This window comes from Coregonus clupeaformis, chromosome 17, assembly GCF_020615455.1.
Source record: "Coregonus clupeaformis isolate EN_2021a chromosome 17, ASM2061545v1, whole genome shotgun sequence".
Classification (NCBI taxonomy): Eukaryota; Metazoa; Chordata; class Actinopteri; order Salmoniformes; family Salmonidae; genus Coregonus; species Coregonus clupeaformis.
The window spans coordinates 2096734-2200203 of NC_059208.1; the positions used below are offsets into that span (position 1 = coordinate 2096734).

General features: G+C 45.3%; 8 protein-coding genes and 2 long non-coding RNA genes across 15 annotated transcripts; 6 read left to right on the forward strand and 4 right to left on the reverse strand.

The window, feature by feature from the left end:
- The first annotated feature begins 10513 nt into the window (after positions 1 to 10513).
- Positions 10514 to 11077, forward strand: LOC121543888 (H-2 class II histocompatibility antigen, A-R alpha chain-like). The gene is made up of 2 exons (XM_041854024.1): positions 10514 to 10811; positions 10947 to 11077. The coding sequence occupies exons 1-2, from the start codon at positions 10514 to 10516 to the stop codon at positions 11075 to 11077; spliced, it is 429 nt and encodes a 142-aa protein (XP_041709958.1).
- Positions 11078 to 23992: 12915 nt separating this feature from the next.
- On the forward strand, positions 23993 to 25039 carry LOC121542416 (H-2 class II histocompatibility antigen, A-K alpha chain-like). The gene is given in 4 exon segments (XM_041851813.2): positions 23993 to 24149; positions 24427 to 24508; positions 24510 to 24700; positions 24861 to 25039. Coding segments are annotated over 4 exon segments (459 nt in total). The 5' UTR covers positions 23993 to 24094; the 3' UTR covers positions 24992 to 25039.
- Positions 25040 to 30607: 5568 nt separating this feature from the next.
- Positions 30608 to 32311, forward strand: LOC123492916. The gene is made up of 3 exons (XR_006661923.1): positions 30608 to 30839; positions 31009 to 31254; positions 32003 to 32311. It is a non-coding gene; the product is annotated as an uncharacterized LOC123492916 (long non-coding RNA).
- An 8733-nt stretch (positions 32312 to 41044) lies between these two features.
- On the forward strand, positions 41045 to 41957 carry LOC123481116. The gene is made up of 3 exons (XR_006661924.1): positions 41045 to 41157; positions 41523 to 41603; positions 41902 to 41957. It is a non-coding gene; the product is annotated as an uncharacterized LOC123481116 (long non-coding RNA).
- A 522-nt stretch (positions 41958 to 42479) lies between these two features.
- LOC121543889 (mutS protein homolog 5-like) lies at positions 42480 to 55881 on the forward strand. Its single transcript, XM_045226610.1, is given in 15 exon segments — positions 42480 to 42509; positions 42590 to 42662; positions 42798 to 42843; positions 43116 to 43254; positions 43358 to 43420; positions 43555 to 43810; positions 44050 to 44159; positions 44742 to 44822; positions 44924 to 45011; positions 53102 to 53169; positions 53266 to 53384; positions 53555 to 53681; positions 53831 to 53980; positions 55523 to 55597; positions 55735 to 55881. Coding segments are annotated over 14 exon segments (1473 nt in total). The 5' UTR covers positions 42480 to 42509; positions 42590 to 42604; the 3' UTR covers positions 55828 to 55881.
- A 2089-nt stretch (positions 55882 to 57970) lies between these two features.
- Positions 57971 to 62833, reverse strand: LOC121542419 (sperm acrosome membrane-associated protein 4-like). Its single transcript, XM_041851815.2, has 3 exons — positions 62549 to 62833; positions 59123 to 59269; positions 57971 to 58937 (listed from the first exon to the last, which is right to left on the reverse strand). Exons 1-3 carry the CDS (start codon positions 62601 to 62603, stop codon positions 58717 to 58719), a joined length of 423 nt encoding a protein of 140 aa, XP_041707749.1. The 5' UTR covers positions 62604 to 62833; the 3' UTR covers positions 57971 to 58716.
- An 8854-nt stretch (positions 62834 to 71687) lies between these two features.
- Positions 71688 to 75132, reverse strand: LOC121542420. The gene is made up of 2 exons (XM_041851816.2): positions 74879 to 75132; positions 71688 to 73966 (listed from the first exon to the last, which is right to left on the reverse strand). The coding sequence occupies exon 2, from the start codon at positions 73951 to 73953 to the stop codon at positions 73066 to 73068; it is 888 nt and encodes a 295-aa protein (XP_041707750.1). The 5' UTR covers positions 73954 to 73966; positions 74879 to 75132; the 3' UTR covers positions 71688 to 73065.
- A 2817-nt stretch (positions 75133 to 77949) lies between these two features.
- On the reverse strand, positions 77950 to 88461 carry LOC121543235 (lethal(3)malignant brain tumor-like protein 4). 3 transcript variants are annotated; one of them, XM_041852986.2, is made up of 21 exons: positions 88394 to 88461; positions 85421 to 85556; positions 85159 to 85336; positions 84704 to 84935; positions 84434 to 84560; positions 84279 to 84330; positions 83750 to 83844; positions 83550 to 83654; positions 83294 to 83429; positions 82828 to 82919; positions 82476 to 82704; positions 82300 to 82385; positions 81966 to 82076; positions 81776 to 81893; positions 81356 to 81455; positions 81014 to 81211; positions 80775 to 80885; positions 79083 to 79147; positions 78805 to 78968; positions 78548 to 78610; positions 77950 to 78355 (listed from the first exon to the last, which is right to left on the reverse strand). In XM_041852986.2, the coding sequence occupies exons 1-21, from the start codon at positions 88444 to 88446 to the stop codon at positions 78227 to 78229; spliced, it is 2580 nt and encodes an 859-aa protein (XP_041708920.1). In that variant the 5' UTR covers positions 88447 to 88461; the 3' UTR covers positions 77950 to 78226. The 3 variants fall into 3 exon arrangements, with proteins under 3 accessions (XP_041708920.1, XP_041708919.1, XP_041708921.1); XM_041852985.2 differs by having other exon boundaries at positions 79083 to 79150; XM_041852987.2 differs by having other exon boundaries at positions 79083 to 79150; positions 85421 to 85551; positions 88394 to 88453.
- Positions 88462 to 89224: 763 nt separating this feature from the next.
- On the forward strand, positions 89225 to 91597 carry LOC121542421 (transmembrane protein 244-like). Of its 4 annotated transcripts, none has more exons than XM_041851817.2 (6): positions 89225 to 89328; positions 89779 to 89912; positions 90143 to 90222; positions 90494 to 90619; positions 91023 to 91067; positions 91207 to 91597. In XM_041851817.2, exons 1-6 carry the CDS (start codon positions 89296 to 89298, stop codon positions 91299 to 91301), a joined length of 513 nt encoding a protein of 170 aa, XP_041707751.1. In that variant the 5' UTR covers positions 89225 to 89295; the 3' UTR covers positions 91302 to 91597. The 4 variants fall into 4 exon arrangements, with proteins under 4 accessions (XP_041707751.1, XP_041707752.1, XP_041707754.1 ...); XM_041851818.2 differs by having other exon boundaries at positions 89779 to 89864; XM_041851820.1 differs by having other exon boundaries at positions 91211 to 91301.
- Positions 91598 to 92369: 772 nt separating this feature from the next.
- On the reverse strand, positions 92370 to 99094 carry LOC121542422 (serine/threonine-protein kinase Sgk1-like). The gene is made up of 8 exons (XM_041851822.1): positions 99062 to 99094; positions 98912 to 98943; positions 98750 to 98807; positions 98278 to 98673; positions 97967 to 98183; positions 97703 to 97798; positions 92701 to 92790; positions 92370 to 92545 (listed from the first exon to the last, which is right to left on the reverse strand). Exons 4-8 carry the CDS (start codon positions 98508 to 98510, stop codon positions 92396 to 92398), a joined length of 786 nt encoding a protein of 261 aa, XP_041707756.1. The 5' UTR covers positions 98511 to 98673; positions 98750 to 98807; positions 98912 to 98943; positions 99062 to 99094; the 3' UTR covers positions 92370 to 92395.
- Between the last annotated feature and the right edge of the window lie 4376 nt (positions 99095 to 103470).

A 103470-nucleotide genomic window follows, 5' to 3' on the forward strand; every position in this document is an offset into this window, starting at 1 on the left:
TGTGAGGTTCTCTTTCAAACAATCCCCTTTTACACAGATAATAGCTAGTTACTGATAGTGCAACCATAACGCCTCGATCACACCGGCAGAGGGGTGCATTTGGGTATACCAGAAGTACATTATTTCCCGATGGAATGCTGCGTTTGCCTTGCAGCATTGCGTTGTAGTATGTCCTGTGTGGTGCATATGTTGGATTTATCGAACGTATGCGTCAAACTGTATGCATAGATGGCTTGACAGAAATGATAGTAGAAGTTGAATGTTAAACTTTAAGTTGCACACTGTAGTAACTTGACAAGGAATGCCCACACACATTTTAATATTACTTTCCTTTACTTTCAACCTAAGAAATAAAAGGTGTACAAATACAGCAAAACGATACAGCCCCTCAACATGTGGTAGTCACATTGTACAGATCCGATTCTGGGTGATGACATCATCAAAGGGGAAAGGTCACGGTCAATGCCAATAATAACCATACACACATGAATAGTAATCATACTATACTGCAGGTAAGTACAACACATATTCAATGTAATTATTTATATAGTGTCCACGCTATAACACACACATATCCAGATGATGCTGCGTCTCATTTTGCGCAAAAACCCTATCGATGTGATCAAGGCGTAAGTTACAGTACATATTATTGTTGAAAACAAGTCTAGGTTGGAACTGTTGTTGTTAAAATACAAGTAATATTTTTTATTCTGAATTGGAATAAACTGATTGAAGCATGATGCTTTTTGAGGCAAACACACTCACACAGTTCTGGGTTGCTCATCTACAGCAGGAAGCGGTCTCCTGCCTGGCTGAGAAAGCAGTAGATGTTTGGCACCACCTACCTATGTGAGTCAGGGTTTTCAACTCTGGCGTACTTAAAACACAAGTACAGAAACCGACTCAATGCTGAGCATGACCTCAGGGTTGCACTGTCAAAAACTGAGCCCAGAATAGACCTGCTTGTTGAAAACTTCAACCAATCACACACCTCTCATTAGGACTGTGTGTGTGTGTGTGTGTTTTCTGGACTACATCTGTGTGGTGCCTCAAAAAGCATCTTGCTTCAATCAGTTTATTCCAGTTCAGAATGAAAATGATTTATTGTATTTTAACAGCAACAGTTCCTACCTAGACAGATATGTAAGAGTGTTTTTAATGGGAAAATATAAACATGAATAGCTATTTATATGGGTATTTCATTTCGTTGTTATTTGTCTACATTGCATTTGTTTTAGGTATAAGGGCAAATTAAATGTACCAATATTTACATATAGTTGCATGTTTTCATAAGCTTGGGTCCCAAGAAAACACAGGATTTCTAATTTGGGTCCCAGGCTGAAAGAGTTTAAGAACCCCTGTTCTACAGTGTTCCATTGAGCCTGATGACCCCTGTTCTACAGTGTTCCATTGAGCCTGATGACCCCTGTTCTACAGTGTTCCATTGAGCCAGATGACCCCTGTTCTACAGTGTTCCATTGAGCCTGATGACCCCTGTTCTACAGTGTTCCATTGAGCCTGATGACCCCTGTTCTACAGTGGTCCATTGAGCCTGATGACCCCTGTTCTACAGTGTTCCATTGAGCCTGATGACCCCTGTTCTACAGTGTTCCATTGAGCCTGATGACCCCTGTTCTACAGTGTTCCATTGAGCCTGATGAAAAGTGTTTTCCACGCCATCTTGAGCTGTAGTCATCTGATCCTAATTATAAGTAAACACAAAACATAGCGTGGGACCAAACACTTTACCTGCAGGTCAACCAGAATTTATGGAAGGGTTGACTTAAGTTGCAGGTCATGGTTCCCTCTCAGGGCCATGCATAACTAACCTGGCTAGCATAGATAACGGTTCTCATAATAATATAGCGCCATCTACTCTGGTAGTTTTCCATTGTGAAAGGTTGGTTCTGTTGTCGTGTGAGTGCTGTTTTAAGTAAAAACCAGCACAAATCCTCTAGGTCTGAATATTCACAACCCTTGAATGGAGGGTGTCCTCTGATCACTGAAAATACATCCACAAAAAACTATTGTTGTCAATATCCTTTTTTGGATGAACACTGCACTATATTTCCTTGGATTTATCATTTCCAACAGCCCTTACACTCTGCTGTGTTAAGCCATTGGTTCATTATCCTTTGGCAGAGTGGGAGCCACCATAGATTGAATCCCGGCTGTTGTACTGTATGGCGTTGACAGTGGCGTAAAGTACTTAAGTAAAAATACTTTAAAGTACTACTTAAGTAGTTGTTTTGGGTATCTATACTTTACTTTGCTATTTCTATTTTTGACAACTTTTACTTTTACTTCACTACATTCCTAAAGAAAGTATTGTACTTTTTACTCCATACATTTTCCCTGACAACCAAAAGTAGTCGTTACATTTTGAATGCTTAGCAGGACAGAAAAATTGTCAAATTCACGCATTTATCAAGAGAACTGCCTCTGATCTGTCACGATCGTCAGGGAGAGAAGTAGACCAATGCGCAGCGTGTTGAACGAACATGTTAGACTTTATTTAATAAAGCACGAACAAAACAATAAACGACTCGTAACGTCCAACGGTAACAAATACCGACACGGAACAAAAACCCACCAACACAAAGGGAAAACAGACAGTTTAAATATGGCTCCCAATCAGAGACAACCAGCCAACAGCTGACACTCGTTGCCTCTGATTGGGAGTCACTCAGGCAAACATAGAATACAACAAACTAGAATGAACACCACAGAATGAACACACCCTGGCTCAACATATAGAGTCCCAGAGCCAGGGTGTGACATGATCTTGTGGACTCACTAAACACATGCATCTTTTGTCAATAATTGTTGGAGTGTGCCCCTGGCTATCCGTACATTTTTAAAACAAGAAAATGGTGCCGTCTGCTTTGCTTAATATAAGCAATTAAAAAATATTTAAGTATATTTTAGCAATTACATTTACTTTTGATACTGAAGTATATTTAAAACCAAATACTTTTAGACTTTCAATCAAGTAGTATTTTACTGGCCCAAGTAGGCAAGGGGGGTGTTGTAAGAATTTCCAGGTGAACAAAAGGAAGAGCAGTGGTAGGTCAAATCAATCAAGAATCAATCCGGTTTATTACAAGTTGCAACAGGGAGACACCACCCAGCACAGAGCCTTTCCCTGATTGATGGTCCTGCTATCTGCAGCTGGGCAATGAAGTCAGGCTGAGTTTAACGAGCCTGTGTGACAGGGTCTAGGAGTGTTTTATACAGTGGGGGAAAAAAGTATTTAGTCAGCCACCAATTGTGCAAGTTCTCCCACTTAAATAGATGAGAGAGGCCTGTAATTTTCATCATAGGTACACGTCAACTATGACAGACAAATTGAGGAAAAAAAATCCAAAAAATCACATTGTAGGATTTTTTATGAATTTATTTGCTAATTATGGTGGACCTACAAACAAGCAAGATTTCTGGCTCTCACAGACCTGTAACTTCTTCTTTAAGAGGCTCCTCTGTCCTCCACTCGTTACCTGTATTAATGGCACCTGTTTGAACTTGTTATCAGTATAAAAGACACCTGTCCACAACCTCAAACAGTCACACTCCAAACTCCACTATGGCCAAGACCAAAGAGCTGTCAAAGGACACCAGAAACAAAATTGTAGACCTGCACCAGGCTGGGAAGACTGAATCTGCAATAGGTAAGCAGCTTGGTTTGAAGAAATCAACTGTGGGAGCAATTATTAGGAAATGGAAGACATACAAGACCACTGATAATCTCCCTCGATCTGGGGCTCCACGCAAGATCTCACCCCGTGGGGTCAAAATGATCAGAAGAACGGTGAGCAAAAATCCCAGAACCACACGGGGGGACCTAGTGAATGACCTGCAGAGAGCTGGGACCAAAGTAACAAAGCCTACCATCAGTAACACACTACGCCGCCAGGGACTCAAATCCTGCAGTGCCAGACGTGTCCCCCTGCTTAAGCCAGTACATGTCCAGGCCCGTCTGAAGTTTGCTAGAGTGCATTTGGATGATCCAGAAGAGGATTGGGAGAATGTCATATGGTCAGATGAAACCAAAATAGAACTTTTGGTAAAAACTCAACTCGTCGTGTTTGGAGGACAAAGAATGCTGAGTTGCATCCAAAGAACACCATACCTACTGTGAAGCATGGGGGTGGAAATATCATGCTTTGGGGCTGTTTTTCTGCAAAGGGACCAGGACGACTGATCCATGTAAAGGAAAGAATGAATGGGGCCATGTATCGTGAGATTTTGAGTGAAAACCTCCTTCCATCAGCAAGGGCATTGAAGATGAAACGTGGCTGGGTCTTTCAGCATGACAATGATCCCAAACACACCGCCCGGGCAACGAAGGAGTGGCTTCGTAAGAAGCATTTCAAGGTCCTGGAGTGGCCTAGCCAGTCTCCAGATCTCAACCCCATAGAAAATCTTTGGAGGGAGTTGAAAGTCTGTGTTGCCCAGCGACAGCCCCAAAACATCACTGCTCTAGAGGAGATCTGCATGGAGGAATGGGCCAAAATACCAGCAACAGTGTGTGAAAACCTTGTGAAGACTTACAGAAAACGTTTGACCTGTGTCATTGCCAACAAAGGGTATATAACAAAGTATTGAGAAACTTTTGTTATTGACCAAATACTTATTTTCCACCATAATTTGCAAATAAATTCATAAAAAATCCTACAATGTGATTTTCTGGATTTTTTTTCTAATTTTGTCTGTCATAGTTGACGTGTACCTATGATGAAAACTACAGGCCTCTCTCATCTTTTTAAGTTGGAGAACTTGCACAATTGGTGGCTGACTAAATACTTATTTTCCCCACTGTACATAGAATGGAACATTAATAATAATGTACTTACGGTCAGGTTGAAGGCTGCTAAACACTGCTAATCTTGTCTTCTTTGAAGCAGAAACAGTATCTTGAAAAGCTCACCTTGTCTTCTTCTTTTCCTCTGCACCACACCAATAGTTAGGCTCAACTTTTTGTTTTTTCAACACTGAACTTACAGGGGGTTCCCAGTCTGCAAGCTGCAGTAGCCAATCACGTCCAGTATCTACATACCGTTACGCTAATACCTCATTGCATTTCCTTTTGTCTACTTCACACTTGTTGAAGCTTTAACCGACTCCAAAACCATTTCTACACCATGTTGTCAGCTTACGAGGCCTGATGAAGACAACATACAGTTGTGAATGCTACAGTGATTTTGTGAAAATGTATTATTTGTCTAAAAACATGATTTTTTTCTGGTTACTCAGACTAGTATAGGCTGTAGATATGCCATACCAGCTCCCACAGAGGTAGTACCTAGACGGCTATTTGGATGTATAGGTACTCAGACAAGGCTGTTGTAGAGTTGTGAATGCTGCACTATTTTTGTGAATATTATTTGCCTTTTGAAGATAATTTAGAGTTTTGAATGCAATTATATTTTGTGAAAACAGATTGTGTGTCTGAAAGCATGCATTTTCCTGGATCTGGGTACTCAGACAAGGCTGTAGATATACCACAGAATATACCAATACAATCTCTACACAATGTTCTCAGTTTAGGGAAGCATGATGAAGACAGTTAATAGTTGTGAATGCTACACTATTTTCGTGAAAATAGATAGCCTAATTAATCTTGTCTGAAAACATGAATTTCCTCAATCTGGGTACTCAGAATAGGCTGTAGCTGTACCATAAAGTATTCAGACCCCTTGACCCTTTCCAAATTTTGTTACTTTACAGCATTATTCCAAAGTCCATTGAATTGTTTTTTCCCCCTCATCAATACACAACACCCCATAATGACAAAGCAAAAACAGGTTTTCCGAAATTTTTGCACATGTATTAAAAATACAAAACTGAAATATCACAGTTACATAAGTATTCCGACCCTTTACTCAGTACTTTGTTGAAGCATCTTTGGCAGCGATTACAGCCTCGAGTCTTCTTGGGTATGACGCTACAAGCTTGGCACACCTGTATTTGGGGAGATTCTCCCATTCTTCTTTGCAGATCCTCTCAAGCTCCGTCAGGTTGGATGGGGAGTGTCGCTGCACAGCTATTTTCAGGTCTCTCCAGAGATGTTCGATTGGGTTCAAGTCCAGGCTATGGCTGGGCCACTCAAGGACATTCAGAGACTGGTCCCGAAGTCACTCCTGCGTTGTCTTGGCTGTGTGCTTAGGGTCGTTGTCCTGTTGGAAGGTGAACCTTCGCCCCAGTCTGAGGTCCTGAGCGCTCTGGAGCAGGTTTTCATCAAGGATCTCTCTGTACTTTGCTCAATTTATCTTTCCCTCGATCCTGACTAGTCTCCCAGTCCCTGCCGCTGAAAAACATCTCCACAGCATGATGCTGCCATCACCATGCTTCACCGTATGGATGGTATTGGCCAGGTGATGAGCGGTGCCTGATTTTCTCCAGACGTGACACTTGGTATTCAGGCCAAAGAGTTCCTTCTTGGTTTCATCAGACCAGAGAATGTTGTTTCTCATGGTCTGAGAGTCCTTTAGGTGCCTTTTGGCAAACTCCAAGCGGGCTGTAATGTGCCTTTTACTGAGGAGTGGCTTCCGTCTGGCCACTCTACCATAAAGGCCTGATTGGTGGAGTGCTGCAGAGATGGTTGTCCTTCTGGAAGGTTCTCCGATCTCCACAGAGGAACTCTGGAGCTCTGTCAGAGTGATCATCAGGTTCTTGCTCACCTCCCTGACCAATGCCCTTCTCCCCCGATTGCTCAGTTTGGCCGGGCGGCCAGCTCTAGAAAGAGTCTTGGTGGTTCCAAACTTCTTCCATTTAAGAATGATGGAGGCCACTGTGTTTTTGGGGACCTTCAATGCTGCAGAAATGTTTTGGTACCCTTCCCCAGATCTGTGCCTCGACACAATCCTGTCTCGGAGCTCTACCGATAATTCCTTCGACCTCATGGCTTGGTTTTTGCTCTGACATGCACTGTCAACTGTGGGACCTTATATAGACAGGTGTGTGCCTTTCCAAATCATGTCCAATCAATTGAATTGACCACAGGTGGACTCCAATCAAGTTGTAGAAACATCTCAAGGATGATCAATGGAAACAGGATGCACCCGAGTTGAATTTCGAGTCTCATAATAAAGGATCTGAACACTTATGTAAATACGTATATATATATATATATATATATATATATATATATATATATATATATATATATATATTAGCAAACATTTCTAAAAACCTGTTTTCGCTTTGTCATTATGGGGTATTGTGTGTAGATTGATGAGGGAAAAAAATAATTGAATCCATTTTAGAATAAGGCTGTAATGTAACAAAATGTGGATAAAGTGAAGGGGTCTGAATACTTTCCGAATGTACTGTATGTTGCAAGCCATCCATGCAAGTACATGACTTGAAATATTTTTTCCTGTCTTCTCTGAGATTTAGTGGTTATTTAGAAAAAAAATACATTGAGAAACAAACATTCTGAGCCAGTGCTAGAGGTAGGTTTAGAAGTGTTGCAAAAACGCAACATTGGGCTTAAAGGTTTGCCAAACTGAGACATAGGGCCACATTCATATATTGATAGAAGTTAGAAAGATAGTTCTTCAAAATTCTGCAAATATGGAAAACCAAATACTTCAAGAGTAACTTTGAAGTCCCCTCTACACATCAAATGAACAAAAAAATATAACAAATGTTTTGTGGTTTATGCGATCAGAATACTACCATTGACGACCATTCATTTTATGGTAAAGAAGTAAAATAGGAGGTTATCTCTCCAAATGAAGCCAGAAAGAACATCCAAATATTACTAAACTGAGTTAGATGTTCTCTAGACATAGAAAAACCACAAAATACTTTATCCTTTCAATATATGTTTTTGATAGCGAAACACAAAAATGTTGATTGGTCGAGTTGATCAATGCGCTATTTCAGACAAAATAGGACTTCATTTCAGATTTATATATGTTAGACAATATTTTCCATCACATGTCAATGCATTTTATCCATTTTGATGTGGTTATAATAGAATTTCACCGTTTTCTGACCACACATTCTTTCTACCGTTGAAGCCCAATGTTGCATTTTTGCAAGATTTCCAGAAATAATGTATTATTATTGCCCTATTATTTCTGAAGGGTAATACAAAAAAAGGCTCATTTAGATCTATGCTTGGGTCTCACAGGGTTAAACAAAGAATTGAGACAACAAATAAACAGAAGAAAAAATTATAATAATAAGTGCTCTGTACATGTGCCTGACTGTCTGTGGGTGATTGAATGACAAATTAAAGAGGTTTTGAAAAGGCATGTCAAAGTATGGAAGTGGATTCATCATCTTTACTTTTAAATATAGTGTATCATAAAAGAGAGAACAAACATGCCAAAGATAAACTGTACGGAATTGTTACTAAACATCACAGTATATGACTCAGTTGCACTGGTTTCCTTTGACGAGGAGGAATGTTCCAGTAGCCACCCCCAGCAGTCCCAGAGTCAGGGCCACTACAAAGAATACAGCAGGACCAGCACTGGACCCACTCATCTCACTGCTCCTATTGTAGGTGTAATTCCAGTGTTGGCCTGCAGGGCGCGGGAGTGAGATGCTCTTGGGCTGGGCTGGAATGCTCCTGTTCAGACAAAGTTACTGTATATCTAATCAAATAAAAATACACAGAGGAGGGATTCAACAAACACTCTAGGAGATGCGCCTGACTTTCCTGTCTGAATGGCGGTGTTCTTTAGGACTCAGGTGCATGTACTGTACATGCTGTCAAGTCTGAGCTAGATCTGTGCAGTTCACCTAGTTACCAGATAGTTCTTAACTGAGTTTACAAAATATTAGGAACACCTTCCTCATATTGAGTTGCACCCCCACCCCTCCCTTTTGCCCTCAGAACAGGCCCAATTCGTCGGGCATGAACTCTACAAGGTGTCGAAAGCGTTCCACAGGGATGCTGGCCCATGTTGACTCCAATGCTTCCCACAGTTGTGTCAAGTTGGCTGGATGTCCTTTGGGTGGTGGACCATTCTTGACACAAACCGGTGCACCTGGCACCTACTACCATACCCAGTTCAAAGGCACTTCAATATTTTGTCTTGCCCATTCACCCTCTGAATGTCACAAATACACAATCCATGTCTTAATTGTCTCAAGGCTTAAAAATCCTTCTTTAACTTGTCTCCTCCCCTTCATCTACACTGATCGAAGTGGATTTAACAAGTGACATCAATAAGGGATCATAGCTTTCACCTGGATTCACCTGGTCAGTCTATGCCATGCGTGGTCCTCTGTAGCTCAACTGGTAGAGCCCGGCGCTTGTAACGCCAAGGTAGTGGGTTCGATCCCCGGGACCACCCATACACAAAAATGTATGCACGCATGACTGTAAGTCGCTTTGGATAAAAGCGTCTGCTAAATGGCATATTATTATATTATGAAAGAGCAGGTGTTCTTAATGTGTTGTACACTCAGTATATATAGAGGGTGCAACTCTATTTATTTGTATAGCCAACAAGTCATAAACCCCGCTTATTTCTACAATTGCTATTAGGGCTCGATTCAATCCATAACAGCAAAGTTCAGCGCTAAAGCGCAATTGACATTTAAAGGCAATGTTCCCGCGTTCGGGATGACTGCATTCACATTAAACGCTGCATATGTCGGCTCAATCGGAAATTACTGTTACATTTCAAGGGCACTATAGTGCTGAACTTTGGCAATACAGATTGAATAGAGCCCTTCAAATCAGATTTTAAACCTAACCCTAACATTAAAGGTCCAACTGCAGCAACCTTTAACGATGAAATGCCTTACTGTGATTGTTTTCAATGAAAATGGTCCAAAATAAACAAAAATTGATTCTTAGAAAATAGCAATTTGGTCTATTAAATAATATACCGCCTGGTGATGTCACCAAACTCCATCCCACCAAAACAGGTATTTTCAAACAGCTCTTACTCTAAAAGGGCATTATCCTGATTTTCACAATTTCACAGTATTATTCTAAAGTCATAGTGTGGAAATATAAATATGATAGCTACCTATGGATGCTTTGAGTCAGGTGATACTGAGGTGGTGGTGGTGATGGATGGGAATGAAGCTGGCTATGCTGATTTCAAGGAAGGAAAGAGGGTGTGGACGGTGCCTAATGTTCCACTAAGTAAAACATTCCATTCACTGATGTCTTATGAATATGCTAAATTGACTCTAATTTGGTGCATGGAGCGTATGAAATTTAGAAAAGGTGCAGTACCCAGCATACCACAAGTCAAAGGTAAGTCAGATTCTTTATTGGAATGTCTGCATAAGCCAGTAAAAAACTATGCATAAATGTAGATGTATTTTACTGTATACTTCTTACCTGGAAAAGTGTCTTAGTCTGAGGTTGGAGTTGCCTGACACCTGTAAAAGCAATACCCTCCAGAGTGGGCGGGGAGCCTTTTAGTCTAGTGGACAGACAATGGACTACTGAATATTAGACCAGATCCTGAATGGGTTTGGTCCATCTTACTAGTGAAGTATTATTTGGTCCGTGTAACAAGTGGAGTCTTTTTCTATGTTCTGGTTTCTATTTGCCCCCCAGAGCACCATCTACCCCAGGGATGAGGAGGAGCTGGGGGTGGAGAACACGCTCATCTACTCTGTGAATCATTTCTTTCCCTCGTCTGTCAAAGTCAACTGGACCAATAATAGCCTGGAGGTGACTGAGGGAGCGTCTCTCAGTTGGTGCAATCTTACTAAAGATGGAACGTTCCACCAGTTCTCCACCGTGAGTTTCACCCCACAGAAGGGTGACTTCTACGCCTGCACTGTGGCGCACACGGCCCTGAAGGACCCCAAAACTAGGTTCTGGGGTGTGGGGAAATTCTGAATAGTATACTTTAGATATTTCAGTAATATGTCTACTACAGTGTGTGATTACTGGATGTTCTCTCTGACTAATCTCTCATGGTGTGTTTTACTGGCACCTCTTTCCTCCTGTCCCCAAGAGCCTGAGTTCAGTGAGGTAAGTGCGTCCAGTACTGATCCTGCTGTATTCTGTGGAGTGGGCCTGGCTCTGGGACTGCTGGGGGTGGCTACCGGAACATTCCTCATCATCAAAGGAAACCAGTGCAATTGAGAACCAGAGATACAGAATAGAGGCAAAAGTGACATTGTAAAGGGCTGAAATGGGGTAATGTGGATAATGTAGGTAATGTGGGCAATTGGGTAATGGGGATAATGTGGGTAATGGGATAATGTGGACAATGGGGTAATATAGATAATGGGGGTAATTTGGGAAATGTGGGTAATATAGGTAATGGGTAATGTGGGTAATGCAGTAAATTGTAATAACTCCTTGTTTCACTGTACTGACATCATGGAAAACATTCACAATTACAGAGGTGTAACAATTAATGCTTGTCAGATATGTGCTAGTTTCCACTAAAATCACTAAGTTTGCATAGCTTTTGTTTTCTGCTGCATCAATTTTTAGCAAAAATAAATAAATCACTAAAGTTGGTTTTAATTACCTACCCATTAATGTGCACTGTAGAAAACATATTTTCACTCAATGTTTTTGCTAGCACTTACCCCAAAACAAAGTGTCTGGGTTAACTTGACACTTGTGTAGAATTGACCAAAACAGAACAGATGCTTCAACCTCACTGACTGGTCTACCATTGGGGTTTCATCCCAGATAAGGAACAAACACATATGTACAACCTCCCGAGTGGCGCAGTGGTCTAAGGCACTGCATCGCAGTGCTAGCTGTGCCACTAGAGATCCTGGTTCGAATCCAGGCTCTGTCGTAGTTGGACGCGACCGTGAGACCCATGGGACGGTGCACAATTGGTCCAGGGTAGGGGAGGGAATGGCCGGCAGGGATGTAGCTCAGTTGGTAGAGCATGACGTTTGCAACGCCAGGGTTGTGGGTTCGATTTCCCATGGGGGGCCAGTATGAAAAAAGATTATACAGTGGGGAAAAAAAGTATTTAGTCAGCCACCAATTGTGCAAGTTCTCCCACTTAAAAAGATGAGAGGCCTGTAATTTTCATCATAGGTACACGTCAACTATGACAGACAAAATGAGAATTCTTTTTCCAGAAAATTACATTGTAGGATTTTTAATGAATTTATTTGCAAATTGTGGTGGAAAATAAGTATTTGGTCAATAACAAAAGTTTCTCAATATATTGTTATATACCCTTTGTTGGCAATGACACAGGTCAAACGTTTTCTGTAAGTCTTCACAAGGTTTTCACACACTGTTACTGGTATTTTGGCCCATTCCTCCATGCAGATCTCCTCTAGAGCAGTGATGTTTTGGGGCTGTCGCTGGGCAACACGGACTTTCAACTTCCTCCAAAGATTTTCTATGGGGTTGAGATCTGGAGACTGGCTAGGCCACTCCAGGACCTTGAAATGCTTCTTACGAAGCCACTCCTTCGTTGCCCGGGCGGTGTGTTTGGGATCATTGTCATGCTGAAAGACCCAGCCACGTTTCATCTTCAATGCCCTTGCTGATGGAAGGAGGTTTTCACTCAAAATCTCACGATACATGGCCCCATTCATTCTTTCCTTTACACGGATCAGTCGTCCTGGTCCCTTTGCAGAAAAACAGCCCCAAAGCATGATGTTTCCACCCCCATGCTTCACAGTAGGTATGGTGTTCTTTGGATGCAACTCAGCATTCTTTGTCCTCCAAACACGACGAGTTGAGTTTTTACCAAAAAAGTTCTATTTTGGTTTCATCTGACCATATGACATTCTCCCAATCCTCTTCTGGATCATCCAAATGCACTCTAGCAAACGTCAGATGGGCCTGGACATGTACTGGCTTAAGCAGGGGGACACGTCTGGCACTGCAGGATTTGAGTCCCTGGCGGCGTAGTGTGTTACTGATGGTAGGCTTTGTTACTTTGGTCCCAGCTCTCTGCAGGTCATTCACTAGGTCCCCCCCGTGTGGTTCTGGGATTTTTGCTCACCGTTCTTGTGATCATTTTGACCCCACGGGGTGAGATCTTGCGTGGAGCCCCAGATCGAGGGAGATTATCAGTGGTCTTGTATGTCTTCCATTTCCTAATAATTGCTCCCACAGTTGATTTCTTCAAACTAAGCTGCTTACCTATTGCAGATTCAGTCTTCCCAGCCTGGTGCAGGTCTACAATTTTGTTTCTGGTGTCCTTTGACAGCTCTTTGGTCTTGGCCATAGTGGAGTTTGGAGTGTGACTGTTTGAGGTTGTGGACAGGTGTCTTTTATACTGATAACAAGTTCAAACAGGTGCCATTAATACAGGTAACGAGTGGAGGACAGAGGAGCTTCTTAAAGAAGAAGTTACAGGTCTGTGAGAGCCAGAAATCTTGCTTGTTTGTAGGTGACCAAATACTTATTTTCCACCATAATTTGCAAATAAATTCATTAAAAATCCTACAATGTGATTTTCTGGATTTTTTTTCCTCAATTTGTCTGTCATAGTTGACGTGTACCTATGATGAAAATTACAGGCCTCTCTCATCTTTTTAAGTGGGAGAACTTGCACAATTGGTGGCTGACTAAATACACTGCTCAAAAAAATAAAGGGAACACTTAAACAACACAATGTAACTCCAAGTCAATCACACTTCTGTGAAATCAAACTGTCCACTTAGGAATCAACACTGATTGACAATAAATTCCACATGCTGTTGTGCAAATGGAATAGACAACAGGTGGAAATTATAGGCAATTAGCAAGACACCCCCAATAAAGAAGTGGTTCTGCAGGTGGTGACCACAGACCACTTCTCAGTTCCTATGCTTCCTGGCTGATGTTTTGGTCACTTTTGAATGCTGGCGGTGCTTTCACTCTAGTGGTAGCATGAGACAGAGTCTACAACCCACACAAGTGGCTCAGGTAGTGCAGCTCATCCAGGATGGCACATCAATGCGAGCTGTGGCAAGAAGGTTTGCTGTGTCTGTAAGCGTAGTGTCCAGAGCATGGAGGCGCTACCAGGAGACAGGCCAGTACATCAGGAGACGTGGAGGAGGCCGTAGGAGGGCAACAACCCAGCAGCAGGACCGCTACCTCCGCCTTTGTGCACGGAGAAGCAGAAGGAGCACTGCCAGAGCCCTGCAAAATGACCTCCAGCAGGCCACAAATGTGCATGCGTCTGCTCAAACGGTCAGAAACAGACTCCATGAGGGTGGTATGAGGGCCCGACGTCCACAGGTGGGGGTTGTGCTTACAGCCCAACACCGTGCAGGACATTTGGCATTTGCCAGAGAACACCAAGATTGGCAAATTCGCCACTGGCGCCCTGTGCTCTTCACAGATGAAAGCAGGTTCACACTGAGCACATGTGACAGACTTGACAGAGTCTGGAGATGCCGTGGACAACGTTCTGCTGTCTGCAACATCCTCCAGCATGACCGGTTTGGCGGTGGGTCAGTCATGGTGTGGGGTGGCATTTCTTTGGGGGGCCGCACAGCCCTCCATGTGCTCGCCAGAGGTAGCCTGACTGCCATTAGGTACCGAGATGAGATCCTCAGACACCTTGTGAGACCATATGCTGGTGCGGTTGGCCCTGGGTTCCTCCTAATGCAAGACAATGCTAGACCTCATGTGGCTGGAGTGTATCAGTAGTTCCTGCAAGAGGAAGGCATTGATGCTATGGACCGCCCGTTCCCCAGACCTGAATCCAATTGAGCACATCTGGGACATCATGTCTCGCTCCATCCACCAACGCCACGTTGCACCACAGACTGTCCAGGAGTGGGCGGATGCTTTAGTCCAGGTCTGGGAGGAGATCCCTCAGGAGACCATCCGCCACCTCATCAGGAGCATGCCCAGGCATTGTAGGGAGGTCATACAGGCATGTGGAGGCCACACACACTACTGAGCCTCATTTTGACTTGTTTTAAGGACATTACATCAAAGTTGGATCAGCCTGTAGTGTGGTTTTCCACTTTAATTTTGAGGGTGACTCCAAATCCAGACCTCCATGGGTTGATAAATTTGATTTCCATTGATAATTTTTGTGTGATTTTGTTGTCAGCACATTCAACTATGTAAAGAAAAAAGTATTTAATAAGATTATTTCATTCATTCAGATCTAGGATGTGTTGTTTAAGTGTTCCCTTTATTTTTTTGAGCAGTGTACTTTTTTCCCCCACTGTATATATATAATGTATGCACTCACTTACTGTAAGTTGCTCTGGATAAGAGCGTCTGCTAAATGACTAAAATGTAAATGTGCAAAGCAGTGCAATGTTTGCCTAAGTACAATGTAATTTATAGGTGTTACACAGTTTTTCTCTAGTTAAAGTAAAGTGTGAGTTATGGGGTACCATAAAAAAAGGACACAATATTTTTAAATGATGCCCAACCAGTCAATTAAAAAACAAGTCAGTATGTTGCAGTCACACAGTAAACAGTTGCAAAATAAAACATATGATGCTGTTCTTCACCTGCACTGGAGTGGTTGGAGTTTTAAAGCTGCCAATACTTCTGTGTTTTTTAATAATCCGTTTCCTCATTCAGTTTCCTCATTACTAGCTCGTGATAGAACTGTTTTAACTCTGGGACGTAAACATGTCTGTGCTGAAGTTCTCCTCCATACACCTGGTACTCCTCTTCTCTCTGTCTGAAGTGGGTGAGTATAGACATTTAAGATAGATTTCTTTGCTTATTATTTATTACAGGTAGTGTGTGCAAATCCAAGTTATATTGGAGTGCTAACACAAGCAGGATTACAGTACATGTAACATTTAAGGCAATATCAATCCTGCATAATCAGAACTCTGATTAAGATATTGTAAAATAAGAAAAATACAGTATGTCTCACCATAAAAGAGAAAAATCTGAATATCACTTTGTTTTCAATGACTTTCTCTTCTTTACTCTCTTTTCAAAGTTTATTCATCAGATGGAGATTTCACACACTATAACGCTAGGTGTGTGTTCAGAGAAGCACATGATATTGAGTATATTGAAGAGTTTCATTTCAACAAGATGATGATGGCATGGTACAACAGCACCATTGATAAATGGACAGGATACACACCCCATGGACTGGATCTTGCAGACAGTTTTAATGGAGTGTCACGCCCTGGCTCTGGGGACTCTTATATGTTGAGCCAGGGTGTGGATTGTCTATGTTGTATTTTCTATGTTTTGTTCTAGTTCGTGTAGATCTATGTTGGCCAGGGTGGTTCCCAATCAATTGTATGTATTTTCCCTCCATCTTGTGCTAACATCAGTTATTTCTAAGTCTTGCGAATCATAGTGTATATTTTTTTTCTAAGAGATTGTCAGTTGGGTTTGCTCTCTGCAAGGTTTTGCATATCTTACTTATCATATGAACATAACTTTATGTATCAAATAAAATTCCCTCAAGTTTTCTCATTTTAAATGATAGAGAATACCTTTTGTTAAAGTACTAACAACCTTGGTGAAAATGTTTCTCACCTCTCTTTGCTCTTGAGAAGAATAAAACAATATGTCAACTTATTATCATCACTGCTTCAGTGTCTCCTTGTATGTTTACCACTCTACCTGTCACGGTTTACTAAGCCAGAACCCAGAAGCAGACCAGGACAAGGTACGTTGAGACAAAGGTGAGTTTATTTAACAGATTCCCGAGTGAGGCTGAATAATCCAGGGAACAGAGCGGGTGGCGTGGATGGGTTGTTGAGGGTGCAGTGGTTGGTCCGGTAATGGCTCGGCAGCCGCCGACCATCAGGCAGAGGTGGGGAGAAGGTTCCGGGTGAGAGACTGCAGATAGAAACAAACGGAGGTAAATACACGGCAAGCCAACAAGGTGCAAAACAACAAAACTAACACTAGTAGCTTAGAGGCTGATACGCTGACAAACATACTGTTCATGGCTAACGATCCGGCAGGAACTGGATGTTAGGCCAGAGCCTAAGAAGGGTGATGATCAGGACCAGGTGTGCAGATTGCTGATGGGATGCAGGTGCGGAAATCAAGAGCGCTCCCGGAGCGTTCCCGAACCCTCGGGAAACTGGAGATCACGAACAGAAACACTAGTCACCAGACAGAACCCGACTCAGACTGCCGGGATCGTTACAGTACCCCCCTCCGACGAACGCCACCGGGCGGACTCCCGGAGCGCCAGGATGGAGGCGGTAGAAGTCACTGATGAGGTCAGCATCTAGGACCTGTCGCCGCGGAATCCAACTCCTCTCTTCAGGGCCATACCCTCCCAGTCCACGAGATACTGGAAACCCCGGCCCCGCCGTCTGGAATCCATGATGCGACGCACCGTGTAGGCAGGACCACCTCCGATCATCCGAGGAGGAGGAGGAGGAGGCGGAGGAGGCAACAGAGGACTGAGGAAGACAGGCTTGAGGCAGGAGACATGAAAGGTGGGATGGACTCTGAGCGTCCTCGGTAGTTTGAGTCGAACTGCCACTGGATTGATCACCTTCTCCACCACAAACGGACCAATGAACTTCGGTAACAACTTCCTAGACTCAGTCCGTAACGGAAGATCCCGTGTGGCCAACCAAACCCTATCTCCGATGGTATAGGTGGGAGCGGGGATCCGGCGACGATTCGCCTGGAGCTGATACCGGTCCGAAACTCTAAGGAGTGCCTTTCTGGCCCGATGCCAGGTCCGGTGGCAACGACGAATATGGGCCTGAACAGAAGGCACTGAGAGCTCCTTCTCCTGAGAAGGGAACAGGGGAGGTTGGTATCCATACAGGCACTGGAAGGGAGACATCCCAGTGGCAGATGTAGGGAGAGTATTGTGGGCATACTCAACCCAAGGCAACTGAGAGACCCAGGAGGTGGGGTTGGAAGAGACCAGACAGCGTAGCGTGGATTCCATCTTCTGGTTGGCTCTCTCCGCCTGACCATTGGATTGGGGGTGAAAACCAGATGTGAGACTGACTGTAGCTCCAATGGCCAAACAGAAGGACCTCCAGACAGCAGAGGTAAACTGAGGGCCACGGTCGGAAACGATATCACTGGGCAACCCGTGGACCCTGAAAACCTCCCTAACCAGGATCTCGGACGTCTCCGAGGCAGAGGGAAGCTTGGCAATTGGCACAAAGTGGGCGAACTTGCTGAATCTGTCCACGATAGTCAGAACGACCGTGTTCCCCTCAGAAGCGGGCAACCCAGTGACGAAGTCCAGGGCCAGATGCGACCATGGTCGCCGGGGAATAGGAAGGGGGTGAAGTAGTCCAGAGCTGGGCCGATTGGTACTCTTATTCTGCGCACACACTGGACAGGCAGCAACAAAACCCCGAGTATCCTCGGCCATGGCAGGCCACCAAAAACGTCTGCGAAGAAACGCCATTGTCCGAGCCACGCCAGGGTGACAAGCCATCTTGCTGGCGTGGGACCATTTGAGGACAGCAGGACGAACCGACTCAGGCACAAACAACCGACCGGGTGGACCGTTACCGGGACCGGGCTGAGTCCGAAGGGCCGCCAGCACCTCCTCCTCAATCTTCCACATAACTGCTCCCACGACGCAGTTCCGGGGAGAATTGTCTCGGTCTTGGACCCACTCTCCTCCGTCTTGGAGAACATCCGGGACAAGGCGTCCGCCTTGCCGTTCTTAGATCCAGGTCGGAACGTCAGGGAAAACTTGAATCGTCCGAAAAACAACGCCCACCTGGCCTGACGGGGAGTTGAGACGTTTAGCCGATTGCACGTAAGCAAGATTCTTGTGGTCAGTCCAGACAGTAAACGGTTGCTCCGCCCCCTCCAACCAGTGGCGCCACTCCTCCAAGGCAAGTTTCACCGCGAGAAGCTCCCGGTTACCCACATCGTAATTCCTCTCCGCAGGCGAAAGGCGACGAGAGTAGTAGGCGCAGGGATGGAGTTTACTGTCCGTGGAGCATCGCTGCGACAGGATGGCGCCAACTCCCACATCAGACGCGTCCACTTCAACGACGAACTGACGGGCCGTGTCCGGTTGAGAGAGAATCGGTGCGTTGGTGAATCGCCTCTTCAAATCCAGAAACGCTCGATCCGCCTCCGGATTCCACTTGAAGGTCCTGATACTGGAAGTCAAGGCAGTTAACGGAGCGGCCACACGGCTGTAATCCCGGATGAATCTGCGGTAGAAATTCGCAAACCCCAAAAATCTCTGGAGCTGCAATCTCGTACCGGGCTGGGCCCATTCCAGAACCGCTCTAACCTTCTCCTGGTCCATCCTAATCTCTCCCCTGGAGATGATGTACCCGAGAAAGGATGTCGTGTGGGCGTGAAACTCGCACTTCTCGGCCTTCACGAACAGGCGATTCTCCAACAATCGCTGCAGAACCTGCCGGACATGCTGGACGTGGTCGGAAGGTTCCTTCGAGAAGATCAGAATGTCATCCAGGTAAACAAACACAAAGAGACCGATCATATCTCTCAGGACGTCGTTCACCATACTCTGGAATACCGCTGGAGCATTGGTCAGTCCAAACGGCATCACCTGATACTCGAAGTGACCCATCGGTGTATTGAAACCCGTCAACCACTCGTCCCCCTCTCTGATCCGGACCATGTGATACGCATTGCGTAGGTCTAGCTTGGTGAATACCGTAGCACCCTGTAAGGAGTCGAAGGCAGAACTCATCAATGGCAGGGGATACTTGTTCTTGACCGTGATGTCATTCAACCCCCGATAATCAATACATGGTCGAAGAGAGCCATCCTTCTTACCCACAAAGAAGAATCCTGCCCCCAGGGGGTGATGACGAGGGACGAACGAGACCAGCCGCTAGGGACTCCTTGATGTAGGTCTCCAACGCCTCACGTTCAGGTCGGGAGATACTGTATAACCTTCCCTTGGGGTAGACAGCTCCCGGGCACAGGTTGATGGCACAATCATATGGTCGGGTGGGGAGGGAGTGACAGAGCCTTCTGCTTACTGAAAACCTCCCCCAAATCGTGATATGTCTCAGGGAACCAGGGACAAATCTGGGGGTTTAGCCTCAATCACCTGACTGGGAACCGAATGGGGGCAGGCAGTCTTGAGACAGTTAGCATGACAATCAAGGCTCCAACTCGTTACCTTGCCCGTCACCCAATCGAACGTGGGATTGTGTTCCTTCAGCCAGGGGTATCCAAGGACCAGAGGAACATGGGAAGACGGCAGAATGAAGAATGAAATCATCTCAGAATGATTCCCCGACAACCGCATCTTAACCGGTTCAGTCCTCATCGTGATACGTGCCAGACTACTGCCGTTCAGAGTGGTCGCTTCAATGGCTTCCGGCAATTGCTCCTTGGAAAGCCCCAGCTGTTCCACCAACTCGGCATCAAGAAAGCTTCCATCGGCACCTGAATCGATAAAAGCGTTAATCGCTAAGCTTTGATTCCTGTTCACAAGGGTAGCCGGAAACGGGGTCTGACAGAGGTACTGAGAGGTTGAAACTGGCTCGCTAAAAGTCCTCCCAACTTTAGCGAGCCGGGCAGTTTGACGACCGCCGGGAACAAGTGGAGATGTAATGTCCCGAGCGACCACAGTAGAGGCAGCAGTTGGTCTTACGTCTATGTTGACGCTCCTCCTTGGTTAACCCGTGCCGCCCCCACTTGCATGGGTTCAGAATCGGGAGAGAGGTCCTCCCCACTAATCCCTTGTGGTGGCGAATGATCGACGTGTTCTGGTCCACCACCCGACCCGACTGGGAACTGAGAAGCTGATCGATTGGGACGGACCCCATTGCTTCTCCCTCCTTCGCTCTCGGACTCGATTATCCACCCGAATAGACAAGGCTACCAAGCTGTCCAGGTCACTAGGCTCCGGATAGGAGATCAACTCATCCTTGAGCTGCTCCGACAGACCCTGGTAAAAGGCCGCTTGCAGAGACTCCTCGTTCCACCCACTCTCCACAGCCAACGTCTTGAACTCGATCACGAAGTCGGCCACGCTGCGAATTCCTTGGTGAAGTGAAAACAGGCGCCTAGCTGCGTCCCTCCCTCGGACGGAATGGTCGAAGAGCTTCCTCATCTCGGCCGTGAACCCCTGGTATGAAGCCATGCAGGGATCCTGTCGTTCCCAAACGGCTGAAGCCCACTCCAGCGCTCGACCACGCAGCAACTCAATCACAAAGGCTATCCTAGCCTTGTCTGTGGCATAAGAGTAGGGCTGTAGATCGAACACTAATCCACACTGCATAAGGAAGGAACGGCATCTTCCCAGCTCCCCCTCATATTTATCCGGCGTCGGAACCTTGGGCTCACGGAGGGACACAACTTCAGAAGCGGCAGGCGAGATGGGTGAAACCGGTAGTGGATCCTCCACCGGACACTTGCGTTGGTTCTGGACCTCCGTCAGACCGGTAGAAAGGTTCCGAACTGACAACGCGATCTCCTGTAGTACCGTGCTATGATGGCCCAACATCTTCTCCTGCTGGGTAATGGCATGGCGAACAGAGTCCAGGTCCGCTGGGTTCATTACTGGCCGGATCGTTCTGTCACGGTTTACTAAGCCAGAACCCAGAAGCAGACCAGGACAAGGTACGTTGAGACAAAGGTGAGTTTATTTAACAGATTCCCGAGTGAGGCTGAATAATCCAGGGAACAGAGCGGGTGGCGTGGATGGGTTGTTGAGGGTGCAGTGGTTGGTCCGGTAATGGCTCGGCAGCCGCCGACCATCAGGCAGAGGTGGGGAGAAGGTTCCGGGTGAGAGACTGCAGATAGAAACAAACGGAGGTAAATACACGGCAAGCCAACAAGGTGCAAAACAACAAAACTAACACTAGTAGCTTAGAGGCTGATACGCTGACAAACATACTGTTCATGGCTAACGATCCGGCAGGAACTGGATGTTAGGCCAGAGCCTAAGAAGGGTGATGATCAGGACCAGGTGTGCAGATTGCTGATGGGATGCAGGTGCGGAAATCAAGAGCGCTCCCCGGAGCGTTCCCGAACCCTCGGGAAACTGGAGATCACGAACAGAAACACTAGTCACCAGACAGAACCCGACTCAGACTGCCGGGATCGTTACACTACCATAAAATGAAGAAATGTTAGTTCAGAGGCCTGGGGGGTTGGTTTAGTCTAGTCGACAACCTTGTTAATAAAAACATTTTAATCAAAGCAATGAGACAAAATAAACATACACAGAAGAAAACACACAAGTAACAATGGGTGTGCTCTGAACATACGTACATGTGTGTGATTGAATTACAAATGTAAAAGGTTTTGAAAGGGTATGTCAGATATAAAGTATGGAAGTGAATTCATCATCTTTACTTGACTTTTAAATATAGTAAGTTATAGAAGAACAAACAAAGAATGTGTGAAAAAGTAAAGATGATCCTTGCTGAAGATATCATATAGAAGTATGATGAGATACACTATGCAAAATTGTTCAGTGAACATTATAGTATATGCCTTAGTTGCACTGGCTTCCATTGATGAGGAGGAATGTTTCGGTAGCCACCCCCAGCAGCCCCAGAGTCAGGCCCACTCCAGAGAATACAGCAGGACCAGCACTGGACCCACTCAGCTTAGGTTCTGGAGGATAGGAGTAGGACACATTTCATCCATGTTGTGTTTCAGAGAGGGGAAAACAATGTAGTAAGTATCTTGGCTTTCACAATGTTATGTGTGTAGGTGTGTTCTGTTTTTGATAGATGGCATAGATTTCTGTATGACATGGAATTACAAGAGAACCTTAACTGATTGTAATTGATACGCTAAAAAGTAATGATGTCAATACAAGGTATTCCACCATGGTGAGATCACGTCACAGACAGATACACTTGTTTTCAGGAGCAGTCACTGTGGTGGGCCTGAAACCAACCTCGCCTCCTTTGTGCACCGGCAACACAACTTGCTCACCTCTATGTGTATCAATGGAAGTGTCCAACCAAAGAAAACTGGCTTGTAGGTTGGTATACAGTTCTACCAGTCAGACTAGGTGACATATTTGTCCATGATTGAAACAGATAACTCAGTGAGAAATGCAGTTCCCTGTCACAACTGGCAGCACTACCGTAGCTTGCCTAATTCATCAGACTGTGATACTTTGGTTATACAGTCTGAAAAAAAATATTGAACGTTTCCTCTCACGACCCCTACAAGCAAGAACATTCAATGAAATCCAATTTGAACTCACTCTACCGGTTGTCTGTGCGGTTGGTCCTTTTGTCTCTTGAAAGTTGAGAAAAAATATCCCAAGTAAAGTATTATCAAACGGACTTTTCAAAATGTGATTTCTATCGCCTGGCAAAACCATGTAAACACCTGCAAGACTTCAGTTAGAATGCAAGCATCGTTTGCATGTACTTATGTCTTTGTGTGTGTGTCTCAGGTGATGAACAAACAAATCTGAATGGTGGCGTTGTTTAGGACTCAGGTGCATGTACATGCTGTCAAGTCTAAACTAGGGTACGGCCCAGTTAACTCTGTGAGGTTCACCTAGTTATCAGATAGTTCTTAATGCAAAATGAATAATTGTATGACTGCTGAATAGAAGAGAGCTTACATACTCGCATCCATTGACTTGGAGCAGGTGAATTGTTTCTGGAAGGGCCACCATGTCTTTTCTACCTAGCTACTCTGCTGTCACAACAGATGTAATATTTCTTATTGGTTCTTGATAAGAACCAGTGAAGTATAGCACTGGTTCATCCTTTTTAGAGCTTCCCCTCAGTCTGAGTGAGTTCAATCCTACAGTACTCTCTCAAACACACAGATGAGTTTATGATTAGAGAGCCTGGAGATGAACTACTCTGTGATTATACTGATTCTAACTGGAACCGTTTTCACCTTGGCACAACGTAAGAGCTCTTGATCTCAGTTATCCTTTTAAATACTGTTTGATTATTAATGTCATGTACGAGGAATCAGGTAAACTGTCAATATAACATGGGCCTCTGCATTGCCCTACTGTGCAATACAAGCCTTTTAGCTTCAGTGTGCAGTCATTTCTCTAGACCATTATTTTCCCTATGGAGTACGGACCAGATGGATTCATTTGACATTTCAGTTCAACATGAATTAATGGCTACCTTTAGATGCTTTGAGTCAGGTGATACTGAGGTGGTGGTGGTGATAGATGGGGATGAAGTCATCTAAGCTGATTTCAAGGAAGGAGAGGCAGAGTGGACGGTGCCTAAAGTTACACCGTCGCCAACTATAACAATCCATATATTGACATTTTATGAATATGCTAAACTGTCTAGAATTTGGTGCATGCAACGTATGGGATGGGGAAAAAGTGCAGTACCCAGCATACCACAAGTCAAAGGTAAGTCAGATTCTTTATTAGATTGTCTACATAAGCCAGTAAAAAACTATGCATAAATGTAGATGTATTTTATTGTATACCTCTTACCTGGAAGAGTGTGTTAGTCTGAGGTTGGAGTTGCCTGACACCTGTAAAAGCAATGCCCTCTAGAGTGGGTGATGAGCCTTTTAGTGTAGCGGACAGACAGTGGAATACTGAATATCCTGAATGGGTTTGGTCCATCTTACTGTCACTGGTGGAGTCTCTTTCTATTTTCTGGTTTCTATTTGCCCCCAAGATGCCCCTGAGAGCACCATCTACCCCAGGGATGAGGAGGAGTTGGGGGTGGAGAACACGCTCATCTGCTTTCTGAATCATTTCAGAAAGCAGAGTCAATTGGACCAATAATGGCCTGGAGGTGACTGAGGGAGCGTATCTCAGTCGGTACTATTCTAATAAAGATGGAACGTTCCACCAGTTCTCCACCCTGAGTTTCACCCCACAGGAGGGGGACGTCTACGCCTGCACTGTGGAGCACACAGCCCTGAAGGACCCCAAAACCAGGTTCTGGGGTGAGGGGAAATTCGTAATAGTATACTTTAGATATTTCAGTAATATGTCTACTACAGTGTGTGATTACTGAATGTTCTGTCTCTGTCTAATCGCTCATGGTGTGTCTTACTGGTTAACTCTAACTCTAACTGATGGCACTTCTGTCCTTCTGTCCCCAAGAGCCTGAGGTCAGTGAGATGAGTGGGTCCAGTGCTGGTCCTGCTGTATTCTGTGGAGTGGGTCTGACTCTGGGGCTGCTGGGGGTGGCTACCGGAACATTCCTCATCATCAAAGGAAACCAGTGCAATTGAGAACCAGAGATATAGAATAGAGGTGAAAGTGACATGGTAAAGGGCTGACATGGGGGTAATGTGGGTAATGTGGGTAATGTAGATAATGGGGTAATGTGGGTAGTGTGGGTAATGGGTAATGGGTAATGGGGGTAATGTGGGTAATATCGGTAATGGGGGTAATGTGTAGTCCAGGGTTGTCAGCACTACCACTAGATCAGACACCAGCACAACATTTTATTTTTGGTTGGTTGTTTGATATTGCCACAAAATTCAGTGGGGTATCCCAGAGTGGGGCTTAAACCCAGATCCAGTGACTGTCAAGCCAAAATTGTATCCTCTTGATGAGGTTGCTTGGTGTTGAGTTAAAGTCGCTACAAAATGTTTTATTGTAAAGTGTATTTTAAAAACGTGAATGCTTTTTACATAGAGTTTGGGTAACGCTGTACAGTGTCATTATTATTATAACAGGTTATTTACATCTGTAAATACAATGTAAAAAGTATTGTAATAAATGGTAATAACTCCTTGTTTCACTGTACTGACATCATGGAAAACATTCACAATTACAGAGGTGTAACGATGAATGCTTGTTACAAATGTGCTAGTTTCCACTAAACTGTCTAACTTTACATTGCTTTTTGTTTTCAGCTACATCCATTAAAGGCAATATGTTGTAGTCACACAGTAAACAGCTGCAAAATAACATGTACCTACCTGCTGGAAACATATGAGGCTGTTCATCACCTGCACAAGAGTGGTTGGAGTTTTAAACTTGCTGCCAATGTAAACTTGCTGCCAATAAAACATATGATGCTGTTCTTCACCTGCACTGGAGTGGTTGGAGTTTTAAAGCTGCCAATGCTTCTGTGCTTTTTAAAATCTGTTTCCTCATTCAGTTTCCTCATTGCTAGCTCATGATATACCTGTTTTAACTCTGAGATGTAAACATGTCTGTGCTGAATTTCTCCTACATCAACAGTGAATTCAGTGGGTTAGCGCAGAGTGGGGCCAAACCCAGGTCCAGCGACCGTCAACCCAACACTTTAGATTATTGAGGTTGCTAGGTTTTGCGTTAAGGTCACTACAATATTTAATATTGTAAAGTTTATAAAAAATGGGAATGCACTTTAAATAAAGTTTGGGTAATGCTGTACACTGTGCTTATTATTATTACATGGTATTTACAATATGTAAAAAGCATTGTAATAAATTGTAATAACTCCCCCCTTGCTGAATTTCACTGTCAGCATTATAACAACAACAAATGTTGCTCTCTCTTTTTCTCTCTCAGCAGGGTGTCAAGTGTCAATGTGCAGCGGTAGGACGGAGTCAGGCGCAGGACACAGAACTGAGTAAACGACGTACTTTACTCGGGAAATAAACAACACTGATTTCCACGCAGGGAAAACACACCAGCTCACATAAGTCTCAGACACAAAACCAAGAACAAACACGCACAAAACCATGTGGGAACCAGAGGGTTAAATAGGGAAATAATATAATGTAATGGGAACCAGGTGTGTACAATCAAGACAAAACAAATAGAAAAAGAAACGTAGATCGGTGGCAGCTAAAAAGCCGGTGACGACGACCGCCGAACGCCACCCGAACAAGGAGAGGCACCAACTTCGGCGGAAGTCGTGACAGTACCCCCCCCTTGACGCGCGGCTCCAGCAGCGCGCCGACACCGGCCTTGGGGACGACCCGAAGGATGAGGTGCAGGACGATCCGGGTGGAGACAGTGAAATTCCTGCAGTAAGGAAGGGTCCAGGATGTCCTCCACCGGCACCCAGCATCTCTCCTCCGGACCGTACCCCTCCCACTCCACGAGGTACTGAAGGCCCCTCACCCGACGCCTTGAGTCCATGATGGCTCGTACAGTATACGCCGGGATCCCCTCGATGTCCAGAGGGGGCGGAGGAACCTCCCGCACCTCAGACTGCTAAAGTTGGTGGCAGCTAGAAAGCCGGTGACGACGACCGCCGAACACCGCCCGAACAAGGAGAGGCACCAACTTCGGCGGAAGTCGTAACACAGGGCTGATGCTGGTGCCAACAAGTTATGATATGGGTCCCTCTAGTGGTTCAATTATATTACATTTGGAGTTAGAAACTCGACAAAAACTGGCCAATATCAAATCCCTGCTGGCAGCTGATATTGGAGTTTGCTTGTAGCAGCTGTTTAGAATAAAGAAGAATCAGTTTAGCAACATTATTTTGGTGTGGTAGGTATGTCTTATGACATAAGAATAGCCTATCAAATATACACTGAGTGTACAAAACATTAGGAACACCTTCCTAATATTCAGTTGTACCCCCTTTTGCCTTAATTCGTTGGGGCATGGACTCTGCAAGGTGTCGAAAGCGTTCCACAGGGATGCTGGCCCATGTTGACTCCAATGCTTCCCACAGTTGTGTCAAGTTGGCTGGATGTCCTTCATGTGGTGGACCATTCTTGATACGCACGGGAAACTGTTGAGCGTGAAAAACAGTTGCAGTTCTTGACAAACTCAAACTGGTGCGCCTGGCACCTAATACCATACCCTGTTCAAAGGCACTTAAATATTTTGCCTTGCCCATTCACCCTCTGAATGGCACACATACACAATCCATGTCTCAATTGTTTCAAGGCTTAAAGATCCTTCTTTAACCTGTCTCCTCCCCTTTATCTACACTGATTGAAGTAGATTTAACAGGTGATATCAATAAGGGATCATAGCTTTCACCTGGATTCACCTGGTCAGTCTATGTCATGGAACGAGCAGGTGTTCCTAATGTTTTGTACAGTCATTGTATGTTGAATGGTATTATTAGTATGGCTATATTTTTCAAACGCAGAGCTAAAACTTATGAAAGCTCAATCACAGTTTTTATTTTTATTTGAAGACAATGCATTTCTATTATTTTTTCATTCCTGGAAACGAAAAATAAGTGCAAGTAAACTTGACAGAAACTTACATATACAACAATGGAAGCTGCTGAGGAGGACGGCTCATAATAATGGCTGGAACGGAGTTAATGGAATGGCATCAAACACATGGAAACCATGTGTTTGATGTCACAGGAGGTTGGTGGCACCTTAATTGGGGAGGACGGGCTCGTGGTAATGACTGGAGCGGCATTAGTGGAATGGTATCAAATACATCAAACACATGGTTTCCATGTGTTCGATGCCATTCCATTCGCTCCGTTTCTCCCCTCTTTAGCCTCCTGTGTTTGATGTATTTGATACCATTGCACTCATTCCGCTTAATAAGATTTCTGAGCACCACTATAAGACAGGAATAAGACCAAGGCTGAATTCAGTACGAAAAAATGTAGTGGACAGTTCAATTAAACGGAAAAGGTGCTGTACTGAACGACCAGTTAAAAAAAACGGGGAGGGGTTGGGTTGTGGGTTCAAAATGCAAAGCCGCCCTTTAAATACGTCACTCGTTGCTTCAAGCCACACCCACCAAACAGAGCAAACATACCCAGAGATGAAGAGGAAGAGAGAGGGCCAACTCAGCGGAAAATCTGTCTCCCTCCGACAGGTGGCGTTTTTTCATTGTTTTGTCCACCAAGCAAGGAGTTTTTGTATGGAGGTCAATGAGGGCATGTCGAATTTCGGCAACAAAAAAATGTATGGCTTATTTGCTACGTGAGGTTTATTTGATGAAATAGAAGTTTCGTAATGCTTAAGTTGTTACGAGTGCACTGATATAAGTAGGACACGTGACATCCCGGAAACTTTGAGAAAAAACGCTTTATATCGGAGTTGTCTCGAGATGGCTATGCATATTCATGGCATGAGGATAGTAGCATAGCATCTCTCCACATTGAATACAGGCGGTTGACGTCAACAACCCTCGTCGAATATTCAAAAAAGGATTACAACAATGAGATGTATCCACCAATCCAAAGAAAGGATAGCCGGGAGCTAGACAGCCTACCATGCTGCTTTGTGGACAATGACTCCCATTGTTAGGGCGGAGACACATCTATCTTGTCAGTACATCCATAATCTTTGATGTACCTCAAAGTCTGTTCAAGAATTTACAAGAACGTTTTGGGGAAACGTGTAGTTCAGTACAAACTGTTCTGCAACATAGCAAACCTTCAATCGAAATGAACGTACCCCATGTCTACTGGCCTACTTATCTAATTGTTTTGTATTTTAAACTGTTATTTCGTTTTTTGTCCATAATTAGGATATGATTTTGTGATTTATATTTCCTTTGCCTGCAGTGGAGGCTCCTCAGAAGAGGAAAGGGAAGACCATCCTCCTCAGTGAATTTCATTTTTATTGATTTATTGTAAAACATTAAAAAAGTTATCCTATTTAGATAAAACTATACTAAATATATTCACGTCACCAATAATTGATTAAAACACATTGTTTTGCAATGAAGGTCTACAGTAGCCTCAACAGCACTCTGTATGGTAGCACCATGGTGTAGTCGGAGGACAGCTAGCTTCTGTCCTCCTCTGGGTATATTGACTTCAATACAAAACCTATGAGGCTCATGGTTCTCACCCCCTTCCATAGGCTTACACAGTAATTATGACAACTTCCAGAGGACGTCCTCCAACCTATTAGAGCTCTTGCAGCATGAACTGACATGTTGTCCACCCAATCAAAGGATCAGAGAATGAATCTAGTACTGAAAGCATAAGCTACAGCTAGCTAGCTCTGCAGTGCATAAAATGTGGTGAGTAGTTGTCTCAAAGAGAGAGAAAGACAATAGTTGAACAGTTTTGAACAAATTAATTTCTTCAAAAATGAAGGAGAAGCAAGAGAGAGAAAGAGAAAGAGAGAGAGAGATTTCATCATGTTTTTCCCACTTTCAGTTTCACTAACTTAGCTAGCAAATGCAGCTAGCTAGTTTAACCTACTCAAACACCCTGCTCAAATAGAGGGATGCTATGTTAGCTAGCTGGCTATAAATATCCAACACAACACTGGAACTCTTCCAAGTCAAGGTAAGCTTTTGGTTTAACTAATTTATTGCCACCGGGGCCCACCAGTTTAACTGCTGAACTGCTTACTGACTATACACTGTAATGTTACTGCATGATTGTAGCGGGTTTAATAACGCGTTAGTTCTATTGGGTTATGTTGACTATGACGTTACTTTAGCTAATATGGTGACAACTATGCAGGCAAGAGTGTGCAAGGCGGTATTGAATGTGTCACTGTCTGTCCATGTCGACCTATGTGCACCTAAGCTGTAAACTTTCATTCATAGGCTAGGTAGCAACCTCATGATGGGTATAGGGAAAATTAGAGTATTGTGTAGTCGCCTAAGCCTATCAATGTTACATTGAACTGGGTGAATGGAATATGAATGACAGTCATCCAATATGCTTTAATAGAAATAAGGTCCTCCCTCAGTTTAAAATGCACCGACCACCACTGTTTGCCTGAATGATAACATGTACTTTATAAATAAAAACACAAAGTTAAAAAACATAGCCTACTGTTGAGATCATGATAGAAGTGTGTGAGCTGTAGCAAGCGGTAGGATATAACTGATACGGTAAACGTTTAGCATACCTACTGAACTACAGACAATAAAATACACTCGGAAAATAACCAGCCACTACCTACAGAGGACGCGCAGCAGCTGATACTCTTTCCGCGCATGCTCTCTCTCGAGGAAATATGAGCCGCTTCTGGTTCTATTTTCTTTTTCTATTTTTCTCAATTAAAAGCCCAAGCCTCATCCTATTTGTCTGTTGCGCGGTGTAGGTGTTCATCCACTACTGGAAGCGATAAAGAAAGACGCGGAGAAAGGGAGGGGACAATGGCGAAAGAGGAGAGGAGGATGAGGGAGGGAGCCAGCCAGGAGGGAAGGAATAGGCCTATAGGCAAATATACAGTCGATGTGAGAAAGGCTGTTGATGTTTTAATACACAATCATGCATGATGCATGCATTAAACTGTAGCAGACAAAAAATTATAGGCTGCAGGTTATGTTTACCTCCTGTTATGACATACTATCCGTTATTTGTTTGTCTCATCATCTCTCGCATATCCATCACTTCACTACTTAGGTCACATAATCTCGTGCCCTTGCACTGCCAATCTGTGTGACGTGGTTCTGAGATGTCGGAATGTGCTGTTCTCGCAGCGGAGGTCGTTAGACGCACTGGATGGGATGGTTACGTTACCGGACATTGATAACCGCTGCAGACACACGCGTCCAGCGGGGGGCGATAAGGGGAGTTTATAAAAACATGGTGATGACTGACCATGTCCATTAGTACGAGGGACAACAACTCTGCGCGAGAGAAAGTGTGGTAAGCTACTTTCTATTTACCTAAACAAGTTAGCCTATGTTTATTTATCCAACGACCATTCCTCCAAACAATCCCAATCGGATTAACCTGATCTAATGTAGAATTTTCTGGGAGAGATTATAGTGATCTACATGACATCATTGTTTTCATTAAAAGAGCTATATGTAATATTTTTGCATTTCAATTTCAGAAAATGGCCTTAATATATCTTCAGTAATAGTGGAATGATAGTGTTTCACAATATTTCTTCCCCCAAAAAAGTCATTGGGTCCACACAAAATTGCATTTAAATGGTCCAGCCTTCTTATTGGTCAACAAAAGACAGACCTTCTCTTTTTGTCAAATTGATTGGGGCCAACAAATCTCTTGTTGTCAATTCAACAAAGGACCAGTCAATTTAACAAGATATTTGCTGGCCCCAGTCAATTTAACAAGAGATTTGCTGGCCCCAGTCAATTTAACAAGAGATTCATTGTTGAATTGTTACATGTAGCCTAGTACCTTTAAATTGTATGAATAATACTTTATGACTTTGGCCAGCCTTGATTCAAAATCCTGCTGTCATGACTCATGTCAAGACAGAAAAGTATGTATAGGCTACCTCAGCACAAGTTCAGGTTATACATGTGTCCTTTATGTTCTTATCATAGGATTGGATCATTAACTTGTGATGAATGACATCACTGTGAAATGTGGATTGCTCGAATGAGATTGACTCAGTCTAACGTGATGTCTGTTTTCTCCACAGCCTTGAAAAACCCTAGCTCAGTAGTGTCTGAGTAGTGAATATTGTGTGTGTGTGTGTAGGCTATAATGGGTCTGGCACTGTCTGGCTGGCTGGGTGGCATCCCAGCCAAGATGAAGAAGGATGCTCCCTCCTCTTCCTCCTTCCTCCCGCTGTCCATCCCTACCTCCTCCCGCCTTTCACTGCTCCTAAACTCCTTTCCCATTGCCCCTGGAGACCCCCGGTGCCGCTGGAGCCCCACACACTGTTCACCTCACTTCCTGCTGTCCCCGTGCGGGGAGGAAGTGACACGTGCACCCACCCAGCAGAGCAGCGACGGGGCTCGGGGGGAGAAGGGGGAGAGGGGAGGACTGCACGTGTGGGAGGTGCTGTGGAGCCCCGCCCACAGAGGAAGTCATGCTGTGATTGGTGTATCCACGGAGCACTGCCCGCTGCAAACCTCCGGTTACACTGCACTGGTGGGCGGAGACTCACAGTCCTGGGGATGGGAACTCACAACCAATCAGCTGTGGCATGCAGGGCGAGCACTGCAGAGGTACCCCGGGGAGAGAGGGGTGCAGGCAGGAGAGCGATCTGTGTCCCCCCCTCACCCTGTCCCGGAGCACGTGCTGCTGGTTCTGGACACAGACGCAGGAACTCTGGGATATATGGTAGATGACTGCTTCCTGGGCGTGGCCTTTAAGGACCTCCCCCGAGGGGTGGAGCTGTTCCCAGCCGTCAGCAGCGTAAGGGGTGGAGCCTCCATACGACTATGCTACCTCAATGGAGCTACCCGTGAGTATAACCTCATCATTATAATACAATACAATGTAACTTTATTGTACCTTGGCATGTTGCTTGGCTTTTATAGCATCAACACAGACAGGCAACATTTACCAAAATATTACAGCTACCAAACTAAACACAGTGCAACTAACACAACTAAAACAGTTCAGAACTATTCATGATGCCCTTAAACCCAAACATGCCCACGCCAAGTACTTATGTTTGCATCAGTGGAGGCTGCTGAGGGGAGAATGGCTCATAATAATGGCTGGAACGGAGCCAATGGAATGGCATCAAACCATGTGTTTGATGCATTTGATTCCATTCCACCAATTCCGCTCCAGCCATTACCACGAGCCCGTCCTCCACAATTAAGGTGCCATCGACCTCCTGTGAAATGCATGTATGTTTGTTACATTTATTTCTCTCTTTCCTTCCTTCCCTCTCTTTCTCTCAGGCGAGCCTCCTGCACTGATGGCTCTCTGTGGTCTGTCCATCCATGTGTCCATGGGGAAAGAGAGAGAGACTCAGACAGACAGACTACCTCTGCCTCTTCCTCTTCAACGCTACCTCCTGCCCAGCATATGACTTGCACACACAAACACACACACACACACACACACACACACACACACCACACACACACACACACACACACACACACACTGTATGGAGTAAATAGGAATGTTCTCACTGACACAATGTCCATATACTGCTAAATTATAGAACCTATTTATTACAACCATGATATTGTTGGATTGTAAAATACACCTGCTGTTTTTTTACTACATTTATATTTAATAATTTATTAATTTATGTTGAATCTATTGCTGTTTGTTTAAAAATGCTATTTATTTATTAAATATCTGATATTACAGGCTGCCATAACTCCTGTCCTGGGGCTCATTGTTATTGTTCAAGTCTTCTCTACCTCATGTTCTCACACACACATACAGGATGGTTGGTTTAGACAACAAAGTATAAAAAAAACCTAATTAAATAGGTTAGGATAGCACACTGCTGATGTGAGTAATATTGAACAATCTGTTTTTTTTGTCCTCTTAGAATAAACGTATGTCACACAAACAATCATCACACATGTACCCTCACAGCCTTCATTCAGTTCTGAACCCATGCTTTAGCAGAGATGGAATAGGAAGCGAGACATCCCACACCCCAGTGGTGTAGTGGTGCATGGAGAAGTGGGTATACTCTAATTTTGCCAAAAATGTTTCAAACGGCCCGCCCGGCGAAGGAAAGGTGCCCTGTGTGAAAGATCCTATGAGAAACAGTGACATACACTCTGAATGACCTAAAATTATCAATCCCATATTGGTCTTTCACAGTCAGGCCAACCCAAGCTGTACTGTGCAGTAGGCTAATAGTAGTACCTATTATTGAAACAGATAAACTGAGTCAGAAATTCACAGGTTTCAGATTTTCCCCAATTTCTTCAGGGTTTTGTTCTCAAAGGCCCTTTTTTGTTTAGTTTTTTGGCAAAATTGTATGTTCTAAGTCCATAACAATGCTAAAACCACATCTGAAGACCACTTTTGAGGTCTTTTGAGGAACCTAGCACTGTTGTTTGGTTAGCAGTGTTTCTGTAGCACATGAATGGCCACTGGATTGATGCAAATAATCATGATATCATTCTGACAGGTATGCATGCATTCTCCTGTTCTATTGTTGTTGATTTTTACTTTCTTTCATTGTCTAGCAGCCCAAGGAATGATCCTAATCATATTAGCAACCCATGACAGTTATTGCATCTTTAAATCCCCCCTCTTTCTAACAGATATTTCCATCACTGTCCATTCCCTTAGATTGCAGTTTTGAAACTGCAGTAAAAGTACAGTGACTGCAGTCGACTGTGGTATTTTGGATGCAGTAATTGCATAATACTGCAGTAATACTGCACTCTAACTGCAGTTATACTGCACTCTGACTGCAATCTTTTTTCGTAAGGGTGAAACAGCGCATGTGCGGTGCGCATTTTAGAAAGGTGTTTTCCCGCAAATTGTTTTTTGGAAAATTCACGTGTAGGCCTACTGCCATGTGTACATTGCTGCGCCTAAAATAAATAATAATAATAAATAATATTTTATCAACATTTTAAGCTAAACAGTCCGATCTGTTCCATCAGCCCTATTAATTGATATGGCGGATACCTCCACTACACTACTTTGATACGTATCAGTGGGGATTGAGAAGTGAGCCTACGCAATGCCCACTGAAAACTAAATGGGTATATGGCGTATACCTGCGTATACCCACTACACCACTGCCACTCTCTCATTTTTTCTGGTTCATACAATGCCTTGCAAAAGTATTAAATCCCCCTTGGAGTTTTTCCTATTTTGTTGCATTACAACCTGGAATTTAAATTGATTTTTATTTGGATTTCATGTCATGTACATACACAAAATAGTCCAAATTGGTGAAGTGAAATGAAAAAAATAACTTGTTTCAAAAAATTCTAAAAAATAAATAACGGAAAAGTGGTGTGTGCATATGTATTCACTCTATGAAGCCCCTAAATAAGATCTGGTGCAACCAATTACCTTCAGAAGTCACATAATTAGTTAAATAAAGTCCACCTGTGTGCAATCTAAGTGTCACATGATCTGTCACATGATCTCAGTATATATATATATATATATATACAGTGGGGAGAACAAGTATTTGATACACTGCCGATTTTGCAGGTTTTCCTACTTACAAAGCATGTAGAGGTCTGTAATTTTTTTCATAGGTACACTTCAACTGTGAGAGACAGAATCTAAAACAAAAATCCAGAAAATCACATTGTATGATTTTTAAATAATTAATTTGCATTTTATTGCATGATATAAGTATTTGATCACCTACCAACCAGTAAGAATTCCGGCTCTCACAGACCTGTTAGTTTTTCTTTAAGAAGCCCTCCTGTTCTCCACTCATTACCTGTATTAACTGCACCTGTTTGAACTCGTTACCTGTATAAAAGACACCTGTCCACACACTCAATCAAACAGACTCCAACCTCTCCACAATGGCCAAGACCAGAGAGCTATGTAAGGTCATCAGTGATAAAATTGTAGACCTGCACAAGGCTGGGATGGGCTACAGGACAATAGGCAAGCAGCTTGGTGAGAAGGCAACAACTGTTGGCGCAATTATTAGAAAATTGAAGAAGTTCAAGATGGCGGTCAATCACCCTCGGTCTGGGGCTCCATGCAAGATCTCACCTCGTGGGGCATCAATGATCATGAGGAAGGTGAGGGATCAGCCCAGAACTACACGCCAGGACCTGGTCAATGACCTGAAGAGAGCTGGGACCACAGTCTCAAAGAAAATTATTAGTAACACACTACGCCGTCATGGATTAAAATCATGCAGCACACGCAAGGTCCCCCTGCTCTAGCCAGCGCATGTCCAGGCCCGTCTGAAGTTTGCCAATGACCATCTGGATGATCCAGAGGAGGAATGGGAGAAGGTCATGTGGTCTGATGAGACAAAAATAGAGCTTTCTGGTCTAAACTCCACTCGCCATGTTTGGAGGAAGAAGAAGGATGAGTACAACCCCAAGAACACCATCCCAACCGTGAAGCATGGAGGTGGAAACATCATTCTTTGGGGATGCTTTTCTGCAAAGGGGACAGCACGACTGCACCGTATTGAGGGGAGGATGGATGGGGCCATGTATCACGAGATCTTGGCCAACAACCTCCTTCCCTCAGTAAGAGCATTGAAGATGGGTCGTGGCTGGGTCTTCCAGCATGACAACGACCCGAAACACACAGCCAGGGCAACTAAGGAGTGGCTCCGTAAGAAGCATCTCAAGGTCCTGGAGTGGTCTAGCCAGTCTCCAGACCTGAACCCAATAGAACATCTTTGGAGGGAGCTGAAAGTCCGTATTGCCAAGCGACAGCCCCGAAACCTGAAGGATCTGGAGAAGGTCTGTATGGAGGAGTGGGCCAAAATCCCTGCTGCAGTGTGTGCAAACCTGGTCAAGACCTACAGGAAACGTATGATCTCTGTAATTGCAAACAAAGGTTTCTGGACCAAATATTAAGTTCTGCTTTTCTGATGTATTAAATACTTATATCATGCAATAAAATGCAAATTAATTACTTTAAAATCATACAATGTGATTTTCTGGATTTTTGTTTTAGATTCCGTCTTTCACAGTTGAAGTGTACCTATGATAAAAATTACAGACCTATACATGCTTTGTAAGTAGGAAAACCTGCAAAATCGGCAGTGTATCAAATACTTGTTCTCCCCACTGTATACACCTGTTCTGAAAGGCCCCAGAGTCTGTAACACCACTAAACAAAGGGCACCACCAAGCAAGTGGCACCGTGAAGACCAAGGAGCTCTCCAAACAGGTCAGGGACAAAGTTGTGGAGAAGTACAGATCAGGGTTGGGTTATAAAAAAATATCCGAAACTTTGAACATCCCACGGAGCACCATTAAATCCATTATTAAAAAATGGAAAGAATATGGCACCACAACAAACCTGCCAAGAGAGGGCTGCCCACCAAAACTCACGGCCCAGGCAAGGAGGGCATTAATCAGAGAGGCAACAAAGAGACCAAAGATAATCCACAGCGGAGATTGGAGTATCTGTCCATAGGACCACTTTAAGCCGTACACTCCACAGAGCTGGGCTTTATGGGAGAGTGGCCAGGAAAAAAGCCATTGCTTAAAGGAAAAAATAAGCAAACACATTTGGTGTTCGCCAAAAGGAATGTGGGAGACTCCCCAAACATATGGAAGAAGGTACTCTGGTCAGATGAGACTAAAATTGAGCATTTTGGCCATCAAGGAAAATGCTATGTCTGGCGCAAACCCAACACCTCTCATCACCCAGAGAACACCATCCCCACAGTGAAGCATGGTGGTGGCAGCATCATGCTGTGGGGATGTTTTTCATCGGCAGGGACTGGAAAACTGGTCAGAATTGAAGGAATGATGGATGGCACTAAATACAGGGAAATTCTTGAAGGAAACCTGTTTCAGTCTTTCAAAGATTTGAGACTGGGACGGAGGTTCACCTTCCAGCAGGACAATGACCCTAAGCATACTGCTAAAGCAACACTCGAGTGGTTTAAGGGGAAACATTTAAATGTCTTGGAATGGCCTAGTCAAAGCCCAGACCTCAATCCAATTGAGAATCTGTGGTATGACTTAAAGATTGCTGTACACCAGCGGAACCCATCCAACTTGAAGGAGCTGGAGCAGTATTGCCTTGAAGAATGGGCAAAAATCCCAGTGGCTAGATGTGCCAAGCTTATAGAGACATACCCCAAGAGACTTGCAGCTGTAATTGCTGCAAAAGGTGGCTCTACAAAGTATTGACTTTGGGGGAGGGTGAATAGTTATGCACGCTCAAGTTTTCAGTTTTTTTGTCTTATTTCTTGTTTGTTTCACATTAAAAAATATGTTGCATCTTCAAAGTGGTAGGCATGTTGTGTAAATAAAATGATACAAACCCCCCAAAAATCCATTTGAATTCCAGGTTGTAAGGCAACAAAATAGGAAAAATGCCAAGGGGGGTGAATCCTTTCGCAAGCCACTGTATACTGTCAATTAACTATATAAGTAGACCAGACCCAACTGCTATGCATTGGTGTCTATGGGAGAGCCACCTCTTAAAGGGGCAGTGCAGTCAAAAGTGTGATTTTGCTGTTATTTGGATGATATTTCAACACTATAAGTTCAGAAAAAAAATGCCTGCAAATTCAGCATGTTCAGGTGGGATGGTGTTTTTGTCCCAGATCATGACATCACAATCTGATCTGACTATTCTTACCAGTCATCTTTTATTTGCATATGTATCCTACTACTTTGAAGAGGTAAGGGTAGGTGTGTAGTAATATCCTATCCGCCAATCAGGACTGTGTATGTAAATATATTTAAATTTGTATCTACAGGGGCCCACAAGACCAGACTGAGCATGTCAATGGTAAAGAGAGGCTCAAGGAAATAAATGATTAAACATACAGTACCAGTCAAAAGTTTGGACACACGTACTCATTCCAAGGTTTTTCTTTATTTTTACTATTTTCTACATTGTAGAATAATAGTGAAGACATCAAAACTATGAAATAACACATATGGAATCATGTAATAACCAAAGAAGTGTTAAACAAATCAAAATATATTTGAGATTTGAGATTTTTCAAAGTAGCCACCCTTTGCCTTGATGACAGCTTTGCACACTCTTGGCATTCTCTCAACCAGCTTCATGAGGTAGTCACCTGGAATGCATTTTAATTAACAGGTGTGCCTTGTTAAAAGTTAATTTGTGGAGTTTCTTTCCTTCTTAATGTGTTTGAGCCAATCAGTTGTGTTGTGACAAGGTAGGGGTGGTATACAGAAGATAGCCCTATTTGGTAAAAGACCAAGTCCATATTATGGCCAGAACAGCTCAAATAAGCAAAGAGAAACGACAGTCCATCATTACTTTAAGACATGAAGGTCAGTCAATACGGAACATTTCAAGAACTTTGAAAGTTTCTTCAAGTGCAGTCGCAAAAACCATCAAGCGTTATGATGAAACTGGCTCTCATGAGGACCGCCACAGGAAAGGAAGACCCAGAGTTACCTCTGCTGCAGAGGATAAGTTCATTAGAGTTACCAGCCTCAGAAATTACAGCCCAAATAAATGCTTCACAGAGTTCAAGTAACAGACACATCTCAACATCAACTGTTCAGAGGAGACTGCATGAATCAGGCCTTCATGGTCGAATTGCTGCAAAAAAAACACTACTAAAGGACACCAATAAGAAGAAGAGACTTGCTTGGGCCAAGAAACACGAGCAAAGGACATTAGACCGGTGGAAATCTGTCCTTTGGTCTGATGAGTCCAAATTTGAGATTTTTGGTTCCAACCGCCATGTCTTTGTGAGACGCAGAGTAGGTGAACGGATGATCTCCACATGTGTGGTTCCCACCGTGAAGCAAGGAGGAGGTGTGATGGTGTGGGGGTGCTTTGCTGGTGACACTGTCTGTGATTTATTTAGAATTCAAGGCACACTTAACCAGCATGGCTACCACAGCAGTCTGCAGCGATACGCCATCCCATCTGGTTTGCGCCTAGTGGGACTATAATTTGTTTTTCAACAGGACAATGACCCAACACACCTCCAGGCTGTGTAAGGGCTATTTGACCAAGAAGGAGAGTGATGGAGTGCTGCATCAGATGACCTGGCCTCCACAATCACCCGACCTCAACCCATTTGTGATGGTTTGTGATGAGTTGGACCGCAGAGTGAAGGAAAAGCATCCAACAAGTGCTTAGCATATGTGTGAACTCCTTCAAGACTGTTGGAAAAGCATTCAAAGGTGAAGCTGGTTGAGAGAATGCCAAGTGTGTGCAAAGCTGTCATCAAGGCAAAGGGTGGCTACTTTGAAGAATCTAAAATATATTTTGATTTGTTTAACACTTTTTTGGTTACTACATGATTCCATATGTGTTATTTCATAGTTTTGATGTTTTCACTATTATTCTACAATGTAGAAAATAGTAAAAAATAAAGAAAAACCCTTGAATGAGTAGGTGTGTCCAAACTTTTGACTGGTACTGTATATTTGGAGTTATTTTCATGAAATAAACACATACAGTGATTTATCAGACATACAGTGATTATTTAAAAATACTATTAAAAATACAACAACAAAAAAAGACTGCATGGGGGCTTTAAGTAGATGGTAAATGAGTGGGATGTCTTCAATTATCCACCATCTTTGGCTTTAGTTCTGCTGCAGCGGCGCCAGCGCACGTGGGGATGAATTTGGCGCGCTTGGTGCACAGTGAGAGACGCGCTAAAAGTCAACTACACACACAACAGCTAAAAGACGAGTTAACGTTCAGGTTAGTAGAGGTAGACTACCGGTAAGTTGCTAACTAACAAACAGCTATAACTGAGGCGCACATTCCATATGTCTGGAAACGGAACGGGTTAGGCCTACGACATAAGTGAAATTGAAACTAGCTCAAGTTAGCTAACTAGTCAAATTATGATACAATGATTCACGTGACAAGGTTTAGGCCAAAGTTGTCTGCGTGTCTTTGTGTAGCCTAGAGAGTAAATGTCGGTGCCTGGTGATGTCAGAGGAAGAGGCCTGTCTGAGCCCCCCAATCTGAATAGAGAGGAGGAGGAGGAGGAAGAATCACATAAGGTGAGAGCAACAGTGAACACACACATACATGTCATGTGTGCTAAACCACCTACAAACAATGGGCCATGGTAGATTAAGAGAATGTGTATGTGTGTCTAGGTGTTGCTGAGTGTGTTGGCCCAGCATGGGCAGTTGGGGTTGTGTTTCTATGACAGCAGAGACTTCACTCTGCACTACATGCCTGACACCTCAGGCAACCACCAGCTCCAACTGTTGGCCAGAGGTATATACTAAAGTTAAACACACATACACTCACACACACTAACCAGAGGTAGTCAGTACACATGCCTAATGCACACCTAAACTACTTACTGACCCAAACGCATTGATCCCTATCCTCCCTGTCCCCCTCTCCTTCCCCTGTCCCCCTCTCCCTCCCCCCGGTCCCCCTCTCCCCTGTCCCCCTCTCCTTCTCCTCTCCCTCCCCCTGTCCTCTCCCACCCCCCGGTCCCCCTCTCTCCTGTCCCCCTCTTCTTCTCCTCTCCCTCCCCCTGTCCCCCTCCCAATGTCCCCCTCCCTGTCCCCTCTCCCGGTCCCCCTCCTCTGTTCCCCCTCCCTCCCCTTCCCTCTCCCCCCTCTCTCTCTCAGTGGTCCAGGAGGTGAGCCCTCATGTGATCATTACCAGTGCTAAGCAGGAACGCTGCATGGTCCAGTTCATGCAGGGACTGGGTGAGGAGGGGCACCGCACAGGGAGGACTGGGGAAGGGAAAACGTTAGGCCGGCCCGGGAGGGTTGGGGGGTGATGGTTAAGGTGGAGGGTAAAGGTTAATGCAAAAAAATCTTTCTACATTTGCACTTTCTCCCCCTTTCTCACTTTATCTGCTTGCCCTTCTATCTCACTTTCTCTCTCTTTCTCTCAAGCTCTCTCTTCTATCGCTCACTCTCTTCCTTTTCTCTCTCGTCTATCACACACCCCCCCCCCCTCTCTCTCTCTCTCTCTGACTCCCTCTCTCCTCCCTGCTTCCAGGAGCCAACCCAGACTACAGGCCAGAGGTGGTGACCTATCCCAATGTGGACTTTGGTAAGAACAGCTGCCTGGCCTGCCTGTGGTAATACAGTAGGTATCATTCTTTGTGTAACATTTTAACATCAATAGTAAAGTTTTCAATTACAGATTCGCTCTCTCTCCATCTCTTTTCTGCAGGTCTGGAGGTCAGTAAGCAGAGGCTGCTGTCTGCCCAGCTTCTCTTCCTCCCTCCTGCCGTCTCAGAGAGAGAGAGAATCTCCTACCTCTCCTCCTGCATCTCCTTCGATTCCCCCCTCATGGTGAGTTCTCCCCCCACCTCCCCCTTGTTCCATTAAAATAACCTCAGGTTAGGTTAAATTGAAAATGTTGTTGTTTTGTGTGTGTGTCCTAGCTGCGCTCAGTAGGTGCGTTGCTAAAGTGTCTGGACAGGAGGAGAGTGGGAGTGGAGCTAGAGGACAGCAGTGTGGGAGTCCCCATCTTACAGTTCACACCTACACACTGTAAGACACACACACACACACACACACACAAAACATACAACACACACATACTGAATTTCATTTCTCTTACAGGAAAGACGTGGTGTATGTGGACCGGGATACTTACAGGTCAGTCCCCCTGGAGACAGACACAGACACAAACACACACACACACACTCTCTCTGCCATGTTTGTTGTGTGTGTTGCAGATCTTCAAGTCGGAGATGCACCCCTCTGTGTACAAGCTGCAGTCTGGGGAGAAGGAAGGGCTCAGTCTCTATGGTAACACACATTATGGGATGTTAATGCACTGATGTGATGTCAGTACATTCTCACACTCGCATTATGAGAAGCGATGATCTCTCAGGTGGGTTTCCTGTAGTGATGATGTCATGGGTGTCGGTGTCTCTGTTTCAGCGATACTGAATCACTGCAGGTGCAAGTTTGGCTCCAAACTGCTTCGGTGAGGAAAACCTGTACTCATGGTTAAAGTATCAGAAACCAACCACACACAGATCATATCTGAGAAACATAATCAATACCTCAGTACCTGTTCGTGGTGGTGCGTAGTCATAATCTATCCCTCCTTGTTCTGCTAGACATTGGTTATTGTGAAATACCCTCTCTCTCTCTCTCTCTCTCTCTCTCTCTCTCTCTCTCTCTGTCTCTGTCTCTGTCTCTGTCTCCTCTCTCCATCTCCTCTCTCTCTCTCTCTCTCTCTCTCTCCTCTCTCAGCCAGTGGTTTCTGAGGCCTACTCGTGACCTGGCAGTGTTGAACAGGAGACAGGAGGTTGTGAGATTGTTCTCCTGCCCACGCAATTCTGACTCCCTAAACACTTTGCAGGCCTCCCTACGCAACATCAGGAGCATCCCGGTAATCCTTGACCTGTAACCCTGACCCATGCAGGCCTCAATCTGCAACATCAGTGATGAGTATGAATTTGCTGTAATTAAGCATATTATTTATCCTGCTGTAGACTCTACTGTGTACGACGTCTCTGTCTCACACCAAAGTCTCTGACTGGCAGGGTCTCTACAAGGTAGGAGTTCTACGACCATTTATCTATGTGAATAGCGTGTCTGAGTGTGTACTAGACAAACTACTGTGCAGTGTGAATTGTTGTGTGAAGAGTGTGTGTGTGTGTGTGTGTGTGTGTGTGTCTGTGTGTTGTAGACAGTGTACAGTGCGGTGTGTATCAGGGACACAGTACGCTCCCTGCCTCAGTCCATCCAACTCTTCCAGGAGATCAGTGAGGGATTCTCAGATGACCTTTACTACACGTCAGGTGCAGCTCCCATGTTCTGTATGTCAATGTGTTTCGTTCTCATTTTGTTCTGTGATTTGTGTCTTGTACAGGTGGACTTTCAGGGCAGTTTAGCAGAAAACCGTTTCACCGTCAAACCCAATGTGGACCCTGCTATAGACGAGAGTGAGTGTTCATAACATTAGAGAATTCTGAAGGTTAGAGTTATGTTAGTTGAAGGTTAGGGTAAGGTTAGTTGAAGCTTAGGGTTATGTTAGCTGAAGCTTAGGGTAAGGTTAGTTGAAGTTTAGGGTTATGTTAGCTGAAGGTTAGGGTAAGTTTGTTGAAGGTTAGGGTTAGGTGATGGTTATGGTAAGGTGAAGGTTAGGGTCATCTTACTCACCTCCGTCTGCTCCCTCTGTCAGAGAAGAGGAGGATGATGGGACTGTCTGACTTCCTGACGGACGTGGCTCGCAGAGAGCTGGAGCACCTGGACGCCCGCATCCCCTCCTGCTGCGTCATCTACATCCCCCTGGTCTGACATCTACTATTACTGTCTGTCTACATCCCCCTGGTCTGACATCTACTATTACTGTCTGTCTACATCCACCTGGTCTGACATCTACTACTACTGTCTGTCTACATCCCCCTGGTCTGACATCCACTACTACTGTCTGTCTACATCCAACTTGTCTGACATCCACTACTACTGTCTGTCTATATCCCTCTTGTCTGACATCTACTACTACTGTCTGTCTACATCCCCCTGGTCTGACATCTACTATTACTGTCTGTCTACATCCCCCTGGTCTGACATCTACTACTACTGTCTGTCTACATCCCCTTGATCTGACTTCTACTACTACTGTCTGTCTACATCCCCCTGATATGGCATCCATCATGGGGTTACCCATCCCTGGTTTACATGCTAACAAGGATGCTAAATGCTAAACAAATAAATCTCAAATGTATCTTGCTGACTGTCAGGATCAATAGGATGCTGATGCTTTCTAAATATCCATAAAATGAGGTGAAGTTGTAATCTGGATGGCCTATAACATCAACATAATTTATTTATCTCTCTCTCTCTTTTTTTTTCTCTCTCTCTCTCTCTCAGATAGGGTTCCTGCTCTCGGTCCCTCGGTTGCCCAGCATGGTGGAGAAAGAGGACTTTGAGATAGAGGGCCTTGACTTCATGGTGCGTGTGTGATACATGCGTATGTGTGCTCACTGTGAGTATGTGTTTATGATGTGTGTATGTTCTCACTGTGTATGTATGGTGTTTGTGTGTGTGTTTAGTTTCTGTCTGAGGAGCGTCTGCACTACCGCAGTCAGAGAACCAAGAAGCTAGATGACCTACTGTGAGACCTACACTGTGACACCAAAGGTCAGGCTGTCAGCCCTCCCCTCTCTTTCTCTCACTCCTCTTCTCTCCTCTCTCCTCTCTCTTTCTCTTTGCCCTCTCTAAAATGGGGACACATATAATCCAGAAAAATTAATATCAGAATGGGCAATGTCAGAGACCAGAATATAAATATATATACCACAGGAGGTTGGTGGCACCTTAATTGGGGAGGACGGGCTCATGTTAATGACTGGAGCGGAATAGGTGGAATGGTATCAAATACATCAAACACATGGTTTCCAGGTGTTTGATGCCATTCCATTTGCTCCATTCCGGCCATTATTATGAGCCGTTCTCCCCTCAGCAGCCTCCTGTGATATATACATATAATGGTGTGTAAAGACAGTATGGACAGTATGTTAATAGAAAAGGGGTGTACAGCAGTAGTTATATATCGGATGAGCCTTGACTATAATACAGTATTTACATATGAAGTGGTAAAACAGTATGTAAACATTATTAAAGTGACCAGTGTTGAAATCGATCAAATTTCAATCAAATTTGAGTTATAAAGCCCTTTTTACATTAGCAGATGTCAAAAAGTGCTATACAGAAACCCAGCCTAAAACCCCAAACAGCAAGCAATGCAGATGTAGAAGCACGGTGGCTAGGAAAAACTCCATAGAAAGGCAGAAACCTAGGAAGAAACCTAGAGAGGAACCAGGTTCTGAGGGGTGGCCAGTCCCCTTCTGGCAGTGCCAGGTGGAGATTATAACAGTACATGGCCATTAAGGCCAGATTTTTCTCCAAGATGTTCAAACGTTCATAGATGACCAGCAGGGTCAAATAATAATCACAGTGGTTGTAGAGGTTGCAACAGGTCAGTACATCAGGAGTAAATGTCACTTGGCTTTTCATAGGTTGAAATAGCAGGTGTGGTAGAGAGAGAGAGTTGAAAACAGCAGGTCTGGGACAAGGTAGCACGTCCGGTGAACAGGTCATTGTGTAACGATCCCGGCAGTCTGAGTCGGGTCCTGTCTGGTGACTAGTGTTTCCTGTTCGTAGTCTCCAGTTTCCCGAGGGTTCGGGAACGCTCCGGGGAGCTCTCTTGTTTTCCGCACCTGCATCCCGTCAGCAATCTGCACACCTGGCCCTCATTATCACCCTTTTTAGGCTCTGGCCAAACATCCAGTTCCTGCCGGATCGTTAGCCATGAACAGTAGGTGTTCTGTGTATCAGTTTAGAGTTTTCTAGCGTGAGTTTTGTTATTTTGTACTTTGTTGAGTTTTTGTGTTCTTACCTCCGTTTTTGTTCCACCTGCAGTCACACGTCCGGAACCTTCACCCCACCTCTGCCTGATGGTCGGCGGCTGCCGAGCCATCACTGGACCCAGTACTGCACCCCCAACTACTCAACCACGCCGCCCGCTCTGTCCCTGGATTATTCTGCACCTTTTGTCGTATCTAATAAACCCTCACCTTCGTTCAACTCTCCTTGTCCTGGTCTGCTTTTGGGTTCTGGCTGAGGGAACTGTGACAGAACGATCCGGCCAAATATGAACCCAGCGGACCTGGACTCTGTTCGCCATGCCATTACCCAGCAGGAGAAGATGTTGGGCCATCATAGCATGGTACTACAGGAGATCGCGTTGTCAGTTCGGAACCTTTCTACCGGCCTGACGGAGGTCCAGAACCAACGCCAGTGTCCGGTGGAAGACTCACTACCGGTTTCACCCATCTCGCCTGCCGCTTCTGAAGTTGTGTCCCTCCGTGAGCCCAAGGTTCCGACGCCGGAGAAATATGAGGGGGAGCTGGGAAGATGCCGTTCCTTCCTTATGCAGTGTGGATTAGTGTTCGATCTACAGCCCTACTCTTATGCCACTGACAAGGCTAGGATAGCCTTTTTGATTGAGTTGCTGCGTGGTCGAGCGCTGGAGTGGGCTTCAGCCGTTTGGGAACGACAGGATCCCTGCATGGCTTCATACCAGGGGTTCACGGCCGAGATGAGGAAGCTCTTCGACCATTCCGTCCGAGGGAGGGACGCAGCTAGGCGTCTGTTTTCTCTTCACCAAGGAACTCGCAGCGTGGCCGACTTCGTGATCGAGTTCAAGACGTTGGCTGTGGAGAGTGGGTGGAACGAGGAGTCTTTGCAAGCGGCCTTTTACCAGGGCCTGTCGGAGCAGCTCAAGGATGAGTTGATCTCCTATCCGGAGCCTAGTGACCTGGACAGCTTGGTAGCCTTGTCTATTCGGGTGGATAATCGAGTCCGAGAGCGAAGGAGGGAGAAGCAATGGGGTCCGTCCAATCGATCAGCTTCTCAGTTCCCAGTCGGGTCGGGTGGTGGACCAGAACACGTCGATCATTCTCCACCACTAAGGATTAGTGGAGAGGACCCCTCTCCCGATTCTGAACCCATGCAAGTGGGGCGGCACGGGTTAACCAAGGAGGAGCGTCAACATAGACGTAAGACCAACTGCTGCCTCTACTGTGGTCGCTCGGGACATTACATCTCCACTTGTTCCCGGCGGTCGTCAAACTGCCCGGCTCGCTAAAGTTGGGAGGACTTTTAGCGAGCCAGTTTCAACCTCTCAGTACCTCTGTCAGACCCCGCTTCCCGGCTACCCTGGTGAACAGGAATCAGAGCTTAGCGCTTAACGCTTTTATCGATTCAGGTGCCGATGGAAGCTTTCTTGATGCCGAGTTGGTGGAACAGCTGGGGCTTTCCAAGGAGCAATTGCCGGAAGCCATTGAAGCGACCACTCTGAACGGCAGTAGTCTGGCACGTATCACGATGAGGACTGAACCGGTTAAGATGCGGTTGTCGGGGAATCATTCTGAGATGATTTCATTTTTCATTCTGCCGTCTTCCCATGTTCCTCTGGTCCTTGGATACCCCTGGCTGAAGAAACACAATCCCACGTTCGATTGGGTGACGGGCAAGGTAACGAGTTGGAGCCTTGATTGTCATGCTAACTGTCTCAAGACTGCCTGCCCCCATTCGGTTCCCAGTCAGGTGATTGAGGCTAAACCCCCAGATTTGTCCCTGGTTCCCGAGACATATCACGATTTGGGGGAAGTTTTCAGTAAGCAGAAGGCTCTGTCACTTCCTCCCCACCGACCATATGATTGTGCCATCAACCTGGTTCCTGGAGCTGTCTACCCCAAGGGAAGGTTATACAGTATCTCCCGACCTGAACGTGAGGCGTTGGAGACCTACATCAAGGAGTCCCTAGCTGCTGGTCTCGTTCGTCCCTCGTCATCACCCCTGGGGGCAGGATTCTTCTTTGTGGGAAAGAAGGATGGCTCTCTTCGACCGTGTATTGATTATCGGGGGTTGAATGACATCACGGTCAAGAACAAGTATCCCCCTGCCCTTGATGAGTTCTGCCTTCGACTCCTTACAGGGTGCTACAGTGTTCACCAAGCTAGACCTACGCAATGCGTATCACCTGGTCCGGATCAGAGAGGGGGACGAGTGGTTGACGGGTTTCAATACACCGATGGGTCACTCGAGTATCAGGTGATGCCGTTTGGACTGACCAATGCTCCAGCGGTATTCCAGAGTATGGTGAACGACGTCCTGAGAGATATGATCGGTCTCTTCGTGTTTGTTTACCTGGATGACATTCTGATCTTCTCGAAGGAACCTTCCGACCACGTCCAGCATGTCCGGCAGGTTCTGCAGCGATTGTTGGAGAATCGCCTGTTCGTGAAGGCCGAGAAGTGCGAGTTTCACGCCCACACTACATCCTTTCTCGGGTACATCATCTCCAGGGGTGAGATTAGGATGGATCAGGAGAAGGTTAGAGCGGTTCTGGAATGGGTCCAGCCTGGTACGAGATTGCAACTCCAGAGATTTTTGGGGTTTGCGAATTTCTACCGCAGATTCATCCGGGATTACAGCCGTGTGGCCGCTCCATTAACTGCCTTGACTTCCAGTATCAGGACCTTCAAGTGGAATCCGGAGGCGGATCGAGCGTTTCTGGATTTGAAGAGGCGATTCACCAACGCACCGATTCTCTCTCAACCGGACACGGCCCGTCAGTTCGTCGTTGAAGTGGACGCGTCTGATGTGGGAGTTGGCGCTATCCTGTCGCAGCGATGCTCCACGGACAGTAAACTCCATCCCTGCGCCTACTACTCTCGTCGCCTTTCGCCTGCAGAGAGGAATTACGATGTGGGTAACCGGGAGCTTCTCGCGGTGAAACTTGCCTTGGAGGAGTGGCGCCACTGGTTGGAGGGGCGGAGCAACCGTTTATTGTCTGGACTGACCACAAGAATCTTGCTTACGTGCAATCGGCTAAACGTCTCAACTCCCGTCCAGGCCAGGTGGGCGTTGTTTTCGGACGATTCAAGTTTGCCCTGACGTTCCGACCTGGATCTAAGAACGGCAAGGCGGACGCCTTGTCCCGGATGTTCTCCAAGACGGAGGAGAGTGGGTCCAAGACCGAGACTATTCTCCCCCGGAACTGCGTCGTGGGAGCAGTGATGTGGAAGATTGAGGAGGAGGTGCTGGCGGCCCTTCGGACTCAGCCCGGTCCCGGTAACGGTCCACCCGGTCGGTTGTTTGTGCCTGAGTCGGTTCGTCCTGCTGTCCTCAAATGGTCCCACGCCAGCAAGATGGCCTGTCACCCCGGCGTGGCTCGGACTATGGCGTTTCTTCGCAGACGTTTTTGGTGGCCTGCCATGGCCGAGGATACTCGGGGGTTTTGTTGCTGCCTGTCCAGTGTGTGCGCAGAATAAGAGTACCAATCGGCCCAGCTCTGGACTACTTCACCCCCTTCCTATTCCCCGGCGTCCATGGTCGCATCTGGCCCTGGACTTCGTCACGGGGTTGCCCGCTTCTGAGGGGAACACGGTCGTTCTGACTATCGTGGACAGATTCAGCAAGTTCGCCCACTTTGTGCCTATTGCCAAGCTTCCCTCTGCCTCGGAGACGTCCGAGATCCTGGTTAGGGAGGTTTTCAGGGTCCACGGTTTGCCCAGGGATATCGTTTCCGACCGTGGCCCTCAGTTTACCTCTGCTGTCTGGAAGTCCTTCTGTTTGGCCATTGGAGCTACAGTCAGTCTCACATCTGGTTTTCACCCCCAATCCAATGGTCAGGCGGAGAGAGCCAACCAGAGGATGGAATCCACGCTACGCTGTCTGGTCTCTTCTAACCCCACCTCCTGGGCCTCTCAGTTGCCTTGGGTTGAGTATGCCCACAATACTCTCCCTACATCTGCCACTGGGATGTCTCCCTTCCAGTGCCTGTATGGCTACCAACCTCCCCTGTTCCCTTCTCAGGAGAAGGAGCTATCAGTGCCTTCTGTTCAGGCTCATATTCGTCGTTGCCACCGGACCTGGCATCGGGCCAGAAAGGCACTCCTTAGAGGTTCGGATCGGTATCAGCGCCAGGCGAATCGTCGCCGGATCCCCGCTCCCACCTATACCATCGGAGATAGGGTTTGGTTGGCCACACGGGATCTTCCGTTACGGACTGAGTCTAGGAAGTTGTTACCGAAGTTCATTGGTCCGTTTGTGGTGGAGAAGGTGATCAATCCGGTGGCAGTTCGACTCAAACTACCGAGGACGCTCAGAGTCCATCCCACCTTTCATGTCTCCTGCCTCAAGCCTGTCTTCCTCAGTCCTCTGTTGCCTCCTCCGCCTCCTCCTCCTCCTCCTCGGATGATCGGAGGTGGTCCTGCCTACACGGTGCGTCGCATCATGGATTCCAGACGGCGGGGCCGGGGTTTCAGTATCTCGTGGACTGGGAGGGGTATGGTCCTGAAGAGAGGAGTTGGATTCCGCGGCGACAGGTCCTAGATGCTGACCTCATCAGGGATTTCTACCGCCTCCATCCTGGCGCTCCGGGAGGTCCGCCCGGTGGCGTTCGTCGGAGGGGGGGTACTGTAACGATCCCGGCAGTCTGAGTCGGGTCCTGTCTGGTGACTAGTGTTTCCTGTTCGTAGTCTCCAGTTTCCCGAGGGTTCGGGAACGCTCCGGGGAGCTCTCTTGTTTTCCGCACCTGCATCCCGTCAGCAATCTGCACACCTGGCCCTCATTATCACCCTTTTTAGGCTCTGGCCAAACATCCAGTTCCTGCCGGATCGTTAGCCATGAACAGTAGGTGTTCTGTGTATCAGTTTAGAGTTTTCTAGCGTGAGTTTTGTTATTTTGTACTTTGTTGAGTTTTTGTGTTCTTACCTCCGTTTTTGTTCCACCTGCAGTCACACGTCCGGAACCTTCACCCCACCTCTGCCTGATGGTCGGCGGCTGCCGAGCCATCACTGGACCCAGTACTGCACCCCCAACTACTCAACCACGCCGCCCGCTCTGTCCCTGGATTATTCTGCACCTTTTGTCGTATCTAATAAACCCTCACCTTCGTTCAACTCTCCTTGTCCTGGTCTGCTTTTGGGTTCTGGCTGAGGGAACTGTGACACATTGTTCCATAGCTGCAGGCAGAAGAGTGGAAACTGGAGCAGCAGCACGACCAGGTGGACTGGGGACAGCAAGGAGTCATCAGGCCAGGTAGTCCTGAGGCATGGTCCTAGGGCTCAGGTCCTCCGGGATGGGAGGGAGAGAGTCTAAGGTGCAGGGTAGATTACCGGGTGGTATCCAGTTAGTAACAGTGTCTAAGGTTCAGGGCAGGGTACTGGGCGGAGGCCTGCTAGTGGTGACTGTTTAACAGTCTGATGGCCTGGAGATAGAAGCTGTTTATCAGTCTCTCAGTCCCAGCTTGGATGCACCTGTACTGATTCTCTTCAGGAGAATCTCTAGCAACTGGATTTAGCTAAATATTTTCTGGATGATTTAGCACACATAGCACCTTTTTTCCTAAGAGTTTATCTAGAACCTAAAAGGGTTCTTTGGCTGACCCCATAGGAGAACCCTTTGAATTACCCTTTTTGGTTCCAGGTAGAACCCTTTTGGGTCCACAGAGGGTTTTACATGGAACCCGAAAGGGTTCTACCTAAAAACCAAAAAGGGTTCTACCTGGAACCAAAAAGGGTTCTCTTATGGGGGACAGTAGAGGTCTTCACGTGTCCATAAAGTTGGACCCGTTCCGAAATGTACCTGGGACTTTCCCACACAAACCCGATATGCATAAATAACGGGCCCAAGGACAACTAGACCTGTTCCGTATAGATCGGGTCAGATCCAGACCCAGTCCGGTCCGAGTGAGGGAAGCAGCAGAAAAGTCTTTTTTTAGCTACTTTATTAACCAGAGCTGATACTGTGCGAGAGGAGGGAGAGAGGTGGGGCTCTAGCAGACGGGGGAGGGGCCGTACTGTGAGACAGTGACATGGAGGGAGGAGGGAGGGAGAGACGAGGGACAGCAACCAATCAAGACTAATAGCTGCCATAGCTAGGTTATCTATCATCTAATATGATTACGTAGTACCTGTCTTGGACTGAATCAAACCAAGACGAGAAGCTAGTTAAGCTAGCTAACCCTTAGCTAGCTAGGCTAACTGATGCTGCAGTGCATGCACTTTCTCATCCTACAGTTACAAATAACAACAACTCCATTCAGAATATTAAGTAGCAGCCTGCCTACCTGTTGGCTCTTTTAATTACGTCATTTTAATTCCATCTTCCGTTGATTAGATATCTCCTAACTTTTGCCACACATGGAGACTATGACTGTAACCTATTGCCACTTTGATTACTTATGATTGGCCAACAACAAGCTACACGCACCAATCCCCACTCTCCTGACAAGCAAGATCAGCAGCAGCAGCATAAATTATACAATTTCTCTCTCTCTCTCTACTGCAGCAGTCACGTTCGGATCTGTACAGGCCGTTCCGGACAAGTCAGTTAAAATTACACATACCCGAGACCCGTAACAATTATATCAGATCCGACTCAGACCTGTGACCTTATTTTTGGATTTCTGGATCCGGACCAGCTCGGGTCTCGGGTATTCGGGTACAGGTGGACCCGTGAAGATCTCTAGGGGACAGCCGAAGAAACCCTTTTGGAACTATTTTTTCTAAGAGTGTAGACCATACTCTCTGCATGTCTGAATCGCTCTGTCTCTGTCTCTGTCTCTGTCTCTGTTTCTCTCTCTCTCTCTCTCTCGCTCTCGCTCTCGCTCTCGCTCTCGCTCTCGCTCTCGCTCTCTCTCTCTTTCTATGTCTCAGACATGGAGACAGCGGTGATGACACAGCTGCAGACCACAGTGCTGGAGAGAAGCGCCTGTCTGTACAAGGTGTGTGTCTTTATGTGGTATCTCTGTGTACACGCTTACCTTTTTGTGGGATTATGCTACATCTGTGTGTGTGTGTGTCTGTGTGTGTGTGTGTAGGTTCTGGCTCTGAGTGCTGAGCTGGACTGTCTGATGGCACTGAGCCACGCCTCCCAGGAGTACGGATACACCAGCCCCACTCTGGCCAACCACCGCAGGATAACACTCAGACAAGCCAGGTACACACACTCAGACCCCATCCCAGCTGCCTGTATGAAGCCCTAGGCTCCCAGGGAGGAGGTTAGAGAGGCGGATAAGGGTTGTTGTTGCTCAGATCTCTCTCTCTCTCTCTTTCTCTCTCTCTCTCTCTCTCTCTCTCTCTCTCTCTCTCTCTCTTTCTCTTTGTCAGACACCCTCTATTGGAGTTGTGTTCTCCTGTGTTTGTGTCTAACTCCTTCCTGAGTTCTGAGACTCGGGGACGGGTCAAGATCATCACCGGACCCAACTCATCTGGCAAGAGCATCTACCTCAAACAGGCAAGGATGGACACACACTCACTCACTCACTTAATCTCACACACACACACACAGACACAGACAGGCAGAAAGTGTCAAAGACAGATACACTCCTTGAGTTGTTTCAGGATAGATGATGTTTTTATCTTCCTTCTGATTGGCTGTGTCAGGTGGGTCTGATTGTGTTCATGGCTCTGATTGGTTCTGACATGCCAGTGAAGGAGGCAGAGATTGGTCTGGTGGACGGAATCTTCACACGCATGCAGATCAGAGAATCTGTGTCTGTAGGCCTCAGCACCTTCATGATAGACCTCAACCAGGTACACATAAACACACACACACACTACACATACATACACACATACACACATACACACTACACACTACACACTACACACTACACACACACACATACACACATACACACACTACACATGCACACACACTACACATTCACACACACACACACACATACACACACACATATACACACTACACACACATACACACTACACACACACTGCACACTACACACACACATACACACATAAACACACACGCACACACTACACACACACACACTACACCAGTGGTGGAAAACGTACCAAATTGTCATACATGAGTAAAAGTAAAGATACCTTAATAGAAAATGACTCAAGTAAAAGTGAAAGTCATGGAGAGAGAGAGAATTAGAGGGAGCATACTTACATTCACACAGGACATCAGATAAGACAGGAAAATTACACAAGATATAACAGACTGACCCTAGCCCCCCGGCACATAGACTATTGCAGCATAGATACTGGAGGCTGAGACGGGGGGGTCGTGGGACACTGTGGCCCCGTCCGTCGATACCCCCGGACAGGGCCAACCAGGCAGGATATAAATACTACTTGAGTAAAATTCTAAAAGTATTTGGTTTTAAATGTACTTAAGTATCAACATTTCATATAATTGCTCAAATATATTTAAAGATCAAGATGCACTATTCAGAAATCGCTCTGCCATTTCCTGGTTGCAAAAACTCTAATAGTTCACCAAATTTCAGTTTATGTGACAAAACAAGCAGTCATTGTGTAGACAATCATTGTACCATCTAAACCGCTGTGAAATATATTTTATATAACCAAAACTATTGTATATTCAGCTGTTTGAAGCTGGTGTACAAAACCAAAAGTAAAAGACGCAAAAATAAAACTTCAGAACGCAAAGCATAGAAATAGAACACATAGAACAGATCTAGCGCATCTTAGACTTGCTTTCAACGGGAATGAAAGATCTATAACTCACATTTCAATGTGAATTTGGTCAGGTCACCCAAAAAGTTACATATTGTAGCTTTAAGTATCAAAAGTAAAAGTATAAATCATTTCAAATTCCTTATATTAAGCAAACCAGATGGCACACATAAAAAAATATATTAAAAAAAGATGGATAGCCAGGGGCACACTCCAACACTCAGACATAATTTACAAACAAAGCATGTGTTTAGTAAGTCTGCCAGATCAGAGGAAGTAGGGATGACCAGGAATGTTCTCTTGCTAAGTGCGTGAATTGGACCATTTTCCTGTGCTGCTAAGAATTCAAAATGTAACAAGTACTTTTGGGTGTCAGGGAAAATGTATGGGAGTAAAAAGTACATTATTTTCTTTAGGAATGTAGTGGAGTAAAAGTAAAAGTTTTCACAAATTTAAATAGTAAAGTAAAATACAGATACCCCCCAAAAAATGACTTAAGTAGTACTTTAAAGTATTTTTACTTAAGTACTTTACACCACTGAACTACAGACACACATGCATTTACCTATTATCAGTGTGTCATGTACGTGTGTGTCTGTGTCTGTGTCTGTGTCTGTGCTACAGATGGCTCATGCTCTGAACCACAGCAGCGGTCACTCACTGGTCCTGATTGATGAGTTTGGGAAAGGAACTAACACGGTGAGAGAGAGAGGGAAAGAGGGATGGAGGAGAAAGGTCTCCCTTACACTGCCCAGTTATTTGCCTTTCTTTGTGTCTTTCTATGCTCCAGTATTTCAATGTGGGTCCAAGTAAACTGTTGAACTGTTTCTCCCCAGGTGGATGGGCTTTCCCTTCTGGCGGCATCTATCTCTCATTGGCTGAAAAGAGTTCCGGCCAAGGTTCCTCACATCCTATCATTTCATTCTTAAATGGAAGAAGTTTGGAACCACCCAGACTCTTCCTAAAGCTGGCCGCCCAGCCAAACTGAGCAATCGGGGAGAAGGGCCTTGGTCAGGGAGGTGACCAAGAACCTGATGGTCACTCTGACAGATCTCCAGAGTTCCTCTGTGGAGATGGGAGAACCTTCCAGAAGGACAACCATCTCTGCAGCACTCCACCAATCAGGTTTTTATGGTAGAGTGGCCAGACAGAAGCCACTCCTCAGTAAAAGGCACATGACAGCCCGCTTGGAGTTTGCCAAAAGGCACCTAAAGGACTCTCAGACCATGAGAAACAAGGTTCTCTGGTCTGATGAAACCAAGATTGAACTCTTTGGCCTGAATACCAAGGGTCACGTCTGGAGGAAACCTAGCACCATCCCTACAGTAAATCATGGTGGTGGCAGCATCATGCTGTGGGTTCACATTCCAACAGGACAACGACCCTAAGCACACAGTCAAGACAACACAGGAGTGGCTTCGGGACAAGTCTCTGAATGTCCTTGAGTGGCCCAGCCAGAGCCCGGACTTAAACCCTCTGGAGAGACCTGACAATAGCTGTGCAGCAATGCTCCCCATCCAACCTGACAGAGTTTGAGAGGATCTGCAGAGAAGAATGGGAGAAACTCCCCAAATACAGGTGTGCCAAGCTTTTAGCGTCATACCCAAGAAGACTCGAGGCTGTAATCGCTGCCAATGGTGCTTCAACAAAGTACTAAGTAAAGGGTCTGAATACTTATGTAAATCTGATATTTCAGTTTTTGTACAAATAAATAAATACTGTTTTTGCTCTGTCATTATGGGGAATTGGATGAGGGGGGAAAAAACTATTCAATCCATTTTAGAATAAGGCTGTAATGTAACAAAATGTGGAAAAAGTCGAGGGGTCTGAATACTGTCCGAATGCACTGTATATATATGTAATATTTTACTTATTTTTCCACAAAAGTCGTGCACTGGGCCTTTAATAGTGCTGTATTATATTAGTGGACCGATATAGCGTCTGTAGCGCGGCCAATTTTTTTATTTTCACCCCCCACAATAAAAACAATAACGAGGCTGTATGCGGGGAGTCCCAGTACCGAGTCAATGTGCAGGTGAGACTCTAAAGCGAGATTTGACATTTAAATAAGTTAATAAATGTAAATGTGAACATTAATTAATGCCACCACTTCAGACTACTCTGATGTTGTTTCTTGCATTGTACCCAATGATTTATCAAAACTTACTTGATAGGTCGATGTCCTCATTGTGGTTTTACAGACATGTTTAATTAGTTTTATGTACACACTTTATTAGAATATTTATGAAATGCACATTGTTATATTTGGTAACACTTGCTTATTTTCCCTCGACTCCAACCCCATTTGATACATTGAACGTATGTGGGTGGATCAATGTCTACATAAGTTTGCAAATTATAAACACTCACAAAAGCTCTGAGGAAGGCCTTGAGGCCGATATGTAAAGCTTAATAAAGAGCAGTGATACTATCAAGAGCAGTGATACTATCAAGAGCAGTGATCCTATCAAGAGCAGTGATACAATCAAGAGCAGTGATACTATCAAGAGCAGTGATACTATCAAGAGCAGTGTGCAGGTTTCTTCTGTTTTCTCATCCTATTCAGCTGTTACCCTGCACCTGCAACAAAGATAGCTCAGATGTGCGAGTGCCTTTTGAACATTTAAATAAGTTATTCTGGCTGCAATACATACACACAATCACACACAGGTGTTTTCTCTGTGTGTGTGTGTCCCTGTCAGGTGTGTGTGTGTGGTGGAGAAGTTCCTGTGTGTGAACCTGGAGGACCAGATTGTGGATCTGCAGCGCTACATGAAGGAGGAGCTGCTGCCTTCTGGAGGAGACTTGCTCTAACAGGAACACTACTGTATACCAGTACTACTGTTGTCGATGGGAGATACACTGGTACTACACTCTTAGAACAAATAGTTCCGAAAGAGTTCTTCGGCTGTCCCCATAGGAGACCCTTTTTGGTTCCTGGTAGAACTATTTTGGGTTCCATGTAGAACCCTCTGTGTAAAAGGTTCTACATGGAACTCAAAAGGGTTCTACCTGGAACCAAAAGGGTTCTACCTGGAACCAAAAAGGGTTTTTCAAAGGGTTATCCTATGGGGACAGCCAAAGAACCCTTTTATGTTCTAGATAGCACCTTTTTTTAAAAAGAGTGTACTGTTGTCAATGGGAGATACACTGAAACACTGTCCAGTATGACCTCAGCTTCACTAACTGTAGGATATGGCGTAGGAGGAAGTTGCCCCAAGATGCTGATGATTTTAGAGAGGTTAAGATTATCCTAGATCTGTGCCTATGGGTCTGAGAGAGTGAGGCGTACTACTATAGGATTTACCATAACACTAAAGTCAATGGGAGATACTGTAGTATTCTCTATGGAAATATTTCAGTTTGGATGAGAACATAAAAGTAATTTTGATGTGTTTAAAATATCCCGACCAAGACTGAGGACAATGTAAATTAATATTATGTTATTCACAGTTACAATTCAAAATGTTCAATAAATATGATAGAAATTAAAATATTTTTTCTAGTTTATGCCAACAACAGAATGAGAAAGTTACTTTACATTTATTCTAAATTGTATTCCATAAAACCGTCTAATCAAGTTTGCCCAAAGCCCAGAGACAGCTTCTAAGGGTTTAACATGAGCCTTTTGCCTTAATCTGGCACATCCACATATGTGTTAATTACTGTCCATATTCCTTGACAAATAAACACAGAAAATTAACAGAATTTTTTGTGAGCTGCTGGGGACTGAATGACGCATGGTGGTATTGTAGTCTTGAAGGTGAGGATCATGGTTATTGTAGTCCTGTTGAGGGCGAGGATAATGGTTACTGTAGTCACTGTCGGGGAAAGGAGAGGTGGATGATGGTTATTGTTGTCAGTGCCAGGGAGAGGAGTGTGTTGAGGGGTAGTGTGTGTCCGGTGTTGCATAAGTGTGTGTCGCAGCAGTGCTTGGTCATCACGTAGATGGTTGTGTTGGAGAAGATCTCCACACTGGTCACCAGCTCACACTCCTTCACCTTGACACAGCCCAGCAACTTAACGTCCAACACATCACCTACAGAAACACACACACCGTTAACACACATACACACTGTCAACACACTAATACGCTCCACTTCACATTCCTCTGCCAAAAACCCACAAAACCCAGCACCGTAATGTCCCACACACAGCCCCCCCACACACACAGAAAACACTCACACACAGCACCCCCCGGCCATGTCTATGCATGTGACCCACCTGCCTTCCCTCGGCCAGTGTAGCACCTCTCCCCGATGTTGCAGTTGGTTTTGGTGGTGTAGCAGGCGTCCCAGAAGCCCAGGTCACAGCGGAAACACTGCAGAGGTCCCTCCTCCTCCCGTTGCTCCTCCTCCTGATCGTCCTCATCTGGGACCACAGGGTTTTATCATGTACAGTACACTCTCAGACAGGGACATAATCGCTACAAGTCATGAGTGCTATATTGATTTATTGATTGAATTGATTTGATAATTTAAAGTCGAAGGCTGCTCCTGACGGAGACAACATTACATACATAAACAATTATTTGAGAATAAAAACAATAAAGATTGAAGGTTTATTTCTATTGTGGTCCTCTTTGGTAAATAATATGAAAGGTGGGCAAGATCGCATTGTACACACTGTACACTCAATGCAGTTTAAAAAACATTAACAACAGTACTTAATTACAAATATTTACAACATAATCAACAGTACTGAGGTATCCTTACACAGGTCACTTCTTGAAAATAAAAATACCCCTAATCAAACAACAACTCAAGGTGATGCCTTAAAGCTGTTCTCTGACGACAAAGATTTTATGTACAGTGAGTGGTAATTTGTTCCACAGTACTGCAATAGACAAGAGTGGAATAGAGGAATACGTTTTTCCCGATGAAGCTCTTGAATCTACAGGGAATAAAGTTGGTAGCGCTCCCTCTGGTGGAATACTGGTGGGTGTCACCAATGCGCTTAAAATAATTACATTGGTACTGTAAATTTGGGAAAGAGTTATGTAAAATGTTTGATGACTTGGGTGACTTGTTTCACTTGAGCAACTCTTGAGCCATTTCAGTTCATCAAAGAGACAGGGTTGAACATGAGTACGGAACGGGAGCTTGAGAATAATCCTGACTATTTTATTCTCAATGGTGTAAAGTACTTAAGTAAAAATACTTGAAATTACTACTTAAGTAGTTTTTTGGGGTATCTGTACTTTACTATTTATATTTATGACAACTTTTACTTCACTAAATTCCTAAAGAAAAGTATGTACTTTTTGCTCCATACATTTTCCCTGACACCCAAAAGTACTTGTTACATTTTGAATGCTTAGCAGGACAGGAAAATTGTCTAATTCACAAACTTATCAAGAGAACATCCCTGGTCATCCCTACTGCCTCTGATCTGGTGGACTCACTAAACACATGCTTCGTTTGTAAATTATGTCTGAGTGTTGGAGTGTGCCCCTGGCTATCCGTACATTTTAAAAAAACAAGAAAATGGTGCTGTCTTGTTTGCTTAATATAAGGAATTTGAAATTATTCATACTTTTACTTTTGATACTTAAGTATATTTTAGCAATTACATGTACTTTTGATACTTAAGTATATTTAAAACCAAATACTTTTAGACTTTTACTCAAGTAGTATTTTACTGGGTGACTTTCACTTTTACTTGAGTCATTTTCTATTAAGGTATTTTTACTTTTACTCAAGTATGACAGTTGGGTGCTTTTTCTACCACTGCTTATTCTGAGAGGTTTCTGAAGCTTATTCTTGAGGCACACACATAATCAATGATATAATCAAAATGACACTGCACAGGGGTCCCTGCCAGTGTCTGCAGTATTTTCCTATCAAGAAAACGTTATTTCCAAGTCAGAAACGTTACTTTTTGGTTAACCTTGGTGAGAGCTTTTAAGGCCATACTCTCACCTGATCGGTCACTATCTTACTCACAACCAAGGTAGTTCACGGCATCTTTGGCTGTAACCACTGTGTCTATCGTAGACTACAGAAGACTATGTCTCTAGTAGAATACAGAAGACTGTGTCTATAGTAGACTACAGAAGACTGTGTCTATAGTAGAATACAGAAGACTGTGTCTATAGTAGAATACAGAAGACTGTCTATAGTAGAATACAGAAGACTGTGTCTATAGTAGACTACAGAAGACTGTGTCTATAGTAGAATACAGAAGACTGTGTCTATAGTAGAATACAGAAGACTGTGTCTATAGTAGAATACAGAAGACTGTGTCTATAGTAGAATACAGAAGACTGTGTCTATAGTAGAATACAGAAGACTGTGTCTATAGTAGAATACAGAAGACTGTGTCTATAGTAGAATACAGAAGACTGTGTCTATAGTAGACTACAGAAGACTGTGTCTATAGTGTGCCAAGATGTTACAGTAAGAGGGGAAACTAAAGTAGTTTAGTCAGATCATTTTCTTAGGTAGCTGTATCTTGTGTTCATCTGCCAGCAGCATACCACACTGCATCCCACTGCTGAAAAGCATTAATGGTGGATGAGGTAAGTTTGTAAAGCACTTTGAGCACCTAGGTGGAAATTAGGTTTAGGTGGTAAGTCTAACCCTATGTACACTTTAGGGTTAGACTTACTGCTTAAAGCTAGTCCAGTTAAAATGTTGCTCCATTACCACCTGCCATGGCCATCCACCCCTGGTGGGAGCAGCTCCTAGTGCTAATCCAAACCCTGAGTTTCAGTGATGTTCCTAATCTCTGGTCATCAGCCCCTCTCATCCTGTTAGCTTGTTAGCCCCTGCTAGCTCAGGTGAACACTAATTGGCTAGAGGATTGGGGTTGCACAAACTCACCAACTGGAACTAGCAAGTATTTCATCCAGTGTTTGCTTTATCACTGTGTTGGAACAAAGACCTGCATGCACACACCAGGACTACAGTTGACCTAACGATTACTATATGGACTACAATAGCTACCTAAAACTAATTCCAGTAATCATCCCAAACCAGAGGAGGCTGGTGGGGGGAGCTATAGGAGGATTGGCTCATTGTGATGTCTGGAATGGAATAAATGGAACGGTATCAAACACATCAAACATGAAAACCACGTTTGACTCTGTTCCATTCATTCTATTCCTCCTATTGCTCATCCCACCAGCCTCCTCTGTCCCAAACATAGAGTCACCCAACCCAACCTCAACTTAACTCTCTTCCAGTAATTATCTTCTCTTCCAGTAATCATCCCAAACATAGTCACCCAACCCAGGAGAGTAATTGCAGGACTGGTGAAGGTGTTTAAAGACATGAAAGCCCCATCCTCTTCAATCAGAACAATCCCAGTATTTGTATAAAACTGATACTGACGTATTTGTATAATACTGATATAATTATGTTCGTAGTGAATATGTTCATGGATGCTCTGTGTAGCTACAATGTCATGTTTATTATGTTCTTATTGACGTGTTATGTATGCTTTATGAACACACATTTAAATAATATATATCTTAAATGTGCTGTAGCAGTTTGGAGTTGGTGTTAAACAACATAATTCTATGATTCTAACATTGCAATTTTATGTTCACCACATTCTGTATGAAAAACTTCACATCCCATACCTAAACTATAGCCTACCTAAATACTATGACCCAGATCAGAGAAGGGCCAATTTATCTCAATTTACCTGCAGAAGCTGTTAACATCGCCAGGGCAAAAACACAGAGCATCAATCCCCTCATTTCAGAAATAAATCCTTAAAACTATCCAGAGAAGGGCCAGTTGAGACCACAAAACAAGGAGTGTCCTTGAGGAAGTCAATGAGCTCCATATTGACAGTAGGAGCAGGCACCCCTGTAGCAAGAATTGGATTAAGACGCATTATACCTGTTTATTCTCACAGACCAATCACTGTTGTTGTCAGAGGCCGCACTGCGCAGTGGGCCAGCCATCCGGAGCAGAGACGTAAAGATATAGGCTCTCTATAAGCTGTCTATATATATATGGCTCTGATCCGGAGCATGTTATTGCAGTGGTGGAAAAAGTACCCAATTGTCATACATGAGTAAAAGTAAAGATACCTTAATAGAAAATGACTCGAGTAAAAGTGAAAGTCACCCAGTAAAATACTACTTGAGTAAAAGTCTAAAAGTATTTAGTTTTAAATATACTTTAGTATCAAAAGTAAATGTAATTGCTAAAATATACTTAAGTATCAAAAGTAAAAGTATAAATAATTAAAAATTCCTTATATTAAGCAAACCAGACGGCATGATTTTCTTGTTTTTTTAATTTACAGATAGTCAGGGCAAACTGGTAAATAGTAAAGTAAAGTACAGATACCCCAAAACACTATTTAAGAAGTACTTCAAAGTATTTTGTCCCACCCTGACTTATGGGACTCTTGTATGTTGAGTCAGGGTGTGGAGATCTATGTCATTATTTCTATGTTCACATTCTAGTTATTGTATTTCTATGTTTGGCCGGGTGTGATTCCCAATCAGAGGCAGCTGTCGCTCGTTGTCTCTGATTGGGGATCATACTTAAGTTGTCTGGTTGCAATCATTAGCTGTGGGATCTTGTTCCGTGTTAGAGGCTTGTATTGTGTTTAGCCTTAGGACTTCACGTTTCGTTGGTTTGTTGTTTTGTTGTGGTGTTTATCAGTAAATAAACATGTATGCCTTTCACGCTGCGCATTGGTCTGACCCGTCCTTAAACGAACGTGACAGAAGATCCCACCAAACACGGACCAAGCAGCGTGCCCAGGAGCAAACACCCTGGACACAGGTGGGGAAGATTTGGTCTTGGGAGGAGATATTTGCGGGGAAAGGACCCTGGGTGAAGGTGGAAGCCCAGGCAGGAGAGGAGCAACGGCAACACAGAAGGCGCCGGCCGAGGAGGAAGCCCGAGAGGCAGCCCCAATAATTATTTTTGGGGGGGCTAAAGGAGTGGTCTGTTTGGGGGGGGCTAAAGGAGTGGTCTGTTTGGGGGGGGCTAAAGGAGTGGTCTGTTTGGGGGGGGGGTAAAGGGGTGGTCGGGGAGCGAGAGAGAAGAGCCCCGACCACTGCACCCGGTGGGTTTCCAGGTTGAGTCCCTACGACCATGGGAACAAGAGTGGGAACAGTTTTATACTGAGGAGTCCACCACATTAGGGTAAGAGAGGAGGCCACCACATTACGGGGGCTGATAGCGAGAATAGAGCGGGAGAGCTCCATTCAAGAGGAGGCACTGCAGGAGGCTCGTAGGGAGAAGGAGGAAGTAGATGCACGGAGAGAGGAGCTGGTCAGGCAACATAAGGAGCGTGGGTTAATTGAGGAACCCATGTATGCGGAGATACGCACTGTATCGCCAGTGCGCATACACAGCCCAGTGCGTTCTGTGCCAGCGCCCCGCACGTGTCGTGCGAAAGTGGGCATCCAGCCAGGACGGGTTGTGCCAGCTGTACACTCCAGACCTCCAGTACGCCTCCAAGGTCCAGTATATCCTGCTCCGGTTCTACACACTGTGTCACCAGTGCGCCTCACCAGTCCTGTACGGCCCGTACCTGCTCCTCGCACCAAACCAGTGGTGCGTGTATCCAGCCCGGTACGCCCCGTACCTGCTCCCCGCACCAAGCCAGTGGTGTGTGTCCCCAGTCCGCCCTGGCCCATTCCTGCTCCTCGCACCAGACCAGTGGTGCGTGTTCCCAGTCCGGCCCGGCCCGTTCCTGTTCCTCGCACCAAGCCAGTGGTGCGTGTCACCAGCCCGGTACGACCCGTACCTGCTCCCCGCACCAAGCCAGTGGTGTGTGTCCCCAGTCCGGCCCGGCCCGTTCCTGTTCCTCACACCAGACAAGTGGTGCGTGTTCCCAGTCCGGCCCGGCCCGTTCCTGTTCCTCGCACCAGGCCAGTGGTGCGTGTTCCCAGTCCGGTATGGCCCGTGCCTGCTCCCCGCACCAAGCTAGTGGTGTGTGTCCCCAGTCCGGCCCGGCCCGTTCCTGCTCCTCGCACCAGACCAGTGGTGCGTGTTCCCAGTCCGGCCCGGCCTGTTCCTGTTCCTCGCACCAGAATTGGAACGAATTGCAAAAATCTCTGAAGCTGGAGACTCTTATCTCCCTCACTAACTTTAAGCATCAGTTGTCAGAGCACCTTACCGATCACTGCACCTGTACACAGCCCATCTGAAATTAGCCCACCCAACTACCTCATCCCTATATTGTTATTCAACCAGCAACTATCAGGAAACACTGATAACAGTGTTAGTTTCATCAGCTGTTGCACAAAATGATACAAAACACATCAAAAACTGAATGTTGACTGCACTGGGCCTTTAGCAAAGGCTTCCAAACTGGCAGTGACTAAAGTAAGTAAGGTACATAGCTTGGGCTTTGTCGAGTAAGGCTTAATTATGTATTTAGATTGTAGTTAGGTATTGTAGGTAGGCATCGTGGGCTGTTGTGGGTAGTTATTGTAGGTTAGCATTGTATTCGGCGGTGCCGGGTGTAGCACGAAGCTAGCTAGCTAGCCGTTTTTCAAACAAAGTCAACACAGTAGCCATTGCTAGCTAGCCAACACGACCAGCTAACTGTACTGTAGCAGCTAAATACAATATATTTGTGCTAGCTAGCCAACGTTTAATTATTGCTGCGTTATGAAAGGAACTAGACACGGACACGAATTATCTGTTTAGTGTGTTAACACACTATTGGTAGTTTGTTGTAACCAAGTATTGGTGCTAAACTGTGTGTTATTGGATGCTAGCATGCTAGTTAGCTATGGCGTCATAGTTAGCTAGCTGAACAAAGTAAGTTGAGTCTATTCCTTGAAACATTGAACCGCTGTAGTTCACAACAATTCTAATTTCTAAAGTGGAAGTTGGGAGAGTTTTTATTCGGGTGGTTCAGTGAAACAATTATAGTTTCTGAGGTGGAAGTTTTGGTGAGGGAGGCCCTACTCTCTCCTTTCCCAGATGTTTAGTTCATTTCATTCCGACCTCCTCTGCATTATTGTAGCCATTTGCTACAGCCTGTCAACTATGCCTCTGCCTATCCCTGTTCTCTCCTCTCCGCACAGGCTACACAAACGCCTCACACCGCGTGGCTGCTGCCTCTCTAACCTGGTGGTCCCTGCACGCACCCCACACCTGGAGTTCCAGGTCTCAGGGCAGCCTCTGGAACTGCCGTTCTGCTGCCAACAAGGCTGACTTCATCCCAGCCTATGCTAACCTCCAGTCCCTCGACTTCCTGGCGCTGACGGAAACATGGATTACCACTGAAAACATTGCTACTCCTACTGCTCTCTCCTCGTCTGACCATGTGTTCTCGCATACCCGAGAGCATCTGGTCAGAGGGGTGGTGGCACAGGAATCCTCATCTCTCCCAAGTGGACATTCTCAATTTTTCCCCTAACCCATCTGTCTATCTCCTCATTTGAATTCCATGCTGTCACAGTCACTAGCCCATTTAAGCTTAATATCCTTGTCATCTATCGCCCTCCAGGTTCCCTTGGAGAGTTCATCAATGAGCTTGACGCCTTGATAAGTTCCTTTCCTGAGGATGGCTCACCCCTCACAGTTTTGGGGGATTTCAACCTCCCCTACGTCTACATTTGACTCATTTCTCTCTGCCTCCTTCTTTCCACTCCTCTCCTCTTTTGACCTCACCCTCTCACCGTCCCCCTACTCACAAGGCAGGCAATACGCTTGACCTCATCTTTACTAGATGCTGCTCTTCTACTAATCTCACTGCAACTCCCCTCCATGTCTCCGACCACTACTTTGTATCCTTTTCTCTCTCGCTCTCCTCCAACACTACTCACTCTGCCCCTACACAGATGGTAATGCGCCGCCGCAACCTTCGCTCTCTCTCTCCCACTACTCTCTCCTCTTCCATCCTATCGTCTCTTCCCTCTGCTCAATCCTTCTCCCTCCAATCTCCTGAATCTGCCTCCTCAATCCTCCTCTCCTCCCTTTCTGCATCCTTTGACTCTCTGTGTCCCCTATCCTCCCGGCCGGCTCGGTCCTCCCCTCCAGCTCCGTGGCTTGATGACTCATTGCGAGCTCACAGAACAGAGCTCCGGGCAGCGGAGCGGAAATGGAAGAAAACTAAACTCCCTGCCGACCTGGCATCTTTTCACTCCCTCCTCTCTACATTTTCTTCATCTGTTTCTGCTGCTAAGGCCACTTTCTACCACTCTAAATTCCAAGCATCTGCCTCTAACCCTAGGAAGCTCTTTGCCACATTCTCCTCCCTGCTGAATCCTCCCCCCCTCCTCTCTCTCTGTGGATGACTTCGTCAACCACTTTGAAAAGAAGGTTGACGACATCCGATCCTCGTTTGTTAAGTCTAATGACACTGCTGGTCCTGCTCACACTGCCCCTACCCTATGCTTTGACTTCTTTCTCCCCTCTCTCTCCAGATAAAATCCTGCGACTTGTGACTGCAGGCCGCCCAACAACCTGCCCGCTTGACCCCATCCCCTCCTCTCTTCTCCAGACCATCTCCGGTGACCTTCTCCCCTACCTCACCTCGCTGATCAACTCATCCTTGACCGCTGGCTATGTCCCTTCCGTCTTCAAGAGAGCGAGAGTTGCACCCTTCTCACAAAACCAACACTCGATCCCACTGATGTCAACAACTACAGACCAGTATCCCTTCTTTCTTTTCTTTCCAAAACTATTGAGCGTGCCGTCTTTAGCCAACTCTCTTGCTATCTCTCTCAGAATGACCTTCTTGATCCAAACCAGTCAGGTTTCAGGACTGGTCATTCAACTGAGACTGCTCTTCTCTGTGTCACGGAGGCTCTCCGCACTGCTAAAGCTAACTCTCTCTCCTCTGCTCTTGTCCTTCTAGACCTGTCTGCTGCCTTTGATACTGTGAACCATCAGATCCTCCTCTCCACCCTCTCCGAGCTGGGCATCTCCGGCGCGGCTCACTCCTGGATTGCGTCCTACCTGACCGGTCGCTCCTACCAAGTGGCGTGGCGAGAAGCTGTCTCCGCACCACGTGCTCTCACCACTGGTGTCCCCCAGGGCTCAGTTCTAGGCCCTCTCCTATTCTCCCTATACACCAAGTCACTTGGCTCTGTCATATCCTCACATGGCCTCTCCTATCATTGCTACGCTGACGATACACAACTAATCTTCTCCTTTCCCCCTTCTGATAACCAGGTGGCGAATCGCATCTCTGCATGTCTGGCAGACATATCAGTATGGATGACGGATCACCACCTCAAGCTGAACCCTGGCAAGACGGAGCTGCTCTTCCTCCCGGGGAAGGGACTGCCCGTTCCATGATCTCGCCATCACGGTTGACAACTCCGTTGTGTCCTCCTCCCAGAGTGCGAAGAGCCTTGGCGTGACCCTGGACAACACCCTGTCGTTCTCCGCTAACATCAAGGCGGTGACCCGATCCTGCAGGTTCATGCTCTACAACATTCGGAGAGTACAACCCTGCCTTACACAGGAAGCGGCACAGGTCCTAATCCAGGCACTTGTCATCTCCCGTCTGGATTACTGCAACTCGCTGTTGGCTGGGCTCCCTGCCTGTGCCATTAAACCCCTACAGCTCATCCAGAATGCCGCAGCCCGTCTGGTGTTCAACCTTCCCAAGTTCTCTCACGTCACCCCGCTCCTCCGCACACTCCACTGGCTTCCAGTTGAAGCTCGCATCTGTTACAAGACCATGGTGCTTGCCTATGGAGCTGTGAGGGGATCGGCACCTCTGTACCTTCAGGCTCTGATCAGTCCCTACACCCAAACGAGGGCATTGCGTTCATCCACCTCTGGCCTGCTGGCTCCCCTTCCTCTGCGGAAGCATAGTTCCCGCTCAGCCCAGTCAAAACTGTTCGCTGCTCTGGCACCCCAATGGTGGAACAAGCTCCCTCACGACGCCAGGACAGCGGAGTCACTCACCACCTTCCGGAGACATTTGAAACCCCACCTCTTTAAGGAATACCTGGGATAGGATAAAGTAATCCTTCTACCCCCCCTCCCAAAAAAAAACAAACAAAAATAAATAAAATATAAATATAAAAACACATATTGTAAAGTGGTTATACCACTGGCTATAGGGTGAATGCACCAATTTGTAAGTCGCTCTGGATAAGAGCGTCTGCTAAATGACGTAAATGTAAATGTTATTTATTTTGCTCTTTTGCACCCCAGTATCTCTATTTGCACATAATCTCTTGCACATCTAGCATTCCAGTGTTAATACTATTGTAATTATTTTGCACTATAGCCTATTTATTGCCTTACCTCCATAACTTGCTACATTTGCACACACTGTATATATATTTTCTGTTGTATTTTTGACTTTATGTTTTTTACCCCATATGTAACTCTGTGTTGTTTTTATCGCACTGCTTTGCTTTATCTTGGCCAGGTCGCAGTTGTAAATGAGAACTTGTTCTCAACTGGCTTACCTGGTTAAATAAAGGTGAAATAAAATAAAAAATAAAAACCAGGCCAGTGGTGCGTGTTCCCAGTCCGGTACGGCCCGTGCCTGCTCCCCGCACCAAGCTAGTGGTGAGTGTTGCCAGTCCGGCCTGGCCCGTTCCTGCTCCTCGCACCAGACCAGTGGTGCGTGTTCCTAGTCCGGTCCGGCCCGTGCCTGCTCCTCGCACCAGACCAGTGGTGCGTGTGTCCAGTCCGGCACGGCCCGTGCCCGTTCCACCGGTGCCTGGTCCGGCACCGGTCAGCTGCTCCACTCCGGAGCCAGAGCAGTCCACTCCACCAGTGCCTGATCCAGCTCCGGTCGGTTGCTCCACTCCGGAGCCAGAGCAGTCCGCTCCACCGGTGCCCAGTCCAGCTCCGGTCAGCGGCTCCATTCCGGAGCCAGAGCAGTCCGTTCCACCGGGGTCGAGTCCAGCTCCGGTCAGCAGCAGCTCCACTCCGGAACCAGAGCAGTCCGCTCCACCGGTGCACAGTCCAGCTCCGGTCAGCAGCTCCACTCCGGAGCCAGAGTAGTCCGCTTCACCGGTGCCCAGTCCAGCTCCGGTCAGCGGCTCCAGTCTAGACCCAGACGTCAGCCCCTCTCCAGGTTCGGGGTCTCCCACACCAGGGCCCAGACAGGGCTTGGTGCATCGTGGGAGGAAGGAGAGGGGAAGCAGCGCACCGAGGTCCAGACCAGACCAGGGGCGCAACGGGGAGGCTGAGAGAATGTGGTCGTCACGCCCGGAGCCGGATCCGCCTCCGAGGCGGAATGCCCACCCGGACCCTACCCTGTTATGTCAGGTTTGTGCGGTCGGAGTCCGCACCTTTGGGGGGGGGTACTGTCACACCCTGACTTATGGGACTCTTGTATGTTGAGTCAGGGTGTGGAGATCTATGTCATTATTTCTATGTTCACATTCTAGTTATTGTATTTCTATGTTTGGCCGGGTGTGATTCCCAATCAGAGGCAGCTGTCGCTCGTTGTCTCTGATTGGGGATCATACTTAAGTTGTCTGGTTGCAATCATTAGCTGTGGGATCTTGTTCCGTGTTAGAGGCTTGTATTGTGTTTAGCCTTAGGACTTCACGTTTCGTTGGTTTGTTGTTTTGTTGTGGTGTTTATCAGTAAATAAACATGTATGCCTTTCACGCTGCGCCTTGGTCTGACCCGTCCTTAAACGAACGTGACATATTTTTACTTAAGTACTTTACACTACTGTGTTATTGTAAAGCTAAGACATTTAATTAACCAATCGGCTCAGACAAAGAACTGTCTGTAACTAGTCTGGGCTGGATTTTGAGTAGTTACTACTATTCACTAGCTCATGAAAATATCTGTACTTCCCCCCATATTAAACTAACACATTAGCATCATCAGAGAGAATGTATTTTGGGAAACAGCTGTTGGATGCTTAGAAATGCTCTTTATGTGGGCTCTAAATACTTTTTTATTTGATTTCAACTATATTTTGACAGGGAGTCATGCTGAGACCAAGGCCTATTTTACAGATGAGCCCTATACTTACAAAAATACACAACGAAAAGCCAAAAATATGGATTTAAAGCTACAAAGGATAGAACAGATAGAGAGTATTAGGTTATCTCACAGGGCACTGGAAAAAAGCCTATTATACTTCATTATTTAATGAACATATTTAAACACCTCAAAGGGAATAATGAGATGTCCTAAATCAACGTTGGGGGTTAGATGTCCATTAGTAATCTGTACTTGACTGAATGTTCTACCACATGGCGCTATTGAAATCCTACTTTATGTGAAGATAGACTCACAGCAGGTGTTGTTGTGTGGGTCACAGGTGTCCCAGGTGTTGTTGGGTGGGTCACAGGTGTCCCAGGAGTTGTTGCTGTGCCAGATTGAAACACTAACTTGAGATCCTGACTATCTACTGATCAATGGGAGATTTGCACAAAGTTGTGATTTGCATGTGCAGATCTCAGGTTAGGATTCAGCCCTCTGGTCCTGTAACCCCAGTAGGGTCTCCCCCCTCGGTAACACACGTGTCTGACTCAGCGAGGAGGAGTTAAGCAGCTTAGAGACAGTGCTCCCAATCCCACCAGGCGGACATGTATCTGCAAAGCAGGGGGGGTTACAGTACAGATCCTGCATAAACTCTAATAAACTCTATGTATGACTGACATTAGAGGGAGACTAAAACAACTGTCCTGTATGTGGGATTGTGTAACACAAAGACAGACTGAGACAGTTAAACAAACCTAGGCAACAGCAAGAGCAGAAATCTCTGTGTGGGACAGAGAGGGTGTGTGCGTGTGCGCCCGTTTGTGTGTGCATGTGTGTGTGTGTGTGTGTGTTATGGAAGGCCATAGGTGGAGCATTGTGAGAGTAAGGGTTAGGGTCAGGCAGGGATTACATGTGAATTTAATGTTCAGGATTACAGCCCAGCAATCAAACACTGACTGAACACATAACTCAGCCGCTGCATTACTAAACTCACAAAAACACATACCTCCCAGTATTAGTATAGTCAGAAGCCAGAAACCAAGTAATGGTTTATCCCAGGTAATGTCACTTGTGGTGAACTAGGGTTAATGGGTTCAAAAACAGAAAGAGACGTGTGAGGTTTACCATGCGTGAAAGCATGCATGCGGTTGTGTGTGTGTGTGTTGTGCCTGTGTGAGGTGTAGATGTGTCTGGCCGTGCAGGGCAAGGCAGTCTTGGCGTTCATCACTAATCTCGATGGCATTATCACAGCATGTGTCTGAACAACAGAGGAAATACTCTGCAGTCCTGAAACACCAATAAAAAACTCTCAGTCTGTTCCACAGCATAATTAGAGACTGGAGGAGAACACTCAGGACAATTAAAATCACCCTCCCTCTCCCTCCTCCTCCTCCTCCCCCTTTTACTGCATCTGTGGGCTCTATTCAATCAAACCCACAGTCTAACATCCTAATGGTTTTGGGTACTGTAAAAACAAAAGGTTTGTTGCATACATGCTGTAAAGATATACTTCATACATGTTCTGCAAACAAAGACTACCAACTGGGCACATTTGGTTGAGTTGTCAGCTAACGTGAATTCAACGTGAAATCAACAAAACAAATTCACCATGACATTGTATTTAGGTTAAAAGTTGGGTGGGAAAAGGACGCAATTTCCTTACGTTGATGACTTTTTGCAAATGTTTTGCTGAAATGACGTGGAACAACGTGGACTCAACCAGTTTTTGCCCAGTGGGTAGTAACATCTCTATCTCAAGTAAAGATTAGAGTAAGCATGTGGACAGCCAACTGTGAGAAGGCATTCACTTTATTTTCATTGCTATGATTTCTGTCCAGCTCCTGAGCCAAGTTTGGGTGTGTGTAAACAGAAACCCTAAAGGAGAAGAGCCGTGACAAACAGTCACTAATATTAGATACAACTTTGAGTTACAGTTAAAACAACAGCATGAATCAAAGTTCTCCAAAGTAGCCTGTTTCATAGCGGAATGTCTGGTCGTATTTAGTGTGTGTGCGTACATGTATGTGTGCGTGTGCGTGCGTGCATGTATGTGTGCGTGTGTGTGTGTGTGTGTGTGTGCATCATTCAGGATGGCACCACTGTCACTGTCTGCATTGGAATCCTCTCCAAGCCCAAATACGGTCAAACCACCCTGAGAGAGACTTTACTATACAACAACAAGCTGACGTCACCTAGCCCTGTCTCCCCCTGGCCCTGCCTGTCCTAGAGGGGTAGAGAGAGATGGCCAACACACTCCACTGCATCTACAGGCTGTAGACACCACAGAGAGAGATGGAGAAATATGTGGTGCATTTATTTAGAAAACCGTGTACAGATGTGAGTGAGTACAGTAATGTCTCCGAGTTCGTGAATAGAGTAGATAGGGGAGCCTGTCTGCACGTTATAGTTGATCTCACTGGAGTTACAGGAGTCAGAGTACACAGAGGAGGGAGCGGGGGAGGGACAGGAGGAGGGGGGGTCCTGGTGGTGCAGGACTGTGGTCAGCAGGGTTGACCCCTCCTTCCCCCCCACCTCTCTGACTCTTTCTTCACCCCCCTGTCCCTCTCTCTGTCCCTCCCCTGGCAGCAGTGAGCTCAGCTCCCCCACAGAGAGAACATTCAACTCTGACCCCTCCTGTCTAGGCACTCTGGGAGGCAGGGGGGGCAGGCACTCCTCAGGGAGAGGGGAGTGTCTGTCTGAGGGTTCTCTCTGGTTCCCCTGTTCCACATCCTCATAATCACGGTTCTCCCGGCGCCGTTCCCTTGTTTTCTTCCGTTTGCGTTTCCCCTGCTCCTCACGGTTCTCAAGGTTCTCACGCTCTCGGTTCTCGCGGTCCCGGTTCTCGTACAGCAGGGTTCCGGCACAGATGAAGATGAACAGGCCGACGCCCATCACGACAGGGCCGAGCAGTTTCATTCGCTCGCTGTGGGAGCTGCCTCGCCCACCCACAGGGTTAGGGGTGGAGCTTGCATACCCGGCCACGGCCACAAACATTCCCACCATCACCACGACAACGCCCGCTAGCAGCCACGCCCCAGGAGGGGAGCGGAGGCGGAGTCTGACTTTGAGCTCATCCTTCTGTCGCTGTGGGAAGCAGAGTGGGCGGGGCCATGTGGTTTGTAGGCAGGTTGTTTCAGGTGAGTGGGAGGAGTCTTGGGTGCAGACAGCGTTGACCGCTCCAGTGGACCCCGCTACTGTCATCCTCTACCACAGACTGGATAGACAGAGCGAGGACAAGGACAGGAGAGAGAGAGAGAGAGGACAAGGACAGGAGAGAGAGAAAGAGAGAGGACAAGGACAGGAGAAAGAGAGAGGACGAGGACAGGAGAAGTAATGGGGAAGAGAAAGGGGTTCAATCAGAGGGAGAGAAAAAAGACGGGGGAAAGGGTGGGGTGGAGAGAGAGGGATTGTTGAGAGTTCACTTTGTAAACAACAGGAAATGACAGAGGTGATAAGAACCCCAGGAGTTAATGAGATGCTGTATGTGAGTCTCTCATGCCTCCTTCTAAACTCCACTCTAGACTACCCTATACACAAGCCCGTTCACTGTAGCCGTCACATTTAAACTCGAACTAAATATTCCACAATAGCCTAAGGAAATACTAAAATAACGCACTGTCAAGACAAACATATCAATGGCGTCCAATTCTGAGCTAAATGGATAATATATGGTCCCAGAGGTAACAGTCAATTGACCCAGTCCCAGATGTGGCTTCTATTAGATTTCACATAAAGTCATTTCGTCTGATTTGGGTCTTTCCTTGAAAATAACATTCACTCATTCCGTCACTTCAACAGGGAACATTAATGCAAAAAAACAAGACATTTAGTAAAGAAGTTCAGAAATTGTAGATTTTACATACAATTATATTAATGATGGCATTAACATCAGTCAAAAACGTTCACCGAAGGTTCGACCTTGTGCAACATTGTAGCAGACCCTCGACAACTTTTCTCGAGGGAGCAGAGTTGCGTTGTCCGATTCCCGATACAAAGTAACGGTAATCTTTGTATTAATGGGTATCTGACACTAAATCCTTTTTGACATTAGGGATGTCTGAATAATGTTAAAAGTAAGTCAACACTATTGACAAAATACAAACAAAAATGAAAAAGTAACACTTGCTTTTCATATGCTGCGCTCTGATTTTCGATAACATTCCGATAATGGTTACTTGTCTCGATTTGGCTGTTGCTCCGTCGTGGACATTTCTTCGTCGCTCCTGTTGCTGACATATCTAAAACTATTTTCTCAACATGATGACCTTTATTTCTTTTGTCCCTACATTCATATGATCAATGTTGACTCTTCAGCACCCTCTTTAAATGTTTTCCCGGAGTTTCACCCCTCGACCAGGCTGCATATTAACATCTATCCAGCCTTGGTTTTAAGCGGCGAATAGGCTACAACGGCGCATGCGGGATCTTGGTCCTCATAAATTCCCGATGAGTAAATAGGCCTAAATGTTTCAGTTGCATTTTGACTTGACTCTATACTATGCGCACACTTTGCTTTTTGGAATACAGTTTGATGTTTCAGAAGCACTAAGTCAGAGTATAAAGCTCGGTGTGTGTGTTTTTGGTTTTACTATCCTTGTACTATCCAACTAGGGACATTTTGCTGGACCCCACAAGGAAAAAGGCTATTTTAGGTTTAGGGGTTGCAGTTAGAATTAGGGAATAGGTCTAGGGGGTTAAGGTTAGGGAAAATAGGGTTTTGAATGGGAATCAATTGTTTGGTCCCCACAAGGATAGTTAAACAAACATGTGTGTGTTAGTAAGATATGCTGTGTCTGGTTGTGTGGCTGAGGGGTCGTGGGAATCTTTGGCTGGTTTGGGCCAGTCCCACAGTGATCCTAGTAGTTATTATTAGTTAGAACAGCAGAATACTTTGGGGGGGGCTTCAGGGTGAAGAAGGGAGGAGAGAAGAGGGATTGATAAATAGAATGGGTGTGGGGCTGGATGGAGAAAGGTTTATGACATAACCAGGTGTGTGTGCGGACGGGACAGGTGTGTGCTTAGGTGTGGCGTCAGTTCCTGTGAATCTGAGGCAGTAACAGGATACAGACACATTTACATTTTAGTCATTTAGCAGACGCTCTTATCCAGAGCGACTTACATGAGCAATTAGGGTTAAGTGCCTTGCTTAAGGGCACATCGACAGATTTTTCACCTAATCGGCTCGGGGATTAGAACCAGCGACCTTTCGGTTACTGGCACAACGCTCTTACCCACTAAGCTACCTGACCACAGATCAGTGTTGTTAACAGATCAGAAGAGTGAATAACCAAGCCCTCAGGCAGTGTGCACATTAGAATAATATACAACACCAAAGACTGTATTTCATTTATTCCATTCCACTCACACACACACTCCAGCAAACATGCACCTTCACAACTGACACCATCTCACAAGTCAACAGCACTTATCAATTCCCCTTAAATTAAAATACATAAATACCGGTTTCGAATATAAACAATATTGATGATAAACACATTTAAGCTCATTGCAACACACTTCCAAGGTATCGCAAGGATGACATTGACAAAAAATCTTTAAATGATTAATTCCTCAATTCAATTAAAAAAAATACATTTTTAATTTCTTGGAAAAGATTGGTATTGATTTGCATAAGCTTCCAAAGAACCACTTCTTATTGGGATACAGGGTGTGTCACGACCCCAGAGCTATAATACACTATTTACACTGCGTACACAATAAATCAATCAGACCAAATGAAACAGTAAACAATATTCACTCAGAACACATTGATGATTTTCTTTTCTTTCCTTTTTTACATTCCAACTTCATTATCGTTTGACCATTAGCTCTAAAGCAGGTCCACAGAAAAACATCTCTCTTCAGTTGAAATAGTCCTGAAGTCCAGCTTTCCTTAAAGTTCCAATGCTGTAACATTTTTCCTTTTAAATAAACATCTGACTGACACATACATACACACACAAATCAATCCTCTCCCTCCACCCAAGCCTTGAGCCGTGCCAACCTCTTCCTGCCTTGGCCCTGTAGAGACATGTATCCATCTGATGGAGAGAGGTAGAACTACATGGTGCTTTTCTTTCACAACAAAAAAATAAATCAAGAAGTATTCAAGGAAAAACATGTACCGACTATTCTTGTTCCATTTGCTCAGGGCTGAGCACCATTTCCTCACAATTTAAAATAAAAGCAGATATTAAAAAATAATAATATTAAAAGGTAGACTCAGCGGTATGACGTAGATGCAGAAAGTAAACAGCATAGTGGGTCAATTTCCGCAAACAACTAAGAGCGTTGAAGTGTGAGGCTCAACTTCTCCGCTGTTTTGGTTCCCGGTAGCCAGGGAACAGCGTGAAGCGAACCCATGCACATGTGCAGATCACAGGAGGCTGCTGATGGGAGGACAGCTCATAATAATGTCTGTAATGGAGTAAACGCAATGGTATCAAACACATGGAAACAATGTGTTTGATGAGTTCAATGCCATTCCACTATTCCGTTCCACCATTACAATGAGCCCGTCTTCCTCAATTAAGGTGCCACCAACCTCCTGTTCCGCAGATACTGTGGTGAGAGCGAAGTCTTGCATCTCGCTCATCTCAATATCTGTGGAGCTGCTCGTGGCAACATCATTTCGCTGAGTCTAACTTCAAATCAAATTCAATATCAATACTTTTAAGATGCCCACTGCTAATTTCTTATTCATTCAGAAAACAAACATTTAAGTTAAAGGGGCAATCTGCAGTTGCTATATACATTTTTGGACATATAAATTAATGATATATACCCATTGATTCTTGAAGAATATCTTATAAATGCCTCATGAGCTTAGTTCAAGAGTCGTATCCCATCAGAACCCAAAATAAATGATTGTTTTACTTCAATGTTGCCTCAAAACATGGTTAAAACTATAATTTTGATGATGGTTCTGTCTATGAATTTGAGTGGTAACATTTCTCCGCTTTAATATTGTTTCAACTCAGGATTGCCCCTTTAAATTATAATTGTTGCTATGTTACAGTATAAAACACTTTCTTGGGTTGTCTGTGCCATCTGTCTGACAGATAAGATCTCAATTGCATACTCCTCGCGTCCTCTCTCCTCGTCTCCTTCTGAAAACCCATTGGAGAAGGTCAGAGGGGCGGGACCTCTGGCTTTCGCATCCAATGGGTTTTGAGAAGGAGACGAGGAGAGAGGACGCGAGGAGTATGCAAATAAGATCTTCCCACAGACACCACAGGTACATCCTCTCTGTATCCTCTCTATTCCTCTACACTGACGTGCAAGAACTGGATAGGTGAAAGCAGATTCCTGGTGGGCATCCATCACGTTGCTCTGACCTATCCTACGGCTCTGATCAGTGCAGATGAAGATCAAAGGGGATAAGGTGAGGAGGCAAGGAAAGGAGATGAAACTTCTCTAGACTATTGAGATACAGCGGTCGGGTATGGGAGGAAGTGAAGCGTGAGGGTGCGTCTCACTCCTCATCAGCATTCTTCAGCATGAGTATGGCGTTGTATATCTTGAGGGCGGGGCCTAGTTTGATTGACAGGATCTTGACTATGTCTGCTTGGGTGAGAAGCAGGAAGGCCTCTCCGTCTATTTGCTGGAGCGACACACAGAGACACAGAATAAGCTCCAACACAGAACGTGTGTGTGAGTGTTTGAATGTCAATGGCAGAATTTAATTTCACTTGGTTGCATTGTCATAGGATACACCAACCAGGAGCAGCAAATGAGAGGAGTGCTCAAACCCCAACTGATTCACACAGTTGGGGTTTGAAGTGGTAGTTCTTACCTCTGTCCTGAAGGTGGCAGCGTGCTCTTTGCAGCCCGGGAGCCCTTTGACAAAACTGGCCACCTGACCAACAGGGAAACAAACATTAACACACACACATACACACATAAATAAAAACGCAATAGGATACACAAAGCTATTGTATTGGCTGTATGTGTAATGTATGTGTTTTGCACAATATGTGAGTTTGTATAGTATGCGTACAGCGTGCCTGTACATGTTTGTATTGCTTATGTCCTCATGTGTGCGTGTCTGACCTCGTCAGCGGTCCAGGTTGAAACTCTCTTAGCAGTGAGGCCCAGGACCTCAGGGAGCAGCTGGCAGTGTTTGTCCCAGCACAGAGCCACCCTGTGAGGGGGAGAGGAGGAGCCACCTGGGGAGAACACTGACTCATGGAGTGCCTGCTGGAGAGACAGGGGGTCTGGGGGAGAGGGAGGAGAATTGAGCTGTTCATATCTTCAATAGACATGCACAGACAATATATTAACCATACAGCATTACACCCATTCTCTATTTCTGGGAGGAGAACCTTTACCTTTCCCATCTCCACTCTCCTGCTTGACGAAGTGCAGCTTCAGATACTTTGGGACTGGAGCAGACCTGCTGAAATACAACATACAGTGCCTTCGGAAAGTATTCACACCCCTCAACTTTTTCCACATTTTGTTGTGTTACAGCCTGAATTAAAAATTGAGGTTTTTTTGGTCACTGGCCTATACACAATACCCCATAATGTCAAAGTGGAATTATGTTAAAATGTCTGAAATGTCTTGAGTCAATAAGTTCAGGAGTAAAAATGTGCTTAACAAGTCACAAAAATAAGTTGGATGGACTCAATCTGTGTGCAATAATTGTGATTAACATGACTTTTGAATGACTACCTCATCTCTGTACCCCACACATACAATTATCTGTAAGGTCCCTCAGTCGAGCAGTGAATTTCACACACAGATTCAACCACAAATCCAGGGAGGTTTTCCAATGCCTCGCAAAGAAGAGCACCTACTGGTAGATGGGTAAAAAAAAAAAAAGCAGACATTGAATATCCCTTTGAGCATGGTGAAGTTATTAATTACACTTTGGGTGGTGTATCAATAGATCCAGTAACTACAAAGATACTGGCATTCTTCCTAACACAGTGGCCGGAGAGGAAGGAAACCGCTTAGGGATTTCACCATGAGGCCAATGGTGACTTTAAAACAGTTACAGAGTTTAATGGCTGTGATAGGAGAAGGATGGATCAACAACATTGTAGTTACTCCACAATACTAACCTTACTGACAGAGTGAAGGAAGGAAGCCTGTACATAATACAAAAATAATCCAAAACATGCATTCTGTTTGCAACATGGCACTAAAGTAGTACTGCAAAAAATGTGGCAAAGCAATTAACTTTATGTCCTGAATACAAAGTGTTATGTTTGGGGCAAATCCAATACAACACATTACTGAGTACCACTCTCCATATTTCAAGCATAGTGGTGGCTGCATCATGTTATGGGTATGCTTGTAATCGTTAAGGACTGGGGAATTTTTCAGGATAAAAAAGAAAGGTAATGGAGCTAAGCACAGGCAAAAATCCTAGAGGAAAACCTGTCTCAGTCTGCTTTCCACCAGACACTGGGAGACAAATTCACCTTTCAGCAGGACAATAACCTAAAACACATGGCCAAATCTACACTGAAGTTGCTTACCAAGAAGATAGTGAATGTTCCTGAGTGGCCGAGTTACAGTTTTGACTTAAATCTACTTGAAAATCTATGGCAAGACCTGAAAATGGTTGTCAAGCAATGATCAAGAACCAATTTGACAGAGCCTGAAAAATGTTGCTAAGAATAATGGCCAAATGTTGCACAATCCAGGTGTGGAAAGCTCTCAGAGACCCAGAAAGACTCAAAACTGTAATCGCTGCCAAAGGTGCTTCTACAAAATATTGACTCAGGGGTGTGAATACTTATGTAAATGCAACATTTCTGCATTCATTTTCAATAAATTAGCAAACATTTCTAAAATCATGTTTTCACTTTGTCGTTATGGGGTATTGTGGGTAGATGGGTGAGAAAATCTAATCAATTTTGAATTCAGGCTGTAACACAACAAAATGTGGAATAAGTCAAGGGGTATGAATACTTTGTGAAGGCACTGTACTCTCTTAGTAAACCAACAAAAAACACTCTGCTCCAACATGCATTTCAGAGTTTGGTAGGAGAGAGGAGTGTGTGCCTTACCTCTTGGCCTTGGCTCCGTCGTGGCTGGGCTCGGTTGAGCCCCCTGGTGGCTCACTCTGACTGCTGCACCCGGATCGTTCGCCCTCGACAACCGTTGCCCCCCTAGTAACACTACCATAGAAACAACTGTTGCCATAGAAACAACTCCACAACTCCAGACTTGATTTGCAGTACGATAACAAAAGAAGGCACTGAAGCAGAGCTCTCCAAACCCCTTCTGTTACATGTTCCACACATACCTGGTATGAGGGGAGTGGTCTGCAGGCTCGGGCTGCTCTGGCGTGGTGGGGGTGTTTGTCTGGGTGTGTGAAGGAGGGTCTGGCCGTCGCCCACGGTGATGAGGCCCACTCAGGGTCATAGGTCGTTCTCCACTCAGACGGTCTGGTACCTGGCCCTCCCTGTTCAGGTTCATCTCAGAGTACGGACAGCTCACCCCTCTACACACACACACAAACACACTAGTTCAGAACAGGAACACACATCACCTTGCTCACAGATCACAAGTCATTGTATGACGTGTTTTGATAACAAAACTATTTTGACAGTTTGTGTGTGTGTGTGTGTGTGTGTCTGTTACTGACGTGTAGTGGGTTCCGTAACGGGGTCCTCGGATGTGGCCAACCCCATTGCATCCTGGGGTAGGACAGCCCTGCCCTGGGAGGACCAGCATATCAGTAGAGCCTGAAACACACCGCAGAGTTACTACTATTAGCTAGTACTACACACACACACACACACACACACACATATACACAGAGACAGAAACATCAGAGAGAGTGACCTGACCACACACACAGACATACACTAAATAGTGTTTATGTCCCCATAAACAGACAGCTAGCTACAGCAGCTGTGTAGAACCAGCATCATTTTAACTACACATATTTTTTCTGCATGCCACTTCTTGCAAACCTTACACTTTGGGACTGGTTGGAAAATATTTGTGGGTTTTAGCAAAGTCATGACCATGTCGATTTTTTGGAAGTGTGTGTGTGTCTCACCATTGGGGGGGTGTTGTAGGGGATGACTAGTCTTCTGACACCAGCCCACAGGGTGCAGGTCTGGGCAGTCAGCGTCCACCCAGTAGTCATACTCCTCACTCCAGCCATCAAAATGGATCTGAGAAAGACAGACAGGGTTACACACACACTACTCCACAATAATCATACTGCACTCTCACACACAGCGTACCCTCAATCGGTGGTCCTCCACCTCGGCGATGGTTGTTACACGGATGAGCATGGGGTTCCTCTTATCGACGGCTTCCAGCTTCATTCCAGCCTGGAACCCATGGCAGGGACGCTACAGGACACATTCAAGAGTTAACATCATGATTGATACAGATGGATTAATTTGCATATTTGTAGCTGATATAAATAAAGAACGTCAGACGACCCAGCACAGAGCCCAGGGGAACTCCATGTGAAAATCCCCCAGGCATCCCAATCAACACCAACAATATAATTTGCATGTGTCACAGGTTTGACTGTATGTGTGTTTGAGAATGTGTGTTTGTGTGTCTTACCAGTTTGAAGGCACGTGCAGGGACTGCCTGTGTCCCAGTCTCCTCCATGTATTTATCCCAGGAAAAACTCTTTGGGTGCTTATACTCTGAGAGGGGAAACCACAACACACCCTTATACAATGTTTTATGGTGTATCCAAATAAAGCGTTGAAATATGTTTTGTGTGTGTGTCTCACCAGCAGGGGTGGTGAGGGTTAGCTCAGCCTCCTCACAGTAGCCTACAGGGTGGATGTAGGGACTGCTGGCATCACACCAGTAGTCATAGGTGTCGTCCCAGTTGTCAAAGTGTATGAGGAGTCTGTTGTCAACAGCAGCCGCGATGGACGCTACGCAGATCAGATACGGGTTCTTCTTATCCACCGCCTCCAGCTTCATACCCGCACGGAACCCTGACGGAGTCACCGACTACACCCACAAACACCCACATAGTTCATGTACAAACTTACTTGAACAGACCTAAGGTCACCAACTAATTCACAACACAAACACACGGTTAATGGATCCACACAGGCTGTCAGGTAGGCTCACCGTGTTGAGGCTCTTGAAGAGGTGTTTGGGGGCCAGCTGACCTCTGCAGTTCTTCACATACATGTTCCAGTTGAACTCCCCATCCTTACAACCTAGACACAAAAGGTTGAAGGTTAAAGTTTTGTCCAGCAGCAATTGTGCAGTCGGTAGAATATGCAATGTGTGTCGGGTGTGTGTGTATGTGTGTCTGGGGTGTGTGTGGGTGTGTGTATGTGTGTGTGTGTGTGTATGTGTGTGTGAGGTGTGTGTGGGGTGTGTGTGTGTGTATGTGTGTCGGGTGTGTATGTGTGTCGGGTGTGTATGTGTGTCGGGTGTGTGTGTATGTGTGTCTGGGGTGTGTGTGGGTGTGTGTATGTGTGTGTGTGTGTGTATGTGTGTGTGAGGTGTGTGTGGGGTGTGTGTGTGTGTATGTGTGTCGGGTGTGTATGTGTGTCGGGTGTGTATGTGTATGTGTGTATGTGTGGACCTTTGGGCAGCAGCAGCTTGTGGCCCATCTTCTCACACCAGCCCGCGGGCTTCACATCCCAGGTGTCAGCATTTACCCAGAAGTCATAGCATTCTGGATAGCCGTCGAAATGAAGTCTTATCCTATAACCCTGGACCTGAGACAGAGAGAGAGAGAGGAAGGAACGCAAAGAAACGAGGGAAAGCAAAGGGTTAGTTGTTAGAAAACAGATTTCCCCCTATATTTTATTGGTCTGACCTGTTAAACAGACACATACCTCAGCAACACTGAGCACACAGAACAGAGAGGGGTGACAGGGGTCCAGTCCTTCTAACTTCATCCCCACTTTGAAGGCATTCCTGCTCTGAGGGAACGACTGGTGCTGCGGGACACACAGATAACACTCTTTGACACGTCTGTACAACTGTTTGAGTGTGTGTCAGCGAGAGAGCGCATGATAAAGTGTATGTGCCACACCTCCTTGAACAGTTTAAGGGGGGCAGCTATAGCCTTCTCCTCCTCCAGGTAGGAGGGCCAGCTCCAGGGTCGCTTCTTATTGGGTGGGGCTGTCACTGGGGGTGGGACAACGAAACAGTCACCAATCAGTGACATGAAAACCAGCAGGATTGCAGCACTCATGACCCCTGGTCTACCTGATTGGACAAACTTTCTAGCCCTTGTCATGAACAACAAATCCATCCTCTCATCTATCCATTCTCTCATCTATCTATCCCTCCCATCTATCCATCCTTTCATCTATCGATCTCTCCATTTATCCATCCTCTCATCTATCCATCCTCTCATCTATCATCCGCTCATCTATCCATCCCTCCATCCTCTCATCTATCCATCCTCTCATCTATCCATCCTCTTATCTATCCATCCTCTTATCTATCCATCTATCCATCCTCTCATCTTATCCATCCTCTCATCTATCCATCCTCTCATCTATCCATCCTCTCATCTATCCATTCTCTCCCTCCCCTCATGTAATAATAGTACATACCTAGCTTGGCCAGCTTAGCAGCTCTCCTCCCTTTGACAACCTTGACCTTGTCCTGTAGAGAGAGAGACAGTGACACATCAGCAGGAGAGCTGCCACACACACACAACATTACTCTGCTTTCCAGGACCAGCGTTGGTGACATATTCTATCATCACCTCTTCCTCCTCCTGGTTGTCTTCCTCTTCATCACCAGAGTCCATGTAGATCTTCCTCTTTTTCCTCACTCTTTTCCCCAGTCCCCCCTCCACCCCCTCTCTCTCCCTCTGCTCCCCGGGAGATGACCTAAACACACACAGAACAGAGGTCATTCTGTGAACTATGCTCATGTGATGACTGTTTCGGGTCTTAACTGTTACTACTATCAATATGCTTTCTAAAATACAGTACAGTAAGAATAGCTAACACCTTAGAGTGGGAGTCTTTACCTGCCACTGGAGGTCTGGACACAGATGGAGCTGCAGTATTTGCCCTGGAGGAAACTCTCCAGTGGTCCGGAACCCCCACACGACCTACAGCTAGCCATCGCAACCCTGGGGATCACCTCTGCACTGGAGCCCACCTCCGCACTGGGACCTACCTCGACACTGGGGCCCACCTCCACACTGGGCTCCTCCACAGTGGGACCCTCCTCTAGAGACAGAAGCACAGGGCCTTGAGCTGGGGGAAAGAGAAGAGTAATATTGAAGCTTTGTAGAATTCAACGTTGAATGTGGGAAATGTAATGGATTCTATGGCCCCATCTGCAGAGCACCCAGTATGTAGTATGCTAATATACACAGTGCTGACATAGACTCATAGCTCTGATATAAATACTACACACCTGTATTATAAACAGTCATAACTATGTTATAACCCCTATGTAACCGTATGTTTACATTACCCTTAGGTGCAGGTGGCTGGACTTCCTTGGCTGCAGAGGAGGCTGCGCTGCTCTCTGATTGGGCCTCTGGTGGAGGGGTGGGCCTTTGCGACTGGGCGGGGTTCTGGGGGGCTAGCCCTGCCTCTTTGACCTCTGGCTCTGTCACGATCTCCAAAGTTCCAAACTCTGTCATACGGAACTGAGAGACACCAGTTAGTCACACACCTGTCTGTAGTATCCACACACACACACACACTCACTCACTCACTCACACACACCGTACCTTGATGTCGCTTCCGGGCAGTGTGGCGATGCCGTCCTGCCAGTCCAGAGCGCCCATCATGTCAAACTCCGCCCCCTGGGAGGGGCCATCGCTGGGCGGGGTGTCAGTCATCTCTCCCTGCTCTCCTCCTCCTGCACTGACATCAATCAATTAAATCAGTCAGCCAGTCACGTGTTCGAGCGGTCACCGCCTTTCAAAATGTGTTGCATTATGGGGATAAAAATTGTCTGACTTGTGCCTACATGTCGACTGCACGAACTTGACAAAAACCATGTGATCAAAGTTGCATTCAAGTCGCTGCTGTTGCTTCTCACCAACTGCACCATGTGGCCATCGTCTGGCTAGTGGGAGGAACTATAGGCACTATCTGTCAACCAATCATTAGGATGTTTTTAGTTGACCCACGTGAACGTGACCAAAGACGTGACTGAAACAGAAACCAACTTTGCTGCGATTCTAAAGCTATAGGGGATACTATGATATTTGAGACCTCTCTCTAACCAATTAATTGCACACGTTATGTTTTCAGTTTGTGAGTGTGTGATGAGGGTATAGAAAAGTTTATTTCGACTTTTATAAAGAAAAACTTGTATATACAATAGCAGGTATGTTGACACTGCCATGTTGATCTGAGCCTTTCTTTTGGAAAACCATTACTAGGGCCGGGACGATACTCGTTAGTATCGTGGCAAGGAAACAAAGCACAAAGCAGTTTTAACTTCTTTAGGAAAGCAGCCCTATAGTTGGAAACAAACAGCATTGTCATCCAGAGTCACATTTATTTATTTTCCAAGCTAGAACACAATATTTTACATACAGCAGGTTTTTAAAGAACCAAAGAATTTAGTCTGCTTCGTGTTTGAATTTTTAGTTAGACTTCCTACTCAAACACACCCAATCAATCAATAACCATACAGGTGTCACATCCAAATTACCTGGTACCCCGTGTATATAGCCAAGTTATCGTTAATCATTGTGTATTTTTTCCTTGTGTTATTATGTTTTCTATTTTTCTCTCTGCATTGTTGGAAAGGGCCCGTAAGTAAGCATTTCACTGTTAGTTTACACCTGTTGTTTAGGATGCATGTGACAAATAACATTTTATTTGAATTAAGACAGCATGCCCGCTTCAGCAGTGGAAGGGGAAAAACTGCCACATGGCTATTTACATATCTGCCTGTCTTTCATGTTAAGACAAGATGTGTGGGGTGTTTGTTCATGCAAGGATCTGGGATAGACTAGGCATTTACATTTTAGTAATTTAGCAGATGCTCTTATCCAGAGCGACTTACAGTTAGTGAGTGCATAAATTTTCATACTGGCCCCCCGTGGGAAACGAACCCACAACCCTGGTGTTGCAAGCGCCATGCTCTACCAACTGAGCTACAGGGGACTACTAGGCCTGTCTGTATGTTCTCAGAGTAAAACTGAGATTGAGAAAAATCTGTCAAATGGATACAATTGTCTATCTGCGTGTTTTAGTTAGATATAAGATATATACGTCTGTATCTATGTAATGTTTTTGCACCATGTACTTTCGGGACCACAATGGAAATAAGTCACTGACTTTATTTTGCTATCCCTGTTACGTTTTGAAAATGAATGTAGTGTGTGTATGTATTTTGTTTAACTGGCTAATGAAAACAATCAATCAAATTACATTATCCGAAAAGGTGTACTCGAAGAATCTTCGAATATCCCTGACACAAAAAGTACAGGTACCTGCGAGAAGTCAACCAACGCGTGCAAGTCGGTACTAAAGAACCGCATCCCATCGCCGCTAGAGGGCGACTGTAGGTTGACTGTTGTGGAATACACCATGCACTTATATGAAGCAAAACAGTAAATATTTTACTTTTGAAAACTAAATATCAAATAATAAATGCACAAGCACTCCTGCATGGATTAGCCTAGAACACAAGTATTGACAAACACCGTGAGAGACGTGTCAAATACAAGTTAAAAGAACAAGTTCAGCTTTTCCTTGTTTTAACAGTATCTTATTAAATCGGTTGTTTGCATTGACGCGGACAACAGAGATGGTAGAATAATCAATTGTTTTAATGAAAACAATGTGTTCTGCACAGAAAGGTCGAATTTACGTGTGTTTTAATCAAACTAAGATCACGATATAACGTTTTCGCCTCGACGCTGGTTCAACACTATATTTTGGTCAAATAAATGATTTGTTTGACTGAAATAAACGAATGGGAAGTAAACAATAAAGTGTGCTGTTCGACATCTGTCAGTTTACGTTCCCAAGTTTAAACCTCGAATTTATTCGACCATAAATAAAGTGTTCGTGCGCCCATGATTAGCATTCGTCTTATACAAAATGGCGGAGCATAGGAAGAGGCCACCAACACGTTAAAACTATGTAAATGACTCAAGTTATTTATTAAAACACATAATGCAGAGACTTGTCTGTCAAATAAAACCAAATATATACCCTGCAATTTCATATGTTAGTGTTTTCCCTCATCATGGCCATTTTCTTTACTTTCCCCTTGTCTCGGAATGTCAGCCAGCTAGCTACCAGCTAGCTTGCTAACTGCTTCTGGCTAGCAAAGCGTCACTACGATTCAATTCAAACGGGTAGCTAGACGGCTAGGAACTGGGACTAGCATTGTGGCTTGGTGTAGCGAAGTAAGGACAACCAGTAATAAATAAGTTTCCAGGTTTTGAACGTTAGAAAATGCTTAGGAACGGACTTCTACAATAGTTGGAATAAATAAATAAATAACCGCCTATACACTGCGTTATTTGTTCAAGGCTAAACTATAGAATTGCTTTCTTTTAATTTCTTCAATAGAAACTTGACTCTCCGATTTATCTTTACGGTTTTAAATCACAGTACAAATAATAAGAACCCGTGCAAACTATAAAACGAACGATGCTTTACCGATTACTGTTGTTATTTGCAACATGTAATGTATAACGGCGATTATATTGTTTGAAAATTATGGAACTCACCTCGTTTCTGTTTTAACTCTTATTTTGAGCTGGATAGTGGATGCAACACGCATGCGCTCAATGAACGCTGCCTGACAACTTTGGATCTCGGTAAACTTGAGCACACAACTATTGATGGTCGATAGGTACAGCAAGACGGACGCTTAGAGTGGACATATAGTTTATTAAATATTGTATTCATGCCTTGGGACTAGTCTTTCTCCCTCGTGTATTTTCAGAATCTCAGAGAGCATCAAATCGGAGCGCAGGGGCGTGCAGCGTCTGTTTGGCGTGGCGCGCGATTTCCATTGTGGTCATGTCACTGTATGCCGTCAATAACTGTTTACGTCACCACCAGTCAATATTGGCCCCATATGTTAAAAGAAAGTTTGACAGTAGACTAATCATAAACCCAACTTCTAGCTGTTTTATGAACGTGGCCACACTTCCTACCAGTAATTCAGCTAAAAAGTAAGAGCGGTCAAGCCTAGACGCCAAATAGACCTACAGTAGTTAGACCGTAGTATTGATTCCAACAAGGCCTATAGGCTATCAGCTCTTATCGGTTTTAAATTGTAAAACATGATGCCTTTTCATGTTTGTTATCCATGCCCAATCAGACCAGACGTCCGGAATAGAAGCTCTCTGACTTTGCTATTTTAAGGGTTAATTAATAAGACATTCCTACTGTTCTTATTACAAGTGAAATGTTGGACTGGAGAGCCTACTGTAGTCTATTTGGCATTATAAAATGCAGGCCTTCAATGGGAGTGTGTCGCCTATAAATAAGCCTGCTGTTTCCTGTCGCTACCGCTAGATGACAGTATAATGCTGTTTTCTGACGGATTACAGTGTAACATCTCAGTTTCCCAGTCACAAACATTTTTCTCAACATCAGAAGAACGACAGATGCAAACCATGAGATGGCCTTCAGGGATAAAGTGGCCGACACGAGGGTAAGAGGACTGTTTACTCGGATTTGACACAGAAAAATCTGATTACGTGCCATCCGGGCAGCCGTGGGTCAGATATGGACGCTGTTATAATAAAATACGAAATCATCAGTTGTCGTTGTTGGCGACTATAAAGCAAAAGATATCAGCCTATCATTCCTATTCAGCGACTGGTATTTCATTTATCGTGAATGGCAAATGCAACAGATGATGATCACTCAGTCTGTGCAAATGAAGGTCTTCTGTCCTTTGCTGCTCCCCCGCAGTGCGCATCCCCTGCAGAGCCTGTTGGAGTTCTGCCATGGGAGCTTTTACACCTGCTAAATGATCCACGGTTCAGTTGACAGTGCTGTCACGGCTTTGCTACTGTGTCTGGGTGGCTGATTTGAGTATAGCCTAGGTCTATGATATGTGATATATTACTCTCTCTTTCTCTCGATCTCTCTCCCTCAGACCGTGCTTGTGCACCTGCTGCTGTGCATCGTCATATTCTACTCTCTCTACTACATGATTGGGAGTGTGTGTTTCGGCGCGTTCAGGTGCGACACTTTTCTTTTCCTCTCTCTGCGTGCACGTGTGGTTATTGGGTAAGTGACCTTGCTGGAACGGTGAGCCGTCCTCACGCGGCTTCTATAAACCTGGTGCCAGGTGACAGAAGAGAGGGGGAGAGATTCGTGGAATCCACAGCATCTATTGGTCTGTTTTCATTGATTGGAATGACAGTCAGTTTCAACCACCCTGGTTCTGTCCTAGCTCCTCCTTTTTAATATCCTATGTGTTTGTTTGTTTTATCTGCTGTTCTTCTGTTTGCATTCAGGTTGGATCACTTCGATGGACTTATTCCCTTTGACTTTAAGACTGAACCAACCAATTTGGAGTCCAACTCCAAATACCTGGGTGAGCGAAGATGTGTATGGTAGTGTTTGTGTGTCAGCAGGTAGCCTAGCAGTTAAGAGCATTATGCCAGTAACCAAAAGGTCACTGGTTCGAATCCCTGAGCTGACTAGGTGAAAAATTGGTCGATTTGAGCAAGGCACTTAACCCTAATTGCTCATGTAAGTCGCTCTGGATAAAAGCGTCTGCTAAATGCCTAAAAGTTTTTTTTTAAAGGTGTCTGCGCGTGCGCATGTCCTCTACAAATGGTTAATGACTTATACTGTTGTTCCAGTGAACCTGCTGTCCATGGAGTTGACCTATTTCTGCAGTGGTCTGCTGTTTGCTGCCGTGGTGAGGAGATGGGTCTGGGACTACGCTCTCACCGTCACACTACTGCACGTACTGCTCACCAGCCTGGGTGAGGCACACACACACACACAGAGAAATACATACACATGCCTGAACTCACTCACTCACACACACACACACACCCTGGCTTAACTCAGAATAATCTCTCGCTGGCAGAGGTGAGTGCTCAGGGCCAGCTTTGATGACATCAGCACAGGACGGGAAGTGGGGTTAGAGTTGAGAAGCAGTTGGGGCCAAAACAAGGCACATATATTGACCCTATCCCTTGGTCTTCTTTAATTCCCCTTCGTCATGTGTAAGGACTGGATTGGATAGGTCTAGCTCTAAAGCAATACGATGTACACTTCACTTACCTTAGTTCTGTGTGGTATATTACCTGTTTGTAATGTGTGTTTGTAATGTGTGTTTGTAATGTGTGTTTGTACTGTGTGTTTGTAATGTGTGTGTTTCAGTGATGCTGGAGTTTCCCTTGGTATGGCAGTGGTGGCTGGCCCTTGGTAAGATCTACCTCACCCTCACTTCACCTCACCCACAGAAACCTTCTGAGGAGTTATAGACTAGTAATTGATTATGTCTCTTCTTTATTAATGGTTTTGTGTGTGTGTGTGTGTGTGTGGTTGTGTGTTTTGTTTGAAGGCAGCGGGTTGTTTCTGATGATCTGCAACGGTCAGCTGATAGCTTACTTCACCTGCCAGAGTGACCAGAGTTACCCAACCTTCAATAGCTACTGAGTACACACACACACACACACACACACAGAGACCAGAGTTCTTTGCTGTGAGTCAGGTGGAAATGGAGGGAAACCAAATGTTCCTGTTGCCTTGGTTACCTGTTTGATTGTTGCACTTCGTTTCTGTTGTTTCTGTATTATATTTCTATGGACCGGTTTCCCAGACACCAATTAAGCCAAGTGATTCTCCACTGAGCAAGCTTTTGAGTCCAGGAAACCGCTCTTATATGTAATATCTGTGTTCTGTATGAATGTTAATCATGTCATTTATTATCTTAGACCTATTAAACCAGCTGTAACCTCACACACCTGGACTGGCTCCATACACACACACACACACACACACACACACACACACACACACACACACACACCTGTTTTACCATCCTTGTGGGGACCAAACAGGTGATTCCCATTCAAAATTATATTTTCCCTAACCATAAATCTAACCCTTACCTTAACCCTAACCCTTAAACCTAACCCTAATTCTAACCCTAACCCTAAAATAGCCTTTTTCGTGGTGGGGACAGGCGAAATGTCCCAAACTTTTCTGAATTTTCCTTGTTTTAATATCCTTGTGAGGACTTCTGGTCACACACACACACACCCTAACCCCAACCCTTACCCTAGCCCTAATCTTATGTTGTTTTTAAAATATATATTTGTTGTATTCTATTGTTTTATGGACAGTGATAGTACCACTGATAGTTGGAGTGTAGAGGGGAGGCAGATACAGAAGAAGACAGGGAGGAAGGGCTGAGACGGGATTCGTACCCATGTCGCCAGGGGTGTATGTGTTCCATAGTCTGAGGGGTTACCACTAGGCCAGACTTTGACATCTTATAGTCAACCCTAACCCTAACCTTGGTTTATCCTACTTTTCTCTTTGGACCCGTAAGGTGCTGAAGATTGGCTCCGCCTTGTTCTCCCTTTGACCCAAGGTGCAGGAGGCCGACTCCAGGTAGCTCCAGCTCAATGTAACCACTGGTTCTAACCCTGCCTGAGCCTCAGTTCTCTGTGAGACATAAACAATCTGATACATGATAGGAAAATGCACTTTAATTTATTGAAAACACAAATAATAGCAGAATGAAATCAGGGCTCCGTGACACCAACCTCAGCCGAAGGCATATAGGAGAACCCTGGGAAGGCTCCATTGGCCGACATGTCACTCAAAACAAGGGAGGCGGGGACTGGAAGAAGCGTGAACTCAGCGTCAAAATACCGCACATCACATGGACCAGACTGAAAGAGAGAGGGAGGGAACGAGTGATCAGACACACATTCAGGTAGACACAGATCCTGCCCAAAGTCAAACTGACCCATAGCCCCCATAAAACACACTCACTAACTCTCTCTCACACACACACATACATACATACACACACACATACACTCACCAGGTTGGGAATGAATGGGGGAGGGACTTTCCTGGCTAGCAGGTCATCCCAGTTGATGGACAGGAAGAAGGAGTGGCCCTGCAGTTCGGCCTACAAACAAAGTGAGACAACACAGCATTAATATAATTTATAAGTCGCTCTGGATAAGAGCGTCTGCTAAATGACTTAAATGTAAATGTATGGGTGCACGTGTGTGTGGTCTTGCATGTACAGTGCATTCGGAAAGTATTCAGACCCCTTCTCTTTTTCCACATTTTGTTACGCTACAGCCTTATTCTAAAATGGATTAAATATATTTTTTTCGTCATCAATCTACACACAATACCCCATAATGACAAAGCGAAAAACAGGTTTTTAGAAATGTTTGCAAATGTATTAAAGATACAAACTTATTTACATAAGTATTCAGACCCTTTGCTATGAGACTCGAAATTGAGCTCAGGTGCATCCTGTTTCCATTGCTCATCCTTGAGATGTTTCTACAACTTGATTGAAATCCACCTGTGGTAAATTCAATTTGATTGGACATGATTTGGAAAGGCACACACCTGTCTATAAAAGGTCCCACAGTTGACAGTGCATGTCAGAGCAAAAACCAAGCCATGAGGTTTTGTCAATAGAGCTCAGAGACAGGATTGTGTCAAGGCACAGATCTGGGGAAGGGTACCAAAAATGTTCTGCAGCATTGAAGGTCCCCAACAACACAGTGGCCTCCATCATTCTTAAATGGAAGACGTTTGGAACCACCAAGACTCTTCCAAGAGCTCTTCCCAGCCAAACAGAGCAATCGGGGGAGAAGGGCCTTGGTCAGGGAGGTGACCAAGAACCTGATCAATCAATCAATCAATTTTATTTTATATAGCCCTTCGTACATCAGCTAATATCTCGAAGTGCTGTACAGAAACCCAGCCTAAAACCCCAAACAGCTAGTAATGCAGGTGTAGAAGCACGGTGGCTAGGAAAAACTCCCAAGAAAGGCCAAAACCTAGGAAGAAACCTAGAGAGGAACCAGGCTATGAGGGGTGGCCAGTTCTCTTCTGGCTGTGCCGGGTGGAGATTATAACAGAACCATGCCAAGATGTTCAAAAATGTTCATAAGTGACAAGCATGGTCAAATAATAATCAGGAATAAATCTCAGTTGGCTTTTCATAGCCGATCATTAAGAGTTGAAAACAGCAGGTCTGGGACAGGTAGGGGTTCCATAACCGCAGGCAGAACAGTTGAAACTGGAATAGCAGCAAGGCCAGGCGGACTGGGGACAGCAAGGAGTCACCACGGCCGGTAGTCCCGACGTATGGTCCTAGGGCTCAGGTCTCTCAGTTGGCTTTTCATAGCCGATCATTAAGAGTTGAAAACAGCAGGTCTGGGACAGGTAGGGGTTTCGTAACCGCAGGCAGAACAGTTGAAACTGGAATAGCAGCAAGGCCAGGCGGACTGGGGACAGCAAGGTGTCAGCATGCCCGGTAGTCCTGACGTATGGTCCTAGGGCTCAGGTTCTCAGAGAGAAAGAGAGAACGAGAGAATTAGAGAGAGCATACTTAAATTCACACAGGACACTGGATAAGACAGGAGAATTACTCCAGGTATAACCAACTAACCCCAGCCCCCCGACACATAAACTACTGCAGCATAAATACTGGAGGCTGAGACAGGAGCGGTCCGGAGACACTGTGGCCCCATCCGAAGAAACCCCGGACAGGGCCAAACAGGAAGGATATAACCCCACCCACTCTGCCAAAGCACAGCCCCCGCACCACTAGAGGGATATCCTCAACCACCAACTTACAATCCTGAGACAAGGCCGAGTATAGCCCACAGAGGTCTCCACCACAGCACAAACCAAGGGGGGCGCCAACCCAGACAGGAAGATCACGTCAGTAACTCAACCCACTCAAGTGACGCACCCCTCCTAGGGACGGCATGAAAGAGCACCAGCAAGCCAGTGACTCAGCCCCTGTAACAGGGTTAGAGGCAGAGAACCCCAGTGGAGAGAGGGGAAACCGGCCTGGCAGAGACAGCAAGGGCTGTTCGTTGCTCCAGAGCCTTTCCGTTCACCTTCACACTCCTGGGCCAGACTACACTCAATCATATGACCTACTGAAGAGATAAGTCTTCAGTAAAGACTTAAAGGTTGAGACCGAGTCTGCGTCTCTCACATGGGTAGGCAGACTGTTCCATAAAAATGGAGATCTATAGGAGAAAGCCCTGCCTCCCGCTGTTTGCTTAGAAATTCTAGGGACAATTAGGAGGCCTGCGTCTTGTGACCGTAGCGTACGTATTGGTATGTACGGCAGGACCAACTCGGAAAGATAGGTAGGAGCAAGCCCATGTAACGCTTTATAGGTTAACAGTAAAACCTTGAAATCAGCCCTTGCCTTAACAGGAAGCCAGTGTAGGGAAGCTAGCACTGGAGTAATATGATCAAATTTATTGGTTCTAGTCAGGATTCTAGCAGCCGTATTTAGCACTAACTGAAGTTTATTTAGTGCTTTATCCGGGTAGCCGGAAAGTAGAGCATTGCAGTAGTCTAACCTAGAAGTAACAAATGCATGGATTAATTTTTCTGCATCATTTTTGGACAGAAAATTTCTGATTTTTGCAATGTTACGTAGATGGAAAAAAGCTGTCCTTGAAACAGTCTTGATATGTTCGTCAAAAGAGAGATCAGGGTCAAGAGTAACGCCGAGGTCCTTCACAGTTTTATTTGAGACGACTTTACAACCATCAAGATGAATTGTCAGATTTAACAGAATATCTCTTTGTTTCTTGGGACCTAGAACAAGCATCTCTGTTTTGTCCGAGTTTAAAAGTAGAAAGTTTTCAGCCATCCACTTCCTTATGTCTGAAACACAGGCTTCTAGCGAGGGCAATTTTGGGGCTTCACCATGTTTCATTGAAATGTACAGCTGTGTGTCATCCGCATAGCAGTGAAAGTTAACATTATGTTTTCGAATAACATCCCCAAGAGGTAAAATATATAGTGAAAACAATAGTGGTCCTAAAACGGAACCTTGAGGAACACCGAAATGTACAGTTGATTTGTCGGAGGACAGACCATTCACAGAGACAAACTGATATCTTTCCGACAGGTAAGATCTAAACCAGGCCAGAACTTGTCCGTGTAGACCAATTTGGGTTTCCAGTCTCTCCAAAAGAATGTGGTGATCGATGGTGTCAAAGGCAGCACTAAGGTCTAGTAGCACGAGGACAGATGCAGAGCCTCGGTCTGACGCCATTAAAAGGTCATTTAACACCTTCACAAGTGCAGTCTCAGTGCTATGATGGGGTCTAAAACCAGACTGAAGCATTTCGTATACATTGTTTGTCTTCAGAAAGGCAGTGAGTTGCTGCGCAACAGCTTTTTCTAAAATTTTTGAGAGGAATGGAAGATTCGATATAGGCCGATAGTTTTTTATATTTTCCGGGTCAAGGTTTGGCTTTTTCAAGAGAGGCTTTATCACTGCCACTTTTAGTGAGTTTGGTACACATCCGGTGGATAGAGAGCTGTTTATTATGTTCAACATAGGAGGGCCAAGCACAGGAAGCAGCTCCTTCAGCAGTTTAGTAGGAATAGGATCCAGTATGCAGCTTGAAGGTTTAGAGGCCATGATTATTTTCATCATTGTGTCAAGAGATATAGTACTAAAACACTTAAGTGTCTCTCCCGATCCCAGGCCCTCGCAGAGCTGTGCAGATCCAGGACAGCTAAGCCCTGGAGGAATACGCAGATTCAAAGAGGAGTCCGTAATTTGCTTTCTAATGGTCATGATCTTTTCCTCAAAGAAGTTCATGAATTTATTACTGCTGAAGTGAAAGCCATCCTCTCTTGGGGAATGCTGCTTTTTAGTTAGCTTTGCAACAGTATCAAAAAGAAATTTTGGATTGTTCTTATTTTCCTCGATTAAGTTGGAAAAGTAGGATGATCGAGCAGCAGTGAGGGCTCTTCGGTACTGCACGGTACTGTCTTTCCAACCTGATGGTCACTCTGACAGCGCTCCAGAGTTCCTCTGTGGAAATGGGAGAACCTTCCAGAAGGACAACCATCTCTGCGGCACTCCACCAATCAGGCCTTTATGGTAGAGTGAACAGACAGAAGCCACTCCTCAGTAAAAGGCACACGACAGCCCACTTGGAGTTTGCCAAAAGGCACCTAAAGGACTCTCAGACCATGAGAAACAAGATTCTCTGGTCTGATGAAACCAAGATTGAACTCTTTGGCCTGAATGCCAAGCGTCACGTCTGGAAGAAACCTGGCACCATCCCTACGGTGAAGCATGGTGATGGCAGCATCATGCTGTGGGGGATGTTTTTCAGCGGCAGGGACTGGGAGACTAGTCAGGATCGAGGGAAAGATGAATGGAGCAAAGTACAGAGATATCCTTGATGAAAACCTGCTCCAGAGCACTCAGGACCTCAGACTGGGGCGAAGGTTCACCTTCCAACAGGACAACGACCCTAAGCACACTGCCAAGACAACGCAGGAGTGGCTTCGGGACAAGTCTCTGAATGTCCTTGAATGGCCCAGCCAGAGCCTGGACTTGAACCCAATCAAACATCTCTTGGAGACCTGAAAATAGCTGTGCAGCGACGCTCCCCATCCAACCAGACAGAGCTTGAGAGGATCTGCAAAGAAGAATGGGAGAAACTCCCCAAATACAGGTGTGCCAAGCTTGTAGCGTCATACCCTAGAAGACTTCAGGCTGTAATCGCTGCCAAAGGTGCTTCAACAAAGTACTGAAGAAAGGGTCTGAATACTTATGTAAATGTAATATTTCAATTTTTTATTTTTAATACATTTGCAAAAAAATCAAAAACCCTGTTTTTGCTTTGTCATTATGGGGTATTGTGTGTAGATTAATGAGGGGGAAAAAACAATTTAATCAATTTTAGAATAAGGCTGTAAAGTAACAAAATGTGGAAAAAGTCAAGGGGTCTGAAGACTTTCCAAATGTACTGTATGCGTCAACACTCTGTGCCAGGTGGGGTAATGAGGGTGCTTACAAGGTCATGTTCCCCCCCAAGGCGTTTGGAAAAGTCCTTCACCAGCAGGCCCTGCAGCAGAGACCGGGCAGACTGGGACACACTGTAGAACGGGGGCTGAGGAAGAGAGAGAGAGAGAGAGAGAGAGAGCGGAGGAAGGGGAGAGAGGAGAGAGGGAGAGAGGAGAGAGGGAGAGAGGAGAGAGGAGAGAGGAGAGAGGGAGCCAGATAAGTGTGCAGTGATGGAATATGCTAGTTGCAAAGTAGCTGAAACATACAGAGAAACACCCTCACCAGTCTCATAAAGCACACTCCCCAGCACCCACCAGTCCACGGCTCCACTGTAGGCGTGGCCTAACAGCACCTCTGGCTCCAGATACTCTGGGGTTCCACAGAACGTTTGCATAGCTCCACCCACAGACACGCCCGCTTTACACAGCCCGAAATCCGTCAGAACCACATGACCTCCACTGTCCAATAGGATGTTCTCTGGCTTCAGGTCTCTAAGGGGGTACCGAGAGTTAAATCACTGTGAGGAAAACGCTCTCTCTCTCAGTGTGTGTGTGTGTGTGTGTGTGTGTGTGTGTGTGCGCGCACCTGTAGACTATGTTGAGGGAGTGGAGGTAGCCCAGGGCTGAGGCCATCTCCGCAGAGTAGAATGTTTCTCTGGGCTCCGGGAAGGCACCCTCCCTCTGGAGATGGTAGAACAAGTCTCCTCCATTGATGTAGTCCAGTACGAAGTAGAGAGTGTGAGAGGTCTGGAAGGAGAAGTGGAGCCCCACCAGGAACGGATGCTGCAGTCCCTTCAGCAGCACACTCCTCTCTACCATCACGTCTCTGCTGGAAGGAGAGAGAGAGAGACAGAGGGATAGAAAGAATGGAATGGAAATAGAACAGAATGATAGATACCTCTTTCTTCCTCAGTATGACCTGTTTCTGTAGAACCTTGACAGCGTAGAAACTTCCACTCTGTCTGTGTCTCGCTAACACCACCTGCAACAAGATAAATACATCACCAACACAACAAACACACACTGGCCTACTCATACACACACACACTTGCTCCCACCTTCCCAAAGCTTCCTTTGCCGATGACCTTCAGGTAGTGGAAATCAGAAGGCTTCACCCTGGTAAACATGACAACAGAGAAGCATGAGTGACAGGTCTGATGATTTCCACTGGTTAAGGGCAACTCGAGGAAAAACTCCTGGCCATAAGTATGGGTACTCACTGAGTCTCATTCTCCAGCAAACTTGGCAGACACTGATAGAGATAAAAGGGAGGGGGAGGGGGGGGGGGCAGGGTTAGATTTGGGTCAGACAGAGATTATATACTGTAGATGGGTCCTAGGTCACCTGGCCGTATGCCTATAAATACTCACCGATGTTCCCCCCTCGCTCTCCTCTCTTTCTCTCTCCTCCCTGTCTTCTCTCTCCTCCCTGTCTTCTCTCTCCTCCCTGTCTTCTCTCTCCTCCCTGTCTTCTCTCTCCTCCCTGTCTTCTCTCTCCTCCCTGTCTTCTCTCGCCTCCCTGTCTTCTCTCTCCTCCCTGTCTTCTCTCTCCTCTTCTCTCTCCTCTTCTCTCTCCTCTTCTCTCTCGTCTTCTCTCTCCTCTTCTCTCTCCTCTTCTCTCTCCTCTTCTCTCTCCTCTCTCAGGCTCTCCTGCAGCAGGATGGTCTGGGTGTCCAGGCTTTACAGAGACAACATGGACAGTGTTAGGCCTATGTGTGTCTCTGTGTTAATTATAACATAATACATTATGTTATATCATCAACATGGAGTACAATCATTACTACAATATGAAGGAAGTTGTGACTTACTGCTGAAAGATTTGGTGGTCGGACACCAGTTTGTGAATGAAGTTGCTGAAGCCCCCTTTCTTCCTTTCAAGCAGAGCTGAAACACAGGAGAGGGTTCTTACATAAGACTATGTCAGTATCAATATCAGTAGGTTCTCAAAGTGTCAATATAACTAACCTCACTATAAAGGACAATTTAATGAAAAACATGATGTAAGACATCAAGGGCGTCATACATGCAAGTCAATGACATTAACAATGTGTTATACACTATACACTACCAGTCAAAGGTTTGGACACACCTACTCATTCAAGGATTTTTCTTTATTTTTACTATTTTTTACATTGTAGAATAATAATAAAGACATCAAAACTTTGTAATAACACATATGGAATCTATATATATATTTGAGATTTGAGATTCTTCAAATAGCCACCCTTTGCCTTGAAGAAAGCTTTGCACACTCTTGGCATTCTCTCTACCAGCTTCATGAGGTAGTCACCTGGAATGCTTTTTAATTAACAGGTGTGCCTTCTTTAAAGTTAATTTGTGGAATTAATTTCCTTCTTGATGGGTTTGAGACAATCAGTTGTGTTGTGACAAGGAAGGGGGGGTATACAGAAGATAGCCCTATTTGGTAAAATACCAAGTCCATATTATGGCAAGAACAACAGTCCATCATTACTTTAAGACATGAAGGTCAATCAGTCCGGAACATTTCAAGAACTTTGAAAATTTCTTCAAGTGCAGTCGCAAAAACCATCAAGCGTTATGATGAAACTGGTTCTCATGAGGACCGCCACAGGAATGGAAGACCCAGAGTTACCTTTGCTGCAGAGGATAAGTTCATTAGAGTTACCAGCCTCAGAAATTGCAGCCCAAATAAATGCTTCACAGAGTTCAAGTAACAGACACATCTCAACATCAATTGTTCAGAGGGGACTGTGTGAATCAGGCCTTCATGGTCGAATTGCTGCAAAGAAACCACTACTAAAGGACACCAATAATAAGAAGAGACCTGCTTGGGCCAAGAAACACGAGCAATGGACATTAGACCGGTGGAAATTTGTCTTTTGGTCTGGAGTCCAAATTTGAGATTTTTGGTTCAAACCGCCATGTCTTTGTGAGACGTGGTGTGGGTGAACGGATGTTCTCCGCATGTGTAGTTCCCACCGTAAAGCGTGGAGGAGGAGGTGTTATGGTGTGGGGGTACTTTGCTGGTGACACTGTCTGTGATTTATTTAGAATTTAACGCATACTTAACCAGCATGGCTACCACAGCATTCTGCAGCGATACGCCATCCATCTGGTTTGGGATTAGTGGGACTATCATTTGTTTTTCAACAGGACAATGACCCAACACACCTCCAGGCTGTGTAAGGGCTATTTTACCAAGAAGGAGAGTGATGGAGTGCTGCATCAGATGACCTGGCCTCCACAATCCCCTGACCTCAACCCAATTGAGATGGTTTGGGATGAGTCGGATGGCAGAGTGAAGGAAAAGCAGCCAACAAGTGCTCAGCATATGTGGGAACTCCTTCAAGACTGTTGGAAAAGCATTCCAGGTGAAGCTGGTTGAGAGAATGCCAAGAGTGTGCAAAGCTGTCATCTAGGCAAAGGGTGGCTATTTGAAGAATCTCAAATATAAAATATATTATGATTTGTTTAACACTTTTTTGGTTCCTACATGATTCCATATGTGTTATTTTATAGTTCTGATGTCTTCACTATTATTCTACAATGTAAAAAATAGTAAAAATAAAGAAAAACCCTTGAATGAGTAGGTGTGTCCAAACCTTTGACTGGTACTGTATATACAAAAGTATGTGGACACCCCTTCAAATTAGTGGATTCGGCTATTTCAGCCACACCCGTTGCTGACAGGCGTATAAAATCGAGCACACAGTCATGCAATCTCCATAGACAAACATTGGCAGTAGAATGGCCTTACTGAAGAGCTCAGTGACTTTCAACGTGGCACCGTCATAGGATGCCACCTTTCCAACAAGTCAGTTCATCAAATTTCTGCCCTGCTAGAGCTGCCCTGGTCAACTGTAAGTGCTGTTATTGTGAAGTGGAAACATCTAGGAGCAACAATGGCTCAGCCACGAAGTGGTAGGCCACACAAGCTCACAGAACGGGACCACCGAGTGCTGAAGTGCGTAGCGCGTAAAAATCATCTGTCCTTGGTTGCAACACTCACTACAGAGTTCCAAACTGCCTCTGGAAGCAACGTCAGCACAAGAACTGTTAGTCGGGAGCTTCATGAAATGGGTTTCCATGGCCGAGCAGCCGCACACAAGCCTAAGATCACCATGCGCAATGTCAAGTGTCGGCTGGAGTGGTGTAAAACTCGCCACCATTTGACTCTGGAGCAGTGGAAACGCATTCTCTGGAGTGATGAATCACGCTTCACCATCTGGCAGTGTGACTGACTAATCTGGGTTTGGCAGATGCCAGGGGAACGCTACCTTCCCAATGCATAGTGACAACTGTAAAGTTTGGTGGAGGAGGAATAATGGTCTGGGGCTGTTTTTCATGGTTCGGGCTAGGCCCCTTAGCTCTAGTGAAGGGAAATCTTAACGCTACAGCATACAATGACATTCTAGACAATTCTGTGCTTCCAACTTTGTGGCAACAGTTTGGGGAAAGCCCTATTCCTGTTTCAGCATGATAATGCCCCCGTGCACAAAGTGAGGTCCATACAGTAATGGTATGTCGAGATCGGTGTGGAAGAACTTGACTGGCCTGAACAGAGCCCTGACCTCAACCCCATCGAACACCTTTGGGATGAATTAGAACGCTGACTGCAAGCCAGGCCTAATCGCCCAACATCAGTGCCCGACCTCACTAATGCTCTTGTGGCTGAATGGAAGCAAGTCCCAGCAGCAATGTTCCAACATCTAGTGGAAAGCCTTCCCAGAAGAGTGGAGGCTGTTATAGCAGCAAAGGGGGGACCAACTCCATACTAATGCCGATGATTTTGGAATGAGATGTTCGAAAAGCAGGTGTCCACATTGTAGTGGCTTCCTTTCCTCTTTACCATAGCCACTGCCCTAGCCTGAAGCGGGGTTGTTTCGGACGCATACAGTCCACACTCAACGTTTCCAAACGGCCAAACATTCAATGAGATCCAGGGATATAGTGCAACAAAAAACGTTTATTCTTCTTATCTAACAAAAAGGTATTCTCCAATCAACTTAAAGCAGAGATTACTTGAAATGCAAATACATAATATAATATGACCTGTCTGTCTGTATTTCTGTATGTCTATATGGTCAAAAAACTATACCGCTCCCGCATCTAGCAAGGACTCCTCCCCCCGAAGGCCCAACTTCCTGCCTTTATACTAACACAATTAACACAGTACAATGAATGGGCAAGAGGGGGGGCCAAAAACGGAGTTACACTAATAACAAATGAATGTATCTCAATCCGGTAAATAAATCATAAAGGTACGTACCTAATATTTCATCATATACATTAATATTTAATATATTTACACAAATGTACATGGAGCTCAGTATGTTCAGTCTTTTATACAAAATATGCCCAAATCGGCTCTAACATACCGGCCCCTAATTGTTGACTGCACTGAATGCACAACAATTACTTAATATTCAAACGTAGAGCCAATACAAAAACATTCTATACCAGAGCACCATTACAGTTCATAGCTATATACAAATATACAAGGTGCCATATAGGAAAATAGTCCATAGATCTCAGTCTGAGTTGAAGTGTAAAGGTGTTCAACTTCCAAAAAATGTCAAGAGTTTGACGTCCACAAAATGTATGACATCAAAGAATGTAAGAGTACGACATCAACGAATCAGAGGTGCACGTGATTCAAAGATGGAGCACTGTGTGTGTGTGTGTGTGTGTCTCACTTCGTCGCCTCAAGGAGCAGACAGAGTTTATTGATAGGTCTCTGTAGGATATTGGTCTTAGTCTTAACCATGACGCTCCGGACAAGACCTTTGGCCCCTGGC

Bases quoted from the DNA above. Each gene is read 5' to 3' on its own strand.
- LOC121543888 (XM_041854024.1), top strand. From the start codon at position 10,514: ATGTTCTGGTTTCTATTTGCCCCCCAGAGCACCATCTACCCCAGGGAT. The intron at 10,812-10,946 runs GTGTGGGGAAAT...CCTGTCCCCAAG, and splicing joins CCCCAAAACTAGGTTCTGGG to AGCCTGAGTTCAGTGAGGTA.
- LOC121542419 (XM_041851815.2), bottom strand. From the start codon at position 62,603: ATGAGGGGATTGATGCTCTGTGTTTTTGCCCTGGCGATGTTAACAGCT. The intron at 59,270-62,548 runs GTAAATTGAGAT...CTGTGGTCCCAG, and splicing joins GATGTTAACAGCTTCTGCAG to ATGAGGACGATCAGGAGGAG. The intron at 58,938-59,122 runs GTGGGTCACATG...GTGTTTCTGTAG, and splicing joins CACTGGCCGAGGGAAGGCAG to GTGATGTGTTGGACGTTAAG.
- LOC121542420 (XM_041851816.2), bottom strand. From the start codon at position 73,953: ATGACAGTAGCGGGGTCCACTGGAGCGGTCAACGCTGTCTGCACCCAA.
- LOC121543235 (XM_041852985.2), bottom strand. From the start codon at position 88,446: ATGCGTGTTGCATCCACTATCCAGCTCAAAATAAGAGTTAAAACAGAA. The intron at 83,845-84,278 runs GTATGTACTATT...TCCCACCCCCAG, and splicing joins TGCTAAGCTGGCCAAGCTAG to TGACAGCCCCACCCAATAAG. The intron at 81,212-81,355 runs GTCAGTAACAGA...GTGTGTGTGTAG, and splicing joins CGTTACGGAACCCACTACAC to AGGGGTGAGCTGTCCGTACT.
- LOC121542421 (XM_041851817.2), top strand. From the start codon at position 89,296: ATGGCCTTCAGGGATAAAGTGGCCGACACGAGG. The intron at 89,329-89,778 runs GTAAGAGGACTG...TCTCTCCCTCAG, and splicing joins ATAAAGTGGCCGACACGAGG to ACCGTGCTTGTGCACCTGCT. The intron at 90,620-91,022 runs GTGAGGCACACA...TGTGTGTTTCAG, and splicing joins CGTACTGCTCACCAGCCTGG to TGATGCTGGAGTTTCCCTTG.
- LOC121542422 (XM_041851822.1), bottom strand. From the start codon at position 98,510: ATGGTAGAGAGGAGTGTGCTGCTGAAGGGACTGCAGCATCCGTTCCTG. The intron at 98,184-98,277 runs GTGCGCGCACAC...GTACCCCCTTAG, and splicing joins TCCCTCAACATAGTCTACAG to AGACCTGAAGCCAGAGAACA. The intron at 92,791-97,702 runs GTAAGCACCCTC...CTTTGTTTGTAG, and splicing joins TTGGGGGGGAACATGACCTT to GCCGAACTGCAGGGCCACTC.